Source organism: Ixodes scapularis, unplaced genomic scaffold (assembly GCF_016920785.2).
Source record: "Ixodes scapularis isolate PalLabHiFi unplaced genomic scaffold, ASM1692078v2 ptg000854l_1__unscaffolded, whole genome shotgun sequence".
NCBI lineage: Eukaryota > Metazoa > Arthropoda > Arachnida > Ixodida > Ixodidae > Ixodes > Ixodes scapularis.
Window position 1 is genome coordinate 144762 of NW_024610056.1, and position 143362 is coordinate 288123.

General features: G+C 46.9%; 4 protein-coding genes and 1 long non-coding RNA gene across 12 annotated transcripts in view; 3 read left to right on the forward strand and 2 right to left on the reverse strand.

The window, feature by feature from the left end:
• The first annotated feature begins 1486 nt into the window (after nucleotides 1-1486).
• On the forward strand, nucleotides 1487-19818 carry LOC115319827 (ubiquinol-cytochrome-c reductase complex assembly factor 1). 2 transcript variants are annotated; one of them, XM_029979829.4, is made up of 8 exons: nucleotides 1487-1805; nucleotides 1878-1964; nucleotides 2472-2544; nucleotides 6276-6333; nucleotides 7611-7725; nucleotides 9850-9930; nucleotides 14427-14540; nucleotides 19632-19818. In XM_029979829.4, the coding sequence occupies exons 1-8, from the start codon at nucleotides 1659-1661 to the stop codon at nucleotides 19728-19730; spliced, it is 774 nt and encodes a 257-aa protein (XP_029835689.3). In that variant the 5' UTR covers nucleotides 1487-1658; the 3' UTR covers nucleotides 19731-19818. The 2 variants fall into 2 exon arrangements, with proteins under 2 accessions (XP_029835689.3, XP_029835690.3); XM_029979830.4 differs by lacking the exon at nucleotides 1878-1964 and having other exon boundaries at nucleotides 1536-1805.
• Nucleotides 19819-20758: 940 nt separating this feature from the next.
• LOC8032116 (DNA-directed RNA polymerase III subunit RPC1) lies at nucleotides 20759-66136 on the reverse strand. Its single transcript, XM_029979828.4, has 7 exons — nucleotides 64665-66136; nucleotides 54770-55069; nucleotides 47296-47578; nucleotides 42150-43663; nucleotides 28203-28412; nucleotides 26762-26968; nucleotides 20759-22875 (listed from the first exon to the last, which is right to left on the reverse strand). Exons 1-7 carry the CDS (start codon nucleotides 65799-65801, stop codon nucleotides 22345-22347), a joined length of 4182 nt encoding a protein of 1393 aa, XP_029835688.2. The 5' UTR covers nucleotides 65802-66136; the 3' UTR covers nucleotides 20759-22344.
• A 4249-nt stretch (nucleotides 66137-70385) lies between these two features.
• LOC120848950 lies at nucleotides 70386-76210 on the forward strand. The gene is made up of 4 exons (XR_005717806.3): nucleotides 70386-70813; nucleotides 70929-71032; nucleotides 73017-73141; nucleotides 75997-76210. It is a non-coding gene; the product is annotated as an uncharacterized LOC120848950 (long non-coding RNA).
• A 5737-nt stretch (nucleotides 76211-81947) lies between these two features.
• Nucleotides 81948-132956, forward strand: LOC8032119. 3 transcript variants are annotated; one of them, XM_040221039.2, is made up of 6 exons: nucleotides 81948-82593; nucleotides 87353-87447; nucleotides 122418-122525; nucleotides 125321-125465; nucleotides 130342-130379; nucleotides 132796-132956. In XM_040221039.2, the coding sequence occupies exons 1-5, from the start codon at nucleotides 82574-82576 to the stop codon at nucleotides 130376-130378; spliced, it is 405 nt and encodes a 134-aa protein (XP_040076973.1). In that variant the 5' UTR covers nucleotides 81948-82573; the 3' UTR covers nucleotide 130379; nucleotides 132796-132956. The 3 variants fall into 3 exon arrangements, with proteins under 3 accessions (XP_040076973.1, XP_042143940.1, XP_040076974.2); XM_042288006.1 differs by having other exon boundaries at nucleotides 82216-82240; XM_040221040.2 differs by lacking the exons at nucleotides 81948-82593; nucleotides 87353-87447 and adding an exon at nucleotides 100103-100181.
• Nucleotides 131977-143362, reverse strand: part of LOC8032120 (COX assembly mitochondrial protein homolog) — a 17738-nt gene continuing 6352 nt past the window's right edge. The window contains exons 3-6 of one of the 5 annotated variants that reach the window (XR_005798971.2): nucleotides 140589-140679; nucleotides 137876-138046; nucleotides 137533-137677; nucleotides 131977-132484 (exon numbers count right to left, since the gene is read on the reverse strand). Coding sequence is in view for 1 of the 5 variants with exons in the window: in XM_029987185.4 (XP_029843045.1) it covers nucleotides 137932-138046; nucleotides 140589-140679 (206 nt within the window). In the remaining 4 variants the exon portion in view is untranslated. Of the gene's footprint in view, nucleotides 132485-135971; nucleotides 138047-140588; nucleotides 140680-143362 lie in introns of those variants that run through there. The other 4 variants (XR_005717802.3, XR_005798970.2, XR_005717803.3 and 1 more) reach the window with 4 other exon arrangements.

The window sequence follows — 143362 nt, forward strand, 5'->3', positions numbered from 1 at the left end:
CACGACCATATCGGCCGCGCTTCAGAGATTTTCATTCTCGCCGTCTTGTACATTTGCTTTCGAAAACCCCCCTGGCTCCACGTACAACGTTGCCCTATTCGTGCTCCCACGGAATCTATTAGAGTAGATTTGGGACATAGCCATGGTTAATATAGTACATAAGAATACGTACAGATCTCCCCCTTTTATTGATAGCAACTCACCGGAACAGCTGGACGATCCAGAACTCCGTGGCCGATATATATATAAATGATCTAAAGGCATCTACGCGCGACACACGTTCAGAACTTTGGCGCGGCGTCAATTCTTGACCGGTATCCAAGCGTGCGAAGGCACAAAGATGCATCACTCGGCGTGCCAAGGAAGCTTTGATCACGCCGCGACACCGGCGACACGTTTTCGACGAGTTGTACCTTTTGATACGGCTTCACGCACATTGCACTCGCTAAACACATTCACACGGCGTCGGTTCTTGGTCGGTATCCAAGCGCGCGAAGGCACAGAGACACGGCACTTCGGCGTGCCAAGGATGCTTTGAACACGCCGCCAGCCCTTCCTTTCGACGCGTTGTGCCTTTTTCCTGCGACACTGCACTTTCGTAAAATTTTCCACGTGTTCACAACGGAAAGTCTCAACAATACACAGAGTCTTCAAAAAACTTCTTCGGCGAATGACGACGAACGAGTAGAAAACGTGTCGTCAGCACGCTGCAAAACCGCTGCAAAGGCTAGCAAAAACGGCAAATCGTATCCCAAGCGAGTGACGCCCGGTGGCTTCACTTGCGGGAGCGGCAAGCGCGATCCAGCAATTGTCATTGAGATCAGTGGCGTGCACCAAGCAAGGAGGTTAGAAGTACTAGGAGGGGGCACGTTGCAATATTGGTGAAGCCTAGTCATAAAAAGTTTAAACGATTTTGTGCCCAGCGTGACCGCAGATCTCTCTGGCGATTGGTGCGCGTGACATGTCACGTGTGAGATGGATGGTTGATTGTAGGAGGACTCCTTGCAGGCTTGCGCGCGCTCCGTCCGGCAGGTTTTATCACGTCGAAGGCTAGACTGTGGTGTCTTCTAGTACCCCATAGCAAGAAGAATGCTAGCTACGGTCTCGTGATGTGGTCACGTTGGCATGGTAAGTGAGGAGAGTAAGGAGGAAAATGAGAAAGAGGCGAGGCGTCAAGGGAGCATGGCTTGTGGAGGCTACGCGGCCGACGTCATGCCCTCTCCTACCCTTCTATTCTCCATGGCACCAAGCATGCCTATTTTGGTCGTAATCCGGAACCGAAACCCAATTTCCCACAATGTCTGGCTACCGTTCTCGAAAAACATCCAAAATAATATAAACAAAGCGGAACTTTTTTTATTACTGTGATATTATATTACAATATTATTTTGTGCACTTTGTAGAATTTAGTGAATTTAATATCACAGAAAGTTGAAACCACTGATCTGGTTGAAACACTCATCAACGTGATTTAGCAACCATGGCAACGCTCCGAATCTTTCCGAACTTTTCCGATCGCTTGAGATTCGGCTACTTTTCCGAATCGTACCGAATCGCGATTTGGATAAAGATTCGTCCCATCACTAGTTATAGCCGACCAGGTAGCTGCGCTGCGCCATAACCATACGACCCTCAAACTTTCTCCTCTGCGTGCGATCATGAACCTCTTGGCGCTCTCTCATTCCCTGAGACCTCTCCTGACCCGCAGCCTATGTTACGAGTGCCGCAGAAGGCTGCCCAGTCTCATGGAAGCATCCAGTTCGTTGCAGACAACCCGTGTATTTCACTTGGCCGCGCCTCGCGAGGCGAGTATGCTGTCCCAAATCGAGCCTTTCCGTCGTACACCGCATGCAACGCCGGTTCTTTTCTCTGAATAGTTCCCAATCCGGCCCCTAGCCAGCATCAAAAACACGCGGTTGGAGAGGCTAAAGTACGCTTGGAACTGGTACACGTCGCAGCAAGTGGTGAGTCAATGCGCTGGGGATTCACACCGGAGTCATGCGGTTTAGAGAAGCTCGTTTTAGCGAAAGCCGTCTACCGACCCCAGTTTATCGAATTCCTTTATAGAGAAACCCAGTTTAGAGAAAATGGCGATGAGCCTCCTTTTAGCGAATTCGGCCGCCGCGAAGCGGCGTGTGCGGATAAGTCAGATGGGTTAATATTTTTGTAATGAGCCGCCGCAGACTGCCGCCGCGAAGCGGCGGGAGCGCAGCGGGGGGCTTGGGTTAACACGCGCACCAGTGATACACGCGCTAAGTAGAAAACCTTTTTTTAAATAGAGTCCCTTTTTCGATAAACGGAAATTCTCTAAACTGAGGCTCTCCTTTCTCTAAACTGTGCTTCGATAAAACGTGCCCATTCTCTAAAACGTGCTTCGACGAAATGGCATTCTATCAACCGTAGTACACCCAATTCACACGAAGGTTCTTTTGAGTCCCGAGAGGTTTGATGTTTCCTTTCATCGTGGTCAGGAAACCAGGAAGGCGGCAGTGTATATCTACGAGAGCTGCGTCGACAGAGTTGACTTCGCCACCTTCTTTACGTGTAAGTAATAAACTCGAGCTCATTCTTTTTCGTCCATCTTTTGGGTTTGGTGTTGCGAACCTGCGGAGGTTTGAGTGCTCTGCATATCCGCGGATATTCGCAGTCAACTGGCGGATAAAAATGAATCAGTGTTGGCGGACTGCGGATGCACGGGGCTGCGGATATCCGCGGATCTAGATTTTTGCCAGCCAAGAAACATGCGCGACCGCAGAGTGAGCGAAAAGTGGCTGCGTATCATGGGATGTTTTTCGGGAGATACTCTCAGAAGAAAGTGGCCAATCGGAGAGACAAATGTTCTTTATGCCAGGAAGGACCTTATTTTCACTTAAGATCACTTTAGAGTGCCAAAAACGCCCTAGAAAAAAATGCACGGGCATCAATCGCTCCGGGAAGGTGTGTTCTTATTCATCACGGAAAGGGCGGAAGACGTCCCCTGGCCAAAGGAATCCCGAAACGTACAAGCCACAAGAAAGTAGAAGTCTCTTTTCCTCCTTGTAGAAAAGAAAAACAAACTGGAGCACGCGCTGCCTGGAGCCTGCAGAACCGTCTGACGGAACATGACGGTACTGCTCCCGCAAGACATGCGTGGTATTATTTGCAGCCCTTGCCACACGTGGAGCCACACATTCCTCTTTCGTGAGCGGCGAGCCTTCGAACCGGTGTTGGTCACAAACAAAAAGACCGCAAGCAATCACGCTGAAACGAGAACACAAAGAAGAAAGCTCAGTCATTTCCAGTGCACAACGCTCGAGGGTTTATTTGCGACTCCAGCGAATTATAGGGGGCACGTTGGTCAGATAAAATGGCAGACGAAAGGAGGTCGTTTTCGTCATTCAGCACACAGACCACCATAAATTTCTTGCACTGCACCTTAAAATTGGTGTTGCATATAAAAGCAAAGCAATTTTTCGATGATAGAAACCCTCTTCTAGTCAGTGCGTAGGAATGGCATGACAGAAGCATACAAATATTGACTGGAAACAATGTTTGTTTCTAAGCTGCCTTCGAGAACCAAGCAGCGATAGCAGACGACAGAGTCAAAACGACCTCCTCTCTTCAGCTTCTCGGCGTTGCCGCTACGCGGTGTGGATTTTGCTGGAGTTACCAATAGTTGGCAGCTATATTAAAACATCATTGCACGTTCACTGTTTCAATAAAGAAAGATTGCCCTTTATCGGGATGCAATGGTTCAACTGAAATTGCTCAAGTCTCAATGTTGGTGCCCTATTGCAAAATGATGCCCCCTTCTGAGCGGAATTCGAATCCCTTCAATAGAATAAGTTAGCATAGTGCATAAATAAACTTTTGCAGTGCTATAATGTTGGTGTTACAAAGCAAAAAAAAAAAAAAAAAATGAAAATGTCTTTTTTGGGCGCATAATCTGGGCAGAGTGTATCTGACTCCCAGGACGATCTCGGAAGTGCTATAATTTTTCCAGCGACGTGAAGTGTGTATGAAAGCATGATCACTTCTAATATAAATTCGGTGAAATAACTTTTACTGTATTTTGACTCAAAAAAGTTTTTTTTTTTTTTTATAAATATAAGGAAATGGCTTATGAAGTATCATCTAGATGCTTTTTAACAAAGAATGTGTTATATGGCTGGTACCTAACCACATCCAGTGACTTTTTGCTGTTCACGCTTGATTTTTTAATGTACAATGAATGCCCGGATTGTGGGTCGGATGTAGTTCCGAATTTTGTGGATGCAGTCTGGATGCGGATACAAAGTATGCGGATGCGGGATCGGGTGCGAATACAATAATCTAAGAACATTGTGGATGCAGTTAGGGTGCGGATAATCAAGCTGTTATCCACACAGGGCTCTCTTCATTAGCCTAAACTTCTTCAGACTTCTATAGCGAAGTTCCACAAAATTTCGACTAAAGTTTGACCTCTGTGCAGATGCTTGAAAATCAACAAACGAGGTAACTTCACCTGGTGGGGAGAGAGTGCAATATTTGTTGGGTACATTGTTTTATTGCTTTTAAACTGGTATGTGAATAATGGTTAGGATTAGGAATGTTGCAAACCTGCCGAGGTTCGAGTTCTAACAAGTTAGACTTTTCCGAACTTTTAACACCAAGTTTGGCTTTCATGCACATACACAAAAATTTGCAAACTAGTTGACGCCACGTTGCGGAGGAAAAGTGCAGCATTCATTGACGTTAAAGAACTAATCAAAGCATTAAAAGTACAGATATTTACTTTTATACTGTCTAAAGGTTGATAATAATTTTATGAAATGTAAAACAAACTTTTTTATAAATTACTTATTTCCAAATCATTCAATATTTTTGTGTAGGTGTCAGGCAACATTGTCCATAAGTTAACGTTCACCAAACTTTGCTAAAAGTTGGAAGGTTTGCCGAACTTTGCTAAAAGTTTGAAGGTTTGCCGAACTAGTTGAGCCTTGAGGTCCAACCTCAGGTTCAGGTTTGACAAAAGTTTGTGACACCCCTTGTGGGTCCCCTTTCGTTTGATCCCTCATTCTTGCTTTGGGATGAATCACTCGTTCCAATTTTTATTGTTTTAGAGCTTTTGACAGAACTGACCATTTATTCTAATCGCAGCGATTGCATCTGGTAATATTACAAGTTTCATTACTTTGGAACAATACATGTTTGACACAGTATACCCCACGTAGCTTTTGTAACATGCAAACTGTAGTCATGATCAGTGAAATCTCACTAGGGCAACACTCTCCCGACTCTGTTCAAGGGACATACAACAAGGGGCAACATGGTTGCACTTGTCCAAACCAAAAACCAAATTTGACGTTTGTGTTTATACGGCGTCGATCTGCCCTTAAAGTAGAGCGACCCTGCTTTACACTGTAGATGAGAAATTGAGCCAGTGCAGTACAACCTGAGGTCTCTAAAGTGTATCACGCAGTAGTGACACACAACCGCACGCCGACGCTCGTCGAGATTGAGTGCCTCAAAACCTCTTAAAATCTCTCGCGACGAGAGAACTCTGGAGAGCCTCAGTGTTAGAGAGGGTTCAACTTGAGTCGTGGAGGGCACTCGCAATTCAATGGCGGACGCCACCGACGGGGATTGGTCGCGAGTGTGCACGTGTTGCATTGTTGGGTGGCGAGGAGAAAAGCGGGCAGAAGGCGGAGACGTCTGGGGGCGGTTGATGCTTTTGTCGCCTCCTCGCTGCTCGTATAGCAAATGCGGCTCATACACCGCGTGGTCCTGGTCGAGCAGTTGGAATCTCTGTACTACAGGCTCTCCAGAGAACACAGAGGCACGCTGGCACCATCTATGCGGTCACCCTGGAGCTGCATTTCACTAGAGCGAAGGTTTTGCGGTATTTGCGAGGTCAATTGTACGTGCTACATAGAAGAAACTCTCATTTATAAGATTAACCAAAGTTTTTCGAACAAAAAAAAAAAAAAAATTATGCGCGAAAAAATAAAAAAAAATCTATGGGATCACCGAGTGTTCCGCGGCTACCCGAAAGGTAGCACCGGCGTGTCCTCTAGTCGTTATAGATTTTAACAAGTTTTTCTGGACCGTGTGTTTAGCAAACGATCGTAAAAAGTTGGGAGTGTGCGAACGGGCCTTAAATCCTGCCCTACGTTCCATCCCACCCAGATCTATGTGTAACGGACGTCGCCGGGGAGACGTGTTCGTGCCGTCCGCGTGCGGAGTTTGTTGGTCGTTTGCCTCGCGGAATCTGTTGACCTCCGGGAGTGCAAGACCCCTTCAAACGCGCCTTGCAGATCTCAAGCTACCGGATACATTTCTATCCTGGTTCTTCGTCACGGAGCTGCATCTCTGGCAAGTGGACCTTTGACTTGGGGGGGGGGGGGGGGGTGACCTTCGGTGCAACACTCCGTAGTAGTTGGAAAGCGACCCGCGAGCTTCAAGAGCGGCACTCCACGTTTCACCGAGAGGCGCAGCTTTTTCAGTGCTCCGAAGAAGCGGAGTTTCTTGGAGACACCATGGGAACGCGTGTTTGACCAGCGTGTTCATCGTGTCCTTGTTTGGGTTTCTTTCCGCCTGGCAGTGTCGCAAAAGCGTCGTACAATCGCCTGCTGTGTTCCTGGTGGCGGTACGACGGCGGAAACGGGTGCGGTGTATCATCTGCGGGTCGCTTCCCAACTCGACGACCCAACTTCAGCAGCCGGGAGTTGGGACGCAGCTGCAACTCTCGCCTTTGCTCGTCTTTTTTGCCAAAGCTTCTAGGGCCACTGGCCAGGATTTCAGTGTCCAACAGCCCAACGCACCGGGCCCTGTGACGTCGTTCGTCGCCTCTTTGGGACGCTGAGCACGCCGGTTGAAAGCATGTTACAGCCACCGTAGTGACCCAATCACCCTGACGCTTCCAGGGGCCCTTACCTACACGGCGAAACCGAGGGACCGCATCCTCGCCGCCCACTGCGATCGGTCGGCGGGGCGGAGCTGGCCAGTTGCAGCGGGTGGCAACGTTTCGGTCGCCCCGCCCCGCTTGGCCCCGCCGTGTAGATTGGGGCCCCAAAAGGTTGCTTCTCGAGTCCTTACTAGCCTCCTCGACTCATTCAGCGTTTTGTGTGGGTTTCCGTAAGTGTTTCAGGTGCATCACCCATGTGGGTTCCTTGGGTAGCTACGAGTGTCTTTATCAGGCACAACCTTCCAGCTGCCATAGGAGTGTTCGGCTTGTCAGCAGTTCTAGAAAAACTGCTATCATAATAATGATAATTTTTTTAAATTGTACTTGAAAACAAAACACGTAAAAGTGTACTGACCCACAAAACTGAAAAGCTCTCGTATGTTGGGTTGTAGCTTCCTGCAGCATTCTTGCGAGTCGTGAAACCGAGGCTACAGTGTCTAGTATCGGCTACACTCTCGAGCAAACCGGCCAATGCCGCCTGCGCCGAAGTTAAATGTGGCGTGGCACGCCCCCCTGCGTCGGCGCAGATGCGGCAGAATGCTGATTCGGAGCTACCTGCTTCCTTTAGAGCTTCTGTCGATTTGAGCTTGACCTTTGCGGTCGTTTGCTTCCCCTTGACCTCTGCCAGCATGTGGTTCTCTCGCTGACATTTGTGGTCTTCCCGCTGATCCTCTCGGCGGTGCAGGATGTGCATGACGCGGGCCATGGCAGAGCCGGACGAGCGCAGGGCAACCTACCTTCAGAGCGAACTTGTGAGAAGTCTTTGGAGCGACACCGAAGCCCGTCTCAAGAAACTCGGCGTAAGTCGGTCGGGCACAAACCACCACGAGGGCTCTGATGTCTTAAAGTTCCACGGCAAAAGGTGACAATTATCGTATTTGATCTACTTATTGGTGGAACGTGCTGCGGAACTGAGAGTTTGGTCACACATCCCGTAATCTTGGGGCGGTCCAAGTTAGCTCTTTCCGTGCCACGCCCACGGGCCGTCGATCACCCGTAATCACTGATCTCTGTATGCCGCCAAAATTGAAAATTGGCACGCGGGAACACGTTGCATCGTCCCACGGATAGCCGAAGAACCATAGTTTTGGTTTTAAGTTTGTTTTGCTTTTTCTCGCAAGCTGATGAGCCATGAGAAATAAAGCTGCACGGCGGTCGCCCTCGTCAAACATGGTGTCCTGCTGGCATTGGGGATTGCTACAGTGATGGCCTCAGTTGTGCAATTTAACTGCTTTTGCTGCATTTTTTCTGGTGACAAGAGCATTGAGTACTATGGGTGTTTTATTATTTGATTTGAGCTCCTCTAGTAATAGTTCATCTCCAAGGTGCGAAATATTGAGATGTGATCGATGGGAAAAGTGTCCTGGAGGGGATGCACTTTTGCACATAACATCTCTGAATGGCAGGATGCCACAAAAGCACACTTGCCGACGGATTAAAAAAAAAAGACTATATATTCTAGAGCTCTCTTACTTACAGAGAAGTGATAGTGGTGTGTATGGGGCACACTTTGTACTCTAGTAAAGTATGTTGCTGGGTTAGTTGGTACGTAGCTAGGTACAAAATAAAATAGTGGTAAAGAGTGAATGAACTGAGGTTAGAGAACAAGAAGGCTTTTGTTCACGAAAGCATATTTATCATATTGTACAGTCAGACATCGTTTCTAAGAGATACTCAAATGGGAATTGAGATATACCTCTCACGTTCAGAAATAAGTTATCTGCTAATGACAATCGCTCGCTTGTATTTGAACGGATGGCTGCGTTTATCCTTCTAAACAGCCGATTCTGGCAAGAGCTCGGAAGAGCAGCCATTGGAAAGTGCGACGCGGGAGGTGCATTGTGACATCATTTTCCCCTGCACGGACAAGCTATGGCGAAGCTGGCATGGTTATAAGCTTCACCACTTGGTGGCGTTGAGTGCTTCACCTTGGCCGTTGAAGATACCTGGCGACTGGTTGGGCAACACGATAGCGGAGGCAATGTGACTCACCTGTGCCCTGAAACTACACTAACCTCCTCTGGTTTCACCCGTCCTTGCCTTTAACTTTAGCATACACCATTCCTACCCTCGGTTCCATACACCATTTTTTCCATTCGTCAGCTGCAAAGTTTTGAATTCCTAGGCACAGGACAGAAGGGAAATCCGGTTCGGCCAAATCTGACGGGCTACGCGTGCACCGAGCTTGGAGCTGTAATTTTGCGGAGCGACGCTGCTTTTAGGGGACAGTTGACACGGTGACATTCCAAGCAGCTTGGGGACGTCTACCAGGTTTCTATCATCTGCGAAAACACTGATGATAAGAAAATCGTGTGCGTTTTTGGATCGCCAGTTTTTCGTCTGCTGCACGAGGTGGAACTTGAACGCACGCTCCACGCGTGCTTTAACTCTTCCTCAAATTGACTGATCTATTTACGAGGTAAACAACGGCAAACAAGATGCGCTTCTCTTTAAGCACCTGTGCCCTGGGGGGAACCATTATCCGCAGAGCTGGCAGGTATCGCTTCCCTGCAGTGCACAGGTGCTCGGTGTGAAGCACGCTCGATGGGGCTCAGAGCCGTGTATACAGAGAGTCTGGTCAATGAGAGGCGCGGGCAGAGCCAGGGCGTGCGCCAGACACAGAAAGTGGGCTTGACATGCTCTTTTGGCCAACCTGAAGCTGAAAAGAATCCCCTAGCGGCGGTAGCGAGAAACACTTTTAATCAAAGGTATGTGTTGGTATATGGTCTTAATAAGTGCGTAAGAGTCAAATGTAGTGACCCTTCATGGTTGAAAATAGGGTGCATGTGATGTTTCAATCATGATCATGCAGAAAGATGTAAGAAACGAATGTGCTTTCTCATTTGCTTCTCTATCCTATTTGATAGTTTTTTGTTAGTCGATCCATGTTTAGATTGCATTGAACGTGCCCTTCTTTGTTGCAGAGCATGAGTTCCAGCATCAAGAGGGAGGCACTGCAAGACCTCTGCGACCACTTCAACGCTGCACTTCTCTTGTACGACGAGGCACGTCACATTCTATTCATTGCCCTTTAATGGGCAGCAATATATTGTTTTTTCGTACCATGGTTCGCACCCGCCATATATTCCGCGGGTGCGAATTTTGGCCGAAAAGGAGAAGTTTCTTGAAAACTCCACTCCTAAAGCGTTTTCCTACGGAGCATACTTTAAAAAATACCCGCTTTATTGGCTCATGAAAAAAAGCCGTGTATAAGTCATCGTTAACATACCGCAAGGTCCCTATAGACGCCCACCCAAAACGAAGAGATAAATGGTGAAGAGCATGGGGTGGGCCATCTTTGGGGATGCGACAGCGAGACTTTATAAAAATGTTATAGAGCACTGGAGCATTTGCTATAGTCCGTTTCACATCAAGAGGGTAGGGCGAGGGTAGGACACATAGGGGAGGAGGAACGCTAAAGAGAAAAGGAGGTTTCCCCTCTGTTCTCCAGCGTTCCATCTGCTTCCTCCTCCCGGGCCCGTCTTATCCTCGCCCTACCTTCTTGAGTTGCAACCAACTATAGGAACCACGCGAAACGGCAACTGACGCCGCCGATCGTGGACACTGCAAATTTGCATTTCACGATGCGGTAAACACGCAGGAATCCGCTACAAAACTGTTGTGTCATTGTAAAAGATATTGCGGACGCAGCCGATTTGCTTTACACGATTGCGATGGACACGCGGGAACCTGCTGCGAATTCGACTGTTATAGGAATTGATATCGCAGATGCAGTAGACTTGCATTTCATGATGCAAGAAACATGCAGGGTGAGCTCTCGCGTCATGGGAACCAATATCGTGTGCGGAGATCGCATACAAAAACGCATGAACCTGCTATGAACTCCCTTGCCACACGTACCGCAGATAGTGCGGTTGATGCGCTGTCAGACATTGTGCAATGTCGAACCGGGGTGTGGGCAATGTTTCGGAATTTGTCTGTTACGGATATGTAGCCAGAAAAACGGGACGGGCAATCTCTTGGGGGAGGGCGGCCTTATGGGATTTTACGCTAATCTAACATTCACAAAATCAATCGTGTCTCACGGTAATAAATCGTCCTGAAAAGAACGAATCCTCATATAGTTTGCATCTCTCGATAGTCCACACCGCTAAAAATTTCGACCTAAAGAAAGCTGAGGGCTTTGAAAACCAACGAATTGCAAAAACGTAAATTTTCGAAAAAACATATTTTCGGGTTGTGCATCTCATTAATTACCTTTTCTGTAATTATGAGCACCTAATTCACGGAGAAAATGTAAAAAAAAATATTATTTACGGGAGGCGCGGCTGGCTTGTAAGCGGCTGTCAAAGACCAAAATCAACCCTATTTGGCGCACTCACCGCTTCCGACTCGCTTGGCCGGGCACCGCCATCTTGGTCTTGTTTTGGACGTGGTTTCTTTCTTTTTCGCGGCTTTGAAAATGGCACCTGCCGCAAGGTTTCGGCATGCTCGGCGTTTTCCCATGTCACAGCTGCCAACCCGTGATTGAACAAAGCTCGAGGAGTGCGTAAGAGAAAGTGCGACAGCTACTGGCCGCGCGGTGGGTTCTCTTCCAGCGTTCTGTCCCCCTTTCCGTTTCTCCCGCCGTTGCTGCTTGCGTCGGCCCGTCGTCTGCTACGGGGCACTGATCCGCTTGCTTGCTCCGTCAGCTTCACTTGGTTTTTCGGCTGTCCATTGCTTCGTCACGTCTTTTCAATTGCGCCTCAGCTTCAATGAGTCTTCAATCCGCGATCTGTGTGCGTAATACCGGTTCCCGTGGTATGTTTGTAGCCAGTTTCCACGTGTTTGTCGCGCCGCACACCGCGAATCTACTGCATCTGCAGTACTGCTCCCCGTGACACAGGAGCTCGTAGCGAATTCCTACGTGTTCATTGCATTGTGAAACACAAGTTTGCCACGTCCGTAATCTGCGGTATCAGTTCCCGTGCCACGTGGTTTGTAGCGGGTGCCCCCGTGTTTATCATTAACGTTTCATAAAAGTTTGCTGTTTCATCTCCAAAGATGGCCCACCTCTTGTTTTTCCCGATTTATCTCTTCAGTTTGGGTGGTTGGCTTTAAGGAATTTTATGGTAGGTTACCAGTTTTGGCTGAATAGTGTCGACGATTGCAGCCAACGCCAACATTGCCCCGAAGGAACCATTTATTTATTTTGCGTCCCCTTTTGCAAAAAGTATTCCCGGTCATTGGGGAAATATCCCGATTACATAATTGGTGATATCTTTTCAGTTAGCATTTGTTTTCATAAACGATGTAGATCTGGAAAGCTGCTTCTTTGAAAGGGGGACGTCCTTTGTTCGATTATTTCTTACTTTTGTCGGTTGTTTCGATCGGCATACTAGCCCTCGAGAGAACGAATTCGTTACATCTGCTTGCATTTCGTTAGCAGCCTGGTGCATCTCAATATTTCACCGTTGGGTCTGAAGCTTGCACTCTCTGGTGCATTATCGAGATTGGTCGAATAGCTTAGATGGCTGTATGCCGTACAGCTATCCTAGCTCTATTACGTCATATGCAAAATTTAACCCGCCTGGATAGATGGCAGGAATCAGTCAGTTTAGCAGAAAGGTGAACTGCTGCATCCTTGTTGCGTAAAACGAAACGCAACTTATCTCGATCGAGAGGTACAAAGAAAACATTTTTTGCTGGGTTGCTACGCAGTTTAGCCCATTTCTCGTGAAAACGTGGAGCAGTGCTGGGAAAACATTACATTTGACGTTAGACAAGTGTGCTCTGGCAGAGGAAACGAGCAGCTACGAAATTTCTGCCCGCAACATTGTAGGAGGAAAGAAGTCTCTACCAGGCGGAAAATTGTTTTGCACGTCAAGATTTAAATGTATTTTAGAGAAAGCGTATAGGGCTAGGTTTTTCTAAAGAAATGTCGCAGAAACATTTGTGCAATGTAGAAACATGAAAGGATTACGCTCTAAATCGGTGCCTCCCAAAGTGCTGCCAGTGGCGCGTCAAAAATAAAAAGATATCCCGTGGCCACTCCTCCCTTGGGGCTTTTTGCAGTGCCGCAAGCTTTTCAATTTCGGTGCGCCAACAGTAAGACATAAAATCGACGCTGAAATTGCATTTCAATGTTAATGCAAACAGGGTGAAAGAAAAAGAAATGCATGTAGGCAGGCATCCTAATGACTAAAGTGAGCTAGAGCACAGTTTGTGAATACAATGTTGAGCTGCGACCTGTTACTTTGTTTCGATCGACGCCGCCTATTTTTTCGAGTTTCCAGGCAGCTTTGGGACCCTTCTCTGAATCTAACCCCCAGTTTGGGAAACACTGAACCAAACAAAGCAATTTTAGGTCCTGGTTTCTAAATTGTTGTACTCTTACCAATGAAGGTTTGCAGTCAGTGGGGAATGACTTCCTGCTATGTATACCAGGATCCTTAGATAAACTATTCACTGGTCTGGAAACTATGCTGGTTTCTGCCCTACTAAATTTTGTCCCCACAAGCAGCACTGACACAGGTAGGAGTAGGCAAAGTGAAAAGAAATCGCAAGTTTCAAAGGGAACGAGTCGTGAAATATTTCGATAATTTAGCAGATGGTGCACCCTTCACGTGGCGTTTTAATTATTCCAAAATCATACGACCCCTAGGTCTCGTGCATAGTTGGCGTTTCCAGTCGTACAATTGTTCAGCACTTGTGCGGTTTTATAATAAAGTACCGTAAAATCCCGAGAGATAGCCTACCTAAATCAAGAAAAAATCGGGTGAAAATATGGGGATGGCTAATTTTCAGTGTACAATTAAGAAAAGTTGAAACCATTATATTTTTAGGTCATGCTTTCCTTCCAAGCTTGTTATCGTGGCGAGGGACAAGGAAGTAAAGATGACTGCTTCCCAGTCATCGCAGCTAACTAGCCACATTTACGCGCCGAGGCTATCATGGATCCCACTAGAAGTGGGCTATCTTTCGGTGTTTAAAAAAAATAGATGAAATCAAGCAAAACGTAGGGGTGGGCCACCTTTCGGGAGTGGGGCATCTCTCGGGATTTTACGTTAGACTCATTCGGCGACTTCTCTGAGCTCACGTCCACCCATTAGGTTCTCCGGGTGATCCAATTGGTTGACCCCTAATATGTGCAGCGCACCTCTGGTGCTTCAATTTGCCTCTAGAGAAAACGTTCTCCTAGCTCGACAAAAGTGTTTCAGAGCGGGTGATCTAAGCATTGTGGTGGGGCATACCGAGTCCACCGAATTTAGCGTCACTCCGGAGCTCCCGAAAGCTCACAAACAAATACCCCGCGCATCTCAAAACTTACACCACCTAGAATAATCGAAACCGCGGACTAGACTTTTGATGTCCTCGCGGCGAGATCGGGCCAAGACTCAGATTAGGTACCAGCGCCATGTCAAGGGACGCTCGATCTCGAGCTTGGGTCAAATCGCAGAGTTGGACGTTCCACGGGGGAGGTGGAGGGCGCTCGCGGGCCTCGAGTATACTGGGCGGTGGCGTCGAAACACGCCGTACATTGTGCTTCCGTTCCCCGCAGGGTGCCCAGGGGGACGACAAGGCCCTGGCGGGGGCACTGTGGCGCGTCATGCTCATGTGCGAGGGCAACGACCCCTCGGCCCTGGAGACCCTCGTCTGCTACGTCCGGCGACAGGTGAGAAGGCGGCGGCTCAACGGGGACCAAAGAACGCGTAGCATTAAAAACGCCTTCGCTCGCATCCGCCCAAAACCGCGCTCCGTCGTGCGCTGCGTCCACCATCGCACCGAAGCGGTTGTTCGTGAACCGGCGCTCAAACCGCCGGTTGGTTGCTGCGTAATGTCGATAGGCCACTTCCAAAAATCTCGTCGTGTAACACTGTGCGCATTGCATTATGGGCTGCATTCGGCCACGGAGAGGAGCGGCACGGTTTCGATTGCCTCGTGGACGAAGTGGCGCGTCTCGGCACTGCGCAAAGATAAAGCCTGCACTCGCTCGCATTGCACCCGCTCATCCTCGTGAGAGCTTCTGTTTGAGCAGGGACCTCCGGCGGCCGTAAAGACCTGCCTAGGCTCGGCCAGGATTACGGCCGGCCGTGTCTCGTACGTTTCTGGCGACCATCTGCTGCAGAGTGTGGCGAGACATTCCCGGCTCGCAATTCATTTAAGAAGCTTGGGACATTGAGAAGACGACGGAACAGGATGGTCGGCCCTGTACACTTCTTCCTCTGCCACGTACATTGCAGTCCCGCGCTTACCTGCACGTCGGGAGCCCGAAAAGACCCGGCCCAGCATTCAATCCCTATCTGCAGGCAGCACCTATGGTGGTATAAATTCGAGGAAAAGTTGTGCGTTCAAAAATGCTGCATTGTTATTCGATCGTTACTGGACACCGCGAAGCGAAGTTGGAAAGTTCTAAACCAAAACTCGATGCCAAAAGGTTCGCCAGGACGCTTTGCACGGCACTACTCCACTAGGATTCTTGTTGCGACTGGGACCGGCGCTCTCACCCTGCAGCCGCGTTCCTTCCTCCGCTTTGCCGGCGTAAAGAGCTCGCCCTGAAGTCATACGTATGTGCGAGAGGAAAATGGAGATAACAAAATGGAACGGTGCTTTTGCTTACAAAATAGTTTCTTCAGACAAAAAAGTAGGAAAGATAACACAAGCAGTAACCCATTCAGGGATTGCCAGGTCAGCGAATGCCCCACATCCTGGAACAAAACTGCGGAGTGTAAGGTCAGAGTCTGTCTCCACTGAAGTAACGTCTCTGCAAACCCGCCCCCTCTCCCGTCGCGACCGCGGTTAATAAGGTTGTGCAATGCTTGAGACAAAGCCAACGGGTAAATAAAAATTTGCTGGAACGCGCCGCATGCAGACGTTTGTAAAGCGTCCCATTTCGAGCTCCATGTTGGGGGTGCCGTCCACAGCATGCATCAACGACGCCTCCACCCACGTTGATAGCACGCATCTAAAAACCAAACAAGAAAGTTGTGCAAGGGCCTCCTTCTTGCGATTGTTGCCCGACTTGGCCCAACCACAGAGTATTTTCCAAGGCGCTTTGCCGGCTTTCCCAGCATTGCGCCTACTTATATTGAAGAGAACAGCACTGTTAGAAACGGTGCTTTCGCGGAACGTTCGCGCTGTATGCTGATCAGCAGTGTTTATCGCACATATGCAAGCAATCGACTGCGATAGGAAAACTTTTCTGTGAGCATTTCTGGCATAAAACATTGAAACTAAATGAGTTTAATGGATCGCTTGTGCAGCCACACTAAATACGTACACAGAAATTTGCGTTTTTTTTTTTAGCTTTTTCTATGCCTTGTGCTAACCCACCAAGACATGGCGCACCCAGCTTTTTTTTTTATGAACTTCAAGCGGCGGGGGTGCGAGCAATGGCTTCTGCTTTTAAGGGGGGAGGCTGGTCTTTAACTTTTGGTTTTTTATTTTTCATTGATAGTGCTGAAATTTAGTGTACTGATGTATTTCTCTGTGGTGATTTCAAATATGCAATTCGTTTTCAGATAGCTTTACTAGATCCTGAGGTATTAATAAATTTGTAATTTTAATTAGGTCCTCCTTACGGGCCGTTACCATAAAATTGTTCAAAATATATCGGAAATGTTTATAGAATTGCATTCACCAAGACATGTTTTGTGCGGTGATGCTATTTTAAAACTGATTTAATATTACATCGGTAAAAAACATTTGCAATCAAGTTGCATAAAACGGGAGGCTATATCTTTTTTGTGACTAATTATTTAAAATTATTGTCAGATATATAAAGCAACAAAAATAGCATCACCGCACAAAACATGTCTTGGGGAATACAATTCTATAAAAATTTCTGATATATTCTGAAAACTCATACACTAACGACCCGTAAGGAGGACTTAATTAAAATTACAAACTTATTCGTAACTCAGGATCTAGTAAAGCTATCTGAAAACTAATTGCATATTTGAAATCATCACAGAGAAATACATCAGTACACCAAATTTCAGCACTATCAATAAAAAATAAAAACCAAAAGTTAAAGACCAGCCTCCCCCCTTAATAGCTATAGTCCTTCATGTCACGATCTTTCTGGAACGTGGACGAAGGGGGCCGAAGCACCTGCCGAGAAGAGACGACACGCAGCCTGGTTGAGGGTGGACGATGTCTGACCGGAGCAGCGTGTGCTCAACGGTGTTTATTGGTGAGGTGAACAATGTTGCCCGCCGAGCCAGGCGGCCGCAGACGGGCGGACTGGAGGGGGGCGCTACCAACTTGTCACACTTCAATATGCTACTGGTCACAAAACTTGAGGCCAAAGTTTAATATACACAAACTCAACTCACGCCGCGGTGGTGGTGCACCGGACGCACTTCCGGTCTGGGGCGGTGGGCAGAAGTCGCCGTGCCAGACATGCATTCCTGTGTTCCCTTGGAAGAAACAAGACGAAAAACCTGCCTTCTCGTCAAAAGCTGCGACGGGGGTTGTACCAAGACAGTCTGGAAAAGTTTGAGGATCAGTTTTCATGTGTTTTTGCCCCCTCCGTTCGTCCGAGAACGTGGATAGTAGCCGTGAAAAGGGCAAACCAGACGCTGTCGAACTAGTTGGTCGTGGTCGAACTACGATTGCGTGCGCGGGCAAAACTTTGTGGTCGCCAGATGTATTTGCTTTGTTCCAACATAAACGAGAGAAAACCGCCAAGTTGTCCGAACCACCCACGGGTTCAGTGCGTCTTCAAATTCACACGGCCGCCTGATCGTTCGAACTTTCGTCTGCTCTTTCAAACGTCTGCTTTTTGTCGTTTGCTCCTTCAAACAAAAGCGGCCCCTACACCAAACTTCGACCCGGTGATTGCAATAAGAAGTAATTGCAGGCCTCAAAAGACTTAAGTAGGCTCGGTGTAAACAGTAGATACAAGATGTTCATCATTGGTACCGGTGGCCATCACCGACTTGTTACGCTTGGTCTGTTCCCGCTTCCGATTTTCAGTATCGACGTCGATCATCGCCGCTACCTTCTACACTTTTGCAACACGAGCGATGTCGCTACCGAAAATAGCTGGAAGAATCTCATCATGGTTTGGGCGTCCATTCTGCGGCGTTCATGCGAATGAATCGCCGCACGTCAAATTATTTATGGAAAGTTTAGGGGCGTAACGAGCCTTGATAATTTCGCTTAGGCGGTTAAAGTGGCAAGAGATTGCGATGAGGACGTAGAATCGACAATTCCAATGCGAAAAGGAGTATGCAGACTCACAGAGACGCCGACAACGTGACATTCGAGTGGTTTGTTGACACGGGACGCGGTGCTTGTTGCCCGTACCCCATTACGCATGCGTTCGAACTGTCGTCTGCTCTTTCAAACTTGGCTGCTTTTTGTCGTCAGCTCGTTCAAACGACAGCGGCCCGTAAACCAAACGTTGACCCGGTAATTGCGATAAGAAGTAAGTGCAGGCCTCAAAACACTTTTGAAGGTTGGTTGGGGTAAGTAGGCTAAGTGTAAACAGATACAAGATGTTTATCATTATTGTTACCGGTGGCCATCACCGACTTGTATTGCCCGATTCTACTTGCGGTTTTCAGTATCGACGTCCACCATCTCAGCTACGGTCCACGCTTTTGAAGTCCGAGCAACGTCGCGTCTGAAAACAGCGAGCAGAATCTCATCGTGGGAGTCAGGCTTTAGCGCCCATTCTGCGGCGTCCACGTGAAATGAATCGCCGCACGTCACATTATTCACGCAAAGTTTTGCCTCGTTAGTTTTGCTGAAGCCGCTCAAGTAGTCAGACATTGTTAGGAGGACGCAGCATCAACAATTCCAACGCAAAAAAGAGCACGGGGACTCCCACCGACGCCGACAACAATGCAATTCAATGGTTTGTTTATGGGCGACGGCGGGCTTCTTGCCCACCATCCACCGCGCATGCGCGGCGCCGGTGGCGTCCGCTAGGGGCGCTCCGGTTTGTAAACATGAGTTGGTGTATAGGGCCATAAAACTGCCACCAGGAGTGCCACTGTCCCGGACGCTTTCATTTGGCCACCCCACCCTCGGTGAGCCACCCCAAATTTTTGATTCCGAGTAGTCTTAAAAAATGTTTTCTCGTACACAGACTTTTCTTATGCCCATTATTGATCATGTTATGCGAGCACCGGTCATTCTTTATTGATGTCTAATAACAAAATTTAGAAATAGGCTTTTTTCCTTTCAAAACAAAAGGCGTTTTCTTCCGAGCAAAGGAGAGCCAGATTGTCGAGCGTATCGGCTTGCAGTGCCTGTGCTCAACAACGCTATTTCCAGTGCTGAAGTTTGATGGCGATAGTGGCATTGAGGATTCATTTTGAGGCAAAAAGAATGATCTCAGAGAATGTTGCAAAAGTTTCAGTTGACCAAGGTAGAGCCGAAGACACGTTAATGAGAAATGCCGTTCAACGCATCATTACGATCTATTGGTGGCTCGTTTGGAGTGGGCTCGAAATTTTGCCACCACCTTTCGATTGCCATATTGCCAGACTCCCAGTAGCACCGGCTAGATTGGCGGCGCCCCCTCGTCAAGGGCGGGTGGTGCCGCGCATGGTTGCGTACCAAGTATGTGCTACGGACAAGTTGCGTGACCGGTAGTGTATCGAAGGACTCTGGTGATACACTTCATAGTTGAGAAAAGTATTTTATGAACCACACTGAAATGCGTCGCGTGGGCAGTTCTCCCGTAATGTTTATGGTATTTGGGAAATGAAAACCCGGGATGTGACACTGCGGCCTCTGGTTCGTCCCACAGATGCACAGGCTGGACGGCATGACGATCGACGAGTTCACGAAGGAGGACAACCTGTCGTGGACGCCGCTTCTCGAATGCCGCCCGGACAACCTGCAGTGATTTTTGCAGATATCGGCCTATGCACGAATAGATTAACTAGAGACCGATCTATGTTAAAGGGACAATGAAGGCAATTTCGCGCATCTTTTTGGCGATTGAACTGGGTTCCAGGCACGTCTCATGTCACGCTGCCCAAATTTCAGCCGAAACCGGCCCTTCTATGCCGCGCAAATCAATTGAACAGTCGCGGTAATAATCGTACCGGGATCGACTGGAGCGACGCCCCGAGAGTTGCGGGAGAAGCCAGGAGAAGCGGAGCTCACGTGACCGATGCGGGGCCAAGGAGCGCGACGTCACAAGAGACACGTCAGCGATTGGTCAAAACGAGAAACGTGCCCTCGGTCACGTTTTGGTTCGCGATTTTTTAGGAATACTGTTCTAATTTCCGCTTGAATAACCATGAAAAGTATAAATCGGACCAAAAATGATTACTAAACCGTAAATAAAGCAGCATAATTGTTTTTTGCTTTGCTACGCTGGACGCAAAGCGGGCAACGAACAACTATGGGCAAACAAAATAAAATTAGAAAGAACACGGTACTGGAAGTATCCTGCAAAATGGTAGTTGTAGATGGCTGTTCCAACGGTCGACTGAAGACCAGTATTCGTTCGGGCGACGCTAGTTTTGTGTTCTTTGACGGCGAAAAGAGGACATCCGCGGAGAAACCGGATCCCGGAAGGACCGGATCGCTGCCGCTTTCCCCTCCGCATCTCCCCCGCGTCCGTCCTTCGGCATGCGGGCTGCCGGCCGGGCGGTCTCCGTCGGGTGATGGCAGTGGCCGCCACGCACATACTCCCGTTCCATTGGTGTTCGGTCACTGAACGGAAGCTCGAACTCGCTCGCGAAAGCGGCGTTGCCGTCGATGTTGACAGATTCGGCGAAACGACCGCCCCACCGCACTGCTATAACCCACCGCGGTAACCAGAGTCTCGATCTCCTAAATACCACCGATACCGACTATTCACACTTGACGTCACTCCCTGCGTCACCTCCGTTTTCGGAGGCCCAGAAACGAGAATGGAGATTGTTCAGTTTCGGTCTCTTTACTTCTTCCGTAGGCACAAAAATACGCGTCACAAATGTCTACAAAAAATTGGGCAGCATGCTATGTTCCCAAGAAGCATAAAAACACCATTTAAAAAAATTTAATAAAATCGTCTTCATTGTCTTTTTAAAAAAGAAAAAGCTGTCTTAGAGCTTGGTTTTGAAAATAAATTTACTGTTGAGTTGCACACACTGTGTTTGTCGTTAAACAACAACCTCTGGTGGAATGGCTGGAAAACAGGATTTCTTTTAACACAATGTGTGTCATCGGCCAAATTCTAGAACACGTTATACGAAGGACTGCGACGTTGGCAGAGGTTGCCGTCAAGTCACTTAAAAGTGTGAAGTTGTGTGTGGGGAGGTGTTTGTACGACTGGCTTTGTACGTCGTCCCGACGCGACATCGTGTCGCGTCACCATGCGACGTCCCAGTCACGTGATCTTGCACGCAGATATGTGCCGTGCTCATCTGCAACCCCCCCTCTCGTGCTTCCCGGCCTTGGTTGAGACAGTGCCACTCTTATTTGCGCTTGCAGACCCCTGCGTTGATTAAACAATCTTGAACATCCAAATACAGGTGACATTGTGAGGAAAAACCGTGCTGTAGGGAAGCATGACCCTAGATTGCCCGATGTAGCGCCACCAGGGCTCCCGCGTTAATTGTGCTCCATTCAAAAGGAAATGCCCGAGAGCAATAATCCTCACGAAGCAATCCTTACACTTGGTAGAAAAGAGGCAGTTACTTTCAATTACTTGCGTCTCCAGTAAAAATGCTCGATGTCCACAAGGACCTAAGAAATTGGCGGTTCCTGTCTGTCTGTCTGAAATCCATGCAACAAAAAAACAAGTCCATTATACGGTCGAGACCGGTTATAAAGAGGTCAACGCGAATAGGAAATCACTTCACTATATCTGCCATATTTCGTTATAACCAACTTCGGTTATAAGGAAGTGCAAAAGGGAATGGGAAATCGTTTCGCTGTAGCCACTATTTCGTTATGACCAACTTAGTTGTAACTGGTCTTGACAGTGGTTGTAAAAGCCAGACCGGACTCATTTCTGTGGGCACAACATACACACCATATCTGGCTTTTACAAGAAAAAAAACAACAAAAAAGTGATGCAGGCAGTATATATGCGAGAACTAGTTTTATAAATATTTACTAGCATCACGACCAGACAATGGCTGCACCAAAAATATTGATTGGTGACAGACATGAAACCAGTACAGTTTCTGGAGCAGTCTCAACCAAAAATATACATAAGCGGGAAAACCAACGAATGCTTCAAGACACAAGTCGTTGCACAGCGACATTCACACGACAGTAGAAACAGCCAGCACACAACTCACCTTCATCAGCTTTCACATGATGCCACGGACAGCTAGAACATAAATCGCTTAATGTCAATGTTCAATGTGCGACTTTGGAAAGCCGAAACATTTACGCGAACGTACGGATTCCCAGACTGCGTCGCTTCACACCATCGTTCCCGCAAAACCACGGCCATCGGAAACTTAAGTCACTTTACGGCGAGGGTCACGCGAAACTGCAGACGGCCGAAATCGGAATCACCGATTTGCGGCGGCGACGTTGAGGTGAAACTCGTCGCGGTCGAAGACGAGCCTGCGGGGCTCGGCGAGGGGCCTCCAGTCGACCCGGTGCACCATGTCGAAGAAGCCAGTGCCGATGCCCATGGGCACGCCGAGGATGATGCTCTCGCTGACGCCAGTGATCTCGTCCACCTGGCCGTAGTAGGCGGCGTCAAAGAGGTGGTCGGCGGTGCGCTCGAAGGAGGCCAGCATGAGGGCGCTCTCCTTCATGCGGGCCAGGCCGTGGCGGGTGATGCCCAGCACCTCCCCGCGGAAGGTCATCAGGTCGGCCAGCAGCATGAGGTGGCGCCGGTCCACGCTGATGCCGTGGCTCTCCATGGTCACGCCGATCTCGCGGATGATGGTGGCCCGGGCCGCCTCGATGCCCAGGCACTTCTCCACCTCGGACGTGTTGTTGGACGAGGTGCGCGTGCCCAGCACCCCATAGGTGGCCATCACCTCCCGCAGGCCGTCCCCTTCCACCAGCAGCCGGTAGGTGGTCGTCGGGCCCTGGGTGGGGAGATGGGTGTCCAGCCTCGTTGGGTTTGCCTAGGTTCTAAACGCCCGGCATGAAAAGCACCAGCCTCGGGGATTTTGTGTCAGCGGCATGGAGCCTCAATGCCCAAGGAATGTCGCATGATGGTCGCGGGAAAGTTTCACGCGCTTCATATGGAGCGTTTATTTTTAAGCTTAAAGGGCAACTCCAGTTAATTCGGAAATGTCTAGGATTATGGGCGATTATCGTGTCGAAACTACTAATAAACGGATATGTCATTCGTTTTCTGAAATGTTCAACAGTCTTCTTGCAAACGTGAATTAAAGGAAAATCCCAAAGAGAAACGAAACCTTGCTTGCGGCAGACAACATTGGTCCTGCTTGTAACTATTGGCCATCACGAGGTAAGGAGACGTCTGCTATGTCGTCAACGAAAGCGGCAGACGGTGTTGTTGGCCCGAATTGGCGCGTTGCACACTCTTAGTTCCTTCATTTTTGAAGCACGGAGCGCGAGGACGAGAGAGAAAACTAAAATTCTTTCAGTTGCTGATGTTCTGCGTAGTGTTGGCTATGTCCACACAGCAACACTGATTGCGCTGCTCCGCGCGTCGCCCGCTAGATTGGCCGGATTTTGGTGACCGTGGAGTTGTTCCGACTTCTTTGGCCGGTTTAATGAACTTTCTGGCAGAATTGCATCGTAATATTCTAAGTGTAGGCGCTTCAGACGATACAGTCTAAGCTCATTACAACAGACTTTTGGATATAACGTACAAATTTGTGAAGGTCGGTTGGTTTTCGTCTGCATACCATTGACTCAACTTCATATCTGTATACAACATACTCCTTTTACGACAGACCACAATCTTGGTCAAAATCAAGGTCTGTTATAACACTGCACGATGTAGGACTGCGTCGTGCGTCGAAATTTTGCCCTTAAGAGATAGGTTTGAAAAAAGCCGTGAAAGGCTACGCTAGAGATAGGTTTGAAAAAAGCCGTGAAAGGCTACGCTAATGTGGCTTGTGCGGGTGAGTTATACGGCCAGAGGCACCTAGTATAGGGGGCTGATCGTCGCAGTCGGTCGGCTACTTAACTGAAATTGTTGATTAACGTTTTAACTATTGAAACACATGGTTCCATTTGGAAACGTCCCGAGTGTCATTGAAAACCACCAAAATCAGTCGATAGTAGAAGGACTTCTGTGGGAAGCATGGAGCACTAAAGTCAGGCAGCAGGGGTGAGGCTGCCAATGCACACCCACGCGGTCTTCTCGTCTCTTTTTTTAGCCCCAGCCTCGTGCCTGTTTTGCATGAGCGGAAACTTGAGCGTACTACTGTGCTTCCCGCATGCTCAGTCTCTAAATTTTACTGATTCAGTGGTGTTCGATGATGCTCAGCAAGCTTTTCACTGGAACCATGTCTCGTTTCACTAATTAGAAAGCGAATCAACAAACTTTGCTTCATTATTCAACTTGTCTCGACGACTAACCCCCAATACTACATCCTCCTGGCCGTTTAAGTTGCCTGCACAACGCAGCTTTTTTTTTTTTTTTTTTAACAAACCTGTTACTTAAAAAGCCACTGAATGGAAAAAAAAAATTAAATAGTCTGATTGGGACATGCGTGTCCAAAAATTAATTTTACGCGAAAAAAAAAGAAAATTAAATATTGATGGTGCAATTGTTTTAAATAATAAAAAGAAATATGATTTTGATATGTCAGTGCCCCTCTAAGGGGGACACTGGCTAGAGGTTGAACTACTCCAGTGATTGGAATGAAATTAGCAGGGGAGATTTAACGTCACATGTCGGTGCAAACTTTTAACATGTCGGTGCAAACTTTTAGCTCTTTAGGACAACTTTCCATACGAGAAGATGTGTCACTCTGTTAAGAAATCTATGATACGCAAAGGAAGCTATTGAGCACCATTTTGACTGCTTGAATATAAAGTGGGGGACGTGGGACTTGGGGCCATCTAGTTTTTATAACTCAAATGCAAGGATTTGAAGAGTTATTACCTCGAAATATAAGATGCATATCTGCCCTATGTCAATTTTTGAAAACACAATTCTTTCTCAATGAGGACTTCAATTTAAAACAAAATCAAGTAGATAGCCTGATTCCCCAGTAAATGTCAGCTCAGAGATACATCTTGATTGTGGTATCAGAATACTTTTACCTTGGAACAAAAGATTCCTCCGCACAAAATTTGCAGCAAAAAGTGCAACTGAGAAAAATGCATTCAAACATTGAACTCGTTTACTTTGCTACTGCCTCACAATGTGTTGAAAATATCTTATATCAACGTAACTATTTGGCACATGTTTATGAGATTTAGTGTAAGGGTGCATAATTAGTTTTTAAAACCGAAAACGTCAATACTAAAAAAAGAAAAAAAAAATTGAATTTATGTTTATGTCCTTTCTTAAACCATGACTGAAATCACAATTGAAATGGTAATTTAAATCAAACCAGTTTTACTAGGATGATTTAAATCCAACCTTTCCTGCAAAAATAATGCCGAAAATAGTTTTTATTTACCATATTTTTTTTTAATTTCATGCGCGTTTGTTTTGTACGTACTAAAACCAAAGAATCGTGGGGCAAGAAAGGTTTATATCGAGCTGAACATGAGCACAGAGCAGTTGTTTTTTGAGCAAATCCGAGCATTGCACTTTCTTTCTACCTACTGTTACGTAACATAGTATTGCAAACAAATCAGAACTAAAAAAAAAACCAAAAAAACTAGAAGGTAGTGTTTTATGCAAGCAAATTGGAATGTGAAAGAAAAGCAAATAAAGCTTTTCTCCAACTAAAAAAATTGAGCTGTTTTCATTCTAGTATGGCAAGGTTAACATAAAAGAAGTTGTTAGTTTACCTCAAATTTACGGTAATTGTTTCTTGTGCATTGTTATCACTGATTGGATGGATTGATCAATCAATCTGCCATGTTTAGAAATACAAGTAGTAATATAGTCACTATTTTCTGGCTATAGCGATTTAAATCAAATTAATCCGACTAAAATCCAATGAATCCCGACTTTTTTCTAGCCAGATTGAAAGTGGACCTGACGTAGTGACGGATGATGTCACAGACACCGGTGCGGCATGCTGTTGGACGTCGCATTCCCGGAGGTTGGTTGCGGGAGTCCCAGCAGAAGAGACTATGCGGGCAGAAACTGATGGAGGAAACGAGGCTCCGACTGATTAGTGGGTGCAGGCAGAGCTGGCTTTGTGTCCACCCCACTCATCGAACGCATTCAAACACAAATGCCGGACGCTGGCGTTCTGCATTTCAACGCATTCGACGAGCAGGCAGCAGAACAGCCGTCTGCCACTTGCACGTCTGCTGCTTTGCCACCATAAGGATTGTGGCAGGTAGCGGCACGACGGGAGTCTGCCGTCGTCAGACCGAAGGGGAGGGATCACAAATCGGGACGTAGTAAACACGTCAGACGGAGACGTACTCCAGGCAGAATTTGAGCGACAAAGAGACTGACGCTGGAATGTCTTACACAAAAATCTGTCTGGTTGGGTGGAACTATAGTGATAAAGAGGAAATACTCCGACGAAAGCCCTAATAAAGCGGTCAAGCCGAGCCTCTTTTTGGTAAAAGGCTTTTCCCGGAGTCGTGGCATGTCTAGCACACTCTGAGGAATTTCAACGACTCCCCGGGTGCCCCGACGTCCGTGTCCGCCCAGGCCCTACGCCACCCGGTGACGACGATTCGTCCGAGCCACCTCCGTAGAAGGAGGTTCTCCTTGGCAGACAAAGACAAGAGCCGCTGCCTCCCCGCGCGATTCGGTCGCCTTGGAAAAAGAAACCAAGCGGGGTTCGAAACATAGGGTCACTTTTCTTAGGGCTTCGGTCCGAGTATTTCCCTTCTACCGTAAGAGAGACCGACCGTGTCGTCGGCGTGGATGACGGCCCTGGAGGTGGAGGGGATGCCCTTGATGACCACGCTGGGCAGCTGCTCCTTGAGGGTCTGCAGGGCGTAGTAGAGGGACATCTTGGCCGTCTCGGTGGGACGCACGGTGATCACCGCGGACCCCACCACGCTCAGGTTCTGGCCCTTGATGCGCAGCTTCGAGGTGGCGATGGAGTAGCAGACCTGGGAAGGCACGAAATCGACGGATTTTCCTTTTCCCGCTAAACTTGGCTTCCTTTCGCCAACTCGAGATTGTGAGTGCATTGCCAACTGAGCTATCCCGGGTCGGCAGTTGGAGAACACAAAAGCAAACTCGTGCACGCGGCGCGTGAAGAGGCAGTTGTGCGCTTCGCGGCCTTTCCCCTCGTGCTGCGTCGTCTGCGGCATGCATCGGAATTCAGAGCGAATCTTCGGTGGGCACTACCGTTCACATACCCTTCTCTACTTCCCTGGAAGGCCTATTGCGCATGCTGCGCTTACGAGTCTTTCTCGGCGCGCTAGAGCTTGTATAATTTTACGTGCGCGGCATTTATTCGGCCAGCTCTTTGCAGTTTTCTGTCCAAGGCAGGGATCGTTTAGCCTCGAGAGAGTGTGCTTTGCTAAGAATGCAGTTGCCCATTGCCCGTGGAGCTTGCAACTGACGACTACTCTTGGAGCGGGGACTCTTAGTGCGGCGGCAGAAAAGCGGACTAGACATAATGGCTCTCGCTTGTGGGCTTTGTGGACCACCAAAACGGCGCAACAGGTGCAGCAACGGGGAGGAGGACGCGCGGTCAACTTTGCCCCAAATAACTCGAAGGACAATATTTACGTTGCGAGCCTCCTTTCGAGTCGGGAGTCGGGAGCAATTCGTCAACCTCGAAATATAAGCAGGTTGTGGATTTGCTCAAATGAACTCTGTGACACAAATACTGCAGTAAATGTCGTTTTTTTTTGGGGGGGGAAAGCTTTTTTGTGTGTAAACACACTTAAAAGATACTGCCAGTTTTTTTTATATATCTCAAAGGTACTCTAAATACGTAGCATTTATAAATCCTCTGCGATGTCACGGTTCTACTCAGTGTCGCGGACCATGTGACCACGAGGAAAGTAACCGGTGACAATTTTATGCTACGTGACCACGTAACATCAGTGTTATGCAATGTCGTGGGGTCGTTTGATGGTAACCATGCCGCACGCCGAAGTCGGGTGACACCACGTCTGTGTCCCGTGATGACCGTCGGGCTGATGACGTCGCATGGACGCCGCGACGCCTTCCCTATGTTCATGTAATAATACAGTGAACCTTCCGAAATGCCGAGGACATCACGCGGACACCGTGACATGGTCACGGGCACGAAAGCGCCGAAATTTGGCCCCATGAATGCTACGCATTTGAGGAACATTCTCTGGGAGTCCCCCTAGGGTGGCCGCTCACCGTGTCTGCGTTGACCTCCAGCTGGAGCAGGCGAATTCGATCCAGGTCCAGCTTGATGAGCACAAAGCACTCGTCCGGCAGGAAGACCTCCTCCAGGTACTCTGACACCTCGCCCAGCGTGGTCTTCTCAATGCGCCCCTTGACACGCCGGGCATACTCCGCATCCTGGTTCACTGCCAGGGCCGCCGTGATGATTGGGGTGCTGATGTTCTGCGGGGAGGGGGGGCGAGGACACGCGGAACGGGTCTTCAAGCAGTAACGGGTCTTCAAGCAGTACGTTTAACGTCCTATAGGGTGGTTTTATGAAACGTCACTTCTTGTAAGCCACGTTCCACCGTGTTGATGAACAGCATCTGCTACTTTCCCCCTTTGTTTGCAGGCAGACGACTATAGTCCGTAGCAACTCAAGAAGGTAGGACGAGGGTAGATGGGCTGGGGAGGAAGCAGATGGAATGCTGGAGAAGAGAGGGGGAAACCTCTTCCTTTCTTTAGCGTTCCGTCTGCTTCCCGGCCCGTCTTACCCTCACCCTACCTTCTTGAGTTGCAACGGACTATAGTTACTGACACTGTTTTTGGTGTTGCTGAAAAGCAGAAGCATGGAGAATGGCTCCGTCGATAACAGGCTTCGGCAACTCCGACCAGGGACCCGTGCTTCCTACGCTTTTATCTCTCTCAGTTGTCCCAGTGGCATCTATTGGGGTCCAATATTGGTCACCAAAAAAGCGAGATCTAATTTGTTTCTTACGCAGCGATCCAAGATATTGCCACGCTCGTCGGCGAGCGACTGCGCGCGTGGCCGAGTGGTTACCGTGCTTGACTGTCGCGCAGAAAGTCTGGGTTCGAGTCCAGTTAGTGGAATGCTCTTTTATTTGTTCTTTCATTGCGTTCTCGTGAGTTCGAGAACATTCTCGTCAGATCGAGTTCCGAATGTTCCAGTCGCCGAACAATCTAGCCCGATTGTTCCAGAACCCAACGCGCGTACATAAGGGACTCCGCGTGCTGATCTGCAGTCAGTTTTCGCCCAGCGTTCGACTCTGCTGTCACGCCGACTTCGACGCCCGCGACGCTCTGTTATTACCTTTTGTACCCTTTTTATTTTTGGCACAAGTTCGCCACATTAAACGTTTATTTCTTCTTGTTTATTTATTGTTCTTGGTCACTACCCGTGACATTTTGGTGGAGGCGCTGGGTACCGCATGCCCGTGCAGCGTTCTCCTCCCAGGACCCGCAGTGCAAGCCCGACTCCAAGCTCGCTGAGAAGACCACTCAGCGCGGAACCTGAAACTCGGACCAGCCGCCGCACCAAGGGAGAGGATCCGGAGTACGGTTTGCTGCTGGACAAACCCAAGCCGAAGAAGACGACGATGGACAACCAGTCGCAGGCCCCCACCGCTCCTGCCGTCGTCTACCTACCCGTCGCTCCTCGGACACCGGCTCCCTTCCACGGCGAAAGCCACGAAGACATCGACGACTGGGTCCAACAGTACGAACGAGTGGCCCGTCATAACGGATGGACACCGGAACAGTGTCTGCAAAGCGCTTACTTCGCCTTGGAAGCCACCGCCCGGAACTGGTTCGAGAACCACGAAGCTTCGATCACTTCCTGGGAGCAACTCAAGGCTGAGTTGCGAAGAACGTTCATGAGCCAACACCGAAGAGAACGCGCGGAAGAGCTTCATCAAGCGAGGATTCAAGGCCCTAACGAGAGCATCGTTAGCTTCATGGAAGATGTCCTGCGACTGAGCAACCGCGCCGATCCCGAAGCATCCGAAGCAAAGAAGCTCAGAGTCTTGATGCGTGGCGTCAAGGAAAGCATTTTCGGTGGTCTTGTGCGGAGCCCGCCTACCACCGTCGAAGGCTTCATGACGGAGGCCACCAACATCGAACGTGCCCTTCTAGCACGAGCCACCCACTATCACCGAGTTCCCGGCGTCGGTTCCTTTTCGCCTTCCGGCTGCAACACCACGGACATCCGCGAGATGATCCGAGACGTCGTCCGGGAAGAGATCAAGAAACTTCTACCTGCCGCCGCAAGCCCAGCTTCGCCCTCAATCGCCGAGATTGTCAGGGAAGAAGTCCAGCAAGCGCTGCAGCCTGAGGTTCTCGTCAGCACCGCTCCGGAACCACCGACGTTGAGTTACGCCGCAGTGGCCCGACGGCCACCGCCTCCTCGTCGCACCTATGTCACGCCGCCCCGACGTCAGTCTCCTGCGCCGCAGCACGACCGACGCCACAACGACCAGGTCCAGTACGCCTGCCCGGAGCCTCGCGCACCCCGCAAGACCGACGTGTGGCGAACGCCCGACCGACGCCCTCTGTGCTTTCATTGCGGGGAAGCGGACCACACCTACCGCCGATGCCCATACCGACGACTCGGGCTACGCGGGTTCCACCCGAACGACCCGCGCCCCCGTCATGGTGAACGCCCTATCGAGATCGACGAGTACCTGCGACGACCTCAGTCCCCCGAGCCTGCGTCCCGCCGAGAGTTCCGGTCGCCGTCACCGCGACGTCCAGCTTCGCCGATGCACCGACCACGACGTGAAAGCCTGTCCCCCCTTGCTCCTCGCCGGGGAAACTAGGCGCGGCAACCCCTGGAGGTGGAGTTGCCGAAGACGACCGACGCCAAGATCCTCCACGAACATCGGGGGACCCCCACTCGAACGCTACCAGAGACCAAAACGACGCCGCTGCAGTGGTGTCCAATAACCTAAGCGTCGTCATCGACGGCCACGACGCATCTGCACTCGTGGACACCGGAGCAGACTACTCAGTCTTGAGTGGGAGGCTCTCCCGCCGCCTTCGAAAAGTCACGACGCCGTGGGATGGACCTCAAATACGGACCGCCGGAGGGCACCTCATCACACCCATCGGGAGATGCACTGCTCGCGTCGAAATCCGCGGTGAAACGTGCCCTGTGAAGTTCATCGTTCTACAAGACTGTTCCAGAGACGTTATTCTCGGCATGGACTTTCTGTGTGAATACGGTGCCGTCATCGACCTTGGTGAGAACAGATTGACGCTGCACAAGCCTGTTCCGTCTTCAGAGAAACCTCAAACAGCGTCAGCCGCCGTCCGAGTCACTGCCGACCACGTGAACCTGCCGCCGCGATCAAGTGTTGTCGTACCCGTAGTGGCCGATGTAGCTACTTGCGGCGAAGTTGTTCTTGAAGGCAAGTTTCAATTACTCCTAGAAAGAGGAATAGGCGTCGCAAGAGGAGTGGCTGAACTTCAGAATGGGCGGACTGTGGCCCTCGTGACGAACTTCCGAAACGAAACGCAACACCTCACGAAAGGTGCAGCCGTGGGCCACGTCGAGCAACTCCGAAACCCCGCCGAAATCACCGCGATTACTGACGAATCCTCGCCGCCTCAGCAACACATTACGGCGCCAGTGCAGCTCGACATTGACCCCAAGCTTCCAGGCCCGAAACGACGGCAGCTAAGTGACCTTCTCGCCGAATACAGTGACTGCTTCGCGACGTCGTCGAGGGTGCGCCAAACCACCATTGCGAAACACCGCATCGTTACCGAGGACGACGCGTGCCCTGTGCATCGATCGCCGTACAGAGTCTCCGTTAAAGAAAGGGAGGTGATCCAGGAGCAAGTGCAAGAGATGCTGAACGACGACATAATCCAACCCTCAAGCAGTCCGTGGGCCTCTCCAGTTGTACTGGTTAAGAAGAAGGACGGAACGCTTAGATTCTGCGTGGACTACCGGCAGCTGAACACAGTGACGAAGAAAGACGTCTATCCACTCCCCCGCATCGACGACACGTTAGACCGGCTGCGCCACTCCCGATACTTTTCATCCATGGACCTGAAGAGCGGCTACTGGCAGATCGAAGTCGACGAACGGGACCGAGAGAAAACAGCTTTCGTCACGCCAGATGGGCTGTACGAGTTCAAGGTGATGCCCTTCGGACTGTGCACGGCTCCAGCAACTTTCCAGCGTGTCATGGACACCGTACTGGCAGGACTGAAGTGGCAGAGCTGTCTCGTCTACCTCGATGACGTCGTAGTGTTTTCCAGCGACTTCGACGAGCACTTGCGACGACTCCGAGCAGTTCTCCAAGCCATACGGACCGCCGGACTCACCCTGAAGCCGTCAAAGTGTCGGTTCGCCTATGACGAACTGAAGTTCCTAGGTCACGTGGTTAGTAACAAAGGCGTTCGCCCCGACCCAGAGAAGACTCGCGCCGTCGCAGCATTTCCAGTACCGACAGACAAGAAGGCCGTGCGAAGGTTTCTTGGACTATGTGCCTACTATCGGCGCTTCATCCGGGATTTTGCAAGGATTTCCGCACCACTCACAAACCTCACAAAGGACGCCGAGAAGTTCGAATGGGCCGAGAAGCAGCAGCAGGCATTCGACGAGCTGAAGCGACGACTGCAGACTCCTCCTGTTCTAGGACATTTCGATCAAGATGCGGAAACCGAAATTCACACGGACGCAAGTAACGCTGGACTTGGCGCGGTACTGGTTCAAGTGCAAGACGGCACCGAGCGAGTTATCGCCTACGCAAGTCGGACATTGTCCAAGGCGGAGAAAAATTACTCCACGACTGAGAAAGAATGCCTTGCTGTCGTCTGGGCAATCACGAAGTTTCGTCCGTATTTGTACGGGAGCCCGTTCCGTGTAGTCACGGACCACCACTCGCTCTGCTGGCTTGCGAACCTCAAGGACCCGTCAGGACGCCTCGCTCGATGGAGTCTACGACTACAAGAGTTCAACATGACTGTGGTCTACAAGTCAGGCCGCGAGCACAGCGACGCCGACTGCCTGTCCAGAGCCCCCATCGAAACACCTTCCGGCAGTAGCAACGACGAAGACGACGAGTGCTTCCTAGGTGCAGTGAACACCGACGACATGTCATGATGTCAAAGAGACGATCCTGAGTTGCACGCACTAATCGAGCACCTCGAAGGACGAGGGGGTACTGTCCCCCGTGTCTTCTCGAGAGCCCTGCCGACTTTCGTCCTCCGACAAGGTGTACTTTACAAGGAGAACTTCGGAGACAACAGCACACCATGGCTGCTGGTAATCCCCACCGACCTTAGAGCGGAGATCTTTCAAGCCTGTCACGACGACCCGACGTCCGGACACCTTGGTTACAGCCGCACGCTGGCCCGAATTCGTGAAAGGTATTACTGGCCCAAGCTGCCGAAGACCGTTCACTTCTACACACGGTCCTGCCACGAGTGCCAGCGACGCAAGAAACCACCGACGAAGCCGGCAGGTCTCCTGCATCCGATCGCTCCCCCAACCGTACCGTTCCAGCAGATTGGAATGGATCTACTTGGTCCTTTCCCACCATCGACGCAAGGAAACAGATGGATTATTGTCGCCACAGATTATCTCACACGGTACGCCGAAACGAAAGCCCTTCCTGTAGGGACTGCTGTGGAAGTCGCCAAGTTCTTTATCGAATCCATCGTCCTCCGGCACGGCGCTCCCGAAGTTTTGATCTCAGACCGTGGATCATCGTTCATGGCCCAGCTGACGCAAGAAATCCTTCGTCTCAGCCACACCAGCCATCGGCGCACAACGGCGTACCACCCGCAGACCAACGGGCTGACGGAGAGACTCAACAAGACCATCGCCGACATGATCTCCATGTACGTCGACGTGGAGCACAAGACCTGGGACGAGGTGTTGCCATACGTCACATTTGCCTACAACACGGCCGTGCAAGAGACCACCGGGGTGACACCCTTCCAACTGGTTCATGGTCGTAAAGTAACGACAATGCTGGACGCGATGTTACCCCACGAACCGGCTCTCGACGGAAGCGACGACGCCCAGGTGGTTGCCCAACGGGCAGAAGAAGTCCGCCAGCTCGCCAGACACCGTATTCAAGCCCAACAACGCGTCGACTCTGGCCGCTACAACCTTCGTCGTCGGGACGTCCACTTCCAGCCCGGAGACAGGGTGTGGGTGTGGACACCGATCCGCCGCCGTGGTCTCGGTGAGAAACTCCTGAAGCGTTACTTCGGACCCTACAAAGTACTTCGTCGACTCGGGGATCTGAACTACGAGGTGATGCCCGACGGAATACGGACTTCATCACGCCGCGCTCCACGACCGGAAGTCGTCCACGTCGTGCGCCTCAAGCCGTACTACGCGCGATAAGACTGCGAACTGTGATCTTGTGCACCGCTTGATACGATTGTGTTTCGCGAACCTCCGTATGTTCCCATTTTTTGTTTGTTTCGCTCTGTTTTGTTGCCTCTTACGTGGCATCGAGACGATGCCTTTTTAAAGGGGGAGTAATGCCACGCTCGTCGGCGAGCGACCGCGCGCGTGGCCGAGTGGTTACCGTGCTTGACTGTCGCGCAGAAAGTCTGGGTTCGAGTCCAGTTAGTGGAATGCTCTTTTATTTGTTCTTTCATTGCGTTCTCGTGAGTTCGAGAACATTCTCGTCAGATCGAGTTCCGAATGTTCCAGTCGCCGAACAATCTAGCCCGATTGTTCCAGAACCAAACGCGCGTACATAAGGGACTCCGCGTGCTGATCTGCAGTCAGTTTTCGCCCAGCGTTCGACTCAGCTGTCACGCCGACTTCGACGCCCGCGACGCTCTGTTATTACCTTTTGTACCCTTTTTATTTTTGGCACAAGTTCGCCACATTAAACGTTTATTTCTTCTTGTTTATTTATTGTTCTTGGTCACTACCCGTGACAATATTGTTCACAGGTGGCTTGTCTGCCAATGCAAGTGAAAAACGCGGGTTGTCAGCTACCAAGTGCCATTCACAAGTGCGAATGAAACAAAAAAGTGAAAGCCGTTTACAGCTCCCTGTAATGCCGAATTAGAGCGCAGCTCTCGAGGAGGAGGAGGAGGAGGGAAGGGTACTGAGAGGAGGGTATACCCCTCCTCCTTATTCTTCTTCTCCCCTCATTCTTGAATCTCCTCCAAGGGGGGGGGGGGGGGTAACGTGACACCCCCCCCCCTTGAGGTCGCGTGACCCGGGGGGGCTCGCGCGGTGCACTATGGGACATTTCCCATAATGCACCGCGCGGTTACGCCGACGGCGACACCGCTCAAGCCGAAACAGGCCCCCCAAGAGCTGCGCTCTAAAAGAAAATGCTCGAGGTACCCCTAAGCAATTTTTATGAGACGTGAATACAGGGGTGGAACTGCTGAAATGTACTTGGGAGCAGCCACGGGAGCAGCTGAAACAGCTGTTTTGGAGCAGGATTGGAGCAGCTAAAACTACGTTCTGGAGCAGGCTAGGAGCAGCTCCAAAGAGTTTTTATTGCACTTCAGCTTGTGTCTTAGACAAGCACGGGAGCAATTTCAATCGTACTTACCAGCACAGATGAATATGAATGGTTAGGGACCTAGGTAGATGGGATAACAGTAGTAGGGGTGTGCGAATACTCGAATATACGAATTTGAATCGAAAGTTCCCTAACAATTCGATTCGCGAATCGAATTCCTAGTATTCGGTTACTCGAATATTCGATATATTCGGCCAAAGACGCGCGGTCGGCGCGGAGCTGACAAAAAAGCCGTTTTTTCTCCTGATGTAAGCGCCGTGATGTTAGACAGACCATGCGAAAAACAGCTCTTGGTCCTACCCTTCCACAAAAATCTAACCCACAAGTTAGAAAAAAGAAAAGTAACGAACGCCACGAACTTTATAGCACGCAGATTTACTCACAATCGTGACACAATCTACCCTTGAATCACAACCAAAACATCCCGTTCGCGCCGCTTCCAGAGAGGAATTGTTGGGAGGCCGGAATCCCGCGCCATGCCTAATTCTTTTCACGAGTAAAGCCCCTCGTTTCAAATTGAAGCACCGATATAAAACACACTTGGCAGCACTCGCAGAAATCGGCGACTGCACGATCACAGAAAGAAAACCACGTTAACCACACCGATGAAATCAGCCGAGTTATCATCGTCGTTCTTTAGGAACCGCAAGCAAGCCGCAAATTCTGATTCGGAACGAAACGGAACGGAAAAATAGTGTGCCTAGATTTGAGAGGGTTTCCAACCGTTCGATAGCCACGTTTGAATTACGAACTGCGAGACGGTGACAAAAAGACGAAAGCGTCAATTGGGATCGGGCAGGCAGGGCAGGCGTCGTCGCCCTTCTGTTTGCTCGCCTTTTTCCACGCGGCAACACAACACATGCGCACTTACGACCAATCTGCGCTAGAGCCGTCTCCGTGGTTTCAGTTTCGCTTGCTCCCTCTTTTAAATCAAGGCTCTCCAAACCAGGATAGATAAACGGAAAAATAGGATGCATAGCGGCAGTTGGACGGTGTCTTGCGCCACCTAACCACATTTTTTTTCTTGCTTCAGATTATATTGTTTAAGCCTGTTTACTCCGATTTAACACCTATCTGTTTATTTAAGTGAAATAAAATCCCGGGTGCCCTTTCTCCTCCTTAAAATGGAAACCAAATATCGCGAAATGCCCCTTTTCTGAGATATACAAATATTTATAATAAGAAAGTCGCGGTGTTAGGTTGTGCTTTTAACAGGAAAAAAAAAAAAGGCATGCGTGACTGTAACTTTGTTTTTTGTAATGTTTAGGGTAGATAAATTATATTTGTGCCATAAAATTGGATCTCTAGTGTCCAACAGCAACTGCTTTTATTTATTTTTTTTTATTTTCTTTTCACCAGAATTTTTTTACATTTTAGCTTTTGTTTCGTACAAGATGCATATTCTCCAACAGGCGCATACTCTGCGCATATAATAATCTCATTTGCCGCACACTTTGAAAAATCCCCACAAATAAAATCACTATTCGATATTCGATTCGATATTCGGCTTTTTTTTCTTGATTCGATTCGGTATTCGATTCGAAAACTACTATTCGGTATTCACACACCCCTAGATAACAGAGTAACAGATGCAAAAACTTGAAACTTTGTGAGCCTTAATGAGAATCAAAAAGCCAGTACCTTATGTTTCTGAAGATAGCGTCCTTGATATTTTTTGAGTGGCTTTCAACTGCTCAAAATGCAAACCAGCACTGCTTATCGCACAACCGACACGTGCTCGACATAGTGATTATATGAGCGAACCACGTGACCTGTGTAAGCAACGGACGTGCAGTCGCACGGAGGAAAAGGGCAACAAATTTCGAGTTTATCCTATTGTGCAAATCGATGTCGAAGCAGCAGACTACGATTAACCAAGTTATCGTATTTGAAGCAATAAGCAGGAGCAAGGTATGGCGAGTAGATCTATCACTCGCGTAAGAGCAGCTGGCTGGAAAGGTTTCGGATCGGACTGCGTTTCAGTTCTATCAAATCACGATTTATCTTCCGAGAATGCGGTTTTAACTTCTAACGATGAAGTACTAAAAGGAATCTCTCGCTCATTTGTTTTCAACTGGCTGACGTCTGGATCCCCGTCCGCAGAGCCTCGGGCAATCTGACGCTTAACGACTCGACCTCACCTCAGCCGACTTGCTTAACATGGTCGAAGAATAACAATCCAGTCGCAGGTGGTGTAGCGCTTAGAATCCAAGTTTTTTCGCGCGCTTCCAACTCGGGATGCACAGGGAGAATAAGCAGAACAAAGGATTGCAAGGCTGACCAGGCTAAACGCATTCATTGTTGCCAATCGAGTCAATAAAACCGAAACCAAGACAAAATAAAAAGTTTTTTGGCTAAGTAAACAGGATAACTGGGCGAGTTGGTATGGATTCATAATGGAACAGCGCAAATTTTTTCAAGGACAGAGGAAGGAACTGGACAGCACGAGCGCTGTTATTAGTCAGCGCTCGTCCTGTCCAGTTCCTTCCTCTGTCCTTGCAAAAATTTGCACTGGTCCATTATGAAGTTTTTTTGGTGCACGTTTTGCGATCTGGCGCATAATGGCACGAGGTATTGGCTGTGGCACAGTTTATGCAACATGGCGCAGGATGGCGCCGACACATACGTCTGGCGCAAAATGGTGCAAATCGCGCAGCTGTTCCACCCCTGGAATACGAAAACATGCTTGTCGTTCCTCCGCTCCCTTGTTTCGTCGGCGGCGTATTTGCGTCGGCCGAGCGAGCGCTTTCCCAGCTCTCCTCGCCGCTCTGACCCTGGATGCTTTGTGTTACTGGCGCACTCACGGTGTGGACACGCAGCGCCATGGGGTGGCAGTCGTTGAAACTGACGCGGAGCAACCAATGGGAGCCTCGTTTACTGAAACTATGACATGCACCTGTCAATGGGACCGAAGCCGAAATCCATGAGCTTCACTCCTTTGGGATCGGGGAAACTAGGTGCCGTTTGGCTAGCGCGTGGTTTCAAAGCTGGGAGCTGGCATGACTTGGAGAAAGGAGTTTAGGTGCCGTTTGGCACGGCTTCAAAGCTGATGACGTCGGCTCGCTCCATGGGACAGTGAATGCTTTCGTATTAAAAACAAAATATACATTCTCCGCTAACGGAAGCAAAAAAGTGCATCGTCTGCAACGAACCGAGTGCCACAGAGGAGTTACATCAGATGCGGCCTGAAGTTGAAATTGGGCGTTAATTTTACGACAGAAGAGATTGACGAATCGACGTTCCTCGAGCCAGCGGATGCGAGAGTACTGGGCACGGGTCGCGAGAACTCTCCTGTCGACGACGCGCAATTGGCAGAAAGCCGCAGCGCCACGCGCAATCGGCGGCCGAGCAACCTCTCAATCTCTTCTCGACCAAAACTGAACCCCTCTTCATGCGACTTCGACCGGTGCGTTTGGCATTCCGTGCCGACCGTGCATTGCAGGCGGTTCCATCGTGGCAACAAAGCGCATCGCGGGAGCCGACGCGCCGAGGCGTCGGATGCCGCCGTCTCGGCGGTTGGTCGTCCAAGTTCTGGCAAGAAAGAGGAGCGAACGGGCGAGTCGCCGCTATCGTGGCGTCCCGACTCCCAGCTCCACTGCCACGTCCCTGACAGGATTAGGGTGGGCGACGGCGCAACACGAGTGCGACGTCCTCGGGCAAAAATCTAGGTACCACAAACGACAACGCGATGGTCGGAGAGACGTCTTGGGTACCGCAGTCCCGTCGGTGATTGGTGGCACAGAATCTGGAAAGCGTTTCTAGCCGGCGCGTCCTTGTTTCTGACAGTGGCATGGCAGAGGAGGTGAATGCGGTAGATGCCGTGGTTTGCTTGGGCGTGAGGGTCCACGGAAGCTACGGTAGCCTCGAGTTGGGATGCAACGGCAATCCTCGCATTCGGCGGTCTTTTTTTTCAACCAGAGCCCCTTGTAGTTTTGTGATTCATTGGGAAGTACAGGAGACAAATCAGGAGGCGCCGTAGGCCGAAAGCGTGCCGGGCGTGTTCCGGGCATCTTCACAAATTCATATGTGGCCAGCCAGAAGCCGCGAATAGTAGCCTGGCGGTGGTCGCGAGAAACAAGCTGAATAAGTGCGTCGGAGGAACTCTCTGTGCCTGTGATGTTTCAATCACGGTCATCCAAGATCATGATGAAAGAGCGCAATTTGAGGCACGATCGACATAATCCGTACGCCAGGCGCCAAGGGCCGGGATTCTGCGGTCCGAGCGGTCACACACTGCCCGAGCAAAACAGAGTTCGAGCGGCACATTTGTTTCTTACATCTTTCTGCATGATCATAGTCAGAACATCACTTGCACCCTATTTTCAACCATGGAGGGCTACTACATTTAACTCTTACGGACTTATTAAAACCATACGATTAGAATTGCTGCTCACTACCACCACTACGGGATTCATTTCGGCTTCTGGTTGGTCAAGAGAGCATGTCAAGACGCCTTTCCGAGTCTGGTGCACGCCCTGGCTCTGCCCGCACCTCCCACCGACCAAACTCTCTATATATGGCTCTGTCTACAACCAACCGCGGGAGTTGCGACACTGCAGATCCCGTAACATAATTTGTTGCCACTTTGGGACTGTTTTTGAAGCATGGATGCCGGTCAAAGACAGCTTCTGGGCACCGCGCTTCCGTCGCGGTTCGTAAATGACTCCAGAAATAATTCCATCGTGTGACGAGAGGGACCACAAACCAGCACACTCTCGGTACCAGGAAGAACCAACAAAAACGTGCAAGAACTGGAGGGGTATGTCTACACAAAATACATCCGCACGCATTCGTGTCCGGATTTGCACGAACGTAAAAAAAGTGCTTTCGGTTCTGATACTAAATAAACATGTTTTGAGAACTTTGCACTGGGTGACCGCCCCTCTATTCCTCTTGCATCTATTCCAACCAGACTACACTTGTATCGTGTTGGACCTGTAAATGCCAATCTTTTTAGTACATCAAATATAAGAGTGCGCTTAAAAACCGAGATGAGAGATATGTATCAGATAACCATTACCTCCGCAACATTATTTCCGAGATGGAGCACTTATTGAAGGGTAAATGTTTTTACTGTTTTTAGAGCGCAGCTCTTAGGGGCCCGTTTCCGGCATGAGCGGCGTCGGCGTCGCCGTCTGCGTAACCGCGCGGTGCATTATGGGTAAATTTCCCCGCTAAATCTAGTGGAAACATTTCCCCGCTAAATCTAGCGGAAAAAATTCTCCGCTAAATCTAGCAAGAAAAATACCCGGCTAAATTTAGAGGAAAAAACCCGCGAAATCTGGCGGAAAAATTTCCCCGCGAAATCTAGCGGAAAAATTTTCCCGTTAAACCTAGCGGAAAAATCTCCCGCTAAATCTAGCCGAAAATTTTCCCCGCTAGATTTAGCGGAAAAAGTTCCCCGCTAAATCTAGCGGAAAATTTTCCCCGCTAAATCTAGCGGAAAAAATTCTCCGCTAAATCTAGCGGAAAAATCTAGCGGGAAAAATTCCCCGCTGGAAAAATTTCCCCACTAAATCTAGCGTAAAATATTCCCCACTAAACCTAGCGAAAAATTTTCCCGCTAAATCTAACGGAAAAATTTCCCCGCTAAATGTAGCGGAAAAATTTTCCCGCTAGATTTAGCGGAAAAATTTCCCCGCTAAATCTAGCGGAAAAATTTTTCCGCTAAATCTAGCGAGAAAACTGCCCCGCTAAATCTAGCGGAAAAAATTCCCCGCTAAATCTAGCGGAAAAATTTCCCCGCTAAATCTAGCGGGAAAACTGCCCCGCTAAATCTATGGAAAAGTTTTTCTGGGGGGTCACGTGACCCCCCAAGGTCACAGACCCCCCCCCGCATCGAGAACAGGTAACCCTCAGTACCCTTCCCTCCTCCTCCTCAAGAGCTGCGCTCCAATTCGGTGTTATAGGGAGTTGTAAACGGCTTTCATTTTTTTTTTTTTTCAAACTTCATTCACTTATTGCAACACCAAGTTTTGCTCCGAGTACGTTTGAATCTAGAATTTGAATCTATACTTTTTTGGGGGTCCCATATTTCATAAATTAAAAACTTGTGAAATGTAACATACCTGAAAAATCTGTACTAAAAGATTTCCTAATTGGCAATTACTTTAATGAATCCTTTCTAATTTTCAGTAAACAATTTACAACACTGATAAGATTTTAGAATGATCGCACTGTGCTGTTTACAGAAGTTGAGACAATCTTTGTACCATACTTTTTGATAAAATATTGTGAGGAAGTTAAGCAGACAAAGCAAAGTAGATAAAAAAAATCTAATGCATAGGGGATTGCCTTGCTTAGACATTTTGTCGAGAGCAATTAAAGTGAGCACTATTACGCAGTTACTACCATACTGTTAGAAGAGGATGGTGCACCACTCAACCCTTCCCCTCACACAGCACGGTGCAACACCATTGGCTGCGCACGCTATGACGTCAAACCAACAGCTCTGCTCCATTGCTGACACCGTCCCATGGCCTTGCTACAGACTCACTAGCAAGCAAGGCCCATGCAGAGTTCCAATTTAAGGCCATCGCTTTAAAACAATCTTGTACTATCCGTGCTTCACATCCAAAATTATAATGTGTGTGAAAATTTCCATTTGCACTCGTAAGGTAACTCATGCTCTGCTCAAACTGGAGGGACCAACACGAATCCCCACCTTGCTGGCGTTGATGATCTCCTTGATGCGGGGCACGCCCTGCGTGATGTTCATGGACGCCACGCCCGCAAAGTGGAACGTCTTGAGGGTCATCTGCGTGGCTGGCTCGCCGATGCTCTGGGCGCAAACCGCTCCCACCGCCGTCGCCGGCTCCATGACCGCCCGGAAGTACTTCTCCCGGCATGTGGCAAAAAAGCTGCGGAGCTGCGAGGCCGTCAGCCGGTCCAGCTGCCACAGCACCAGCGGCCTCGCGTCGCCGGAACCGTCCAGACCGTGCCGCGCCCGCGTGCTTGCAACCTTTGCCGCGTACCCATGCACAAACTTGGAGAGGGCCTCGCGAAAGCTCTCCCCGCAACCTTCGTACGACTTGCCGCCGAGGACCTCCTCGCCGATCCGTAGGATGGCATCCTGGTCGAGCGGCTTCTCCCCGCGGCAGGGTTTGCGAGCCCGCGTCAGCTCCATGACCCGCCCGAAGTCGACCGGCGTGTCGTCCTTGCCCTCCATGGCGGCCGGGTCTAAACCGTCCGCGCCGTAGCAGAACTGCACGATGTCCCCGCACGAGTTGCGAACCGTCATGTCGTAGTGAGAGCACAGGTCTTCGAGGGACTTGACGAGCCGTCGCTGCATGTAGCCCGTCTCCGCGGTTTTCACAGCCGTGTCCACGAGGCCCTCCCTGCCGCCCATTGTGTGGAAGAAGAACTCGGTCGGCGTGAGCCCGGAGTAGAAGCTGTCTTCGACGAACCCCCTTGCCTGCGGAGTGCGGTCGTTGCGCTCGAAGTGCGGTAGCGAACGGTCTTCGAACCCGTTCGGAACTCGGTGTCCGCTGATGGCCTGCTGCCCGACGCACGCGATCATCTGGCTGATGTTGATGAAGGAGCCCTTTGATCCGCACACCGCCATGATCAGCGGGCTGTTTGTCTTGTGGAGCTCGCGGAGGCACGCCTTTCCGGCGTGGTCGCGGACCACCGACAGTTCCTTCAAGCTGACTGCCTCCAACGTCTCCTCTTCGTTGCACCCGGGCTGCGCCTGGAGTTTCCCGCACTTCAGCTGCTGAATGTACTCTTCGCAGCGGGCGTAGCCCTCGCTGACCAGGTCATGCTTCGCCTTCAGCAGCCCAGCCCCCGGCGTCACGTCACCGATACCGATAGAGAATCCGCGGTTCTGCATGTAGAAGGATGCGATCCGCGCCAGGCGCCACATGGCGTCTGCCGCGTACTGGTCACCGTAGTCGCGGAGGAGGATGTAGAAGATGTTGTTCTTGGAGCCGGAGCCCATGGTGCCCTTGTCCATGGTCCCGCTGAGGAGCTCGCTGTTGCGGATGAGCACGTAGGCGTCGTTGGCACACATCTCTTCACCGGAGGTGTAGGACTTGCCCTTGGCACGGAGGCTGGCCAGGACCGGGCACGACCGGCTGGGGCGGATGATGAGGCTGAAGATCTGCTTGCCCGTCCAGAGGCAGACGGGCTTGCGGATGGCTGGTGGAGGGAGTTCCACCGAGATGCTGACGTCTTTGCCTGGGGTTTGTACAAGTAGACGGCCGAATGAGCACAACTAGAGGTGGCCACGGCAGGCACTACAACTGGCATAGTTATCAATGCATAAAGGTTCTGCGTACTTAACGAGCAAAAGAGAAGCGAGGGCACACGAGAGAATAACACTCCCAAAAATAAGGACTCTATTCCTGGGGTCCGATTTTGGTCACCACGAGATTCGCCTCTCATGGAGCAAGCTAAGGCAACGTTTGTAGACCTCCATAGTAACCCTGAGACATAGAAACAATAAAAAAATTGGACAGAAAGTTTTCCTATTGGTTTTTACGTCTCAGGACGGATGTCATTCACCAGCTTGCCTGCGTTTTTTACTTTCCTTCAAGTTTGTAGACCGTTCGTTTGCCAATGCAAGCGAAGAATGCGGTTCATCCATTAGCAAAGCGTCATTCGCAGGTAAAAATGAAATGAGAAAGTACCGCACGCCGTCTGCTAATCGACAGGAGAAAAGGTTGATCGTCTGCTACGAACCGAGCACCGCAATGAAGTGAGAGCAGATGCAGGCTCAAATTGTGATCATCCGCTATTTTACGTTAAAAGCCATTGACAACTTGCGCTTCTTTTGCGAATCTTTAGTTCCGCGGCCGTACTCAAGCTGGCATTGGCCAGAGGATTAAGGAGTACTACGAACAAGCGCATCAGAGGCTGCGAGACCTCTCTCGCTATTTGTATGTTGGCGAAAGATTCTCACCAAAATATTGCCCAATTGTGAGTTTGCAAACAGGTCAAAAATTTCCGATTGGTTGATTACGTACTAGCTGCGGTGACACGTCCAATTATAGCTGCCATCTTGACCAAAATTGGACCTCAGAAGTAATCAAGCTTGAGTTAGGGTTTATTGCTTCTAAAAGACTTCCACAAAACATGCATTCCATGAGGGGGCAGAAGGGAGCAGCAGACAAGAAGCCCCTGAATGCTACAGCAACATATTCAAGAAATAAAGATTTACTCCCACGTTGCAGCCTCAAAAAATGTCGCACATGACACACAAGTGCGCTTGCTTCATTCTGTGCTGTTTTCATCATGTCTTCTGTGTACCAAGATCAGCTCAGCACCTCCAGTAAATATAGGGTGTTAGTAATTCTGGGGCTCGCCATAAAACAGTGTTGCCAGATGGTGAAATTCCTCACCAGATTTTGGAAATCTTGGGGAATTCTTGAGCGTTTGGTGTCCCGACTAGTGGACCACAACACCAAACAACGTCTGGGGAAAATAGCCTGTCACCCCAAGCAACTGAAAATGCTACCGGTGCCGCATTAATGTAGCCATTGCTTAGTGGCACAAGCTGCCACTCAATTGAAATAAAGCTATAGAACCACAGATTGAGGAGGCCAGGTCAAGAAAAATAGTTTACATAAAAGCAGTTTCCCAAGGGGTAGACCTCCTGGTTCTTTGTTATTTTATCCAGACACACATGTTCTAAGTGCAAGATTTTGTTTTGTATGGCAACGAAATTTTGCAAAAAACATATTTTGTGCAGTGAACTATGTGCAAAGCTCTCTTTGGTGACATTGCAATCAGCATGAGCATTAGTCCGTTTTGTTTCACACTTGCTTCACCTCAATGAACACATTCAGAAATGTGCATGTGTACCTAAAAAAACATCATAAAATATGTGTGCTGAATACAAATGCTTAATCTGTTTAGGCGTTTTTTATGACAGCTTTATTGTCTAAATCTGGTGAAATTTCGACAAGAATTTTGTTACCGGAACAACTTCCCACTTGGCAATCGTGAAATGAGCCGTAAAAATCGGCACCAGCATGTAACGAGCTGGGACATTTACCAAAGGTGTACCTGGGTAGTGGACATTACCTTGGCAAATAGTATTGAGGCATATAACTCCGTTGCTGCAGGAGACCAAAAGCCTTACCGTGTTAAGGGGGGACACTACCCAGAAAAAACAATTTCTGCAAAAAAACATTCATTTTGAAAAATGTCATAATTACATCCACCAACACCTAGAGGGTATTCCCAGAAAGTTTCATTAGATTGTACTGCATAGTTAATTTTTTATAAATTATTTTCGGTCCACCAACGCTAAAGAAAAGGCAGAGGTTAGAGCACTTTGAATGCATTTTTCTCCATTCCACTTTCTGCCATAAATTTCACTTTAGGAAAACTATTGTTTTGTTATTACATAACGTGGATTCATTTTTATGAGTTTCTCTAGGGTGAAATTTTAAGGGGAAGATAACTATGAGCTTGTATTTTTTATTTTTGTAATTTCATGCTCAAAAACCAAAATGTTTTGACAAAGGATGGAAATCTAAAAAACTGTATTTGTGTTTATGTGACTTTTTTGTCATGAAAGATGGTATAACATAGAAAATAGCTCCATAGTTATCTGCTCTGAACTGTCCTAATGCAATATAACACATAAAAATGACAAATTTAGATGTAATTTCAAAAGGACAGTTTTCCTACGCAGGCCGGCTCACTTTCATCTTTGAACGTTTGCAGTTTTTTTTTGCACTTCACTCAGGTTAACAAAATATGGCAGAAATGTTCTCAACATCAACAAGCCTTGGAAATGACATTTAAATCAGACAAGTGGTTCAAACATTTTTTTTGGGTAGTGCCCCCCTTAAATGGCACGCATCAACACAGACAATGTAGTTGCCCGAGAGTTGTGCATGCCATCCACCGACAGGCACAGCAAGCACTCGATCGAAAGCAAACGATGTTCACCAAGTTGTTGCTGCACGTATCTGAAGACAGTAACAGTATCGGTAATATTTATTTCGGTTCGGGAGAGTCGCAGTACCACCAAAAGGCAAGTCATTCGTATCACGAAGGCCCGCGGCGGCGCATTTAACGATGTAATGAGACGGCACTACAAGGGTGGCTCTTGGGTGACCCGGTCGCGTGTGTTAGTGCGTGCCATTACAGGTATCGAGGGTTTTGTTCCAACTTACTTTTTACCGGAACGAAGCTGCACCTTGGAATGTCGCCAAATAAAATCCATTATTAAAGTACACCTTCGGTGAGAAATTGAGTTCTGCATGTGCTGTCCCCAATTTTTCCGGCTCCTTTCATGGCGAGGCCCTCGATTCCCCACAGTCCACGTCGCAAGATCTCCAACTGGGTTCCTAGAATCCTGGGAGTTCCCTCAGGGGTTCCCCAAGCTCTCCAACTTCTTCGACAGTCCCTGCCCCTAGGCAAGGTGTTTTTATGGTTTAACCGCATCTTTTAGCGGATGTGAACCACCCGTCGACACATTACTACGAGCCAAACGCTCCGTAGAGTGGGGCTTATTGCGTACAAGGTCCGTAAACTTCTTAGCTGCTATGTTGGGCATTGTGCAACCCCCAGACTGCAGTTAAGCGAAGGACGAAGCGAAAAAGGACTTCTTGCGCATCGTCCTTCGCTCACCCGCAGCCTCCGGGCCGTTACGTTCAATCTTCGGCGGCTCGTTTGCAGCCCAGGCTTCCGCTTTAACGGATCGACGGCGAGAATGTGAGGGGCTCCTCGGTCGGCGAAAGCGCAACACTTCCGCAAAGTCGTCGGGCGGAATCTGAAAGACCGCTTTTCTGGACGCGGTCGATGCGCCGGTCCAAGACGCGTTCCGGACACCATACCAGGGTAGAGGGACCCACCGGCGAGCATGTAGGCGGCCAGCTGGGCGGCCTTGGCCCGGTCGAAGAAGACGTCCCTCTGGGTGAGCAGGTAGCCGCCCGTGATGAAGTCCTGGATGGCCGCGATGAGGGGCTCCCCGTTGCGGGGCGTCACCAGGTTGGCCCGGGTGCCCATGAGCACCAGGGCCTCCGCCCGGGCCTCCTCCGTCTGCGGCAAGTGCAGGTTCATCTCGTCCCCATCAAAGTCCGCGTTGTACGGCGTGCACACGCACTCGTTGAAGCGGAACGTCCGGTGGGGCAGCACCTGCGGGAGCGGGGGTGGCTACCGAAATCACCTTTTTGAAACCCCCGACCTGTCCAGGTTTTCCCTGGCTTCGCGGCATGAGGACGCTCGCTACCTGTTAACGCCACATTCTTTGTTCTATTTGCTTCCGAGTAATTTCATTATTACGACCTTTGTCCCTTAATTATTTTGCGTATACTGTTTTGTTATTTTATTGTTTAGTGTTTGCTACTGGTTAGCACAACGTTGTCTATTGTCTGTTGGTTATTTTTAGTAATTGTTTCGAGGCCTGCCTGGTCCCACAGACAAGAATTTATTGCTCTTGTAAGCCAGATTCGTGTACGTGATTTGAAGAAATAAAACAAAAATATTATTTTATCGAAATTACCGCAACGGACTCCTAAAGGTACAGGACATGTCTGAAGTGCAGGTTTCATGCGAAAACAGAGGTATATCTGATGGCTGACAGGTTTGTGGCCAAGTACCGGATCACCTCGCCACATCGGAGTATTTGATCCGTTTTTTCTGAACAATGGAAAGGCTAGCTCTCACAATGTAAAGCCATTCGACAAATGTGCCGTACACAGAACAGTCCATTTAACCCTTTGAGTGCCGAGACTTCTTTCCCGCACTCTGAACGCAAATTTTAGATTCGCTGTACCAGGCTCCGTGAAGAATAAGTATTTCTCAAAGGCACGCTGTTCTATGGGCAAAAAAGTTAGTTGACATCTCCGTGCCTCCAAGCCAGGACATTTTTTGTTTTCGTACCATACTTTTTGAGGCAGACTACTAAGCACCTCAGCCTCACACATTGAGATTCCTCTTTTGAGTGGCCTTTGTTTATATGGAATTGTAACTTGCTCATTTTCCTCAAATACCGAGTCCATTAGTAATTTCTAGACCTTAGTATTTGTCACAAAGCACGAGGTTGAATCAAGGATTTCCTATTCTGTAACAATAAAAGAGCATACCAAAACAAAAATAAACTATGTGCCATGAAAGAGTGACACAATAGAAAACATTGTTTTCACCGCTTCCTCATAGATGCACATCAACTCTTACGTGTAGCGAGCGTAAACTCTTGGTTTACGCTTGCCACACATAAGCCAAAACTGAAACCACACGGGTGAACGCCCGAGCATACTCGAGTGTGGCACTCAAAGGGTTAATCGCCCAAACTAGAAGGACCCAAAGAGCGAAACCGAATGCGGCGTACTGGGACGGCTTTGGATACGTCTGTCGTCCGTCCATAGAGGAGTAGTAGGTTGTACCGCAGTTTGTTCTTGGTTGAGAATAGCGCAACAAGCTCTTCCCCCAAAGCCACTCAACCTTTCTGCTTAAATAAAGGCCAACCCACAGAAGTGTCTTCTTCCGGGCACTGTTTCCGTCTCCAGTGATGTGATTGGCCTAAGCCATTTTGCAGTACCTTTCGAAGCAGCCAAAACAATGTTTTGGAACAGCAAATGTGGCCTTTGGAGCAACCAAAACAGTGTTTTGGAGCAGCCAAAACAACGTTTTGGAGTAGCAAAAGTGGCTTTTGGAGCAGCTATTCTCAGAAAAAAAATATGCGTTTTCAGTGCTGCACAAACGAAGGATACGAAGGAAGGGGAAGGCTGTAGGCATTGCCGAGCAATTCCGAAAAACCACTTGCCACCGTTTTACTGCTTGCCGACGAGCCAGATTTTTGTCAAAAGTAAGCAAACGTGGAACAATGGACTGCAATCGTCCCGGCTGGTGCCTCTGTCATGCAATCATGTTCACATGCACGTGATGGCAACTTCGGCAGGCTTGCAGTTGCGCGTGCTTCGTCGCGCGAGCGGAGACAACGGCTGTTTGATTGAAACCGAAACCATGCCACACAGCTCCGTCGCCAGCTGATTCCCAAAATTGTATGCAAAATGTAACTGCCGAGTATACGACATAAACAGTCCAGCGGCTCGTGCTTGTCAGGCCGGCAAACAAGGTACAAGCTGAACCCATACAGAAAAAAAAAAAAAAAGAAGAAGCAGAGCCTGAGCGCATCGATAAAAAACATTGCGAGCCAGGGTCAAAAGGTTATTGGAGCACTTTGTGCAGCGACTGAACTCAAGAAAAACAAACGTGTTGTGCGGGTTCAGCGTGCAGACATTGCCTTCTTTGCTTTAGCTCGCTTCTCTTCGCTAACTTTCTTTCGCGGCAGATTTTCGCACGTACCGGGGTCCCTCTCGAAAGAAAGCCCACCGCGAGAAACCCAGGTAATCAATACTTCGACGCAGGAGCCTTTGAGTTAGAGAGGGATTTTTATAGTAACGTATGATTTACACAAGAACACGAATGTTGATGAACTTGCGGCAGTACTTAGTTTCATTTTAGAAAGCGCCATATCTTCAGCGACATGGGGACGGCAACACCCGACGTTGCGCGACCACGGTGACTGGAAGGCAGGGATCAAACGTAGTTTTCCCGCGGCCATTGCTTTCAGGAGCAAGTGCTTTAGCTCACAAAGTAACTCCCGCCGCGCAAAAACGTGGTTTTGTCCACAGCACGACGGCATGACTGGTACCCGGCACGCTAGCGTCGAAGCGGCCGCACAGACCCGCGTCTATCGTTGAAAATATTTTTAAAAAAGACGCGAGACGAGATTTACGTGGCGACGAGAGTAGGAAACGTGAGACGGCGGGAAAACTATGCAAGACCAAATGGACAATTGATGCAGGGTACTTTGTGCACGGTACTAAGTTTAGTTTCAGCTTTGAAAGGCGACCGAAATTGGTTTTTTGGCGCAGGTTTGGCGCAGATTACCCATATTTTGGCAAAATGTAGCAGGATGTAGCAGGGTTAGCCCCTTGGCGCAGCAATCACATCACTGCGTCTCTCTTTTCCCTCTCGCACCTTTCTTGCCCTCCCCTCCCCATGGATGCGGGCCTCTGAGCGACTCGCCACGGAAACAAGGATGCTCTTTCTCAAGTGGAAAGGAGGAATCGGGAAAGAGCTTCCTCCTTTCTGGCTTCTCGTCGGCCTTTAAGTGGAGCGAATGTTAGGGAGGACGTGAACGGAGAGGAGGAAACCATCAATCACAAATAGCTTTGTACAAGGGATTCGTCCAGCCCTTCAGAAAAAGCTCTACTGGATAGCTTTCTGATTCTGCATTGAAATTGTACAAGATTCTTTTTCTTTCTTGCTTTTCAATTGGCTTTATATCTTGTTGTTTTTAACGTGCAAGTACTGCAATTGCTGCTTTACTTCATCTACCTTTGTTTTCGTTTACCTACAATCTTGATTCTTTGACTGATGTTCAAAGCTGGGCCAACTTCTGACCACTAAAGGGGTGAACAACGGTTTCCATTGGAAACTTGGGGATCCCAGCCTGAACAAATATCCCACAAACTAACAACTTGTTTGAAATAAAAACACAATTTCACTGGACTTGTTAGGGGACATACACCAGGGGAAAACATCTCTTTCATTGTCTAGAATAACAAAACAAAATTTTTACTGTTTATAGTCTTGTATCTCTTCTTTATAAATATGGTGTTAGATATACACGGCTTGTTTTTTGTGTTCTGGATGCAATACACATGCAGAAAAAAACTATCTACTTGCACAAATGCGGGGCATGGCAACACACTTTATTAAAAGAGCCTAGCAAAAATAAACTAATTCACTCCTCTTAAACCTCCGGGTGCATGGAACAACAAAAATAAGGAGTGCGAGACATTTTATTTTAAAATAATTCAAAATCACAAAAAACACATTTCTAAGGGGCTAACAAATGTTTCTTAACTCTTCCATGACCACGGGAAAAGTAGTGATTTTCAAAGGACGCTTTTATTTTCCTACTTTACGTATAAAGCAATATGACACATCAAAATGTGGGCAATTAGTTGTTCTTTTAAAAGAAACAAAGGTTTCTATAATCTGAAAAAAAGATTTTAAAATTTTATTTTTGACAATACTGCTATGTCGAATTAAAAAATGATTAAGAAAAATTTAGAATGTAGAAAATGTGCCCCAAACCTACGGCTATTACTTCTGAAAGTGGGTGCACTCTAACTGATGTCTATTTTTGGTTTGTCGGAAAGTTGACCTATGTAGCATGTGTGCTTTTCAACGAAGGAGCGCCTATATTGGCGAAACACAGATAATACACCTCCCATCCCCAGTAGAATGCTCTCCTTGTGTTCTACCTTGGTTTTGTGATAGCCTTGATAGCACTTCCCTCCTATTTAGCAGTTCCGTCCGCCTTGTTGGGAACGTAAAACGTCACCTCAGGGCAGCCCTGGAAATTATAGTGATACTTACCGACAACCATCCGCTAAACGACGCTTATACCATCATTTAAGCTGTCCCCAGAGCTCTTGAGGTCTAAAACATCTGCCACTATAGGGTAGAATTTTGTAAATAAGGCCATCTCTGATACGAAGACCGATGCAAGCAGTTAGCTCTGTTAGAAAGGTGCAACCACCGTTCCCCGGACTATTTTTGACGTCCCACCAGCTCGTGATAACAAAGCTCAAACCTCTTACGTTGAAACCAAAACTAGAGTTCTTCGGCCATCCACAAGATTGTGGAATGTAATTCTCAGCACTAAGTTTAATCTATTGACGGCACTTGGAAACCAACGGCCACCGGTGATCTCTGGCCAATGGGCACGGTCAGGAACGAGCTAAATATTTCATAAATATAAAAAATATACATTCCAACCAAACCTAGGTAATTCCATTCTACATATTTCAAAGTATGTGCCTGCCAAATTTGGTAGTGACGGGACAATGTGTAATACAAAAATTATTCTGGACAAACTGTTAAGATGCCCCAAAATTACATAAAGACAAAAATGCGTGCAAATGTTACCAGAGATAAGTAGCGATACTCTTTTGCGGCAGGGAAAAAGGATACATTGCTAATTGTTTTCCGTGAGAACTTGAAGCTACAGAAGACTGCAATGGAGAGGAAACATCTAGGGATACCAGTAAATGCAAATGTGATGGTGGCTGATGTCACAATTTGAAGAACCATATACACAAAAAAAAAATGGCTGAAATTTACGTCGGTCTGGGTCGCAGGGAGGTCTTCAAATGTGTATTTGACTGATTTTGCCATGTATTTTTATACATAAAATATGTTGATTCAAAGGCGATAAAACACCGTAAAACCCAAAATCATGTTTTCTGCAATACATATATTGCCGTTTTTCGACCCGCATCTCCCTTAACTTGCAACGGACCAGTCCTGTTTCGCTGTTGCCTTTTTCCATCCCTCGCAGAAACAGTTGTGATATCAGAATGCTCTATGCAAAATACCCCGGGCTAAAAATGGCCAATGGGTCTAGATGGTGTAGATACACTCCGAAGGTAAAACACAAAAAAAAAAACGAGACAAAGCGGAAGGTAACTACGGGACACGGAGTTACTTTCAACTCAATTTTGAGCCAAGATAAACATCAAAATTAATTGAAATGTAATCTTGATTTAAAATTTGTATTAAAGCTACACCGTGTCCCGTTGTTACCTTCCGCTTTGTCTTCATTTTCTTGGCATTTTACCCTCAAGATGTACAACGCCCCTTTCTATTTTTTCTCTTCTGATGAACCGAGGACAGACTGGACGCATCTAGTGCTCTTGTAGGTAGTCTGAGGATTGAGCACTCCTTTAACAGTGCCCTAACCACTCAATTTTACTGGCGCCTGATTTTAGATTTGCTTTTGTGCTGTCTCGTTAGTTTGTCATCTATGTCTACTTCGGCAAAAGTTCATCTCGCCTCACGATGGAGTGCGGCAGACACTGCGAGCCATCCCAGCCGATTCAGCGTTGTGAACACATCATGTGACTCCTCCAAATGTCATGTGACAATCACGCAGCACTTGATTGACGCTGAAGACTCGTAGCGCCCCCTGTAGACCATCCCAAGGGAGAACAGAAAATAGGCCACGACTGTTTCGGGAAATAACAAACAATGAATAAATACAGAATTACCAGCGACCTTTATGCCCCAAGTTCTACAATACATGGAACACAGTGTTAGGGAGCGACCACTAAATTAGTTTACAAGACCTCAAACAGTCATTGGAGGGAATGAAGAACATTGTTTAATAATATGCCCGATAAATTTAACGGGGAAACTGACACTGCGCGAACTGACGTCCGCTTGAAATTTGTCAGATAACTGCCGCGGGGAGATTGACGTCACGCAACTTGCCATCGCGAGATCTAGTTGTGGTGTCGCGCGAAGCCGTGGTGTCGGGTTATCTGGTGTCATTTTGCCCGCTAAATTTGGCGGGGAAAGGCATGGACGGAGGTAGGGACAAAATTTCGGGGTTGGGGGATCCCGTTAACAAGCGTTCCACGCTTTCGCCCTTGTTGTCGCTGTGGATGTAGAATGGCGATTACGCGACTGCCCGCCTTAAAGCGAACTTGCGCCCACCGTGGGAGGATCTGCTATTGCTTATCTGTTCGGCAATCCATAAACGTTATATTCGCCCAGTTTTTCGCCATGCTGGGGCTATTTATAACTTTGGAACGAGACGCTCTGTGCATGTGATGTGTGCGAGATGGTTGCATTGCGTGTCGGCTTCTCCGACACAGGCAGTAACTGGAGTACCAGCTCTTCCGATTCAGACTTTTAACGCTTTCCAGAGTTGAATCGAACCGCCGCGGATTCCGAAACCGCCGGAACGTCGCGGAAGTGCCGAAACGAAAACCAGCGGAAAATATGTCGCAAGTTTTAGCGCGTAACATTTCCATTCGATGCTTCTTAACCTGAACAGTGCGCAAGCACTCTACGTGCTCTCGCTACATAATTAAGAAAAAGCTGGGAATTAACCCTTTCTTTACACTACACCTTTAGAAACAAAACCCAACAACTAAAAAACCTCATAAAAAAAGAAAAAAAAAATTTGACTGTCAAAGGAGTAAGGAGCGATCGCTCGAATTTGATTCGAAGACATTAATCAGTGGATTCAGGCAGTGAAGTATCTATATTTTTATAGATTCTATCGCTAAATCTAGCTGTAAAACTTACTCTGGTGCATGGGTCACGTGGCATCAATTTTCCCGCAAAATTTAGAGCAGAAATGCACAGACGGACGGACAGAATATTGGGATTGGGGGTTCCGTGAGAAAACATTTCCTGCTTGAAAGGTGCTCGGCATTTCTGTACCTTGTTTCACCTCACGCGTAGGATGGGCGGTCGAGTTAAGAAGCATTTCACACCGGGGCAAACGTCCCCACCGACCTTGGCCAAGTGAGCCATGATGCTGAGCTTGTGCAGCGAGGGCTGCCGGTTGAAGAGCACCACGTCGCCGTCCCGCAGGTGGCGCTCCACCACGTCCCCCGGGCGCAGCTGCTGGGCCAGCAGGTCCCGGTTGCCGTAGCGCAGGTAGCGCTTGAAGCCCGAGTCCCGGGACTCCAGGAAGTTGGCCCCCGGGTGCACGTCCGGGCCGTTGCGCACCAGCGTGCGCATCAGCGCCAGGTTGTGCTGAGTCACCCGCTCCGGGTAGGTCAGGATCTTGGCCACGTGCACGGGCACGCCCACCTGGGTGGCCGGAACCAATGAAATGAGTAAAAGACAGTGGATAGTCAGAGCTTTGATTATTTGTCTTTGAGAACAAAACGAGTAATATGGTGCAAAAGAAGACAAGGGGTAGAGTAGATGACACAAGGACTATTAGTAAAAAGCCAACAGTCGAATCTTTTTTTTTTTTTTTTTGCAGCTGGAATAAAACAGCACGAAAAAGAACAACCGCAAGAAGAAGACGGTCAATAGGAGTGCTGTGTTAGAATGTCTTCAGAATTCACACAAATAAAATGGTGAAAAAAAAAAAAAAAAGAACACGAAGACAAGTACAAGGCAGTCAGGTAGCCAGTGCTGTGTTTGTGCGTGTCTGTATAATCTGAATAAATAGTAGGGTGCAGAAAAAGGTGCAAGTAGAAGATGCAAGGGCAGGTGAAGACAGTTGGTAGTCGGTACACTGTTTGTGCGAGCCTTATACTCGCCTAGTGTCCTTTTTTGCACCGCACGATTTATTCCGAGCAGTCGAGGAGCACTACTTTGGCACATGATCGGACACCGCTGAGCCATGGTGCCCGCAACACGTCTTAAACCGGTGTGTACAGTGTCCTAAACTGCCCATGTGATGAAAGTGGTCCCAAAGCGGTAACAAGTTATGTCGCAGGAACCAGCGCGTTGCAACCCCAACCGTTGGGCACGGGATTTCTTGAAAAAAAAGAGAGGCAAGCACGAGTGTCGCCATAGTTGCGACATTTTAACTCTTGGCCGCCGAAGCTTCCATTGATTGTCAAGCTCGAGAGCAACCCACAGTAGAATGGGCATCTGTCGTAGAAACCTCGGCCGCCGTGCCACCACGCCGCCGCCGGGGGCAGAAATTGAGGGGTCACAAATGTGCTCCAAATCTTACTGAAATGGATCCGAGTTACTCCGGCGGATCATGTCACGTGACAACAGAGCAACGCTGGAGGTGCTTAGGTTTTCGAAAGCCAAGGTGCAGAACATTTACTCTAAGGCGAGATCGACTCAATTTTCGAATACAGCCTCGAAGACGCATTTCAGCACCATGCCCCAAGTGAAGCTGGGGTGACACATCCACTCGAGGCTTAGGGCTGAAGAAATGCTAAGAATGGCATATGTGCTTAAGCAGTTGAGAGCTTGCCATCAGAGTGCAACTAAACGACACTACACTCCCGAAAAACATATTTTGAACTGCATGAATAAGATACTAACGTTAGAAAAAACACTCCCTGAAAAAAAAAAAGAAAGATTGGTGCAATATTTACAATGACGCATTTCAAGTTAGCAGCGATTTGATTGGGTCGTGAGCGTCGTCTCAATAATGACTTCTGTTTGGAGGTTAATTTCACAGTGATGTCACAATAGATTTTATTTTCTGAGTTTTTCATTGGACGGGACAAGCACAGAGGAGAGGTATGTGCACCACATACTTGTTCCGCACGCCTTTTTTCTCCAAGCACTAAAGAAACACACCGGAGGAATGAAAGGTAGGAAGGCCTGTGTGCTGCATCTATATCTCTGCATGAATTGCCCGTCACATCGTAAATATTGTAATAATATTTCTTTAAATATTTTAGGAGGAAAAGCACTTTGTGACATATGTGGCCTATTGAGGCTGTTCAAAAATTGTTTTTCGAAAGTACAGTATCCTCTGAAGCAATGGTAGATGGTGTCGACATACTTTGTTTTACGCTTACATAGAGCAATGGGGCGAAGCACGCGGCAGCTCATCGCAGGAGAAGAGCACGCCAACAACAATTTGTCATGTGTTTCACTCCGACAACGTGCTAGTTGGCTCACTGGGGCCTTCGCCATTGGCCAAGCTAAGGCCTGTTCACACACAGAGCACAGTGCTAACTTGGCACTTTTGATCGGCGACAGGTTAATAAATAGTTTAGGGGAAGCTCCTCTCAGCTCTTGAGAGAGGTGGGAGGAGCTACTCCCAGACTCTTGACACCGACTGTAGACACTGCGATGTATGAGCATTCTGCTGCGCGAGACCCAATCCTCTTTCCACACACAATGCAGCACTAACTGTGTGGTGAGGCACCACAGACAGAAGCACCGATGGGTGCAGCCCCGACTCGGCGCAATTCCAGCGCCATGCTGCACGTGTAAACCTTTATGGCGAGACGGTACTGCACACCAAGCAATCTGGATCCTACTGGGCGGTAGAGCCCACTGTAAATGAAAACAACGACAGGTCTTTAGTACATCCCAGGGGTGGCCAGACGAACATGTGCAACGAGTCATAAAAATAATGATTTTAAGTCAAGAGCTGCGCCAGAAATGGGGCGCGGTTCTTAAATGCATTGCATTTAAGAACCGCGCCCCCTTTCTGGCCTTATCTTGGTGACGGCAACAAATTCTGCTCAGAGCAAAATGGTTGTTTCTGACCTTGATGCTCTTTATCCAGTTGCTGTGATGCATGTAGTGTGGCACGAGCCTGCCAAAATGCAAGCTGTGTTTGTCTCTCTCCTGACCATGCTCTGGAGGGTATGCGAACCATTGACTTGCAAGCTGCACTTGGACCCACAAAGAACCGCAGTTTAACCAACCCTGGTATACCCCGAAGGCGCTCTAAATGCGTGACATTTACAGATCCACCGTAATGTCACAGTATCGCCCGACGTAATGGGCTCACATGACCACCATGCACAAATCACATGACCTCACATTATGTGACCACTTGACGCAACATCACACTGCCACGGGACCTCACGGGGTCATGCGAAGTGATGCTAGAATGCCATGTCACATGATGACGTCAGGTATATACCATGACGTCACCACGGTGTGAACACCGTTACCTCACGAGCACGACGCCGTAGTCGAGGCAACAAGATAGATAGATTTTGGGGGTTTATGGTGCAATAGCTATGAGGCCATCTGCGCCAAACTAATTGTAAGGATCGTTGTACTAAAGGAAGGGTTTTAGAAAAGTATGACCAAAAGGCTAGAGTCGGTGTAAAAGGCCAGTACTACTAAGGAATTCTATTACTCGTTCAAAAGGGGCTAGAGGATTCTCTCCCACAAGGAAAGCAGGATGAAATGGGATATGATATTGAAAAAATTCAGGGAAATGAATGCGGCGCTTGGGCTGAAGGCCGGGACACAACCACAAGATATGTAAAACAGTGAGCCTGTCACCACCATACCTCGGCAAACCTCACTCATGAGGGCCCTCACTCACCCTCATCTTCACAGGTGAGGTGAGGGTGAGTGAGTTTCTGAACCAGGAAAATTCATGAGTGTGAGGGTGAGTGAGGGCCGTGAGGGTGAGTGAGGGCCGCGAGGGCTGTGAGGGCTGTGAGGGCGGTGAGGGCTGTGAAGGCGGTGAGGGCGGTGAGGGTCGTGAGGGCCATAAGGGCCACGAGGGCGGTGAGGGCGGTAAGAGGTATGAGGGCCATGAGTGCGTGAGGGGCTTGAGGGCGGTGAGTGGCGTGAGGGCCATGAGTGCGTGAGTGGTGTGAGGGCGGTGAGTGCGTGAGGCCCCCTTCAGATCGAGCATCTTTCTGAGCAATTTTGGTGTTAATGTGCTATGACGCAGTGTTTCCTCTACAGAAATTTAGAACACGGCGATATAAGTGTCGAAAACCATGGATATCAAGAGAATTGTTACAACGTACCAACAAGAAAAACAGACTGTTCGAAAAATTCCAAAAATGTAGGGATAACTGCATACTACTAGAATATAAGCAATTTCGAAATGCACTGAACCGTGACATAAAAAAAGCTAAATCACATTACCACGTAAGCAAGTTTAATAACATTCAATATGATCCTAAGCGTACCTGGAACGCTTTGAACTCTATCATCAAGCCCAATTCTAACCATACGCCCCTTAATGAACTGCAGATTGGGTCAGACGTTTTCAGTGGACGTGACATGGCAGATGCGATCAATTATTATTTTATAAACGTTGGTGCATACAATCGCTCGAATACGACGTCATCGAGCATTTTTTCACGAGCCCACCTAGAACATACTATTATGCTGAATCCTGTCACTTCTTTTGAAGTTGAGGCTGTTATGAAATCACTAAAAAATAAAAGCGCTTGCGGGGATGATAACATAAAAGCCGAACCGATCAAATACGTGTCTAACATTATAAGTGAGCCCTTGCAACATATCATGAATCTTATATTTGAAACCGGTAGTTTCCCACATGCCTTAAAAACTGCAAATAACTATCATTTATAAAAATGGCGATAAAAAGGATATCAGTAATTACCGTCCAATCTCGGTGCTCCCCGTACTATCGAAGGTTTTTGAAAAATTAATAAACAGTCGAATTCAAGCTTTCTTAATAAAATTCTCAGTTCTATCCACAGCTCAGTTCGGATTTCAAAAGGGTAAATCAACAGAAGATGCCTTGTTGCATATAAAAGATAAAATTTTAAATAACATTGAAAATAAACTTCTTACTCTTGGCATATACTTGGATTTTCGAAAAGCATTCGACAGCATCAATCATGACATCCTACTACAAAAACTTCCCCGCTATGGCATTAGGGGTAAAGCATTGGATTTAATAAAGAGTTTCCTACAAAATCGCGAGCAGTTCGTACAAATCAATGACATCCATTCTGATCTTAAGACTGTTAAATATGGGGTCCCTCAGGGATCAGTATTAGGACCTCTGCTTTTTATAATCTATTTAGACGACATTGTAAACATCTGAGTTTCTCCAAACTTAGTCATGTATGCTGATGATACTAGTCTCTTTTTTTCTGGTACTTCCGTAGATGAAATAGAACAAGAAGCTAATAACTACCTATGCGATTTAAACAGGTGGCTCGACATAAATAAAATGCAATTAAATGCTTCAAAAACAAAGTATATGTTATTTACGCCAAAAAATAAAAAGATCAATAAACTGCCATGTTTGACAACAAACAATTGCATTATAGACCGTATAACTGATTGCAAATTCTTAGGGGTATGGTTTAATGACAAACTATCCTGGACAACGCAAACTGAGCATATAAAAAGTGACCTCTCTAGAACAATAGGAATAATTTATAAGACAAAAGACCTCCTACCGACATGGTTGAAGGTACAGATATACTACACCCTCTTTTATCAAAAACTTTACTACTGTTTACTAGTTTGGGGCACCACGGTTAAAACAAATTATAATGAACTTGTAAGTTTACAAAAACGTATGTTAAGAATAATGACCAACTCGAATCACTGTAGTGAAGCCGAAAGCCTATTTGACAGATTAAATATCCTTCCACTTTCTAAACTTTACCATTATAAGCTTGGGCAGCTTATTCATAGAAACGGAATAAGCGGCTTTGACCTCATTCCTGCAAATTTGTCTGAATATAACTTAAGGACAACAAGGACATACAGACTACCATCTATTAGGACTAACTACGGAAAACAAATGATAAATTTTCAGGTTTCCCAGCTTCTAAATGCTGTTGGTAATAATTTCATAATTACTACAAACCGAACTACATTTAAAAAAGTCTACGCTCCTTTTTGATTGCCACTGAGTTGATAATTCTATAGATATGTTGAAATACATTTTTTTTTTTTAAATTTTAACCCGCATTTTTTGTGCATCCGCTTTTATTAAAAATCTTGTATACCTTGTGATCACGTTTATATTTTAATTTTATTGTGTGGACAATGCCAGATTGCTATTTTTATATGTGCCGGGAATTTAGGAATGTATTCTAGCTTCTTCACTTTTATGGTTTATACCGAAGTGCTTTTCTTACTTTTATTTGTTCTGAACAACATGGATTCAGGCGTAAGCTCTCTACGACTACGCAACTTACGGAAACAGTTCATTATTTTTCGGAAATTATTAACAAAAGGGGGCAAACGGATGTAATATTTTTAGATTTTTCGAAGGCCTTCGACCGTGTGTCACACCCCAAACTTCTTGTAAAACTATCTAAATTATTACCAAATGGCAAAGTGCTTCGGTGGATTAAAGACTACCTATGCAATAGGAAACAGCTTGTTGAGGTAAAGAAGGAACGATCATCATTACTGCCAGTGCATTCAGGTGTTCCCCAGGGATCCGTGTTAGGCCCTCTCCTTTTCCTCGTTTATATAAACGACGTAGTAAAAGATAACATAAACATAAATTTTCGCCTATTTGCCGACGATCTGGTTATATTTTCTGAAATTAAAAATGGCGCAGATCAAGCTAATCTCAATTCGAGCCTGAAAAAAATCAGTGACTGGTGCCAGACATGGCAAATGCAGTTAAACCTTGAAAAATGTGTTTCGATGACAATAACGCGTAAAAAGTCTCCGTTGGTATTTTCATACAGTTTAAATAACTCTGCTCTGCAACACGTTTCTTCATTCAAATATCTTGGAGTCACTATATCTTCTGATCTCAGATGGAATGCCCACATTGACTCGCTGTGTCAGAAGGCGATGTTCAAACTGTGCTATCTGAAACGTAACTTAAGACTACATCTGCAACAAAATTAATAGCCTACAAATCTCCCATCAGGCCACTTTTAGAATATGCTGACATTATTTGGGATCCACACACATTATCGAACATAAATAAACTCGAAAGAATACAAAAGAGGGCACTAAGATTCATTTACAACAAATACAAAAGATTAGATTCTGTGAGTGCCCTATACAGCATAGCCGGTATCCAGCCCCTCCAAACGCATAGGAAAATTAACAGACTCACTTTCCTATACACACTGATAAACGATGGCTTTAGAATAGACAGGTCACGCTATGTCACTCTAAAATCTGCGAGAAGCACACGTAGCTACCATGCCTTATCACTTACAGACTATCAATGCCATACCGACTGCTTCAAGTTTTCTTTTTTTCCTAAAACCATTACTGAATGGAATGAGCTGCCTTTTGACATCGTAAACACGACTTCCATCCAATCATTTAAAGCCTCGCTCTTTTCATTATTTAAATAACCTCGAGGCTACTTATTGCTTATTGTTTTGATTTTGTTGTGACTGCTGTCTGTTAGCCAATTTTTCAATGCACTGCTCCTGAAATAGTTTGGCAGCTATATATCTCGAACTAAGTTGTGTTGGTCGTTTGTGTATATAACATCGTTCAATGTCTTGTTCGCTTTCTAGCGTAAATGCTAAAATGTACATGGCAAAGTGTAATGATGCTCACTGTTTCGTTTCATTGTTGTGCAGTATTTCGGTTGTCGGTTTCACGGTTTCTGCTCTTTAATATGTTCGTTGCACTGGCCTTGTCCCATATTGTACGTTTCAGTCATTGTTTAGAAGCCCGTCCTACAACGCCCTCCTTGAGAAGGCAGTAGTATCTGTAAATAAATAAATAAAAATTTATTTCGTTTTTGCTTGATGTCTTATATTACTTTTTAATCTTTGTTTTTATGACAATGTTAAACAACATAATCAATGTGTGCTAGTATTCATTCTTTACAATTTTATGTATGCATCCATTTTCTCTTGAGTGTATGTATGTGTGTATCCGTTATATCTTGTAAAAGTATTTTTTTCTCTTGTCGAAGTTTAACCTTAATTGCTGTTGCTGCTGGATTTTGCCCCCCTTTCCCCCCCCCATTGGACCTTGGTGCCCAGTCAGGCGACACGATCGCCTTTTGCACCAAGGTACCATTTCGAGGAGTGTGTACCCCTTGAAAGAAAAAATAAACTGATTGATTGATTGATTGAATGGCGGGTTGTTCTCAAGCTTTCCCTAGATTGACACGAATTGCTGAGATCGGGTCCGGCTCGAAATAAGCAACTCAGAGTAATTCCAATACGTTTGAAGCGGCTGCATCTAATCAGGGACGCAAAATTTTCACGTGATACCTCGTGCCGGTGATGGTGACACCGAAAGACTTGGTTCTCGTTTGAAATCGATCGTTTTTTGGAAATAAACTGTTTCAGAAAGGTGCATTAGTATTCTTAACGAGATTTAAATGCATAAAAACATGTTTATAATGCGTAATTGTGTCTAAATAGTGCAAGAAAAATAAAATTTTATGATGACGACGGCAAATTGCAGCAATTGGTTGCGCGTGTGATCGCGGGCGGCGCGTGTTGCTGGTGTTGCGACGTAAAGTTTCCGGGCGAAATTGCCCCATCTGAAGCTGGCCTGAGTGGCGTGAGGGCCATGAGGCGTGAGTGGCGTGAAAGCGGTCAGTGGCGTGAGGGCGGTGAGTGGCGTGAGGGCGGTGAGTGGCATGAGGGCGGTGAGTGGCGTGAGGGCTATGAGTGCGTAAGGGCCGTGAGTGCCGTGAGGGCGGTGAGGGCCGTGAGGACGGTGAGGGCTATGAGTGCGTGAGGGCGGTGAGGGCAGTGAGGGCCGTGAGGATGGTGAGGGCTATGAGTGCGTGAGGGCCGTGAGGGCGGTGAGGGCGGTGAGTGGCGTGAGGGCGGTGAGTGGCGTGAGGGGCGTGAGGGCCGTGAGGGCGGTGAGGGGCGTGAGGGGCGTAAGGGCCGTGAAGATCGTGAGGTTCAGTGAGGGTGAGTGAAGGGCTGAAGGAGAGTGTGACTTTGAGGGTGAGTGAGGGGCTGAAGGTGAGTGTAGCTGTGAGGGTGAGGGTGAGTGAGGGGCTTACGTGAGTGTGGCTGTGAGGGTGAGGGTGAGTGAGGGCGACCTAAAATGACGACCTCTGGTCACCACACTGATCACACACGGGTGGATCTTCTCCCGAAAGCAGATACTTATGAGTTATAAATGAGTGCCCAATTCTCAGGCGGCACAACAATGTTTCATGAAGTCGGCTCTTGCATGAAGAGCTTTCCCAAACTCCCAATGCAGGTTTGGTAACATGGAGCTTGTTATCACACTCCATGTCCCATTCCAATTGCCAAGAATGAGGAATCGAGGACTTCACCAAGGGCTTAATATCTTGATAGGGTAAACAGGACAGCGATTGTCGAAGGTTCGCAGCAGATGCTGCAAGCTTGTCGGCTTCTTCATTGCCTTGAATGCCAATATGACTGGGTACCCAACAAAATTTTATATTTTGACCCTCATGCAAAGCAGAGTCAAGTTTATATCGAATTTTTTGTACAAGCATATTTTTAGTATCTTTAAGAGAGCAAATTGCAAGAATCACACTTTGAGAGTCAACAAACAGGACCACCCTCAGTATTTTCCTACTGATAATATAGTCAATCACCATTGATACCGCATAGAGCTCCGCAGTAAAAATGCTGGCAATACAATCAACTCGTTGAACCTTGGAGAAGCTTTGACAGTATACAGCGCAACCAACGAAAGATGAAGTCTTGGCGCCATCTGTATAAACATGAAGATAACCATCATACTTGTTTTGCAGTTCAGCAAACTCTTGCTTAATTACAGCATGGGAAATGCCGTGCTTGTTGAACTTCACGAGAGACCAGTCAGATTCAACTCGCTGTGTTTTCCAAGGTGGAATACCGTCGACTTTCCAAACGAGGACGACCTGGTCCAGAGAAAGGCCCAGCGAGGAGCGAAGATGTTCAATGCGGAAGCTTAACGGTCTTACAATGCTTGATTTATTTTCAAAAAGGCGACTCGAGGCAACAAGCCATAGACACAAGCGGCTAGATCAGTGCAAGGCAGAGATGCTAAGAAAGAAAGCAAGGTCCACTGGCCGTGGCCTGGCACATACCTGGTCGATGCGGAGGTTGGGGTCCGGCGAGATGACGGTGCGGCCCGAGAAGTCCACCCTTTTGCCCGACAGGTTGCCCCGGAAGCGGCCGTGCTTGCCCTTCAGCCGCTGAACGAAGCCTCGGGTGGGCTTCTTGGGCTGCATGTTCAGCGGGATGCCGCTCGTCTCGCTGTTCACGTACAGCGCGCACTGCAGCTGAAGGAAGTCCCAGTCCTCCATGATCATCTGCATCTTGGCCCCGGAGGCCCGGTGGCGCTGGATCACGTCGTTCAGGAAGATGATCTCGGTCAGCTTGACCGTCACGTCGTCCTCGTTGGTCCCCGCCTTCAGCTCGGACACCACCGAGGGCCGGATGCAGAGCGGAGGGACGGGGATCCGGGTCAGGATCAGGTCCTCGGGGCGCCCGCACTTGGGGTTCATCACCAGCAGCGGCACGTCTTCGTCCAGGATCCGCCGGAAGAGGTGCAGCACCACGAGCGGGTTCAGAATGTCACTGGTGACCTTGCCCATGACGGAATCGAGCTCCGGGTTGTAGCCACGGGCCTCGTCGAAGTCTTCCAGGAACTCGGCGAGCATGGCGTCGTTCTTCTTGGTGGCCTTGAAGCGCTCGTGGACCAGCTTCAGCAGTCCGCACTTCTTGACCTGCCCGTTGCGGGCGCCGCAGAAGTGGCAGGCGGACTGCTTGCGGCAGCGCTCGATGATCTTCTTGTGCAGGGCCTTCTTCTGGAGGTAGGACAGCGTGGGCCGCTGAAGGGCGTCCAAGAAGCCCTGCCGCTCCTGCGGCGGCACGAGCACGCGCGCGCACGTCTTGCACACGCAGTGGAGGATGTTCTGCGTAGCTCGGAAGTAGCCGACATGGAAGACCGGCAGCTCGAGGTCGACCAGGCCGTAGTGGCCGATGCAGTCGGCCAGGCCCTTGCCGCATGTCTCGCACTTCTTGTCCTTCTGGCTGGTGCCCAGCTTGTTGTCGAGCACGCCATATGGGACGGCCTTGTGCAGCGAGTCGCGCTGGTACAGGTTTTTGCTCACGCAGTGCACGTGGCTCAGCTGCTGGATGTCGTGAGAGTTGAGCACGCCGAAGCGCATCTGGCCGATCTTCATTGAGGTGTCGGCCTCGCGGAACTGTTCCTTCACCATCCTGCTTGCTGGGCCCACTCGGCTCGACGGGCGAGTAGCGCTATTGGGGCTCTAAAGCCACAACTACTGCCAATTTAGCGCGAAATTTCGGTGCTAATGGCATTGTTGCAATGAACGCACCACACGCACAGCGCGCACGAAAGCAACATGCGCGGCGCCATCTTGGTTTTGTCACTGCCCATGACGTTTATGTTATTTATTCATGTTGGACGAATTATCTTGTTTTATCTTCTCCTCGAGCTGAACTCTGCGTTGTGCTAACTTCTAAAACAAGTTTCTAAGTAAAAAATTTTTTTACTTACGTTATTTAAGTTTAGAATACTTGCGAAATTTTACTCTTTCTTTCAGTCACAACATCACCATGCGCTTTTTAACTTTCTGGGCTTCTGGGCTTGCTCTGTGGATGGATGAATCTGGCTAAACCCTGTGAATCGGGCGGTGGCTTGCGCCACCTAGCCAACATTATAAATCGAATTATATGTTTATCTCACCCCTGCCTCGATTTTAGCCACCAGTCTGATAACCTCCGCTTGGTTATTTCTACCCGTGTAAAGTCTATTTTTCCTTCACTGTCTTTAAAACCCAATGTTTTGATTAAATCCGCCCGGTCACCGCCCACCCGGTCACTACATAAAGTGTCCATCTCCTGGTACTTAACCCGGTACGTCTTAGTCCGCAATACTCCTGTCCTGGCCTCAAACAACAAAGAGCTTCCCCTTGAATTATCGTAGATATTTTCTTTGCAAATTTCCTGTTTGAACATTCTGTACGTCTCCAGTGCTGGTTTTGTCTGCATACCCGTTTCCCACAGACCCTTCTCTGTTTCTTTTATCCTTTTCTTAACCCGTAATTCCTGGTTGGCGCCCCCACTGCCGCCCAAATATTTGCTTGATAATTTTCTAGTTCGCTTTCTCCATTTGGTATCTACATTCCTCATGTACAAATAACTGAAAACTTTCCTAGCCCACTGCTCTTCCCTGCTGGAAATGGCAGGCCTGTTCCAATTGAAATGCATAGCCAAAGCCTATGAGCATGAATGTGCAATTGGCACCGATGAGAAAATCCGATGTTTTGCACATTGGTGCAACTGGAAATGCTGCAGAGAAGCCGCAGCACGGGGGAAGGCCAAAGAATCGGTTGAGGGAAAGTCAACTTCAGGGGCTTCAGGGGGCAAGCGCCATGATGCCAATGGACCAATGGACCTTTTCCGAGAAGCGTTCTGCGCACGCGCGAGCGCCCGATGCCAAGCGGTGGAAGTCGGCACGAAAAAATCGAGGAAAATCGGAATGAGGCTGTAAACCGACGAGTAGAACACGTAATTGCAGCATATATATAATTGTGTTACACAAAAAAAGAAAGTGGACGGAAAGAAAAACACGACGTTTGGGTGGACGCTACGGAAGTCGCGCTAGGCCTACCTTGTTGCGTTGGGCACGCGACGCTGCTCAGAGAGCGAAGCAACTGGTAACGTAGCTCCCATTATCGATGGTAGCGCAGGTAGGTCACTTCCTTGATTTTTAGTTCGTGCAGCCACCGCCTGGTGCCGTCGGTATTTGGAAAAGGTCCATTGTGTCAGTGTGCACGACACTCAGTTTGCTCATTACCGCTCATTGCAGCCAGTGGCGCTATGTGGCAGAGCCATTGTACGGGAGATAGCAAAGAGCCATGCACTGCAGAGAAGTGAACTCGGTGCAGTATGGCAGTGACAATGCTCAATCGCCAAATTAGCACACCAATTTTCTATGGGACCGATAGAGATTTTTATGCGATCAATAGGATTTCATCGTACCGATGGGCATTTCTACTGGGCCGATAACAAGTTATATCGTACCAATACAGACTTCTCTTGTACCATTAGGAACTTCTGTGGGACAAGCAGGAACTTCTGTGGGACAAGTAGAAACTTCTATGGGAACAACACGAATGTTTTCTGGTCCGAAATACAAGTGCCTATTGGTCCTTCAATAGGATCAATAACAAGTACTGGTTAAACTGAAAGCTTCATTGGTGAAATGGAATGCATTTCGGATCGAGAACTTTTAATGGTCGACTGGGAATACAGAACATAAAATCTATTAAGTGGGCATCTATCAGGTTAAACAGTATGCTTAGTGGAGAAATTAGAGTTGTTATATACTAAAGTTTTATGTTTTGAGCACAGGGCCCCTAAACTCGTCGTACACAAAGTTGGAGCCCAAAGTTAGCGGAGCGCGCCGATTGGACGCCGCCGAAAAAAGCGCCAAGTCATCGTCGGGATCGTCCAATCGGTGCGTTCCGTGAACTTCGGCCCAAACTTTGTGTTCGACGAGTTTAGCACCCCAGGAAAATAATTTTTGCCGCAAATATACCCGATGGCAGGCACGCAGCCAGGATTTTGATTCGCCCATGACAAAATACTGTATGAGGGGGAGGGGGGAAAGGAGGCCACACCAAATGAAAGGTTTGGGAGGAGGGGGGGGGGGGGGTCCCATGGGCCTTCCCCCCCCCCCCCCCGTGCAGATACGTGCGTGCCCGATGGGTTCCTCTCTGTCAAATAAAATTTTTTTTTTTAGCTATATAACTTGGGTTGGGCCATGTAGACACTAATTAAATAAAACATTCAGTTAATAAAGTGAATATGAACTCTTTTTTGTCACGTGTTTTAGAATTTCCTGATTACGTACTGTCCTCCTTCGTGTTATAAAACATGCGGCTGCCAGTAAAACGTAAAGAAAAGACTATGGGGAACGGGAACATTGTGTGTGCACATAGTATGCACAAGATTCATGAATAATTATATATAGGCAAGCCACGAAATTCAGGTATCATCGGAACTCTGCAGTTTTAGCGGTGTATTCTGTCCTCTTGTTTTCCAGGATGTCTCAGTAACAGTAATAGCGTAAACGATTGCACCAACTGGATTATGTATTCACATTAGACTTTGCTCCATTTTATTCAGTTTTACCTGGTTTCGGAGTGGAACGTTCTCGTTTTTGTATAAATTTCGCTCCAGAACCGAGCAAATCAGAGTAAAACCGGGTCAAAAACAGAATAACACTGACTCAAAAATCCTATTATCATCTTTCACGATTGGTCCAAAGCTCTCGGACTTCCGACGTCGGGACGTTAAAAATTTGGCGGAGTTGGCCAAAAAATGCGATACTTCAGGCTTCCATTTTGCCATGTGAACGTATCCTGTTTGAGCCCTAGCAGAGGCTACGCGCTCGTTCTGGGGCGGCAGATCACGTGCACATTCTATCGTGGGCATGCTTTTTATTAACAGAAAAGAAAAGCCGGTAGTGCCGAATAACATCTAATAATTATTAACACCATAGAAGTCATTAAAAAAAAGCACATAAAATGCGCGCACACACACACACACACACGAAATAAGGATGACCTTCCCGAAATTATGATTGCACCTTGTTTCACGCACAGTAAGTGTCAGGCAGCGCTTTCCACTTTGTAGTTGAGCAAGGAAGTTCCTTTTTGAAAGGCATTTTATGCGCTTGTTGGCAGTTTGGGCCTTTAGTTTGGCTTCTGGCTTCCCAATGTTGTAGTTTTCCTTAATGCCGGGAAGAGTGTACACTCCAGCAATGAAGTTTTCGAGATTCAAAAGCCCTTCATTTTGCGTCCAATTAAAATGAAGGCCAGCCGAAACAGGGTACGTCAGACTCGTTACATTCGTCTTTGGCAGTAGCCTTTTCGGAAACTTGGACAGGAAATTGGTCTTCAAATCTCCCGTCACTTTCACAATTTTATCACTTGTGTCTTCACTAACTGGCCCAGTACTGTGACCGCTTCTGGTTTCATTGGTACTACTTAGTTCACGGCAGGGCCGTACCCAGAAAAAAATTTCTTGGGGGGGGGAGGGGGGTTTCGGGGACAACGGCGGCCATTTTGAAAGTGTCTATTGTCTTATTTCCGCCTATGAATCATGTGCATCGGTGGTATATAATGGAGAGTTGCGGAGAACCGGTCCCGGTTTGGTATCCGGTAGCCGAACGCCGCCACTGCGCGTGCGCAGAGGTGGAGATTAAAATCGGCTGGCTGCAAGTGCACCGACCAGGGCCGTACCCAGAAAAAAATTTCGGGGGGGGGGGGGGGGGGGGGGGGTCTAAACCCCCTATTTCCCCCTGGTTACGGCCCTGGTTTTCACGGGGAGTTTTTGTCTCACCGTGTTCCGAGACAACCGAGCTTACAGAAACTGCTGTCGGCGACGTCGGTTCTGGTCCCTGGCCTGTTGTAGCATTTTTCAGGACACAGCTTCGTCTCAGGACTGTTGTCCTTGGCAAGCTGGGTATACTTAGTGGCTCCAAGTATATTTTTTTGTTTGGGTTCATCGTCGCACAGCGGGACACCCTACGTGTCTCAAATCCAAATTTTAAAATTCGCACCGACGTCGTCCCGCAGCAAATGCAATTTTCTAATTAAAATGACAAATAAAAATTACTCCGTTATAAGTTTAATATATATTCAGTATTTACATTTGACAATTAAGTAATACCATAATTTTTAGAAACGTTTATTATTTTCTTAAGTGCATCAGTCACACTTGCGGGCTTGCGAGTTACACCACGTGACAATATAGAGTGAGCTGGAGTCAATAGAGTGAACAGTGGGGTCACCCGCATGACATATAAGACCAAAATAAGTTTTTAAAGTGGAATTTATGCAAATTTTTTACAAAAACAAGAGTTAAAATACGAAGTATTATAGTCACGTGATACATCCCCTGCGAGAGGAAGTGGTCCGACGTGATAAACCGAACGGTCCGGCCGGAGGACAAGGAAGCGTGGAAGAAGAATCGAAGCTTACCGAAGCTGCCGAAGCAACGTTCGCGGGAAGTCTAACCGCTTGAAGCACGTTGCAGAGTCGAGACCAGTTGAGCGGCCGGAATTTTACGAACGATTATGCAAGCGTACGTCTTGAGGACGACCATGAGCCACAAATCATCTCAAATTTCTGCCCGTCAAGCCTTGTGACGAAACGGAATCGGACTTCTTCAAGGCGCGGATCCTAAAGTTGTTTGGGTAAGTTCTAGTCTCCACACGCGTTGTGCCCAGTCTAGTGGTCATCTCCTTTAAGTTGAAAATTGCAGCTTTAAGCACAATATGTGGGAGTAACTCTCGGCGCCGGTTGTTTCAGGATCGCAGAGTGACGCGGAAACCCAGTGGCAGTAAGCGGGTGCTAGTACCTCCGACGAGATGAGTGACTGCCCGGGAGGGCTGGAGGGAGCTTGTATGAGACAGGTAATTGTAATTTCATTTTCGCGCTTGCGAAGCAATTCATAAGACGTATATTAAATTTGAGATTTTCTTTAGTTATGCCGCCACAAGTACAAGGAATTTCATTAATAGGGGTGCCATGTGTTTGTTTTCATATGCCCAGAAACTAGGTAAAGGTTATGTGTTTTAACATTTTTTCTCTGCTGATAGGCTTAAGGTTAGAATGAATTATATCTGTCAAGGCGTGGCGCAGTCTGTGTCGATTTGGAGAAGAGGTATGTGTGTGTGTGTGTGTGTGTGTGTGTGTGCGTGCGTGCGTGCGTGCTTGTTCGTTTGTTTGTTAGTTCGTTGGGGGAGAGAGGAGATGACGAAGAGGAGGATGAGGGATCACGTCGAATCATTCAAATCGTTAACTCTGACAGTAATGAGGTAAGAAGGATACCTGCTAGTTACAACGGTTCGGTTTTGTGCCAAACTCAAATTGCGTTTTGCCGCATAAATATTGCTACAATTTTTTTTTTCATCAACAAAATTAATTTTGAGGCATGCCGTTGACAAATAGGACCCCTGTTTTCAATCCCATTCCAGGTTATTCGCGACTTCAGCGAACTATAGATGGCGCACTGCTCAGGCAAAATTCGGACGAAAGAAGGTCGTTTTCGTTGTTCAGCATGCGGACCATCACGAATTCCTGCACTGCAGCGTAAAATCAGTGTTACATTTGAATGCGAAGCGATTTTTCGACCCTAGAAACGTTTGTCTACTCAGTGCGTAGGAAGGACCCGGTGGAATCATTAAAATAATTACTGGAAACAATGTTTGTTTCTATGCTGCCTACGAGAACCAAGCAGCGATAGCAGACGACAGAGTCGGGACAACCTCCTCTCCTGAGCTTCTCGGCGCTGCCGCTACGCGGCGTCGATTTCGCTGGAGTCACGAATATTGCGCTGGTAAATTTCCTGTACATAGTGCTGCTTTAAAGATGAACTGAAGTTTATGTCTTCTATGTGTGCATTGGCAATGGCATGTGGCTCAACAAGACTTCACACACGAATGTTCTCAAATAGAAGAGGGAATCAATGTTCATCCGGTAAGGTTTGGTAATTATCTCCGCCACAGATGGCCTCCTTGGCGAATTGGAACCGGCAGACCTTCAAACCGCACAAAGGCTAAGCAAAGCCACAACTGGATGCAGCAAGACTAAAAGCTTTATAATATTCTGTAAGGACTATGGCTTTATAGCCTTTTGTAGCAAAACATACTGATCTGAAAAGCGTTGTTTGTGGTTATTTTAAAGTGGTATACGGAAACTTCGTCGTATTGTATTAATTCTGGTTCACTGCACAGTTAAAAGGTTTGTCTTCGTTTACTGCCAGAGAAATATAGCTTGCGATGAACTAAATCAAAGTTATGACTGCTGGTGTCATGTACATATTCAGAACTTTTTTTTATTAAAATAATTGTAATCAAGTGTTTTTATGGGTTTTTTAGCACTGTGATTAAGATACGTCAATGTGTTTTCTAAGAAAGACTACTAATTTGCAGTTTGTATCTTCTCCTAAAATATTTTGTAGATCTGAGCATGTATTCATACCTGAATATGTGCCAGGCATAATTGTTTACTAGGCCTGTAAGCTTCCCCACTACATCATTGCTGCTATGTTAGCGCTTCCCAGCTATTATTCGAGAGAGAAAAGTGTTTCTCATGATCAATTAGGTTGAGATTGTTTAGCGTTAATGTTTTTGAGTCCCCCATTTTTAATTGCTGACAGAGCGCTTCAATGTCCGTTTATTTTTGGTTTGCCGCTATTTATCACCTCAAGCAAAAACATCACGCCACTGGGATTAACCTGAAGCTCACCTCGTGATTAACGACGCTGCCGTCCACTGTCTTAAGGTGGGCCTACGTTCATGGGTACTTGTCTAGTGGTTCTGGAGTTGATGTTGCTGAGATAACCGAGACGCCGATTTCTACGATGGCCTCTGTCAGCATCATGGTCAATTACAGCTGGCCCGAGCCCGAACCAGGCCAATCAACGTGCTGGCCCGAACCAGGCCAATGAAAGTGCTGGCCCGAGCCCGGCCCGGGCCCACAGTCAAAAGTCCGAGCCCATCCCAGGCCTGGGCTTTCGGGTAAGCCCAAGCCCGTGCCCAGTGGTATAATCTTTAATCCAATCGCCATATTGAGATAAAGACGTCAAAATTCCTCAGTTTAAATGTCGGAAGTGCCTCAATAAGAGCAGGTATAAATATTAGTAGCAAATTTAATGATAAAAAAACTGCGCCGACTTTACTCAACAAGATTAACAATTGAATCAAGCGTTTCGTCTCCCATGCGGGGAACATCATCAGTGAAACCTTCAAGCAGGGATGAGCGAAAAAACTTCAACAATCTTATTTAAGCAAGTCCGCATAAACATCGGGGGAAAGGGCCGCGGTTGGAGTTGCAAGCTGATCAGTCACTTCAGATGAACCATGATTCCACCAACCTTCGTGGACCCCACCTTTGTTCACACGCCAGAGTGGACGCATTCTCAAAGTCGAAACTGTGACCCGTATTCCAACAATGGTCTACGAGTTCCTTCTTCGCTGTGTTTGTTTAGGCGAGTGCAGCGCTTCCAGCCTGTCTCCCCAATGTAGGATGTGTCACAGTCTAGACAGTTCACTTTATACACAACACCGCACTGGGAGTCTGGGGGGGTGTAATCTTTAGGTTTAGAAATGAAGTCACATAGTTTATGGTGGGGTTTGAAAGCTGTGCGGATATTCAAAGGGGCGAGGGCCCTGCGAATAGACTCAAAAGCACCTCTCAAATAGGGTATTGTTGCTTGCCCTGTCCTAAGTTGTCCATTATCCTGACTTTTTTGTTCCATCTGTTTGTGCGTGTTATCAATAAAACGTTTCGGATAATTCCGCTTCATCAGCAGGTCAACAATAACAGCATCCTCAGAAGCGCGCAAGCCGCCTCGGTGGCTCCGAGGCGAGAGCGCTGGCCTACGGATCCCCATGTGGTGGAGGCTTATTGCGGAGCAGGCGCCGTGTAACCGAGCTTTCGGTTGCACGTCAAAAGATCCCCAGGTAGTCTAATGGTGAATTCCACTCGTAGATCTGGAGCGCTTTCCAAAGTCTGCGAGGGAGGCAAAATTCCGCTCCGTGGGACCCGCTCCGAATCGACGAGGGAAAGATAAACTTGCATTTTTGGAGCGACCTCCCCCACACCCCTCCCCATCCCTTCTCCCTCCGCCGCACAAAATGGCCGCTGCTCGAACTTGACCAGCCCACCAACGCCTCAGCCGGCTGATCTTTCCGACGACCAGTGACGACTGTCACTGCTTAGCTGCAGAAGTAACACGCGACACAGGCCGGGCGAAATTATACGTACCGCGGCGCCCATGTCACAAATAATGAAGACGTCCGCGTTCGGCACCGTCACATACCTTTCGGCCGCCTCGAAGCGGCGGGGCACGGAGAGCGATTGCCAGCGGTGGAGTTCAGATTTGTAGTACGACTTTAATAAACACAGAGGTAACAAACCATCACTTTCGCGGTCATTGCCTAACCACTTCTTGCTTTATTTCACGGGAAAACGCCGACAGAATGCAGTGTAAAAAGGTAAACAATCACTGGCTTCAGAATGAATAGGCCTAACCTTGCGTCTGCCTCCGGCTTTTCTGTCGTTCTTTTTCTCGTTCTTCCTCTCACGATCACAGACGTCAGCGCTTACGATTTGCCACGCTCCACATTCCCGGCTTTTTATCTCTGATCTACGCGAGGTAGAAGCGTTCGAGCCGTCACAATCCAGAGTAAACAACCGACGCACCCGTACAGATCCAACTCCACGACCCGACCGGCCCGCCAATCTCTCCAACCTCTCGCCGCGCATGCGCACCACCGATTTAGACGGAAATCACGTGGGCCGCTCTGTCAGCTTCCGGAGAGATCCGTGAAATCCCGCAGAGCAAGTTCGGCGGAGTTTGGGGCGCTCCGTGGAGCGGGCGCTGCCAGAGATCTACGAGCGGAAGATGACCAACTTGAGCCAGATCTGCGAGCGGAATATGCGCGCTCCAAATGGAGCACTTTTGGAGCGCTCGAGATCTGCGAGCGGAATTCACCATAAATTAATCCTCAGTCCTCCGCTGGGGCGTGCCAGATGGCCGTCGTCGGTTTAGCACGTAAATCCCCCAAATTTGACTTTTTTCTCGGAAGCGCGATTGAGGATTAGAAGAAATGCGTTCGGACCGGTGTATTAGGTTTTTTACGACAGCCCTTTTATGTTCGACAGAATGATGCGAGTTAAAGCTTAAGAGGTTGCCTGTATCACAGCTTTGCGGTACACTGTTGTATATAAGCGACCGGTACTATTTCGGAACACATTAACATACAGAAAAGGCTTTGCACCGTTCTGTTCAACTTCATGTGTGAATTGGATTGATGATTCAATGCTGTTTAAAGCTAAATGAAAGTCACCAAAGGGACATGGCAAAGGCCACGCATGCGACAAGAGCGAAGTCGGAACTCGTAGACCATTGTTGGAATACGGGACACAGTTTCGACTTTGAGAATGCGTCCACTCTGGCGCGTGAACAAAGGTGGGGTCCAAGCAGGTTCGTAGAATCATGGTTTATCCGAAATGACTCATCAGCTTGTAACTCCAGCTGCGGCCCCCTCCTCAATGTGTATGCGGACTTGCTTAAATAGGACTGTTGAAGTTTCTTTCGCTCATTCCTGCTTCAAGGTTTCACCGACGATGTTTCCCACATGGGAGACGAAACGTTTGATTAAATTGTTAATCTTGTTGAGTAAAGTCGGTGCAGTTTTTTTTATCATTATGTTTCCCGGCTTTTGGAATATTTTTGCAGCACATTTAATGAAGAAATGGATGCCGATAAACACCTGCCAAGGTTGACTAAAAATAAACAGAAACATCCAATTAATAGTTATGATTGCACTTAGCGGTTGCTATGTGGATGTTTTTTTATGTTCGACAGCTCAGCAAAGTCTGCGGATCTGGTTATGCTTCCTGTACGAGACAGATCACGAAGCGGTTGCTGACTGACCAGTTGGGGCGAAAATTTTTGTGGGAAGGACGTAAGGGAAAGTTGACATTCAGGAACCTTCACCTTGCTGAGTGCATCATAAGTAATCTCTGGAACAGTAGTGCAGATCGCTTCACATGGAACCAGATTTATGGAATTGTTGGTGTCATACTTCTGTTGCTTTCTTTTATCAGATACAGTGCAGGGCTGCCATAAATGTGAAGACTTCAAGGTAGAAACCATGGTCACGGATTAACTTCGCCACGCACCTGCCTGACATCAGTCATCTCAAATGGTAAGCTGGTCTTATTAAGCTGATGTTAGCACAAAAATCAAACTTTTCTAGAACAGTAAGTATGGTGTGCAATTTCTTCAAAGCATAATTTCTATATGAGAGTATTTGAATGCTTTAAATATTAAAGCCAGTGACACCTTTTTTGGTTTAATTTGAGAGCGAATACTAAAAGTGTGAACAATATTAAATAATTAAAAAAAAAAAATTTTTGTTTGGAGTGTTTCTCTAAGAGGAAAAATTTCATTATGTAATAGTACCTTATTATGGATTAAAAAGAATGCATAGACAACGAATTTTAAGAACACTGATATTTGATGTAAATCTAACAAACAAAAGTTGGCAATACAGTACTCACATCCAGAATGAATGTGCTTTAAAAACAAGGCATAAAATACTTGTGATTTATTTACATCAGTTCCAATTCTTGCATATTTGAGTCACTTCACTTTGAACTTCACTGTTTTTATTAGTTTTATCTCAAAGAATGGTAAACCACTGCTCACATATCTTTAACGTAACATTTTTTCGTTGCTTTTCAGGAACATTCTGCACCACAGGAGAGAGAGATGTGAACTGCCTTAAGTGGGCCTTGAATGCGCTGAGATTTTTATTATGTTTATCAGACATTTTTTTTAAGCAAAGTATCCTGCATTGTTCAGTAAGTATACTTTATTTTGAAAACCTCATGCTGTCTATGCAGCATTGTTCAAAAATTATACTTTATTTTAAAAGCATCAAGCACTGCTCGTCTGTCTAACAGTAACAATAAAGAGTTAATGGCGATTTGTTTGGCACTGCAACTTTTTCTACAGAACGGATGTGCATGCCTGACAGGCTGGGCAGGAATTTAGTGCGCTACTCACGTTCAAAGTTACGCTGCAAGACTGCAGCGGCATCTTTTGGCTTGCAGTCGGTGCTACAGCTCTCATGGAATTCTGGTGTCCTCGTCACTAGAGCATATGACTACTGAAGCCTTAGACTTCAGTAGTCAATTCCTCAGGGCCGTTCGTCATAGCTTATGACAATGTTTGTGTCCAGTATTTCAGTTCTCTCGCATGTGGCGAGGTCCACCTCACTAAAACGAGTCAGCATCAGTAGTGTCGCCTTCCTTGTCAGTGTCGTCTGCATTGATCCTGTGGTAAAGCTTCTGAGCTTGATGGTGAAAAAAAAACTTCAGTATAAAGAATGTCGGCTGCGGGCCTGATTGCTACATTATACATCTATAATGCGCCATTTGGGTATACATTGAGAGCATGCACGGGCCATACAGCAAATCTGCCCTCTGAGCTCTTGTTTTGTAAAGAATTGGACTCTTATCCGTTTAAATTTTTCTGTAGGACAGTTTACACGCTATATGCTAGCATAAAATGAAGGCTGCTTAGGCACTTCCTTGCCCTCCTGGTATAGGGCTGGTCCCTATACCAGGAAAGGTAATATTTCTGAGGTATGTACATGGTACATCCACAGGATCAGGCTGAACATCCTACAATGGTCCTGAATGTCCAGCTGCATCAACCAGATTGCGTTAGTGGTACGTTTTCTGGGGAACCATTTTGCTCTGCACAGTAGATACTTTCAATGTTGGATGAATCGTAGCAGATATCCACTGGATATGTTAAATGTCCGAACAACACACCTCTCGGATGTTTAATAGACGGTTGCTGGTTGACTGGGTACCATCAAACCAATGTGCACCGGGGCACCTGTTGTCAATTACCGCTCATTGGTTTTCGCCCCCTAAACGCCATCAACCCAATGTGCACAGGGGTGCCTGTCGTCAATTGCCGCTTATTGGTTTTTGCCCCATAAATACCATCAATCCAATGTGCACAGGGGGGCCTGTTGCCAATAGCCGCTCATTAGTTTTTGCCCCATAAATACCATCAACCCAATGTGCGCAGGAGCACCTGTTGCCAATTGCTGCTCATTGGTTTTTGCCCCATAAATACCCTCAATGCAATGTGCACTGGGGTACCTGTTGCCAATTGCTGCTCATTGGTTTTTGTTTCATAAATGCAATCAGCCCAATGTGAATTCCCTAAAGGTTTACCAATTCAGCCCAATGTGAATTCCCTAAAGGATTATCAATTCAGCCCAATGTGAATTCCCTAAAGGATTACCAATTGGTGCACGTAGGTTTTTGTTTCATAAATGCATATTGCTCAATGTGTCTGGACCTACAGTTGCACATTGGTTCAACGTGAATTTTGGCCTCATTTCACATCGCCCATTTCCAGCAGGGTTCCTCCATTTCCCTCAAACGCTCCTCAAATTCTATCTTGCTGCTAGCTTCCCTGCTCTCGAATGACGTCCATCCCATGTCGCCTTGTACCCCCTGATTCGGCGTATTTCCACGAGCTCCCAAAGCAAGCCTACCTACGCCCCGCTGTTTAATTTCTAACTTTGCTTGAATATCTGGTCTCATGCACAGGACCGCATTGCCGAAGGTCAGGCCGGGAACCATGACCCCTTTCCAAATCCCCCTCACCACTTCATACCTACTGTAATTCCACAGAGCCCTATGTTTCATGACGGCTGCATTCCTGCTACCTTTCATCGCTATATGTTTTTCATGCTCCGTTAGATACTCAACACCATTATTTAGCCATACCCCAAGATACCTGTACTTATCCACTACCTCCAACATGACCTCTTGTATCCTATGCTCGCCAACATCTTTATCATTAAAAATCATCACTGCCGATTTTTCTTGACTAAATTTAAGACCTAGTTTATCTCCCTCTGTACCACAGATATCCATTAATTTCTGCAAATCTTCTTTGTTGTCGGCCATTAGCACTATATCATCTGCATACATCAGCCCCGGTAGTGATTGTTTAATCCATTCACCTTGCTTAATGAAAGAAAGGTTGAAGCCAAACCCGCTCCGCTCTAGCTTGTTCTCCAATCCCTGTAAGTATAACATGAACAACAGAGGCGACAAAGGGCAGCCTAGAGCACTATATAGCTCCTACGGAGCAGAGTAGCGCAATCCTTTGAACCCCGTGTTTTGCCGACAACATGGCCGACAGAGCGGCTCGGCGCGAGTCACGTGGTACTCAGGGTTCCAGGAGGCGGCCCGCCCTATGGGAGAATACATGGAGATCGACACAACACGGCTGATTAAAAAATGAACGTCGAGTTCACACTTTTCAAAACTACTCTGTCGTGAAGTTAGTAAAGCACTAAACACTTTATCAAAGTTTTAATAATATCGGATGCGTGTGCAAATTTTGAGAAGGCAATTTCCAAGGCAATGGCGTTTGAAGCAGACGATTTTTGCTCGCAGCGGAGATGGGCTTTTCGGGTTGGCCGGAGCGGGTCACGTGAATGGTGTGACGTCGCCGTGTCGTCTGCTGCATGATGCCGCTCAAGCAATTTTTAAAAAAAAGTCAGGTCCTTGCGGGGCACAAAACTTAGCGCAAATTATTCTAAAATGTTCCATTATTATGTCAAAAACAATTGCCACTCCGTACACCCACACAATACTGAAGAAACAGCGATTGTCTCACGTTCTCCATGCATTTTTGACCGCAGTTGGAACCTCCGGGCGTTCGCCGCTAGTCGCCGAGAGGCGGCGTTCTAGATTGCGCTACTCTGCTCCGAAGGAGCTATATAGTGCTCTAGGGCAGCCTTGCCTAAGCCCCCGCTCTATCTCTATAGGCTCCGATACATTTGTTTCCCATTTTATAAGCACCTTGTTGCTATTATATATATCTTTTAAAAGATTAGTTACTCCAGCTTCTACCCCTAATGTACCCAGTATGCCCCACAAATTCTCTTGAATTACACTGTCGTAGGCTCCTTTGATATCCAGAAACGCTAGCCATAGGGGCCTTTGTTCCTTTTCTGCTATTTCGATACACTGCGTTAAAGAGAACAGATTGTCCTCGAACCTCCTTTGCTTCCGGAACCCATTCTGCAGCTCCCCCAGCACCCCCTCGCTCTCCACCCATGCCTGCAGTCTATCCTTCATAATCTGCATCACCACTAGGCAAGGAGGTTAGAAGTACTCCATGCCACTAGGGCCACTGATCTCTATGAGGGCTGTGTTCCAAAATTTACTCGATCCGACTCCGGAGTAAAAGTTTCGTACCGCGGCGTTCCAAAACTTACTCGAGCTTACTCGATGACGTCAGAACTCGCGTTCCAGAAGCGGGTTGTTTACTCCGGAGAAACTACCCTCCTCGATCGGGGGGTAAAGTCGGATCAAACCGAGTAAATACGTCACGTGATCTGTTCGTCGTCTGCTTTCTGCGCCAACAGCCGTCAAAGCTCGCTTGCTCCGTTGGTTTTGGTGGCGGACGTTCGAAAGGACAAAGAATTAGGTGCAGCATGTGTGGTTATTGCGATTTGCTGTTGTCAAAGCAGGAATTGACTGCATTACATCCAGACCGTCCACCTTCCCCGGGAACGTGTACTTGTTATTATCTGAGTGCGAGTGTAAACAGGAGCTTCTCCGCATCCTCGTCCCCGGCGTTAGGGGACTGCCGTATTCTCACGTTCAAGGCCGAAAATGTTTGAACTCGGTATATGATAATGTAGTATTTTTGTTTCCTCCAGAGTGTGTGTAATGAGAGGATAACGTTTGTAAAGCAGTGAAGGTTTCGAAAATTTCACTGTAATCACATTCGCGTCAAAGCGAACGTGAGTTTCATATCATTCTGGAGAAAGCACCCTCGCGCTGTACCGCTACACCGTGTGGAATATATTTCTGCAAAACATAATCGGTGCAAATTACAATACGTGGAATATATGCGTTTAGGGCACCGTGACTAGAATTGCAGCGATCGCGCTGATTAATAAAAACATATTTTTTTATGTCTAGCTGTAAGGAGTAAGTGATTTTGATCTCAATATACAGCTCAAAACGAAGGTGAGTAAAAGGAGCTGGTGGATCCACCTCAAAAAACACCGCGTCTTAACATTACCGTTCTTCGGGTGCTTTCTCCATGATCAAAAGGATCGTCTGCTATTTTCTGCCATCGCTGTTGTGTTTTCTTTTTGCCGTCGCCCAAGACAAAGCCAATCCGCGTAGTATCCAGGTGATTATCCTGGCCGTTCCAAAAATCGAGTCGCGGATCGTTTACTCGCGATGTCACGTGGTATTACCCGCTGACGTAGGAGGCAGATTACTCGGGTAAGATTTGGAACATAGCCTAGGGGTGTCGCGAACTTTTGTCGAACCAGATTTTTTTGTCGAACTTTCGGGGTTCGACTGGGTCGAACCGGTTCGACGAACCTTCGAACTTTTAACCAAATTCGACCGGTTCAACTTAGTGGACAGTGTGGCCAGACCTTTATAAAAGCATGTCTAAGTTTGGAGAAATTTTTTTATGCGAAGGGTTATTTTTAAATTTATGAACAGTTGCAAATAAAGAAACCAATTCTAATCACTGAAGAAGTTATTAACTTAATTGTTTTGTGCTGTATTAACTGAAATAACCAATCAGCGCTGCACTTCATTCATCTCTTAGCCATTATCATCCAATCCGAAGCCAACTGGCCAGCCTGTCGCGCATGCGCACACGAGTCGAACCTCAATAGAAGGTTCGTCGAAATTTCCACTAAAAGTTCGAAAAAGTCGAACCTGGTCGAACTCGAACCGCGGCCGGTTCGCGACACCCCTAATCACCACCCTGTAAATCACTGACGTCACCGTTATAGGACGATAGTTGTTTATGTCCGCTTTGTCCCCCTTTCGTTTATATATCATGCTCATCCTGCTTAGTCTCCATTCATCGGGGGCTTTCCCATCCGTTACCATTTTATTCACTGCCTCTCTTAATGCTTGCTTAGATTTTGGGCCCAAGTTCTTGATTAACATAATGGGAATACCGTCAGGGCCTGTCGAGGTGCTACAGAAGAAGCAACTAGCGGCCCTAGCGGAGTGCAGCGCAAGTAAACCTTATCACTTGATTTAAAAGTTGCGGTTTATCATCCGTTATCGCTCCTTGCCAGTTTCGCTCCGTCACTGATCATCTCCGTGTTTGCTCGGCTCGACTGTAACCTCACTTCCTGCTCAGTCTCGGTTTTGTCCGTTCCACCGTCGCCACAAAGTGTTCTGCGCTGCCGGCCGTTGTGATATCGTCGACGGTACCTCGTTTGCGACGGTACCCCATCCCAGTGAAACTGCCGTGCACTCCGTGTCCCTGTGCCGCGGGCCGTCGCAGGGCTTTGTCCGCGCACCTGCATCCTCCAAGGTAATGCCGGACAGCTCGATCGCCTGGCGCGATGAACGCCCGAAAGAAAAAGTATGCATTCGTTGCGCAGGAAAAGTGCTCCCCGGGCCAGCTGGTTCAGTGAGGCAGCCCTCCTCCCGAGCAGTCTGGCGCCGGATAGAGTATGCGCAGAAGTGCGCATGCGCAGTGCGACTCCACAGAAAAGCCCCAAGCTGCTTGGGGGCCACCTAGCGTTGGGACCCCCTATTCTAAAACTTCTTGTTGTCACGATGGGGCGTAGATATGCAGAAGAGGAAGCCGCCATTTTTGGGTTAATTAGTGCAGTAGGGGCGCATTCGGTGGTCGTTAGGATTCGAAAATGCCGCTTCTCGAGCTTTAGGAAGCTCGAGAAGTGTCACGAAGCTAAGGTTATGTTGTCTTGCTCTGTTGCGGACTGAATATTTCCCCCAAAGCGTTTCCTGCGATTACAGACAAAAGTTGAGATAATTGGCAACAATGATTTTAGGCACCAAGATGGCTGAAGTGGCAGCGTGTGTAATTAGTGTCTCTGGGAAAAACCAGGCAGAAGCACGAATAGACCCGTTGCAAAACATGCAGCACCCTTTGTGGCAACGAAAGGGATTCTAGGAACTGGCTGTAGCGGACGACGGAGGCAACGAATTCAGGTGTGCGACGGACCTTTGGCCGAAATTCCCAAGCACCGAGGAGTATGCCTCGAGTGCAGTTGCATGTGCTACACGTGCTGGTGTCTGCAGCAGTAACTGTTCCAAGGCAAAAACCTAAGACACACCACGTGCATTCATCAACGCCTCACTCCCATTATTTAATTGTTTTTAACGCCAATAGTGAGAGCGCATGTACTCTCATTCCCAGCGTTCTCCTTGGTGCCTGGGTGGTTGGGCAAAAGGCATACTGCACTCTCAAGGAGGAGCATACGGGGCTTTACCATAATTCATTCCTTTTCAGACTTTTTGCAAATGGTCCATTGGAGGTTCTTGTGTTTATATTTTGCCTGTCCCTCCCGACGCTCCAGGGTCGCCCCGAAGTGCTGCAGAAAACCAACTGACGAGATGAACGTACAAGGTGTCCTCGTAATAAATTTAGCGTTTTTTCCGCTGCAAAAATAAACTATGCGCCTCGCGCTCGGTGTCTGGCCAAATGTAGTGCTAGCGGGCCAGACCAGATGCCAGAGTTTCAGAGCTTGTCTTTAGCTAATTTAAAAGATTCACCGTAATACCCCCAGAGGTGCCTCACCCCTGAAAGAAGACCCCCTCCGCCCCCTATTTTTGCTATGATTTACTGTTATTTTAAAGACAGAAATATAACACACTTTTAGTAATTGCAGGGCCCAATGGTGACCTTGGCAGAAATGCTACGACTCGGCAACAGCGGGAGATAAAAAGGAGAGTCGTCTTGGGTTCATAGATCACACACCGAAAGTTAGCCTACCACTTAGTTTCACCCGATTTACTTTCTGTTTTAGGTGGGCCAGCTCAAAATATGACGGTAAGCGATTTTCAGAAATTTTCAAAAATGGCGACCGACGTGCTTACGAGTACATAGAAATGAATGGCGTCTGCTGCCAGGAACGGGCCTCAAGTTTCCTTTGGAACTTTCGGAAAATCACTTGTATTGAATAAGATAACAGTTACTAGTTCTGGCATTTGGTCCAGGCAGCGAGCACTACATTTGGGCAAAAACTGAGCCCTCTGCGACGCAGTTTATTTTTGCAATAAAACAAACATGTAAGTATATGTATATTTTTTTTTTTATGTGGGGGTTGAGGAACACTATATGTGTGCATAATTATTGTGCCACTTCATTGTGTTCCGCTTATTGTATTGCGAGACAAACTTGGGGGTTGGGGTCGCTAGCCTTCTGCGGTGACCCGATTCTCTTGAAGAGTTAAATGAAGTGTATTAGAATCAATAGACTCGACGATACTAAAGTTTAGAACCTCGACTGGCGGAGATTCAGGGATTAAAATCCGATATTTTGTACCTGTTGGGCTGATATTTGGCTGAGCATGGCAAATCAAACAACTGCTGTCCTCTCCTTCTCAAAAAATATTGCCATTCGGTATGCTAGATGATGCCATCTATTCTCGTCGTATGACTGGATGTCTACTCTGTATCTATCGCTGTCGTCCTAAGGGCCAGAAAAGTTTTATTTTTTTATTTTTGTGGATTAGCTTGCTGCTTTGAATCATATTTTTTTAGTCTGTTTCACACTATGGACTTGCTTTAGGTACATATAATATAGCCTGGTTGCAACAGATCTGGTTACACCAGACATTTTGATGGACCATGCCAATTCGGGAAGTTGGTTGGTCTTCCTATCTATGCCATTGAGCTAACTTTGGTTATTACAGATTCTGTTATAACATACATTCAAATATGATGGACTATATTAGGGGATTTGTAAGTACTTCACGATTCCATCTTAGCAGACTCTTGGGCAGTGGTCATTATTTCAGACTCGCGTGACTGGTTTGATAACGGTGGCATCCATTGTGCGAACTACTATCGTTGTGCCCAGTGACTCGTGAACCCCATGTGGCCCGAAGTGCGCAGGAATGACGATCATGAGCACGGTTCAATAAAAAATCGTTAGTTTAGAAGTTTCAATGAACCAGTTCTTTTCTAATATCCATTCACATTTCGACTGTCTTGCTGGTTAGAAGAGACTCCAGTCATAACCATCATCAAAGTCTGTAGTAAGAGTAGCTGTGTTTTGCATACTCCTTTTTGCAACAGACCTTCATGACTATCAAATAAGGCCTGTCATAATGATTCTATACTGTACTTCCGAATTCGCATCTGTTATGGTTTCATACTTACTTCCCCCGTACATGGCTCGCATTGACGGCCGGGCCAGAGGGCCTTGCAGCCTTGATGCTAGCCTTGACGACATAGCACAAAAGAGGTGACATCGAGTGTCGTCTGGCAGCTGTGGGTGCATCTTAGCAAAACTTGGCTATCAAACAGTCTGCAGGTTGACCACCCCCCCCTCAAAAAAAAAAAAAAATTGCTGTTTCTTTTTTTTTTGTTGCAAAAATAAACTATGCATCGGAGAACGGTCATTTTCTGCCCAAATGCAGCGCAAGTGGTCCAAAGCAGATGCGAGTTTCAGAACTGATATGTCATTCAAAAGTTATTTTCTGAAAATTTCAAGGAGAAAATAGATCTCATTTTCGCCCGATTTTCAGTAATGGGCACCATTCAGCTCCGTGTATCTGAGAGCTCCATCAACCACCATTTTCCCATTTAAAATTTAAAAAAAGATTGCTTGGAGCTTTTGAATAAGATGACGGTTGGTTTCGAAACCTTGGCATCTGGAATGAGCTTTTGGCAATGCACATACTAGTTCATTTTGCAGCGAAACAAAAACCCGTAAATGTTTTTGGGAGAACCCTGTAGAGGTAGTAGGAAGAAGAGGTGGCATACTGACCCAAGCCAGCCAAACGAGAACATTCCAAGTGCAGCTGGAAGGTCGTGGTCGGTGGAAACGTCCCTCAGGGTACCCAAGATGTGCCCAAGGGAGTCCTTTCTGTCCAGCAGCGTCTTTTGGTTTTGTTTGTTTTTGGTTGTTGTTGGGGGCATCTTCCCAAACCAGAAGTCTCCCCCAACTTCACCTCTGGTGGCATCATGTTGCCTCCAGAAGCTTCCTACCTCCATGCTGTACATACTCTGGAAGCAAAAGATGGTGGCACCTACAGGGTGAAACAAGGAGACGCCAGGCTCTTTAAATCAACTGGAAAATTCGGTTTCTTAACCTATCGCCCTACGACTTTGTGCAGCGTTGCCCACAGATGGTGCATTTTTTTTGTAAAATTTGCAAAGAGTGAACTTACCTGAGGAAAAAGTAAAGAAAGAAACAGGCTTAGCTCCTATGGAAACGCAGCGACGCCACCGGTCTGCAAACAACATGGCGCCGTTTCGCACGGGAGACGAGATGGCACAAACGAGCAGACGACGCCAACGAACGAGCAGACGACGCCAAGAGCCGGCCCTTCTGCAAACAAGGAACTGCAGTTCCTTGCTGTTACCGCGCCTGTCTTTTTTGTTTCTGCGACTGTCGCCGCCTGCGGAACGCGCGCCGCTTTTGAATCGAAAAGATTGTCTGCTAAAAAGGCCTGCTCTCGGCGCCGTATGCTCGTTCGTTGGCAGAATTTGTTGCGCCATCTCTTGTCTCCCGTGCGAACCGGCTCCGTGTTGTTTACAGACCGGTGGCGTCGCTGCGTTTCCATAGGACCTAAGCCTTTTTCTTTCTTTACTTTTTCCTCAAATAAGTTTGCTCTTCGCAAATTTTACAAAAAAAATGCACCATCTGTGGGCAACGCTGCACAAAGTCTTAGCACGATAGGTTAAGAAACCGAATTTTCCAGTCGATTTAAAGAGCCTGGCGTCTCCTTGTTTCACCCTGTAGAGCCGCTATGAGAGCTACGCCTAGAGTGTTGGCAGTCCGTTCACCGGTTTTCTCATGGGTGCCGCCATTTGGGTGCGTAGTGCAAAGTGGAAACAATGGACGGTAGTTGCAATTCTAAATTCCTGCATACTTTAGATATGGTCTTGGGAAGCTCGGGTGAAAGCGTTCCGCCCTGTCACGGACTGTTTTGGCATTTCCAGATGACGGAAAAGTGTTTTTTCCGCGATTCCAGACAGAACTTGGGATGACTGGCAACCATGATTTTCAGCACCATGATGGCCGTAGAGTGGTTACTCTCGAGCGTAGCTGACTTAGCGGCTCCGGCGGTGCCCAGAGGCTGTGCTTGGAAGACGAAGCGCAGTTCCAAAAATATTTTCGTCACTTTTGTGGGCAATTGTTTCAGATCGAAACTGAGGTCCTTGGGGTACAGCGCTGCAGCCTCCAGCCTGATCCACGTCCGAACCCACGGTCCAACCGATCTGTTGGCAGACGCACACGGTAACGACCATCTTTTGAACGTTCAAGTATGATGCCTGCAACGCATGTCTGACTGGCGCGTCTATTCCGCTCATGCACCCAAAGTGGTCCCCAAGTGGCAGCGACGTCGGAACGGCTAGAGGGTCGCGGCCTCAAGTGAAAGTGCGTTCAACTTTTCGGTCGGGGTAACATGCTTATGGGCACCATTAAATTGCAGAATTTTGCTGCAGCTCTATGGGGCTACGGGTTGTTTTTCGGCGTAACTCCGGTAATAAACAGGCCTGGAGATGCTAGAGTATTTTAAGCATAGAATAAAATACCGCTTTTCTTTAGGCACAATTTTCGTTCCGATAGGAGAAGTATTTTTTAAACGCAAAAAACAATGTCATTCGTCGTCTCTAATGCCGCCATTAAATTGCAAACACTCTCCGTGGTTTGAGTTGAATACACTCTTAACTTGAGGCTCTTGATCGTTTTGTCGGATGTCGCAGTCCTGGTGGTTGAATGTAGAAGTTCTGATAAAAAGCCCGGAGGAATGCGAGGGTGGCCATTGTCGCGGCGTCCCAACCTCCGGCTGCCAAAGCTTTGGTGGACTCGGGCCAGAGGGCAATCTGTGGCAGGACGGGCGTCTGCTGCATTCGCCACCGCCGCTGCGACATTGCCAGGACCGCGGCCAGCAATGGGATGCTTTACGACGTCGTTGGGCGAAAATGGAGGGACCACTTTTTGGGACGCGGTTAACACGCCATTCGGACACGCATTTCAGTCAGTGTAGTTAAAGGGGTACTCCGCCGATTTCTTCATGGTCCCCAATTTGCTTGAAATTTTGCTAAACTCGCCAAAACATCGCCAAAATAGTATCCCAAATATTAGGTCAAAATAATTCTTTTCACGAAGTTATTGAATTTACAATTTTGGTCCTCACCGTGTTTTTCAAACTGAAAGTCTCTACTGGCAACAACGAAAAAGTGACGTCAGTGGAAGTGCAGGGGTTCACTCTTTGGACTGTAGAATTTGTTCCCAACTGATTCGAAGCAGTTTCATGGTGTCAAATGAATGCCTTGGAAGCTCGCTCCAGTCCCCGCGCTCCAGCACGGAACAAATGATTGGCATATTCTATTTTTTAGACTGCTCGCCCAACTGGCAAGCTTGCCTTCCACTGACGTCACGGCACTGAAAAGGGTGGGTATATTTGAATGTTGGTTTTTGCATCATTTTCATTTGACGATTTCGCAATAACTATTATGAATTTCACGATACTAAATAGCATACCAGAAAGGGTAAAGGCCGGGAAGTCAATAAATATAGTTAGTTTAGGTAGCTCAAAAATCGCCGGAGTACCCCTTTAAAGGGGTAGTGAAACGAAATTTTAGCGCCGATTTTGTTGCATAAATATGGGCTAGGGACAGGCACCACCTCGGAAATATAAATATTGCGCTGTAAAACACAGGAGAACTAATTTTAAACATAATTAAACGATTTCAAATTCTCATCTGGTGGATGGGGGGAAGTTCTCGTGACATCACTTGTGCCAAAATAGCAGCGCCGTTCTGCGACAATACGGCGTGCCGGCAGAATTCGCCTAGGCCTGAACGCGTTCGCAAAGCCTTGGCGGAGAAAGCCAAAGCGTAGTTGGCCACAGTGAGCTCGTTCTCGTTGCGGCTCTTTGCACGACACGGCCCGAGCATGCTTCTGGCACGGCCGGTATTAGTTGCTGCGAATCGCGAGCTGCAAGCCGACGTTAAAAAGGATATGTTTGAACTACGAGGGTGTCAGCAAGAGCCACGCAAATGCCAAATACCTGTTCACACTCGGAGCGGACACGCGCGTTTGATCGAAGTGCTGGATTCGCTCTGTTAGACCGCGTTTCGGTAAGCGCTTCTGGACCGATCTTTTACGATTGCAACTCGATACTGACATGACACTCGGCAAAGAAAGGTTAGACCGACATCGCGTAGCTCCCACGAACTGCTATAGCTCGACACTGACGTAGCGTCGAGTCAGAATAAAAATGGCATACTAATAACAGAGTGTACATACCGAGTTGCCAAGGTAATCCGTATGGCGTTTATTTGAGCTCTCTATCACACAAAACAAGGAGATAGAATCAATGAGAGTCCCTTTTCGACGACAGCGTTCGTCACCGCTGTCTCGGAAAACAAGGAGATCGAGATGACAAGGGGAAAATATTGACCTCTGAAATTTAGTTCAGGGATCAAACTACTCATCCGGATAAGGGTCCACAAGGGTCGCGCGGGCATATTCCATTCAGCAGGCCAGCCGGTCATGGACAGACGGTCTTGGCCAAGGACCGCCGGAGCAACGGTGCGCCGAGTCGATGTTGCTGCTAGGCTTACTATATTCTGCCGAGCTCGCTCGGTCGGCAGAATCGTGGCTGTTGTAGCTCTTCTCGTGTGTTTGTGGATCCTGCGTTCTTGATCATGGTCTGTTTTAAGTACTCCTTCTTTTTTTCTTGCTGGTTGAAGTCGGGTCGCACGAGAAGAGCACGAAGAAAAATAAATGTCCGTTGGTGGCCGATACCAAGTAACTGAGCGACGCTGTCGGCCTTGTTGATTTGATCGTAAAAAGTGCGTAAGACAGCTTCGGAGCTGTCGTAGGATTCTGTCGTAACCTGCGCAAAGGTTACGACCATTTCGTTTTGAGAGCACGGGTTTTCTCTCAAATTTGTCGTACGCACTTTTTTCGTCGTGAATTCGCTTTGAGAATCCGGCCTCAGAGCTGGTTTTGTCAGTGCTGCCGTGGTTGCCGACTTGCCGTGGTCCCGTGGTGCAGCGTGCGTGCAGCCCTTGCACATCTCAAACGACCACGTTGTCACAGGTCGTAAATCGTCGACGCGCCACCAAGTGGCAACGCTCGTAACCACAACATTCACGCCGTAGCCTTTCCCGACCGGCACAAGTGACGTCACGAATGCGCCCAATATCCCAAGACGCATCGCGCTCTCCGATGGCCGATTTTTGAGCGCGCGCCCAATCGGGCCCATCAGGGTGAAAAATATAGCCATCCGTTCAAAATACAAACGCGCGATTATGATTTATGAATATCATTGATCATATTGAACCTATTTCTGACCATAATAGGTGTATTTCAAGTTTCGCTTCAGTATCCCTTTAAAGGGATACTTCAACGAAATTTGAAATATTCCCGTCGTTCAAAAATAGGTTGAATATGATCCACAATATCCGTAAAGGACAATCATACGTTTGTATTTTGAGCCTGGTGGCTGTATTTTTTGTTATAAACGGCCCACTCTGGCAAGCGCTCGGAGAAGGCCCAGCGGAGACCACGTGACATCCAACGCAATCGTGACGTAGGTCGTCTCAAGACGAGCAAAGCTACGGCGAGGCGGACGTCGAGAGGATGGCCTAGTCGTTCCAGCCACCGAAGCGGCTGCTTTTGTACGAATTTTGAGTGACGGGTTAATCTTCTATAATCTTGTAGGGGGACAATAGCGACTTCTGCGACACACAAAAGGCATTCTCGGGAAGAGGGGAGTTCCTCCTGCCCCTCTTTTCTCGTCGTGGCCGGAGGCGAGACAACCTCCGTCACTAGCTGTCAAGGTTCCTAGACGGGCATTCAGTGATGTGATTGCTGCGCCAATTGCGCCAAACTGCGCCAAGGAGCTAACCCTTCTACATCCTGCTACATTTTGCCAAAATATGGGTAATCTGCGCCAAGCTTGCGCCAAAGAACCATTTTGGTCGCCTTTAAAAACCGAAACTAAACTGAGTACTGTAATTGAGCTTGCGTGAGCTAGGTAGCGCAAGCGGCCGCCCGACACAACGTACACTGCATCAATCGTGTATCCGTTCTTGCATGGCTTTTCCCGCTGTCTCGCGTTTCGCACTTTCGCGTTTCGTGTCAAAAATCTCGTTTCGCGTCCTTTTAAAAAAAATTTTCAACGATATACGAAGAAGTGTGCGGATGCTCCGACGTTAGTGTGCCGGATGCCGGCCATGCCGTCATGCTGTGAAACAAAACCACGTTTTTGCGCGGCGAGAGTTACTTTGTGACCTGAAGCGCTAGCGCTGCCACAGTCGCCTCGGTCGCGCGACGTCGTGTGTTGCCGTCCCCACATCTTTGCAGATATGGCGCTTTCTAAACTGAAACGCATCGACATTCCTGTTGTTGTTTAAATCATACGCTGCTAGAAAAATCCCTTTTTAACTCAAAGACTGCTTGGCTTAGCATTGGTTATTTAGGTTTCTCTCGGTTAGCTTTCTTTCGAGAGGGACCCCGGTAAGGGAAAAATCTGCCGTGACAGAAAGTTGGTGAAGTGAGCTAAAGCAAAGAAGACAGGGACAATGTCTGCACGCTGAGCCCGCACAGCGCGCTTATTTGTTAAGAGTTCAGTCGTCGCACAAAGCGTTCCAAGAACGTTTTGACCCTGGCTCGCGATGTCATACACCAATACGCCCAGGTTCTTTTTTTCTGTGTGTTTAGCCTGTACCTCGCCTGCTGGTCTGGCAAGCACGCGCCGCTGGACTGTTTATAGCCATGTGCTGGACAGTTACATTCTGCATACTATTTTGGGAACCAGTTGGTGACGGAGCGGAGTGGCATGGCTTCGGTTTCGATTGAGCAGCCGTTGTCTCCGCGCGCGCGACGAAGCACGTGCAACCGCAAGCCTACCGAAGTTTCCCTCACATGCATCTGAACATGATCGCACGACAGAGGCACCAGCCGGGACGCTTGCAATCCATTGTTTTACGTTTCCTTACTTTTTACAAAAATCTGGCACGTCGGGAGCTAGTAAAACGGTGGCAAATGTTTTGTTCGGAATTGCTCGCCAACGCTTACAGCACTGTATACTTGCGGGATGTCTCAGCAGTAAAAACACAAGAGCGAGTTCCGTCACAACACGCCACAACACAACACAACACAAAGTGCCCCTCATTTGTCCAGCACTTAAAACAAATATTTATTTTTCTAAGAATATCTGCTTCAAAAGCCACTTTTCTGCGCCGAAACACCGTTTTGGCTGCTCCAAAAGCCGCTTTTGCTGCTCCGAAACACTGTCTTGGCTGCTCCAAAGGCCACTTTTGCTGCTCCAAAACACTGTTTTGGCTGCTCCAAAAGGTGCTCCAAAATGGCTTAGGCCAATCACATCACTGGGCATTACAAGCGAGGCGTTAGCGGCATCCACCAGGTGCTCTTTGCTAATCGTTTAATTTGTTTTAATATTCCTTTTCGTGACTTTTTTAACAAGATATTGGTATGTTCGATGTGATGCTGCTCCTTTGAACACATATAGACCAAAAAATGAGCGCCGAAATTTCGTTGTAGTGTCCCTTTAAAGTGTCCGCCGTTGGATGAGCTCTTGCGGAAATGGCTCTTTGACCGAGATTTCGGTTGCATTTCCAAGGATCGCCCTGTGGTGTGAATTAACGCCGGCCAGGTGGCGTAAGCTGCCGCCCAATCGAAAGGGTTTAGGCGTCCGTCCCTCCACTGGGGTTTGGCAGATGCCTTTGGTGGGTTCCATAGATAATTGTTATAGCGTATGCTAGTGGTACAGCTGGCACTAGTGTCCACATGACTTCTGGATTGAAAATTGAAGAGGGCGGCCACCAGACTACTTTTGTGGTGCTCTTGTGCACTGCTGTGGGAAAACGCGCATCCATTTCGTCTCTTTGCCGGAGATTAACATCCCAGTTAAAGATACCCATAGGGTCCAATTGACTTTTCCTATTGGTACCAGTCGGCGTAACCATCTGTGTTTTCAGACTAACAATTGAAGAAATACCGATTGGTAGATGCCCAATTAAAGAAATACTTATTGGCATTTTTCAATTGGAACAGTAACGAATCGGTACTACATATTCCATTTGGAGCCGTAACCACCTGTGTTTTCGGACTTCCAGTTGGACCCATTGGCATTTCTTCAATTGGAGACATAAACAATTGGTACTACAGTCGAGCCCGGTTATATCACACCCGGGTATTTCGAATTATTGTTTATATCGAACAGTCCAAACATCCCCTTGAAGTTTTTCTGTATCGAACTCCCATGGGCCATGGCGGAGACACTGATATAGCCAACGAACCGAACCGCCCCTCGCTTCTCCCGCAGTCGCATTGCGCAGGCGGCGAGCTCGCGTTGCGGCGATGGCAGACTGCCAAGCCAGCATACGCGCACGGGGATACGCAGCGAAAGAGCAATTGTAAAAAAAGAAAAAAAAAAAAAAGTGGAGGATGGCAAAAGCAAGGGGAAGGGCACACGCGCGCGTAGGGAGGGCAGGGTGTGCCCGCTGTTGGAGGGGCAGCGTGTGCTCGTTCCCCCAACACTGCTGTCGCTAGCGGCCTCTTAACCCCAAATTAAAAAGAAAAAAAAAAAAAAAAACTTTGTCAAGTTGAATGTGTCCACAACAACGCAACGGTTGAGCGATCGCACTTTGGACACCTTATCTTTGTTTATCGTTTTCTCTCGACATTATTGCTTTGCCCGTCTTTGTCTTCTTTCTTTGCCTTTCTTTTTTTTCGCCTTCCTTTTTTTGCTGCCTGAATTTAGTCAGGTTTCTTTTTTGTCGCTTCCTTAACTTTATTCTATACACCAACTCATGTTTGGATGGATGGATGAATGAATGCGGCTGAGCCCTTTGGATCGGGCGGTAGCTTATGCCACCTAGCCATTTTGTTTTACCACTTAAGCTTAGAATATTTAAATGTGAAATCTATATTCACTCCGCACTGCAAAGAAAGTGGGGCTATAAAACCCTTTGCCATCAGTTAATAAGAAAATACCTAGTTTTCCCTCGCTTTCTGCCACCATTCACTTAATCTTTGCTTGGTAATCTTTACAGTCTTGAAATCCACACACATGTTTACAAACAAACCACAGAGCCCCTAGCGAACGCCATTGGCGCCGCGCATGCGCGATGGGGGTGTGGGCAAGAAGCTCGCCGTTGCCCATAAACAAACCATTGAAATCAGTGTTGCCAGATTGGGCTATATATAGCCAAATTGGGCTACATTTTTTTCTAGTTGGCATCAAAATTTTGTGCTTGGCTCTGTGGCTATTTTGGGCTATTTGCGGCAAACTTTTGTCGAACTTCAGGTTCGACGCCGAACTTTGAGGTTCGGCTAGTGTTTTTTTAAACTTTTAATTAGTTTCGAAAAAAAAAGTTTCTCTTTTGGCTAGTCAAGAGGAGAGAGAGTAAAAACAAAGGCTTCAAACTTCTACAAACTTGGGGGTTTTCACAATGTGCAGTGAAGCAAAGCTTGCAGAGTTCAAGCGGCCTCCGTACTGCGCAGTGGAGCAAACCAAACAGATTGCACTATTACCACAGGCCCGGTAGCGCGCCTTCAACCCGGACGCATATGGCTCTGCCTGGACGTAGATTGAACTCTCCAAATGCTGCTTCAGTGCACATTGTGAGAATCCTTAGGCACCCAAGTTTGTTGAGAAGTTTGCAGTTTCACCGCTAAACACTTGACTACCTTCCAGTCGTTGCCAACAACAAGAAAGGACAACACAATCAAATAGCGTGAACATGAATGGGTGACACTTCTTCACAAAGAAAAAGACTGGAGGGATATGGACCTGAGATATTGGGGTTCTGGTTTGAAACACCCAGTGTTGTGACTGTTCTGCTTCTGTATTTTGTTCTTTTACTCATATCTCCCGGGCTGCACAATAAAGCTGTTGTAGCCCCCGAGCTACAAGGACAACAGGAACGACAGCGAGAGCGCTGTGTTTCGGTGCCACGCGATTCGTGACGGCTGCCACGAGACATTGAGATTCGGGGTGACGTGGTGCACGGACGTTCTACAATGGCCAGCTTCTGCACTGCAACTAACAACCATTTGTAAATATTGTAAATATAAATGTAGGGACATAAACCAAGCTCGCTACACTGTCTTTGTGTGTTTTGTGCTTCTGAAAACCTACGAAGGAAGGGCCAGTTTTGTACAGATTTTCATCCTTCCGAAGCTTTTTTTTTGTTTTTTTGAAAAGTTCACAAGTAACATAATGTACACAAAAGGTGGTGCATCTGAGGGTTAAAACAGAGATTGTAGCGTGTATTGAATGAGTGTGAGAAATTGTTAATATAATGCTTAAAAATCATTTTCAGTCTTGGCTATTTTGGGCTATATTTGTTTTACGGCTTTGGCTATATTTGTGCTATACCTCCCAATCGTTTGGCAGTTTTTGGTGGGACCATCTGGCAACACTGATTGAAATGCGATGTTGTCGGCGTCGGTGTGAGTCCCCCTGCCCTTTTTTGCGTTTGAATTGTTGATTCAACGTCTTCCTGGCGATGTCTGACTAATTTGAGCGGCGTCAACGAGATTACCGAGGCTCATTACAACGAAAAACTTCGCGTGAATAATGTGATATGTGGCGATTCATTCCGCGTGGACGCCGCAGTATGTACGCTAAAGCCTGAGTCGCATGATGCGATTTCGCTCGCAATTTTCAGTCGCGACGCCGCTAGGGCTGCAAAAGCGTGAACCGTAGCTGAGATGGTCGACGTCGATACTGAAAATCGCAAGCAGAATCGGACCAAGTGAATTATAGCCCCTTCCCCTGGCAAATAGCGAGCGCTTGGCGCGCGGATTCTTGTTTCCCTCGCGAGATGAGAGCAATCTCTCCGTGTGTTGCTTGTAGATCTGGAGCCTGTGGAAAAGTGGCGGAGCGCGTCGAGTGGCTCGGAGTAGTTCTCCGCGCAGCCTTTTTTGGAGGAGTACGATCCGTAGTCGACTCTCGCAACGTTTCACTTTCGTTATCGACAGTCCCGCGGGGAGTGAAGGCATTTCGCGGCTTTTTTGTTTCGATTGCTGGTGGGCTCTCTTGGTGTGTTTGCTTTCGTTCCCCTCGTCATGACCGACTCGCCCGAGCATACTGCGGTGATGACATCGTTGCAGTTAATTTCAGGAGGTCTAATAGAACGCAGCGACAGCGACGAAGATACCAGCTTAGCTCCAGGTCGAGTGACGACGTGGCAGCCGTTCTCGGCGAACTGTTTGCCGGGTCGTTTGGCTGGCCAGCGGTGAGGCCCAAGATACCGCTTTACGTCAAAGGCGTTGTGCGCGCCAATTCGGATGAAGAGCTAGGTATATGTCGTTTGTTCGTTTTGTGGTCTCTGTAATGTTATTGGAATAATTAGAAGACAACACGCCAAATACTCCGCAGATGGAAGTCGCCTTCGGAGATGACGATCGCTTTACGGCATACGTGTTTGGTATTGCTTCATAGCATCCTACGGCTCGTACAAGTACTTCTAGTTGTCTTCATCGGGCTTATATAACTGTAAGGAAAAATAAATTGTGTCTTAACGTCGGGGTCACCGTTAATCAAGTAGTAAACAATCAACTTTTTGTCAAAGCATAAAGTTCCGATCAGAACTTCATGCTTTCAGCAAGATAGCAATGGGAACCGCAACTGTTTAAAAGCGAGAGCAGACGCTCTTGAAGCGGTGGCGTTGGAGCGTTACGCTCGATTTGCTCCGCAGCGCTTGCCACTGGGATGGATCACGTGACCGATCGCTCACGGAGGCCGACCGCTCGACGACCGCTAGCGCGGAGCGCTCGGCATTTGCCAGGTTAAAGGGCTATTAGGCATAACAAGTCAGTGATGGTCGCTGGTAACGATGATGAACATATCTTTGTGTCTACTATTTACATCAAGCCTGCTTACCAGTCTTCTAATTTAAGTCTTTTGAGGCCTGCACTTACTTCTTATCGCAAGTACCGGGTGTCTACGGACCGGCGTCGTCTAAGAGAGCAGACGACAAGCAGAAACCTTTGAAAGAGCAGACGACAGTTCGAACGGTCAGGCGGCCGTTTGAACTTCAAAACGCACTGAATGTAGTCCGCAGGTGGTCCGCAAAACTTGACTGTTTTCTGGCGTTCATGTTGGTACAAAACAAATAAATCTGATGACCACAAGTATCCGTGAATTCAATCCAAAGTGCTTCCCGCCCAAGCAATTGTTGTCCGACGTCGTCTGCTTTTCCCTTTTCACGGCACATATCCAGATTCTCTGACGAACCGAGCAAGTGAAAAGTGACCTTCAAACCTTCCTCGACACTTTTGGTTCGGCCCCAGTCGCGGTGTTTTGACGAGAGGGCAGGTTTTTGTCTGTTTCCTTTCGAAACAACGCAGGAATACACGTCTGGCATGGGGACTTCTGACCGGAAGTGCGACCGACGCGCAACCACCGCGCCGTGACGTCACAGAGTTGAGTTCGTGTATAAATTGAGTTTTTTTTTTTTTTGAATGTGGCTCACTTTTTTCGTTTTTTCATTTTTTTAGAATTATTTTCGCATTTTGCTGTTGGCGCGCGTAAACGATCGCAAACACCGTCGCGTAAACGCGGCGATGTTTGCAATCTTCACCCACTGAGCTCTACTGCATTTAGCGGCTCTTAGAGGCTCTTAATGGTAAGGTCCCATTTGTCGCGGCCTTCGGTATTGGCAGAGATGCGCGGAAATTTCAACTGGAGCCTAAGTTGACATATTTTTGTATATCAAATTATCAATATATCAAACTATTTTACGATTCCCTTTGAATTCGTTATAGCCGGGTTCGTCTGTATTCCAATTGGAACCGTTACCATCTGTGTTTTCGGACTTCCAATTGGAGAAATACCCGTTGGTATTTTTCCAATAGACTTCTTCCAAAATTCAAAGAGCACCATTGCGGCAAAATGCCATGCAGTGTACCCTGGGTATACTAGTTTGCCACTCAGTTTCGGTTTCGATTGAGCAGCTTCAGTTCATGCTATCCCGCCGTGACCGAATCTGCAGCTTGCATTCTCGATTATCTGACTTCCCACGAATACTACGAGCATTCTCGAGGGATTTAGAAGAAAGACCGGAACACTTTTCCTTGTTTTCGACACGCCGGATATTCTGTGTGCGTATGCAAACGTAGCAAGACGTGGCTTAGTCACCTCACCCTACGATGGTATCTATGAGCTCAATTTGAATACTGTCGAGACTGGTTATAACGAAGTCAACGAGAATCGGGAATCGCTTCGCTATATCCCCTATTTCGTTATAACCGACTTTGGTTATAACAAAGTGCCAAAGGGAATGGGAAACTGTGATCGCTTCGCTGTAGCCGCTATTTCGTTATAACCAACTTCGTTATAACCGGTCTCGACAGTAACCTTGTCTAGTATCAGTAAACCACAACTAAAATTTGGTCACTTTGAGCCCTACATGTATTTTGTTTGCCAATCGTCCGCTTCTTGTTACTTCATTGGGTGAAAAACAAGCCGCATCTTCACGGGAGTTCAAGGTTGAGCCCAACGTTTGTGCATTAACTTTTAAGGAAACTCAATAAATTCGACCTCACAGAATAGTTACTATGATGTCTTCCTCGTGTCATCATATATCTCACACTCAAATTTTATGCTGATTGGAAATTAAGTTTTTGCAAACGCTGAGATCAGCTAGCTACGACGGGGGCCCTATCAAGCGTCCCCTACTCCTCAACAGGCCTTTTTGGACGAGCTTGTACTGGCGCCCAAAATCTGTGTCTGAACAGTGTGTCCGAAAGGATCTCAGAATACTCAGTCGGGAAGAAAGCAAACCCATAACGATATCTTATGGCCATTGGCAACCATCAAGTGAGCTTTGAATCCTTTAGTTTGTTTGGCGTAGCGCATAGGGGTTCATGCCCGTATATGTGCCGTCCGGCAAACGGTGCGACATTCTTCACGCTACTGTCTTACTGTTGCTTTCTTAAAAGCGGTTTGTATGCATGAATGTGCCTCTATGGATGCAGGATAACTTTGCGCGCATACCCGATATTGAATTCTTAGAATGCATGTGTGCAGCACTGCGAGTCAGTACGCATAAGAGATAAGTGTGTTTGTTTGTAGCTTTTGAATGGCGTTTTACCTCGCATACTCGGGCGTATTTAGAGAAACAGTAATTGCAAAAGGGTATATTTTGTCAATGGATGCACAAAACAATTAACTTTGTGACCAGCAACACTGATGTAAAGGAGCAAGCTTGGCGTTTGTATACTTATTGGTTGTTTATAGCTTATTGACTGGTACACAAGCAAAATCCCCGAGCTCCGCAGCGTCGAGATTTCTGGGACTGGCTCCTACATACAACTCAAAACACTATAGCCAAAAGGCTCGAGTACAAAATTACGAGAATCGTATGTCAAGGCAATCTTTACGTACGGTTTGGGCTCCTGCAAAAGCTTCGAGGTCTCGCCATTTAGATTAGATCCGAAACGATGCGCTCGGGACCAGGAAACATGAGATAACGACTGTAAATAGTTCATGCTCTGTGTGTGATCTCGCCTTGTCGACGTGTCGATCGAAACTGAAACCATATGCAACCCTCCTCCCTGGCCAACCAGTTCCCAGAGTAAATGCGCGCAATGTTGCATGCAGGAATTTATGGAAGTGTAACAAGTTGTGTTTTGGCTTCAGATTTCAGAAATACAAAATTAGCTTGTTTTCTCTAACTACCATTCATTGGCATAGCAGTGAAGTAAGAACAAGCACTTAGATTAACTGGGCATTCATTATGTGCACAGGATCCACAACAGTGAAGGGTATGTCAAATGAAAGCTTTATTTTGAGTCTAGGAGGACACCTAAATATTAGAGATGGAATGTTGAGACCAATGCTTCGCAGAACTTGGATGCAGTTGAGAAGAGGATCGCCATCTCTCATTGCCTGTGCACCCTGCACGTGGGACGCATGCACCAGTTATTCTGCACATCTAAGAAGTATCTTGGAAAAAGTCTAGACCTACAACAGATGGGTAAACACTTGGCTCACATTAGGTCAAAGTTGTACGACGCGTCATTAAAGGAGCGAGACAACGAACCTTGTACATTCCGTAAATACCGCTTAGGACCTCGACAACCTTAACCTATGAAACACGCGTTAGTTTTTCTCTCCACGCAACGGCACTCGCGGAAGAAAAATACGGGAAAAGAAAACTAGTAGCGCTTATCTCCTACATTTGTAGACAGAACAAGTGGCCACCTGATCTGAAACTATGTGCTGCCAATGTTTATCACGTTCACGTGCTGGGGTTGGCAAAGTACAGGGCTTGCAATGCACTCCACACATTGTGTAAGGGTCGGCTATTCCTGTCGTCGTGGCGACTACGCACGAGCCACTGCTTGAATGCCTATGTCGAGGTTTTTATTGTCTCGAGCTCCAATACAATGCTCACGCTGTGCTCATGTCCACCGCATTGGCCACGCTCGATTATTTTCACCGAGGGTATCGCGAAGCTTGATGACGAAATCATGGGGATTGCATTGTTGAGAATGCCGACAATTCTGTTATCCCCGCAACTTTGTCATCAAGTTTTGCGCGGGAGAGACTGAAAAGAAGCTTTTATTCTTGAATTACGTGGCGAAGAAGAAGCTTCTTGTTCAGTGGCATTGCGTGCGACTATTTTGGAGTCCCTAGTGCCAGTAAGCTTGTTTAGAGTGAAAAACATTCTACATAACATCGTTGCTGGCCCCTTTAAGTCTCTAAAGACAAGTAACTAACCCAAGCAAATAGAAAGACTTAGAGGAACTATGTATAATGCCATCAATTTGAAGGAAATTCACTTTAAAATGTATCTGTTTATGTAATTGGAGAAATGTTCAAAACTATATATTATGTTACATATTAGAATTTTCTTACAATTGAGTACAGAGCAAAATTGTGTCCGCTTTTTGTCAATGAAATGCGTTACTGGAAGTCAAGTTAGACTGGTTTTGGCATGTAAACTGACAAAATTCAGACTTTTTTTGGACCGTATAGTTTTTTTAATTTGTTTTGCAGTCAAAACAAGAACTTAGCATTAATTGGTGCTTCTAGAAATGTTCTAGCCATGGCTTGTACTTGAATGGATAGATCGCAGTGCCTACTCTCTATATAGGACAATTACTCGTATATCACTCGACCTATTGTCCTTGAGATTGACCTAGAGGTGGAGCTACTGTCGTGCTATCATCATCATCAAAGTGGGGCTAGAAGCGTGGCCACCCCTTAGGCTCTCCTATTCGCACGCGAGATGGCATAGATTCTCGCGTTTATTTTGTCGCATAGTCGGTGGGAGAGTACTTTTAACGGAAAATGATGCTGTATTATTCGGTGCTTCAGTGAGGATTGGGTTGTGTAACCAGCAAAAAGCCTAAATTAGAATGACCACTCGTGCGGATGCGTCGTCTGTCCTAGGCAGAAGCATGGATTACTGCAACAAAGGCTTGCTTTTGGGTGAACTGCCCTAGTTATCCTAAATATTGGTTGCTTTTAAAAAGGATGGATCGGTTCACCTGTGTGACCAAGGAATTCCAATGCGGATACTTACCATAATACTGGTACTGTGGGTTGAAAAATCGCAGGTTCTTTGCTTTTTTTTTCGTAACTTTTAGTTTTTGTGGTCACATAAATATTATTGGAAATTACCGTGCTATTACTACCTTCTACGAGTAAAAAAGTTCCGCCGTAGCCAATGTTTCCCTTTACTGTGCCATGGTGTGGGAAAATTTTTGGGGGTGGGAACAATTCTGCTGCGATTGAGGACAGAGTGGCTCTTCTAGTTACGATCCGCAAACTGTTTGTTTGCAGGACAACTGAGACAGGAGAAAGAAACGGTTCTAATATATTTGTCACGAGTGGAATAAACGAGTGTAACGGAGTAGCGTTATGCGAGATGCTCTTCTCGGTTGCGTTCACCGGCTTCAATTTTCTCGGGGAGGGCCGTGGATGTCGAGAAGCTCATGTTATAAATTTCTGGCTAAATATTCCTCTCAAATGTAGTGGACTTTGCAACTGGAGCAAACATCTCGCACCCCGACGCAGACAGCATCGGCCGCAGCGACGCTCTTTTACTGATGACTGCTAGCGACTCTCGCGAGACTTTCCGATAACCCTCCGCCCTCACCTCACAGATATCAGAACTGGGCAGTTCATCGATTAACCTTTAGATGATTTAAGTCACGCTTAAATGGGGCAAATTTTTTCCCCGCCATTTAATCTGAGTTTTGTGCTGAACAAAGTCGGAGGAAAAAAGTAAAAAAATATGCCCGTTTTCATATTTCTGGCATCTCTATTTCTCTTAGGACGCAGGCTTCCCCCGTAAGACACTTGAGCATGCTTGTGATTGTCATCGAGGGAAATTAGATTATATTAACTTAACAATTACTTCACTTTAAAGGGCTTCACGTGTTCAGATTTCTGTAGGCATCACAATGCCAACTTGGAAATGAGATTGCAATATGCCATTTACGACATAGTAAAAACAGTGTAGTTTTGACATCTTTCGTGAAATATGACTGGAGAAAAATCGACTAACAGATTTATTGATTGATTAGTCAATTAAAGGGTGGTTATCAGTCGGGTTAATTTTTTAATCAACCCTTGGCTGCAATCAGTGTTCAGCGTTTTAGAAAAGCTATGGATTGTGCGAGACAACAAAAATATGTGGGACGTAGTGGTCCTACAAACCACATCACTAAAATTATGGAAGCATCCGACTGAATATTAATCGCGAAGAAAAAGCAACAATCATTTAATAAGGAGGGTCAGCCAGAAACGTGCCTGCATGGTAGAGATCTCTGCTTCTGAAGGTGCACCCGTAGCAGACGATCCGCGGCGGTATTCCCGTTCTTGCATGTTTCTAATTTCGGCCACACGGTGGCAGCACGGTTCTATTTCGAGGTGAATAACGCGTGTCTACTGCTTTGCCGCTTGCTTATGTCAAACTTTACTGAATCCGCTTTCCAATGGCATTATGTGCGAGATTTGTATTTTAGGTGGTATCGCTAGTACCGAGTGCCATTTATTTTACGGCCATACACTCAAAGCCGAGAGAGATAAAAGAAATAAAAGTGGATGTCCCCGGCGCACGTGATACTCGCGCGTGGTGACCCGGACGTGATGGCTCTTATGGGAATGTTGTCTCCACCTACCAGAATCTGATGGTAGGTGCGGGTGAGGTGAACCTTCGAAAAGATGCTGGAGCCTCGAAGATGGACGGTGAAGTCCCGGATGTTGGGGAGTGGGCAGCGGTCTGGAACGCCGCTTTTGTTCCTAGCGTGGTCACCTTAGCATGGCTGCTGTGGGTTCTCTGTTCTCACCTTGACTTAAGAAAGTGGGTGCAAAGTGTGGCCTTCACCTCGTCTAACTTTCGTTGGGTTGCTTGGGAATGACTCCTTGTGAGGCCCACGCTGATTGTTTGACTCCATGGCCCTTGTGGACGATGCAAAAATATCTCGCAGTCACTGAAAAAATCAGTTTTCTGTTTTAAAGTTTTTCGGGAGGTGTTTCTTAAACGCAGCAAAAATACCCAAGAATGGGGTCTTTAGTATCTCCCTTTATATTTCTTTTTCTGGGTCGCCTATCGGGTCATGAAACGATATTGAGTTGGAATGTTCGTGACTTTAGAGACGTCCTAGTCTGGCCCAAGTATTCTCGCACACGGTTGCCACTGATTCAGGAGCTTCTTGGTCGAGTGAAGTTGCCAAGATGAAAGGGGGCTTTCTTTCAGTCTTGCCTTCGCGAAGCTCGATGACGTGATTGTGGCCTCGAAACCACCCTCGTGACGACAGTTGAGCGAGAACTGCTTGAGCGGTCGACTTCAGCTCGTAACAGTCAAACTCCTTGGCAAACGATCGGGCATTGGGCAGTGGCTCGTGTCCAACTACTGCGGTGATGAGAATAGCCCAACTTTAACGATGCCTGGAGCTCGGCACGCGTTTTCTACTTTACCGCCCCCGGCGCGTGGCTACGATTAATGTTGGTAACGTACCTAGAACAGGCACCAGGCCACGTGGCTGCTTGCCCCGGCTTCGAGTTGAGGGGATGAACGATGCTCATATTTCTCCAAGTTATTTGCCGACTGCCATTTCTTAGAAAACTAAGCCAAGTTTATTCGCTTATTAGAGGGGCCCTGCAATCCTATTTAAGCGTCTACCTTTTTTGCAGTTTCCACATCTCTTGGGGTTTGGGCAAGCCGATGGGTACGGAGAGAGTTACTAAATATCAGTGCGTCTTATTTTAACCAGACAATGCAGAAACCTCCTCCACCTACGAGGGCGACCCACGGTGCCGAAAGCGCACGATACGCGACCTCTTTGGTCCTGGGCTATCTGGTCAGAGCCGCTAAAAGCTCCTTTTCAGTAAAAATACAAATAATAAGTGGTGCGAACCGTTTCAATTATTTATGAAAGTAATTTTTGTTCAGTATTTTGGATCGGAAAAGTAACAAATGCAGTTTAGAAAGTACGGAAACAAGAAAGGACACATCGACGTACCGGCCACCAAGCGGCGGTAAAGGTCGCGCATACTAGAAAGGTGTAGTTGGATCAGGCGCCGACGTATGGCGAGCGTAGAAAGGTCCCGGATGTACGCGGCGGCGCTGCGGTCGTATGGACTGGAGGATCCGACGGCGACCAGTTCCGAGCGCTCCGAAGGCCTTCGGCGAGCAGCTTTGGCTTGCGGTTGGCCGTTTCGCGGTTTGGCAGCGCGAAGTGGCTCTCATTCTGAACTAATCTTTACCCCGTGTTTGCTGTCGGTTGTGGCCACTGATGTGTTATGCCCAATTAGTCTTTAATCGCGCAGCAAATGCAATGCGAGCCGCCCTGGCTGCCCGCTTCATACAGCCTATCCAGAACATGCTTTAGTGGCGCCCTCTCGAGCCGTCGATGCGGAGTGCGGCAGCCGTGAGCGCTCGCTGAGCTCACTCTGGTTCACGGCCACTGAAGCGACTAAGGACGTCATGAATGAGGTTATTTTTTGTTTGTTTTGTAATTTTAATTTGTCTAACTTTTAAAATAAGTCGAAATTTGAGAAAAGTTTTATTAAGTTACTACATTGAGTGCGCTCAGGTTCGGTGCCAATTAAAAACCAGTAAAAAAGTTTTTGCAGGGCCCCTTTAATTGACAATTTTTCGCTCACATGCCAAACAATTTAACTTTTCTTTTTCAACCCTCCGATGCGCCACATTTTGTGTACATTATGTCACCCTTCCTTCGTAGGTTTTCATAACTAAGTACAAAACACACAGACAGCTTTATTGTGAAGCCCGGGAGATGTGATCGTTCAGTGAAAAAAGAGAATGCAGAAGCAGAAGAGCTCAAACCCTGGGCATTTCAAACTCCCACCTGCCTCTTTATTTTTTTTTTTCTTTGTAGAATATGATTCCCCCCTCCAGTTGACGCTATTTTTGATTCTGTTGGCCTTTCTTGGGGTGGGCGACGGCTGGGAGGTCGTCAGTTGTTGAGCACTAGAGTTGCAGACTTCTCATTTTGACGAACTTGGGTGCCTAAGGATTCTCACAATGGGCACCGAAGCAGCGTTTGGAGAGTTGAGTCAATGTCTCGGTAGAAGACGCGCTACCAAACCTGTGGTAACTGTGCCTTCTGTTTGTTTGGTTTGTTGCATTGATCTGTGTGGAGACCACTTGAACTCTGCAAGCATTGGTTCTCTGCGATATGAAAACCCCGAAGTTTGCACCAGTTTGAAGTCTTTGTCCTAACGTTTTCTTTTCTTAACCAGCCAAAAGAGAAACAATTTTTTTTTTTCGAAACTGATTAGGAGTTTGATAATTACCTAGTCGAAGTTTGACGCCGAACCTGAGGTTCGAGAAAAGTTTGCCGCACCTGTAGAAATAGCCAAAAATAGCCACATAGCCAACCACCAAATTTTGACACCAATCAGAAGGAAATGTAGCCCAATTTGGCTATATATAGACCAATCTGGCAACACTGCAGCAGTCAAAAGCACTGCACACGAACAGTCACAAGTGAGCACGCACAAGGCAGTTGAAACCTCAGGGGTGAGACGTCACACTTGGAGGGTAATTTTTCAGCTTTTCTCGCGTCGAATGTTTGTGATATTCGAATTCACGGGACAAAAATATGCAAGAATTCTCCTTTATCTCATTTTTTTTCAAAAATCTCTTCAGCTTCCTTCAGCTGTGTTTGAAACTTTCCTGTGTTTGATCCTTTCAAAAAACCCCATTGTGGGTAAATTCACCACATTTAACCTGAAACAGCTAGTAGCTTGCACTCTCATTTTTGTTTTCACTTATTTTTACATGTCAGTTGTTTGTAGGACATATTTGCAGCGATGTCAGGAAGTAATTTATTGTAAACTGCACAGTCTGTCATCTAAATCAGCTAGGAGATTCCTAAAACTACTGGCTCATTTTATTTTTTTTTTTTTTGCCGAGCCGAATAGCTAAAAAGGTAGTTGCCAATTTATGTGCCGATTTCACCTGTACTAATCGGTGGCAGTTATCACCCCCAAATTTCAGGTATAATTTTTTAGTTGAAAACTGCAAACCCGATTGACAGTGGTCTTCCTTAATTTGTGCTGTGGATCTCAACTTGTTATTTAAGCATTTATTAACTTTGAAATTGCCTGCCATTGGACTGCCCCACTTCTCGCACGAGTTCTTGCTCCGCACGCAAGCAGGACGCTGTTTTAACTTTTTATGGTTTGATTGTTTTATACGCAATCTTGCCTTTCTCGTAATCTCTCCCTGACAAGGATCATACTCCAGTCAAAGAGATTTTTCGTATTCGATGGTCTAGCAGAAAGAAAGAAAAAAACACCTTTACCACTGTTCACATGCTGACACTTCTTATCCTAACATTATCCTAACATGCGATCTGTCCGATGACACAGTTGCAACACACCACCTTGTCTTTAGACAATGACATTTTTGTTTGATTTTATTACTTGAAAGACGTGCATTTATCTTATGTATTCACTCATTGGACAGTGCACTGCCACCCAGGCCACGTTGCTGTTGGCAGGCACTTAATAAAATTGTCTATCTGTCTATCTAGCTATTGTCGGAACAAACAACACTTTTAGACTGTTGCGTGTAGTAACTCCTACAAATTATTTGCTTACAACTGTGCCAGTTATAGAATGATATCCAATGACTCTGACTCCAATCAATTACAGCACAATTTGGATTTTATTTTTAAATGGTGGGGGCTCTGGTCAGTGGAACTAAACGTTAACAAGTGTAAACTAATTCACGTGGCCCGTAAGGTAAGGTTTGCTTGTACGCATAACCTCAATAACGCAACACTAGAGCTTGTAAACTCTTATATCTAGGAGTGATCCTAAGTTCCGATCTTTCCTGGAACCTACATATTAACTATGTGACTAATAATGCTAATTGATGCTTGGTTATTTTAAACATCATTTTGGTTGGTCTCTTTGCTGGCCCCCCACCAGCATTTGTTTCAACACGTCTGGATCATTGTCCCAAATGAGGCTTTACATCTTGCTATTATAGCGAGTATTTTACATAATTTATTGCTAGAGTTTCGAATGAATGGAATCATCTACCTGGCATCACTTAGATCAATTGTTGATTGTGTTCTTTTTTGTCCAAATGTTCCAAACCATGTATTCTCTCTATTTTGTAATTTCCATGTGCACTGTTATTTTGTTTGTTCTCTTACCACTCCCCCCTGTAATGCCTCTGGCCCTGAGGGTAAAATGAACAAATAAATAAAATTTAAAAAATGAAAGTCCCTTACAACCCCCTGTAAGACCGAATGAGAGTGCAGCTCTTGAGGAGGGGAGGGTATACCCTTCCTCCCTCCTCCTGCCTGCTACTCCTCCCTCCGAGCGTGACTCCCGTGAGGTCCCTGACCCCCGTGAGGTCACGTGACGTCGTTGGCATCCTCAGTGATGACGTCACACGTGACGATGACATCATCCGTGACGTCATCGTGATAATGTCGCTTGTGACGATGACATCATCCGTGACTTCATCGTGATAACGTCATGAATGATGTCATCAGTGACGTCACTGATGACGTCATTGTAATGATGATGATGACGATGAGGATAACGTCACGTGTCCCATAATGCACCGTGCAGTTACGGCAACGCCGCTCAAGCCGGAAATGGGTGCCTGAGAGCTGTGCTCTAATATACTTATGAGAAAGGCGTATTATTGGAAAGTGCAAATATGGCGCATGCTGCTTTGCTGAGATGGCTTTATTTTCTATTTTTCATCTAACCTCATTGCTGGCACGCTCTTTTTGGTGAGGGCCACGCATTACCCCAGCAAGGCGGTTCAGAATGGGGTAAAATGTCTGTACTTATTGCAGTTGACCCAGTTCTACCTCGAAGGTTCTTCATGAAAAAAAGATAGATACGGTAAACGAGCGCAGTTCTCAAACATTTAATGTAAAACTGATTGACATAACTGTAACAAGACCTAGATAGGGGCACCTTTCCACAACCTTCAAAACCTCTTTTTGCAAATTAGAAGCAGTTCCATTTTCAGATACTTTGTGCTTTGGCAGCATATCACACATAGTAATCGTGGAAACAAGTGGTACGTACAACCTGTGCCTTTCAGGTAAATATCTTGAATTAATCCCCTTTGACTTCAAGCTAATCTCGCTTGTGTAAATTTTTTTTTTTTTACAACAATCTTTTTGTTTTAGTGAGGAAATTGGCATTGGAAGTTGGGCCAAGGTATGTAGTGTAAGTTTGAAACGGTCCGCTGAAATCACCAAGTCAGACACATTTTTCCAGGGGTGAGGTTTTCTGTAGCCAATTGTTGAAAAATACTTTTTGCTTGGCTGACAACATTCCATCCGGAAAGAAGGAACCATGGTAAATGTTTTCCATCGAGCAATTAACCTTCCGTAATCTAGGCTGTTTGAGAATGTCGTGTTCAAAGCTGAATATAGATAATTGCGGGCATATCTTTTATTTCTTTGAACATAATTGCGTAGATAACATTGTTAAGTGCCCCACTGTCTACATAATGGTTTTAGAGATGACAGAGCTACTGATATCCACTGGGTAGTCTTTCACTAAACATGCATGCTTTTTTATCACAGTTGGTACAGATAATATTGCCATGTCTACTAATGGCTGCTTGGATAGCATGTGGACAGGCAATATCTATTGTGCATGGTCATCATATGCTGGGTGATATATCTTATCAAGTGTTGCATATCTTCTAAGGTCATACCCGCATCATTGCAAATATGCACCACTACAATGCAAGCGGTTTGAAAGGGTACCTTTATTGTGACCATTCTCTAAAAATGACCAAATTTGCAGTAAGGGCTACTGTTGCAGTAGGCAAATTGCAAGTCTTTTAGTGCATTTGTACTGTAGTATAATACTGGTATATGCCATTGTCATTAAATACCGTAAGTAGAGCCCCGCATATCTGTGGATTATCCGTGGATATCCGCAGTAAACGGGTGGATGCGGATTAATATTGTACAAATTTTGGCGGTTTGCAGACTGGATGCGGATGTCAGGGGTTGCGGATTAGGATATCCGCGGATCCGGATCTGAATTTTTGCCCGGTGGCATTCAGTTTGTCGACTGACGTTTTACCTACAGGTCGTTTCGTCGACATACGACGTTTGATCGAAAGGCTTGTTCGAGACCATAGTCCTCGGGACAGGATACTTTATTTAATTGAAGGTAAAGACGTACGTTTTTCTGAGTGGGGAAAAAAAAAAAAGTTACCCACTGAACCACGCAAAATTTAGTGATATGGAAGTCTCTTGTATGATCCTCTATGCAAACAAGGCATATATTGGCTAGTAATGTAACTGCAGTAAGAGCTCGTACGTTTATTGTTTTAAGATTATATCTGTGAATCTCTGGGAGTTTTCCCACTAGCCATTTTCGCCATGTTTGCGCGAAAACAGGACATCTGGCTTCACTGATCCAAATGACAGAAAGGCAGAAGTGGACATCTAAAAGGCTAATGTATCACGGTCAGAACTGGATATCTGGTCACCCTACTGGGACGGCACCTTGACAGTGGAACGAGGTTATCACTAATTTGTTCTTCCCATTCCGCCGATTGACTTCCTGAAACACCCCTCACGACGGTGCTCTGGCTATAGGCATGTCCGTTTCCCGATGCACGCAACAGCTTCCTAGCATTCGGCTGTCAAGTGGCTGGAGCAAAGTTGCTCTCCTAACCCCGAAGTCAGTGTTCAGGGCAGACTGCGTGGACCCACCAACGACGGTGTTACAGAGAGGAGTTATTAAAACACCTTCTCTCCGCCTGCTGCCGAAGGACGCATAATGCAATAGCATTTTGGATAATTTTCTTCCCAAGTTCATTCCTTTGTCCATCGAGTGAGTTGACGAGCATGTTGTTGGATGTATACTTTGTTTATTCATCTTGAGCGTTTTATTTAACTTCAGCGTTAGTGCTAAATGTTTTAAAAAGGGAGCCGGTGCAGTTTTCTCGGGATTCAATCCCAAGAGTTTGTGGACCGAGCGTATTCCCACGGAGCTACACCAGTTTCCTCAATGTGCCGCTTAGTGAACTGAGTGTACGGGCGCGTTCACTAGCGCCTCCCTTGCCCCCGAACGGAGTGACTCGAGTCGGAGTCATCGGAGCGCCTACTGAACGGCAAAACAAAAACGCGGCTACAAACCTGCTTCTACGCAATTTCCGCTTCCTCCCCTGTGCCAGACAGTCTCCAAATAAACAGGAAGCAGACGATGGCGAGCACCGTCGCTTTTATTTGACCCCGGTATTGAGCAAGTCTTGACAAGGTCGTTGAAGAAAAAGCGAGTGACTGTACACATCAGCGCTGCTGTTCGAAGCGATGCAACGCGATCGAGCCCTTCGCTTGGCGGTGCAAATCCAGGTACTGTTATAAAAACCGACAAAAACGTCGTCAGCGCACGCAAAATATAGAGCTCGGCGAATCTATGTCGCCGGTTGCGATACTTTTATACGGCCATACGTTTGTTTTGCCCTTCGTAACAAACTTCCTATAAAATGTATTCGTATACGCACGGAAAGTTTGGCCGTGCTCGGCGATCAAGGATTTGCCGGCCGAAGCGAGCCTCAGCCAAAGTGCACCCCCGATTTAGCTACGCAAACGAAACATCAGTCGGGATCATGCTCTGCGTGAGTGTCCAACCGGCTACCAAAGTCGCGTTCATACGCTGCCTTGCTCTGTTCAGCGCGAACAGGACTATCGTCGATATTCACCGAGTTTCTGTGCAACAGCGATCAAGACACGGCGTCAAATGAACCTTTGAGTAGTTTATTAGCACATTCAAACCAAACAAAATACGGTCTAATGCATTTTCCGAAAGAGCCTTACCTGAAAAAGGAATTTGAACGCGTTATTCGTCTTACCTTGAGCACTTTTCATTAACAAAACCGAGCATACTGCACACCTGCGACAGAACCGACACAGCTTATCTCGCCATTTTTTTTTTTTCTCTTTTAGCCGTGGAAACCGTCACCAGTTAGGAAATGACGTCATCTTTAGCTCTTTTGACTCTACGTGCACCGTCTCCGGACTCGGTGCTTCGGAGCTTGACTCCGAAGCCCCGGAGTTACGTGCACCGGAAGTGACTTTACGCCATCCAGTGGAAGGAGTCAGTGACTCCTTGACTCCGGGGCCGCTACTGAACGCGCCCATTAACGACGGTTCCTTCGCTTAAGGGGCAAAATACATAAGGATACATTAGGGTTCGATGAGGACTCTGTTGTGGATTCACGCAGGATCTGTGATTTTGTGCGGCCAATCACGGTGCCCCTTCCTTCGCCACACGTGCTCCCCTCTGGGGTTTCAACCAGGGAGCGCGGTGAGCCACTTACGGACAGATGCACGTGATCTCGCAGTCTATGAATCATGCAGGGGGTGGTGCAGTTGCACCAGTTGCACCATTTCAGTCAATTTCCGCTCGCCTGCGCCTCACTGCATCCAAAGGAAAAAGTCGTGCCACAGCATTTGTCGATGAACAAATTGTTTTTTTTGGGGGGGGGGAAGGGTTTTGTTTTTGTGTGGCAACTGTGGGGACGGGTGGGACGGAGGAGAATTGGGACTCCCTTGCGCATGGTTCTGGCCCAAGGTCTCAACCAGTGGGCCAGGTGTTGGGATCACGCTGACTGGGTTTGACCAGAATTGGCCGGGGGGAGGAGGCCGGGAAGTGATCTTCTTTGTTTTTTTGCCCAATCTCCCAAAGGTCATCCTGGTGATATCCCAGACCACCTGGTGATGGTTACAAAAATTGCAGGGGGGGAAGCAAATTGGCTGAAAGGGGAGGAATCATACTTTTGGTCCTTAGTTCCTAGGCTATAGTGGCGCGAGCTACTGCCCGTTATAAAGGGTATAGGCGTTAGCATTCATCCACCCATTTATCCATTTGGCCATCATAATTCAATCCAGGTTTCCGGCTCCACAGCATTGTTTCGCACCAATTTTACCGACATTGCACTAACTCGGCGCAGTTTATAGTCACTTTTAGTGCCATTTCGAAGCACACTACTGAAGATTGACAAGCAGAGGTGGTTCTTTTTTCCTGCATCCACATGTTCTAAAGCACCGTTTTGTAGAAATGTGCTCGAACATGGTTTCCATCTCATTAGCATGCTCAATAGGAACTGCCTTGTTATGAATTGTTGCTTTTTTATGTAAAATGATGTCAATCCTTGATCGTCGTACTCGTTAAAACAATTCTGCATAAGAGAACCCGGAGTATTTTTATCGATTACGCTTTTGTGTACTAAATTGAATTTTCGGGCAGCTAAATCGCGATCACGACCGAGGAAAAACAAAGCAAATCAGACGTTGAATGCTTACGCCGCGGGAGGTCGTTGGGAAGCGTCATTGTAAATAAAATGTTTGTCATAAAACATGTTGTCTTTAGAAGTTTTGAGGTCCAGAAAATGCTGATATTCGTGTTATACGAGTTAAAACTTTGTGTAGAGCCAACTTACCACTCTTTGTTACCGGTATCTACAGGGTTACATTGATACTCTACATGACCTTCTTCGTGGAATAGCGTGCTTACACCAATCCTGCTAACCTTTGTCCACTAGCACTAATGGGAACAAAACACGAATTCAACCAAGTTGATGGCACAGCTTCACAGTCGTTAATAGGCAATTTGGCTACTGCAGTATAACCGCGCGTGCGCTAACTTTGGGTTTTTAATAGGCATCACACAAGGGTGATTACATGAATGCGTGCCGATATTACTAATAGGGAACTGCACTGGATTGCTCCAAACTTGGGTATGTGCTGCTCCAAAACGTTTTTCTAAAACAAAGATGCACCAAAGCAAGATTTTTTTCTGCTTTAAAAACTGGTCCAATCTCCAAACTGGTTGGACCAGTTTGAAGATTGAACGTCCAAAGATGACAGGCTGCACTAGCACATACCAACCTGAACATTTGGACGTGGGGGAAGGTGACAGAGTACCTAGAGAGACACTCTTCTAGATAGCAGAAAATGTTTTCCATAAATGGGACCATTGTTTGAAACCACAAACCATTTCATTGTTTGGAGATTAGTGAACACGTCGCAAAAATGTCTCTCAAATCTTTCGTGATCGACCGAGGAAACTGCCTCATTGCCGTCCTGCCGGCTTGTGTCTGGCGCGACGAGCACTGTCTGGCAACATTCTTGGGACCATGAGGTTCATTGTCCGCATTGACGACATCAGCATCGTCACCCGCTCGTTTGTTTCTGGACCCAGTCCCCGTTGCCAATGTCAACTCTGATCTTAGCAAGGTCTACTTTTGTGCCAGAAACGTGGAGCAGAATTGTACTCCGGAGAGTACGAGCCATACTAGAAACCAAATCTTTTTGCATACGGATCGGCTAATTATAATTTAGCTGTTCATGAACCGATTGCAACATGCATGTAATGTGTTTCCAGTCGCCTTCACCGAGCGACTGCATTTGTTTCTACTATTTGTCACATTTTCTCGGTTTCGGATCCTCTTTGGCAGTTTTAGTCACAAGTTTGGTTGTTCTTGTCAGTTGAGCTATCTGAATCTTCCAAAGAAAATTTACTTTGAAGGTTGCTTAACAAATTTATCTACTAATGTATTGAACCCCCAGAAGACACGCTTCTTAACGAACCCAGGTTTAAAGTGGTAGTGCCACAAGATTGATCCATTTTCAGTTAGGAAAGTGCTCGCCACATTTGCGTGCATTTTCTCTTTTTCTTTCTGTACTATAGGTGTTGCATCTACTCTATCTTTTCCCCTCCAATATCCTCCGCTTCCTCCTTTTTTTCAAGTGGTCACAATATGGAGATTACTCGGACTCGTATGGTTTTACTTACCTTCCCTCCAACTGGTCGCAGTAATGCAACTTGGATTGAAGAGACCTAGAATATCCCCTGCTTTGCGAGCCATAGTTTTGCAGAATCATTTTCAACGGGGACCACTTACCAGCAATAAACAGGTCAAATTTAGTGGTCTTATGTGCCAAACCAACTTAGGGCAGCTGGCACGCCCCATCGAAGAACTGAGGATTATTTTCGACCACGCGAGGATCTTTCGACATCCACTCGAAATCTCAGTTACTGTAAACGACTTAATTTTCACGAGGACCTAATTTTCACGGTTTTCGCGTGTTGCCTACGATTCGCGAACAATTCCGGCAAAATTTAAAAACATTGAAATCTATATGGAGGTCCCGCCAGGTCGCTAAAATTAGAACCTGCGAATTATTTCAAAACTTCAGCTTTCACCTAAATCGCAAAATATTGAGCCCGCGAAAAATGATACATTTACAGTATTTCTCAGCTGTAGGTTTCCGTCAGATTGCGGGCACCTTGGCTGGGACTTGAACTTGCCACATGGGGATTTCTAGGCATAGGCGCTCACAAGTGGAACCATTTGCTGCTGGGTTCATCTACAAATAGAAGCATTTGCTACTGGGTTCATCTACAAATAGAACCATTTATGGTTTATGGAGCTGATACCACTTTCAGGTGTTCCAACTTTCAAGTGGCACTAGTCGCAAGTGGCACCAAGTCCATAAACCACCTGAAAGTGATTTCAGTTCATATTTCCACCTGAGAACATTCCGGAGTCGTATTTGGTGCCCCTTCAAATGCAGCGGGGTGCCAAACAAACTCTGGCAGCGTCGTTTCGCCCCTACGACCGTTTGCGAGTATACGACCCACGCGGTGTGCACGTGGGGGAGACATAGAGCTCTGTGATAAGAGCGTGGACTCTCCGTAAGTGTCCTTGCCCCCATTTATGTGGCGAGTCCAGGCAGACTTCCGGAGAGGACAGCGTCAAAACACTCTTGCCTCTTTGGCACGAAATCGGGCAATTGTCTCCCAACGCGTGACGAGACACAATCTCCCACTTGTGATGCGATGGCGGGTGTTGAACGGCAGCTCGACCCTGCCGCCGTATTGGCACAAACGCAAGGTCGTGCTGCCTAGCCTCATTGTACTGGGCTCTTTCCACTCGAAAAATTGGGGCTTGGGGGCGGTGGTGTATGTTTTCAGTTGAGATAGCCGAGAGTAGGACATTTTGTCGTGCAATGGAATAGCCACATAACCAGAAAAAAAAAAAAAAAAAATGGTGAAAGAGAAATATTTTTGACACAGGTTGGCACTTGTGGTTGATGGTTCGCCCTAATTCAAAATGCATTCACCTGTTAGAGAGGAGGCACAAAGAGAGAGGGATTGGTCACGTGTGCAGCCAAGATGGGCCTCAGCAGATGCCATTCTCTTTGGGGGGTAAACAAACAACCTCTCGGGCCCGCGAGTTTTTTTGTCGTACTACTTCTGGTCGTCCCTCTCGTAATTACGGTCCCTTCGAGGTATCTCCTCTCGCCCCTCTCCAAGGCCAAATCCTTGTTCATACACAGCCGGCACCATCTCAGGCAGTCGCAATAAAGGCAGGTCAGCCATTGCTACGATTAGCAGATGCCATCGCATTTCAGTACCCTCTATATCCTCCAATCAAAGCTCAGCACTGTGACGGCAGTGCTTACACTCTGTGCGAGGACTAGACGAACTTGCTCTCCGTATGAGGTCAGAGTTGATGTACGGTGCTCAACGAAACGAAATAAACCGGTAGAACGCGTGGCCCCGTGCAGATACAGTGACTCCAGCGATTACTGGATTAACTAACTGGCAGAGTCGTGTGGTTACTCTAGGCTAGTGTAACTGCATATACTAGCTGTATACGTCACAGTAGTTGTATACACCAACTCATGTTTACAAACAAACCGGAGCGCCCCTAGCGGACGCCACCGGCGCCGCGCATGCGCGATGGGGGTGTGGGCAAAAAGCTCACCGTCGCCCATAAACAAACCATTGGAACACGATGTTGTCGGCGTCGGTGTGAGTCCCCCTGCCCTTTTTCACGTTCGAATTGTTGATTCTACGTCTTCCTGGCGATGTCTGACTACTTGAGCGGCGTCAGCGAAATTACTGAGGCTGTTACACCGCGAAACTTCGCGTGAATAATGTGACATGTGGCGATTCATTCCGCGTGGACGCCGCAGTATGTACGCTAAAGCCTGATTCGCATGAGGCGATTTCGCTCGCAATTTTCAGTCGCGACGCCGCTCGGGCTGCAAAAGCGTGAATTGTAGCTGAGATAGTCGACGTTGATACTGAAAATCGCAAGCAGAATCGGACCAAGTGAATTAGGCCTAACAAGTCGGTGATGGTTACTGCTAACAATGATCAACATCTCCTTTTATCTACTGTTTTATCGAGCGTGCTTACCAACCTTAAAATTTAAGTCTTTTGAGGCCTGCACTTACTTCTTATCGCAAGCACCGGGCCAACAACTGGTCTACGGGCCGGCGTTGTCTAAGAGAGCAGACGACAAGCAGAAACGTTTGAAAGAGCAGACGACAGTTCGAACGATCAGGCGGCCGTTTCAACTTGAAGGCGCACTAAACGTAGTCTGCAGGTTGTTCGCACAACTTGACGGGTTTTCTGGCGTTCAAGTTGGAAAAAAAACAAATAAATCTGATGACCATAAGTATCTGTGAATTCAACCCAAAGTGCTTCCCGCCCAAGCAATTGTTGTCCGACGGCGTCTGCTTTCTCCTTTTCACGGCACATCTCCAGATTCTCGGACGAACCGAGCCCGTGAAAACTGACTTTCAAACCTTTCTCGACACTTTTGGTACGGCCCCAGTCCCGGCGTTTTGACGAGAAGGCAGGTTTTTGTCTGGTTCCTTTCAAAACAACGCAGGAATACACGTCTGGCATGGGGACTTCTGCCCACAGTCCCAGACCGGAAGTGCGACCGACGCGCCACCACCGCACCGTGACGTAACAGAGATGAGTTGGTGTTTGTATACGTTCTTCAAGCGAATCATACGCAGCCTAGCAAGGCCATGCGCTGCGCTGGTTCATTTTGTTTTGTTTAGCGCTGTACAAAGGGAGGAACAAGAGTTGGTAATGCCTCCAGATATTTTCCTCGCGCAGTATAGCAAATGTAATACTAACAATCATGTGAAATATTAACGCTAGAGCGTTGACGAGCTTGTGTTGCAGAAAATCCGGCATCGGCGGGACTGAAAAATCCGATAATGCAACGCGCACAGCCACGTGCGACGTCGCAACCCTATTGACTCGCTAAATTTTTCAAAAAAAGTTTTTGCCAAATTTAGCGAAAATATTTTTGCCAAATTTAGCGGAAAATGTTTTGCTGCCAAATTTAGTGTCCATTTTTCCGCTACATTTAGGGGGTCGATAGGGTCATGATGTCACAGCCACCTGTGGTGTCACATGACACTACAGACTAGACCGCGCACACGCTCTTGCATGGCTTGGGAACGAGCGCCGGTTTATATGAGAAGGCTTTGCAAAAGGGGTCCGATAATGCTATCGCGTTTCACTCTTAAAGGGAAGATGGGGCACTTCTACATTTGAGAAAAAACGCTTGAATTGCGTTCATTTGGCCTTTAGAATAACAGATATCACAATTATATTTCAATGCGACGCGCTGGAGAGCCATAAGAGAAATTTGAAAATAGGGCTGAAGCCCCGCCTCCCTAGCCCTGGCAAGCCAAAAGATCCGTCGATGACGTCACGTACAGTGACTATCTTTCGCGTTTTTCTCGTGTTTAAAAATACTTGTGCGGCAAGTGGTGTTGGTATTCGGGTTCACGAGGTAAAAATACACTAGAATTCACTTCTAACTCATTTTTTTCAAGAAGCTCCGTAGCTTCCCTTTAAAGGCAAAGCTTACGCATCCCTTAAGTTTATACTGTATTCTTCACAAACATTGTTATTCTTCAGCACAGTGTTCACTCTTCTACCCATGCTGAGAAAGTGGCCCTATAAAGGTCTTCATTTTGAAGTCCTAAAAATGAGCACCCTCTTCCGGCTTCGCTCTAAACGAGCTTCATACCGGAGTATGGTCGAGTAATCTCTACTGTGTAGTTCATGTTAAAGACCCCCGGTTTGCGGTCGGTTCAGGGCCGTACCCAGAAAAAAAATTTCGGGGGGGGTTTTCGGGGACAACGGCGGCCATTTTGGAAGTGTCTATTGTCTTGTTTTCGCCTATGAATCATGTGCATCGGTGGCATATAATGAAGAGTTACAGCAAACCGGAGAACCGGTCCCGGTTTGGTACCCGGTAGCCGACCGGCGCCACTGCGCGTGCGCAGAGGTGGAGATTGAAATCGGCTGGCTGCCAGTGCACCGACCAGGGCCGTACCCAGAAAAAAATTTCGGGGGGGGGTCAGAACCCCCTAACCCCCCCTCTGGTTACGGCCCTGGGTCGGTTGTACCGCACTGGTTCAATTTCTCGAACCAGTGGCAACATATCGTTGCAGAGTGACCTCGTGCTGGCTGAAGCATCCACTGGACCAAACAGACGTTATAGTTTCCGGTAGAACTGTATATGGGGTTGTGAAATAAAGACAATTGATTTTCTTATTATTGTAGCTTGAAAGGAGCCGTGAAACGATATTTCTACTTCCGCTAAATACTGCTCAGAGTCAATCCCTAACATTAATAACCGAATTAACTTGCCTTAGTTTTTCTTTCTAAGCAATGGCAGTCGGCAAATAAATTCCAGAAACATGAGCGTCGTTCCTCCCTTCAAGTCGGAGCCAGAACAAGCGGCCACGTGGCTTGATGCCTATCCTATGCCACCAACGTTAATCGTAGCCATGCGCTAGGGTCGGCAAAGTAGAAAACGCATGCTGAGCTCCAGGCATCGTTAAAGTTTGGCTATTCTCATCACTGCAGTAGTTGTACTTGAGCCGCTACCCGAGCGTTTGCCGAGGCATTGATTGCTACGAGCCGAAGTTGAATGTTCGCACAGTTCTCGTGTGCAATCCATGAGCCGCACTTGACTGTCGTCAGGCGGGTGGTTTCAATTCCACAATTGCATCCTGAAGCTTAGCGAAGGCAAGACTGAAAGAAGTAGTCCCCTCTCCTCCTCGCAATTTCACCAAAGAAGCTTCTGAATCAGTTGCGGTCCGTGCGAGTAAACTTGGGCCAGTGTGTGCCTCTTCAAAGTCATGATCATTTCAACCTGATATTGTTTCATGGCCCCTTTAAAGGGGTACTCCGCCGATTTCTTCATGGTCCCCGATTGGCTTGAAATTTTGCTAAACTCGCCAAACAACATCGCCAAAATAGTATCCCAAATATTAGGTCAAAATAATTTTGTTTCACAAAGTTATTGAATTTACAATTTTGGTCCTCACCGTGTTTTTCAAACTGAAAGTCTCTACTGGCAACAATGAAAAAGTGACGTCATTGGAAGTGCAGGGGTTCACTCTTTGGACTGTAGAATTTGTTCCCAACTGATTTGAAGCAGTTTCATGGTGTCAAATGAATGCCTTGGAAGCTCGCTCCAGTCCCCGCGCTCCAGCACGGAACAAATAATTGGCATATTCTATTTTTTAGACTGCTCGCCCGACTGGCAAGCTGAACTTCCACTGACGTCACGGCCCTGAAAAGGGCGGGTGTATTTGAATGTCTGTTTTTGCATCATTTTCATTTGCCGATTTCGCAATAACTATTATGAATTTCACGATATTAAATAGCATTCCAGAAAGGGTAAAGGCCTGGGAGTCAGAAAATATAGTTAGTTGAGGTAGCTCAAAAATCGGCGGAGTACCCCTTTAAAGCAGAGCTGGGCAGTATCGCGATACAAATATATTGCAAAAATATTTTCAAGAGGCTTTCAAGTATCTCTATCTCTCTGTCAAGATGCATTTGAGAAATGTGTTTGTATCTCAGTAGTGAAATAGTTTAACGACATTGATTGTATGGCAATACTTTGCCAGGCTTAGGTATTGATTGCCTTGCATATTGCGAAAGAAGTCTCCAAAATTGAAAAAAAAAAAGTGTGGTTCGAAGAATGGCCAGTTAAAGGAGGACTAAAGTGTTTTACAATCCTCGTTTTAGGGTCATGATTACTCAACCTATGAGCTTTAAGCATCCTGAAAAACCTAAAATTACATTCATGCGCGGCAGATTTGCATATTAAAAATGTGATCAAAGATGCCGACACTTACCTTTGGTGCAGAATGACACATGGCGCTACCAAACCTGGCTGAATATGGTCGAACGACGGACGGCGCTTGTCAGCCACTCGTGAGCGATGGGTTTCCGCGTGGAGAAGTGAAGCTGGTCGGCCGCTCATTTACGCGGGAGCTCGTCGCTGGCGAGTGGCTGACAAGCGCCGTCTGTGATTCTACCATGTTCAGTGAGGTTTGGTAGCGCCATCTGTCTTTCTGCGCCAAAGGTAAGTGTCGACATCTTTGATCACATTTTTAATATGCAAATCGGCTGCACATGAATGTAATTTCAGGTTTTTCAGGATCCTTAGAGCTCGTAGATTGAGTCATGACCATAAAACGAGGGTCTGAAAAAGCACTTTAGTGCCCCTTTAAGGGACACATGCAAAGGAAAAAACTTTTTTTTGAAACAGGCTAGATAGAAAAAGAATATTGCAAAACAAATTTACAATGAAGAAAAAAAAATTTAGAGCTATATTTACGGCGCAAAACGAATTCGGAGTTGGCGCCCGCAGGAGCCACTGCTGGTCACGTGGTAGGTTCTGTGCGCCGCCGCAAAGTCACGCTGCCGCACGCTGAGCGTTGTACGACGCCGCTTCAACGCGTTTCTCCATGCCGCCGCCGCCGCCGCACAAGTTCGTCTGCTTCGAGGCGCCACTGTCGTCATCTGATCGACACACAGGTCTATCACGTCTGCTTGCGCTTTTTCAGGAGTTTCCTTCGGGCTCTCAAAGTTCCTTATTACTCCTAGTTTTTTTTTTATTGAAACAAAGATGAATAAGTAACTTTTAGAGGCCGTAGGAAGCTTCTGAAAGAGCGCAAGCTCCACGTGGCAAATATGTACCAGCCACGTGATAAATGAGAGGCACCTATCCGCAGCGCCCGCGGGCGCCGACTACAAATTTGTATAGGGCCATAAATATAGCTCTAAAAATTTTTTCCTTAGTTGTAAAATTGTTTTATGACATCTTTTTTTTTATCTAAGCTGTTTTTGAAAAATGTTTTTTTCCTTTGCATGTGTCTTTGTTTTAGCGTCAGCTGTTAGTGGCTCGTTCCCCGGTTTTTGGATGGTCAGAGCAGAAACGAAATGTTACCCCGCTAAGCGGAAAAACTGACTCCATGTATGCACCAATTCAGTTTCCCCGCTAGATTTAGTGGGAAAATTGATGTCACGGGACCCGACGTCACAGAACCTACAGGCAAATTCAGACTACCCGCTAAATTTGGCGGGAAAACACATTAGGGCCTTAAAGTAATTTATTGATCAATGTGTCGACGCTAAAACAATGCAACGTCATTTCAACACCAGATCACCGTATGACGCACGATCGGTGCAACGTCGATCGATCGTCATCAGCTTATCGTCGAATAAGCAGCACAGCTGATGCCGCCTAAACACATTGCATCGTGCGACCGTCGCGCAATTTTTCCCTCGACCTCTCATTTCCCGTAGATTCTGCGTGTCCGGTGCTCTTTTTCCATATTATTGCGCGTGCCTATAGCTTTGACTGCATAGCCACGGGACGTCGTCCAAAAGTATAGCGTGGTAACTATGGCTTATGCATAAGTGCAGTTAAGCATGACTTAACTGCGGTTAAGGGTTCCCGCACAACTGACTAGGGTATTGAAGGGTTTTGCACGTGGCCTCGAGTTGACGGCCTCTTGTTTACCGTCGGTCCTTTCCACGTGCGCGACCTCTCCGTCGGCGATTGACGATTCCTTCCCGACGTCCTCCCGTGCAGCCATGTCCTCCATCCCGTACACGATGCACTCTGCCGTCCAGCTCCACAGGAGGCTGGCGGAGGACCAGCCCAAGGACGTCAACGTCATCTTCGAACCCCCCACGAGCAGTGAGTCCCCGCCGCTTGGTCGGACGGCTGCAGCAGCGTCAAGGTCGCACATGGGCTCTTCGGTGTGCTTGAGTGCATCGCATCTCCTCGTAACCGCTCGCTTTGCTACGTTACGGGCAACTGTTGTTCTTGGGCGCAAGAATAAAGAGGTGATGACACTAGCCCGCTGGCACCACCTACGTGTGGCCACACGTAATGAGACCAAACGTTTTCCGGTATTTGCGAGATTAGACCTACGCACTACCTACAGTCGCTTGTAACACCCTCGCAATTAATTCGAGCCCACAGTGAAAGAATGATGGTTAAAATGTATGAAATTGTACAAGTCATAGATAATTGTTGCAAGCTTGCTGATAGATGGCACCAGTTAAGCGAGTGTGTTAACTGGTTGTGCGATGCACTCAAGCACACTCAAGTGCAAATCTGTTAACCAGCCTTAGTGGCTCAGAAATTCAGCAATGAGCACATCCTGTGCTCACGCTAATATGCAGCATTGGCTTTTCATCAAGTTCAGACAAGTTGAGATGTGATGACAGCGTAAACAGGTTATACTGAAATAAATTGAAACTGCATTTTATCTCGTTGAAAAAATGGCTTATAACGTCTTTGCTGGTAAATTGCAATTTTTTTAATTAAATGAATACAGTAAAATACTAAAGAATAAAATTTTTGTTCTGGCCTTGAAGTGGGTTCAATATTCTTGTTTCAAACACTGGCTTCTTTAAAATTGCACATAATGTGCGTTTTGTAAAAATTTGGTTACTAGCTCAATTTCTTCATAAAGACCAAAATAATGCCTCACTGTTTCCTAGAGTCCATATTTTTGTTTCAAGATAGAATAGGGAGTTTTAGAGTAACGTACACAGCTTTAGCATATGCTAGTGCCAGATTTAGCGCTTGCTCTAGTGAACGCCATGCAAGAGAGTTTTAAAACAGCGTTTCTCCGCCACGACACAAAACCGAAGCATCTTGCGGTTGTAACGCCACCAAGATACAGAAACAACTTTTATTTCACGCACAAAATGCCACAATTTGAGCAAAGGAAACAAGTTTGTGGTTCATAGTAACATTTGTGTTTTGTTTAAACTTGTAAATGGGACGCGAGCGGTCGATTGGTTGTGTCCGCTGGCATCACCTCGGCAAGTGAGGTCTCGCACGCTCACTTTTGCACACCCTACTTTTGCCAAGATACACTCACGGGTGCATTGTGGGGAATGGTGTACAGATTTTATATAAGCGTGGCTTACGTATTGGCACTAAAACAGAGGACACCGGCATCCTTTGACCGCCTCCTCTTACTTTGGAGGGGTCAAAAGGGGAGCAGGAAGGGGGCGAGCCGTAGGCGCCGACCTTTGGTGATCTTGAGATCAAGAACGAGGACGAACAACCGGGGAAAGAAATCAGACACTACGTAATATCCCGAGTCATCGCCCACCCCCCTACCGCCTGAAATTCGTTAAAAAAGTGGGGTGGGCCATGTCTCGGTGGGTGAGCACAAACACTTGAAAAAAAGCGGAAAAAATTGCCTATTTTTCTCTGCGTATCTAGCGCTGATGCACAAGAGATACATCAAACTCAAAACTCGATTTAGTTTCATTGTTTTATAGAAAAAAATGCTCACGAAAGAATATTTTACTATAGCGAAGTCCGTTGCTTGCAAACACCGCCGATCTGCATATAGCGCGAACGTTTGTTCCGTAAAAGAACGTCACCAATATGTTCTTCTAGTTAGTAAAAAAAAAAAAAAAAAAAAAAAAAAGAAAGATAGAAAAGTTTACAACGAAATAGAAAAACCGACCAGGCGCAACGAGCGAGCGAGCGAGCGGACGGACCAAAGAAGCGACCAAGAGCGATGCTGGGAAAGCGGGAAAGCCGGCGGTCGCGTTGGCAAATACTTTGGCGTCGGGCCGAGTCGGGCCTTGTCAATTGCAAGCTCTTGCGCAACTTTCTTGTTTGGTGCGTACATACGTGCGTCCGTGCACGGCGGGCTATCAATGCACGGTTGGGACGCTCTGCAAACGTCTGTGTAGGGCGTTCCAGCGAAGCTTTATTTACGCTTTGGCTTTGCCTAAAATATTGCACAACCGCGGTCGCGACGGGCGGGAAAAAGGAGCGGGTTCGCGGTAACCTTACTTCGGCGGAGACAGACTTTGACCTAACACTCCGCGGTTACATTAACAAACTCTTATTTTGTTATCTCCATCGTTTTCTTTTCGCACGGATACACGACCACTTTGGGGTCGATCACGGAGGAAATGCGTAAACAAAAAGAAGTGTCTTTCCCTCCTTCGTTTTACTTTGTTACGGACGTCCTCCAACTGTAAGGTCCGCGGCCGCTTCATTCGGGTAGGATGAGTGTTCGCGGATCGCGGAGTCCGCGTTGGGGTATTTGAAGGGGTGGGCGATGACTCGGTGTTTTTTCGGAAATCGATATTGGCCCAAAAAACGGGGTGGGCGATGGCTCGGGGATGGGCGATGACTCGGGATATTACGGTAGTTAAGGACATTGTTTTGCTAGGACAAGTTGAAGTTGTTAGAGTGCTTTTCATCTTTATTTATTTTTGATCGAGACGCAATACCTGTGTTTTTGTGCGAGATAAAGGCCAGAAAAAAGCTAGACAAAGACCTTGCAAGTGATGTATTCCTGCTTTTTTGTGTATATCAAAGCGTCACCAGCATCGCGGTTCCATGGGGGCCACCAATGTCCGCCTTTCCAAAGTGGCCGTATTGCACGGTGCCGTTCTATCTCGATCATTACCACATATTAACTCTACCGTGTGTTCCCTCCCCGACAGCGGTGGAGACGACCCTGGCCAAGTACAACCCGAAGCTGATGAACAGCATCTGGGGGCTGTACAACCGCTACGCACCCCACTCCTTCCAGAAGAACTGCGAGATTGCCGGCTGCCCAGTGTCCGGCCTCGCCGACGCCCGGGAGAAGTGGGTGCATCCTCGGTTGCCTGGTTCACCGGGCACGGTGCCACGCACACAGTTTTGCCTTCTTGTTGTACTGCGAAGAATAATTGGCTGAAAAGGCGAGAAAGTGTACGATACGGGGCGCTGCACTGCAGACGGTTTGCAGAATGCGCTTGGGAGTGGTCTATAGAACAGAGTTGGGTGGTATCGCGATACAAATGTATCGCGATAGTATTTCAGAAATACATTCCGTATCTGTATTTCTGTATCGCGATACATTTTTTTCACCAGTATCTGTATTCCTGTATCGAAATACATTTGGAATGTTCCTTTGTATCGCGATACAATCGGGATGAAATGTATTTCGTTACATTTCTTAAGAAATACCCCCCCCCCCCCCCCCCCCCCAAAAAAAAAAAAAAGAACAAGTCCGAACCCATCTTTTTTTTTTTTTTTTTACTTCTGAGGGCACCAGAGTCAAGGAGATGCTGGGGCATTGTTACTATGCTGTCCAAGGTTCCTTTTGATTCTGCAAACCATTTTTCTATGCGTCCTCTTTTCTCTTCTGAGAAGTGTCGCGTAGTCGGGGACTCGAACCAGGTGGCGTGCCAGGAGTGGAGTCAGAGCATTTTCTGCCGCAGGTCCTTAGGTAGGGATTGCTTGAGTCATTGTTTGCTGGCATCCAATGCCCGCTGCTAACCGTCTCTCTCGCCTTAGCGTACAGAATACACCCAGCCGGCAAAGCTGAGTCACATTCCGTTGCAGCACGAGCCTGGCGGCGGTTGACTTGAAATAGTAGGAAGACACGCTGTGAAGTATAACACATATGCGTCTGCGGCTGCGCCCGTAACATTGCACGGCTCAAGGGTACGTCATCAGCCGACGTGAACGTGACCCGTTGCTCTGGTGATCCGAAACCCAGAAGGCGGCCAGAAGTGGCCTCGCTGTGCCATCCCAGACTACGTACTCCCGCGACTAGTCTCAAGACCACTGTTTCTCGGATGGCTCGCACCTGTGCTGGCAATATCAGCTCGCAATCCACGAGGTCTCTGTTTGAATAATGCTAGGCAAAACTTGAGGACTGCAATTCGTGCGTCGGTGGCAGAGGGTCGGTAGTAAGGACCTTCATAACAGGGATGCTACCGTATCGTTTTTTCAACCGTAACAGAAGATAAGACATGTATTCCAAGATGCTTCAGGTGGTCCACTATTCTCAAAAATTCCAAATGACACTGCATGCAGGATTTTCAAGTAGGTAACCTACAACGAAAGTATGTATTGTCCATTCATACAGTAGCGTGGTAAAGTTTCATGTTCAAGGCCACACCTACAGATAAAGAGTACTAGTTCGTTCCACCGTGACATCGTGTGATCGATTTTGACAGGATTCCCTCGTCAGACAGACAGGATGTCATGGAACGGACCGTGGTCAACCCTTGATGGAACGTATTTTTTTTGGGCCCATTGAAGACTCCTCGTCGTCCGAAACCGCTACCTTCAAGGCAAAGTGCCAAGCCAACGGGAAAGTAATTTCGGGATCGAAAACACCCACTTCAAACTTCAAGCTTCATCTCAGTTGGCGTCTCAAAAAAATTTGGAAAATGTATTGCACTATCAGTATTTCTGTATTTGTATTTCTGCCCTCCCTAAAATGTATCCCAGTATTTGTATTTCCAAATACATTTCTGAGTATTTCTGCCCAACCCTGCTATAGAATACCTATGTCGCGCAGGTCTTCGTACGTCGGCCAGACGGGCAGTTGTTACGACGATAGCACACGTGAATGCGCCACGGCTACGAGGACACTTGAGGACATCTCGGCCACCCATTGTAGCCTTTGACCACCTGCCCCCTTCATTTATCGATGCTAAGGTTTTGACAAGGTATCCTAATAGGCTGCTTAGCAAGCTGCAAGAGGAGTTTAACGTAGGAGTGCACGCGATGTACGAGTGATATGTCCATTTCCTTGTCGGCCTAGAAATGTGCATTCTTGGAACAAGGGCTCGACCGACAATAGTTGTGACTCAGCATTTTGCTGCCGCCGTAGTATAAGCGATTGGCTTTCCAACAAGCGTCAGTTGCGAGTGCACCCTGTGTCGTCCACATTCTCGCCCTCGCATCTTTTTTCGGCACTTTCTTAGGTGATTGCGAACCAACTGCACAAAATTGCCGTTTCAACCCCCCAAAATAACCCCCGAGGCCATTTGATCAAAGCCGGGGAAAACCGGAAAAACCCAAACGACAAAAAGCTTGAGCATCGGGGAAGAAATTTTTATCTACGGCGCTCTATTTCATTGATTCATTCTGAACTTCTAGCAGCATCAGGCTTATTGCGGGGGGCTAACGAACATAAAAATAAAGTTTCCACATAAAAATAAAGTTTCCACATTTGCAACGCAAACAGTTGCACGAGGCACACCATCCGTTTCTTAATACTTTTACCAAAAAAAAAACTTTTACTTAGTTGTGTCATGATACAGAGCTCACATATTTTGTGGATGTGATCTTTAAGGAATATAATTAGGAGGTGAAAGGTGTGACAAGCTATTCCGATGGAGACTCTATAAGAGCTTCGTGTTCACCCAGAGCCCCCGCAACTGTCGGCGAGGCTGCTGCTTCCTCGGACCTGCATCATTTCTTTTGCTTATTGGCATCGGGAGACTTTCCAAATATCCGACTCATGCCCACGTTTCTTGGATGTTGAAGAACCTCGTGCTTGTGTCCTGTTTCTTTTTCCCAACATAAGCCCCAACAAATGCCAATTTCTTGCTTGACATAGAGAATAGGCACCAAGATACACTGAATCTATGTGAAAAGATGGATGCCAGCAAAACGCTTCCAAGTTCCAAGAAGATTAAACCATGGAAACCCAGTTCTGGGTTGCCATTGTTTTGCTGGGCACCGTGTTGTGGACGAGGCCGTTAGAAATCCGAGTCGTTTCATCGGAGTGAGGCCACATCAAGTGCCACTCCGTGCAGCGTCTGGGTTCTAGTGTTCCGCTCTAGACTCTGCAGGTAAAGGGGCCTCGCATCAATACCAGGTTGGAATGCTACGCAATGCTGCCGGCTGACGAGTTTCCTTGGCAATGTATACTTTAAAGGATAAAAGCAAACTTTTTGTTTCAGTCTCACAAAACTCGATTGCATGGTCGTACCTTTTGCCGAATTACCCAAACATCAAAAAGCCGTAGGTACACTCGCTGCACGTGCTGGCGTCTGCTCCAGTAACTGTTCAAAAGCAAGAATATTAAACGAGTGGCACCTGAAGGGCACATTCATCGACGCCTTATTTTGGTTATTTATACTCGGAACCTTTTATAAGAAGGAAGGGGAGTGCGTGCATGTCCCCATAATTCTCTTTGGTGCTTGGGTGATGTAGCAGAATGTCTGTTGCAATGCAGACGTGGGCGCAAGAATTACTCCAGATGCAACCCACGGGTTGGACACTGCATGTGCACTCAATTATTGGGCTCGTAACAGCTGTTGACGAGAGTTCGGACAGTGGCTCGTGTCGATTCACTGCAATGCTGGGGCTAGCCAAGCCCTAACATCATCTGTAGCTCAGCACTGTGCTTTTTCAACTACAGCGTACAGCTATATAATGAACATTGGTGGAACATAATTGGCACTGCATTACTAACTGAAAATTTAAAAAAAAAAAATGTAGCTCTTTTTTTTTCTGCGTTAGTTATTGCATGGAGAGACGAATGCGAGTTTAATCCTTCAGGAATGTCAAGTATAAAATTTAAGTAATATTTACTAAAAGTGAAAGAGTTGTTTCACTGCCCCTTTAAGTGTGTGTGTTTTTTTTTCGTTTTTTCTCCTGCATGTTGAACACATATTTTTGTCTCGGTAGCACTGTAACATACTCCGTGAAAAATATTTATTTATACAAAGCCTATATTATGGGCCATAAGTCAATTGATGTCTGCACGCCCGCAATTTATTACATATTTTCGACACACGGTACTATCAGTGGCACCTGGAATTCTCACCCCGAGGTCAGTCCTTTGAACCACCTTACTTTGTCTTTGTTTACTCCGAACTACAGCTTGTTTAATTTCGCAGTCGTCAAATACCGAGTTCATTACCGAGTCTCTGTCTCGGTGTTTGCCACGAAGTGAGAGGTTCAACAGCATATATTTGCCATCCTGTAACGACGAAGGAAGCCACCGAAACGGAGGTTGCCTCAACAAAAGGAAATGGCCTACCCTCAAAATGAATTTTCATCGCTTGCTCGTATTCCTCTATGCAAGAAAAAAAAATGGCAATAACTTAGTTGGGAGGGGCAGGGAACAAACAGAAACCGAGATAACATGTGCCCGAGTATACTCGGGTGTGGCACTCCAAGGGGGCAAAGGACTGGCCAGAATAAGCTGCTGCTATTACCTTCGAGGGTTCCCTTTGCTCGCAGATACTGCAGAGCACCCAAGTTACCAAGTTGGCCGCACTTGTAGTCACTACTTGGCTCACAGAAGTGTCGGAGATGGCAGACGACATGCGAAATGTAAAGGGGCAAAGGACGTATGCAGAGCACCTCTTCTCAAAAAACAACTTTCTATAAACGAGCGTTTATTTGTCCCAAGTCTTTCAGTCGGCGCACTGCAGTTATTTCGCATGGGCACATTGGCACGCCGTTTCCATTCCATTGGTTGGAACAGTTGTGCAGGGGAGTTCGGGCAATACTGGAAGGGTCGATGCGATCGCGCCTGCACGCGGCTCGAAAAAAATCCCGTTGCTTTTAAGCGACGGCCGTACGAAAGGTTGCTGTCCAACCCAGCCGTGTGGGCGGCAACCGAGACTGAGAATACGTGGAGACACGGAGGGGGTAACTCTTTGATTACTCGTTGTAGCTCGAGGTGCTCGTGGCCTTTCTGACTTTGTGCCGTCTTTCTTTACAGGTCCTTTGGACTGTCCCCCTGGAATCGGTTGCACTGAGGTAACGGCCTTTTCCTTAAACACACCTCGGCCCAAGTCTGTTAGTCCTTTGTCTGGGATGTCGCTCTGTTGTAAACAAAGCCTTCACCTTAGACTGGTGTTGTTGGGGCCATTCAGAAAATTAGTTTTTGCTCTTTGACCCTTTATACGAGATGCTAAAAAAATGTAGGAATAAAGTGACAATTCGTTCATGTTTGTTGCACTTGTAAAAAGATGCAGTTCTAATTTTAGATTAGTTTTGTACTATATTGCGCCTCATGTTGCGCCTCATGCGCCTCATGGCAGTTTTGGTTTCGGTAGCTGGCATTGCCGCGAAATGGTGTAGGCGGGAACTGCATCCTCGTTTCTAAGCTGACCCCCGAGTTCCGATTTTTGTTTTTTTTATAAAAACTATCGGCCTAGATTCGAGTAAATACGGTATATCTAATAAAGATACTGATGCATTAAAACGTCCCCGTAAATCTACTTTACCGAAGAGCCGCTACCGCGGTCATTTCCCGGCAAATGTGCGAGTGAGGTTAATGCCGTCAATGCGGTTTGGGAACGGGGAAGTTTCAGGAGTGACACCACCTTCAGCTGTTGACTTTGAAACCAGTTGCTCAATATTGATGAATTTTAAAGGGTCCATTCATTTCATTGCCCAAGTGCACTGTATGACGTTTCAGGACGGGCCTCTGGCACGCCTAAAGTCACTGGATCCTGGGAAAGTAGCGCCATTGCCTTCCCTACCTGCTAGCCGGACACAAACACATACGAACATACAGGCGACCCAAACCTAGCAGGGTGATTGGCTGATTGGTCTACGTTGCCATGGAAATCGCCATCTTGGTCCATTGAAATCTTCAAAGCTTCTAGAGGGTTGTTCTAAACCAGTCGCGCCAAGGTTACCATGGAGCATCATTGTACTGGAGGCGTTCCTCGCCAATATAAGAGTCTTTGGCACTTCCTATGCGATCAACTTATTGTTCAGGCCCATCTCCATGGATCTCTTACAATTATATTGTTCTTCTTGCTTATTTCAAGACAGTAAACTTATTTTTCGGTGCCTCCAAGCACCGACACAGTATCTGGTGGTGGTACGAAGATTTGTTTTGCGGGTGTGTGGTTGGCGAAATCTCGGTATACAAAACACCACTGCATAAAGCTACCCGTCACCAGCGAATCTAGATCGGCTCACCAAGAACGGAGGGGTCAAGGAGAAATTGCTCATTTCACGGACCAAGGTGGCGACCACACGGGGAGCTAGGCGTTGCTTTCCCAGGATTGAGTGACTTTAGGCACGCCCAGTGGAGTGCCAGATGATCCCAGTGGATATGCTTGCAATACACAAACCAGTGCCAGCAATTAGGGGTGGGGCAAGCTTGGACGAAATACAAAGCAGATGAACCCCAGTGATTTTCTATAAACGAATGTTGGTTTTAGTTTTCTGTTCAATCGGGGTGTTTTTTTCCATTGGCCATGTGCATAGCCTCTTCCATGGGAGGACATGTATAGTGTTCTTGACCAATTAGTGTCCACTCTCAAACAATAATGTTTAAAGGAGCACCGACACCCCAAAGGTCATATTTTGTTTATTGTCAAAACGATGCAAATTGTAGTCATAGACACACAAAAGAATCCGCATCGCGAAAAACATTTTCGCGCGTGCGGCTTTTTATTTGTGGCGCTCTCTTCTCCCGCTTTTTGCCTCCTCGCTTCTTTTGATTTGCGACGTCAGGAATCATGAAATGTAGAAGCTTTGTAGGCGACATTTCTATGACATTTAATAACGGCAATCGTAAAACATGTTTTTTAACGCAATTGCGAATGCACTATGGCCCTTCTTTTTGAAATACCAAAAATTGGAGTCCGTTGTGATGTCGCGTCCTGGATTTGTGTCCTCCCTCGGAAAACTGGGCGGCGCTCGAGCAGAGGATCATCGGCGAGTCGCGGAACCGGACGAAGGAACGGGTTCCCGCCGGCGCCCTCGTCCCCCCCGTTCCTCGCTTGGGGTCCTGGTGGCAACGGGGCTTTGCTTTGTAGCGGGGAGCGGAGGGGCCAAAGAAAGTCGGCTCGCACGAGACCGCAAAATTTGACGTCGCTGCACTGGCGCGGGAACTTCAAACCCTGCATTTGGAAATTGTTTTTTTACTCCACAAATACTGAATTCCCGAATCTCGAATTTTGAGGGTTATGTCCCAGCAATGTTTTCATTCGTTTCGGATTATAAAAAAAAGTATGATTTTGATGTGTCTGTGCCTCTTTAATGTACTGGGAAGAAATGTTCTTTACAAAAGAATATATCGCAATAATAATTTGCAGAAGTGTGCACTATATAGTTGTTGAACCACCATACATAAAAATGAGTCATTTTTTTTCCGAAATTTGTCACTTTAACGTGGTGTCCCCCCTTAAATGCGGCTCTTTTGTTTTTGCAGCTTGCTCGGTGTCTTTGGCAACGGACACCCTCGGATGGTCACAACGGGAAGACGACAAACGCCTGGAAACTACGGACAATATACGGACGGGAAGAGTCGTAGGTTGTAGCATATCATTTTAATGGGCTGAGGATCGCAATAAAGACTACCTAGTCCTTGGAGAAGCGAGACTTGCATTGCTAATGCTAGTGCCTTTCACGCAAGGGTGGTGAAAAACTTGCCTTTTTTAAGGAGGCAAAAGAGGTTGAAGTAGATCTAGACCTTACTGTTCCCTTTTGTTTACTACTTCTTCGTTGGAGCATTTGGTATATTTCTGCTCTCTTGTCCATGAACAGGTTCCTCCATGCTAAGGCTGCATTTATGTTTTAGGTATTGCAGATTTATTATAACCTCTCTGCTACAATTCAGTCGGGCCTCTTTGATCACTCTCATCATCCAAACGTATGGCCCAGTAGCGGCAGCCTTCTGGTGGCTGATGAAGCAAGAATGTAAAGGTGCTGCACAGTGGAAGCCATGAATCCCGAACGCTCGAGACGTTACTATGACGCACAAATTGAATACCAGTGCTGCGTTAGCATTTATTTTGAACTTGTCAAAAATTTTACCAATGTGTTGGTCCAGTTTTTTTTGTTCATGCAAATTGAGAAGGAATTCCAAGGTGAAACACCCCTTCTCATTTGCCATCGGGGTGCAAATGCGACGACGCTCGATGTAATGCACTTTCCTAACCACCAGTGGTACGGCAAGAGGATGGACATTTGAGCCACCACAAGGCACCGAATTTTGAGAAGGGTATACTCATGCTTATCAGCAACTAGACTCGTGTTCACCGCAAGGGAAAAGGAAGTTTTGCGCATTGTTCATACGCCGCATAAAGTAGTTCTTACAATATTTGGTTGTCGGAAGAAGCAGCGGCGCTTTTGGCATTCGAACCATGTACGTCTTGATGAGATAAAAACACTACCTAAGCTTAGTTTCTTTAAGCAGACCTTGCCATCAATGTTACTAAATAATGCTCTAGTTTTGGAGTGTTGTCTGGCTGCGATAAGCTATCTCTCGTTCCACTCAAGACTGTAGCTGAATTTCACGTTGAAGAATCTTTGTGCGCTTGAATCTTTAAATAAGTTTTCATCGAGTGTTTTTCCAATCTCCACAGTAGTACAAATCCACCTTATCACGCTAATGTTTTTTTCATTAATGGATTATATTTTTTATCAACCCTGCTGGTGTTTCAAAAATTCCACGCAGCTTTAAGCTGTTTTTATCCACTGGAACGGACAAAATAAATAAAATTTCTAAAAGCAACAAATCAATACACTTCCAAAATACTTGCACATATATTTCAACAGTCGCTCGAGTCTGCAGTTTTATCTAATGACTGAAAAAGGAAAAAGGTAATGCCTCTGTTTAAAGCTCTCGTTAACTGCATTCCTTGTGAGGTGGTTTTTGAACACATAATTTACTCGCAACTTGTAAACATCCCTCAATCAACCTCATTTTTCTCCATAGCTCAACATGGTTTTAGAAAGAAGTTCTCTCGTGAAACAGTTGGTTAGTAGTACGAATGGTTTCTATAATGCTTGTGATTCCAGATGAACTGCATATTCCTCGATTTTTCAAAGGCATCGGACAAGGTATCTGAGACTTCTTTATGAACTAAACATTGATCTTAACGCGATTAACTGGCTGGCAGCGTTTTTAACGGATCATGCTCAGTTTGTAACCTGCTACAGTATCAACTTTCCTTTGGCACCCGTTTCCTCCAGTCTTAGGTCCGTGACTTTTTCTAATTTGCATTAATGACTTGCCAGCTATTGTTTCCTTCTCAATCAAATTGTTTGCCAATGACTTGACCAAATTTTCGATTCAAAACAATTGCAGCCTTATCTAAATTCTACAACTAAACGGTGTGAGCTGTGGTCAGTGGGATTAAATATCAATAAATGCAAATTAATGTGCGTGGCTTCTAAACCTGCTTTTACTATTGCTTATAACCCAAATGCAGCATTTCAGCTTGTAGACTCGTATCAATATCTGGGCGCGATACTGACTTCCAATATCTCCTGGAACGAGCGTGTCGGTACGCGATTCCTAACGCCAATCGCACGCTTGGTTATCTCAAATGTAACTTCTTTTTAGCCCCAATAAAGCTTTTCTCTATAAAACATTGGCCCAATCGAAACTTGAATATGCAGCTTCCATCTGGAACCCCGGTACTACTTGCCTTATTGACTCGCTCGAATCCGTCCGGCAGAAATCCCTACGTTTGATATTGGCCAAGTATAACCGCACCGCTAGTAGAACATCGATGGAAGACAGTCCACATCTTCCCAGCCTCGCATTGTCGCAGAATCTCGAGTTTTTGTCTCTTTCACTAAATTTTCCACCATAACTATGCACTTGGAAATCGCCTAATGAATCTGGCATCATTTGTTTCGGCGTGTCTCAGTCGTCGTCGTAAGGTTGGCATCCCATTTAGTCGTCGTAACACATTTTTCGCATCATTCATTTCTAGAGTATCGAATGACCGGAACCAGCTACCCACATCAATCGTAGATTCTGCTCTTCTTTCCACTGCACTTAGTAGTTGCGCGTTTTCTTTCGCTTAACTGTCGTTTGTATTTTGTCCGTTTAGCTAATGTACCATTTTCTGGCCTGTAGTCCGTGGAGTATACATATTTAAAAGTTGAAATTTTACCCGGTGCGGACTATCTATGAGTGTGGACTATTCGAGGTCTTTTTGTGTTTTTTTCCAGCATGCTTTGTTTTAATAAAGCGAGCTTTCTTAGCGTAGAAGCATTCTTGAGTGATTATGTTAATGATCATTTATGTACAAGATTCTTTGCGAGCTAATAAAGCGGGCAATTTGTCAAGATGTGCTGGGTACGAGAAGTTCTTACGTGGCAGCTAGTCGGGTCCAGACTATTTGAGGAAAAACTTATTTCTAACCAAAATTTTCTCTGCAGAGACCAGGTGCAAACAATAATTTGGAAAATGTGGTACTTGGAAACTCAAGTGCACTTTCTGCAGTAACTGGAAACAAAGGAATAGAAATCAGTGTGGATCCATGTCGCACTTTGATCCCAACGAAACAGTGCTGGGATCAGTCTCTGTTGCAGCTTTTCCAATCCTCGTCCAGAAACATCACCTACACATGTCTAGAAATGGGGACACTGTTTAGCAACACGAGCATCCTTTATTTACAGCATGCACCCAAACTAAAACACCACACTTTCATCAGGCTACCCCTAGTTGTATCGTACTGCCAACGCTTGAACGATCCCCAGAGACATCCTGCACTTTTCGGGACGTGCAACGATGGCGAACATGAATGGGACACTCCGTGAGTTACCGTCTACCCGAGACTGTTCTTAATTTTAGCCGTCCTCTTCGAAAGAAGAGGCCCGTTTGAACCTCACAGAGCTTAATGGGACGATGATGGACAGACATGACAGCAACAAGTTCCTAGTTCTTTGAGGCCACTGAGAAACCTTTTGGTTGTCGCTGATCTGAAAATTTGTTTCTTTGAAAACTTTCTGGAACTTGTGGTACAAAAACAAATTGATTAGAGTCATACCTAGCTGATATATGTAGGGTTTACAAATTGTGGTCCATTTGAAACTGGCTTGGGGCACAGACTGGAGCTTGGGATCAAACGTGGAAACAATTCAAGTGACTCTCTCAAAGCGTTTTGCGAGGCAGACGTGTGACCGAGTTCTCCCATCCTTCCATATTACAAACCACTTTAAGTGGTAACTCTGCCCTAGGAAATACTTTTAAATTCTTCCGGCAATAACGGCTGAAAAGGACAGACCCTAGGCTTAGAACTTGGTAGATATCGTCTCGGACATGTCCGCCACACGTCACTAGTAGGGTTCTGCGTTTTCGGGCTCTATTTTTCTTCGAATGGGGGGGGGGCATTTTCTGAAGGGTTTATTTTTGCTACACACTCTGCATATGGTCTGTTCTGGGGGTCAATTAAACCAATCTGCACTTGCAAGGACTCGCATTGAAGAGGACGTGCCCGGGGGATTCCTCGACATTTAGGGGACTGCATGTCCCCCAAATTCTGGGAAATGGTTTCGGTCATCGTGAGAGCAAGAAACAAGATATACGAGTGGTCCTCGAAAAAAGCAGCAACCTTGGGGGCAGTTCAGTACGGGCTGTGTTCTTGGTCAACGCAAAATAAAACTAGATATATGCTTCTTTCTCTGAAGCTTGAGTTTTTCTTATTCGAGGATGGCTTCAATTTAGTGTCTCTTGGTTTACCCAATCTTGATAAAACCACCACCTTGGGAGTTACCGGTATTTAGTGAAGACACGGAACCATAGTTTTAAAGGGACACTGTCAGCTCCCCCCCTCCCTTTCCCAAATTTAAAAAGTTTTTTGTTGGACGATTTAGTGTCGGAAGACTACCCAATCAATATTTTGCTCCAGGGTCACGCATATTTTCGATAAAGTAAAGAAAAAAATGCAACTGCTCAAAACCGAAATTGGGCTGGGAAGGAAGAATATAGAGGGAGGAGAGAGTTGCCAGAAATCATGTAATTGTGCAGCTTTTTTTTTTTTTTTCAATCAATGTATTTGCAGCTTTTTAGAATCCAGAAAAAAAGAGGAACAATATTTTAATTTTTTTCATTATTGACAGTGTGCCTTTAATGACACACGACTGATTATATTTGGTGGTTGTGTCTAAGCCATAGAAACTGGCACGTGACCACGGAGAAGAGACTGACCGCGACTCAATCTGGCCACTTGTTGATCCATGATTTCCAGGCAGAAAGAAAAATTTCGAGCCGCAAACTGTGTTCTGGGTAGTTGGGCTCCCACATGTCATGTACAACTAAAACCTCGGCGAGCATAAACATCCTTTCAGCGTCCCTGTAACAACCAAAAACAGACTACATCAATGTCCCTGTAGAGACAGTACCATACTTTGTCTCCAGATGCTACGAAACATTATCGCACTTTAAATTAGCATTGGACAAAGGAACCCTCTAGACACCATCTGGAAATCAGTCTACTTTGGGCATGGCTGCACACACGACTGACGATCATTCAAACGTCCCAAAGGTTGACCTTCCGTCTCGACAGCGGACGGCCCTCTGCTGGGATGACATCGGCAGACCCGGGGTCTAGATGACCTTGTCCTTCCGCTTCTGGTTTGTCCGAACGCCAGTTTCTCTGAACCTCTTCCGGTCGGCCAGGTACTCTTCCGTGCACAGTTGTCGGAAGTCTGGATCGTCGTACCTGGGCACAGGTGCCGAGAAGACCTCCATGCAAAATCTCACGGAGGGTTCACATAGAGTTTTCATTGGTAAGGAACGGAAAGTAGCCTAAAGTCCATTTGATTTGTTTTTGTCTAGCCCTACCGTGGCTCTCGACTGAAAGGCATAGGAGGAGTGGTGCGAAATACAGGAATAAAAGCATAAACAGAATGTCAGAAACGACGAGGCTGGCTCTAAAATCTGCCCGAAAAATCGGCGCCTACACATGGCAACTGAGAACTTTCACCAAAGGCATACTTCAGTGGTGAATTTTACCTAGTGAAATTCCGAGGCATAGTTCCCTTCTCGTCCAAAATGAGACCAGCAAACCTACCGGGGTCTTGAAGGACGACAGCAACAATTGGGCTTGTGGCGCCATCCCTGATAGGCATTGGGAGCAGACGGTTGTCTGCTTTCAGATGAGCGTGTCCTCTGCTCGCTACACCGGAGATGGCGCCACAGGCCCCATTCTTCCCATCGTTCACTGCCCCAGTAAAATTTCCGATTGAAGAAAGCTTAACAATATCATTTCCGAGTGAATTCGGGTCTTGTATTGCCCGAGGAAAAAAAGGAAAACATCCCGCTTCAATCTGTATCATTTCATTGATCCGGTGGGATTGACCCTGGTCAGTCGGGTGGGTGGCTGATAGATGGGTGTTGGTATCTGGGATGACCTTTATGGGTCCCCCCAGTTTGTGCTCGGTTGGGACCCACACAAACCCAAGAACCCACTGTTAGCCACTAAAATTTTCTTTTTCCTTTGGGGGAGAACATTGCCACATAAGAACTGGCTGCTCATGCTTCGTGTTGAACAATGCACAACTCAAAACATTGCAGATAACCATTCGCCTGCGGCACATCTTTATCAATAATCCAGCGACTCTCTAAGTCTCTGATGCCACATCTCTAAAACCACATTTTTTTTTTAAATTTCTGCCCTTGAAAAGGACACTGCAACAATTTAATTGTTAATTTGTAGCTCGTATTTTCTATACTGTCTAGCTTGGTACAAGCGAGAGAAAATGCTCCACCTTCTCCCAAAATACCGCGAACGAAAAAACATTTCTTTTTTTTTTTTGATCTGCGGTTGCATGTGGCGGTTATCGGAACCACAGTGCGACGTCGTTGGGGTTTGTTTTCATTGCCTCAATCCCTCGCCGCAACCCTCAAACCAGATTGTCGAACCGAAATTTTTATCGGTTCGGGTTCAATGCTTTCGGTTCAGTTCCGGCAAGCAAAAATAATGGTTCAAACCGGTTTTGAGCGGCTAAATTGAGAATATATTTTCCGCATTGTTTTGGCAATAGGCACTATTTCCGCCGTGAAACGAGCAATTATGGAACGTTTTTATCGTTCGTACAATCCACTTTTATTTTCAGGCACCAATACTAAAAAATAGCGTTATTTAATTTCGAGGAAACTGTAAAAGAGTCTAGATTAACATAGCAAGCGTCATGTTTATATGACACAACATTAATTTGTCTACCTCAGTCACATATATTTTACTTGAATAGAAAGGTTGTCATAAAGTGCAATGGGACGCCTAAAATACCCGTCCGTCATTGGTACAACTTTACGTCGCAGTAATAGAAGTTGAATGGCGGTTGTGCTCTTGAAAGAAGAAATTAATTACAGCGTATGTAATCGCAGAATGGGCACCTCGTCGCCGTATGTATAGGGAAATAGTTTACGAAATATGTTTCACAATATATATGATGCAATTGAGCTAAACCCAATAATATTTTCAAAGTGCCACGCAAGTTTTAGAGCAAGCCCTTTCAGTCTACCTTTTATAGGAACACTGGAAGGAAATCACGAGGCTTGATTTCCTAACCAACATTCTTTCCACTCAGCATCATGATGCAGGCCAAGAATCATGAAGAAAGGACTGATCACAATTGTTCCCTCTAATCTATACGCACCTTCATATTCAGATAGAATCTGGCCTAAAACAGCACGTACGCAAGCAACCATTTTCTTATTGAAAAAAAACTGGCGTAGCCTGGCTTTTGAGGTTTTCTCTTGACAAGATGCCGGTCAATTCAATTTTGCAAGTAAGCATCACCCTTGCTCATTGATGTTTTGCTAAATAGAACAAGGTAGTATTTGATGCTCTATACCCGAACTGGTCACTTCCTGATGGTAACATAATGGTCATAGTTCCCCCACGCACCCCTGTGCACTTTGTTTTTGTCCAGCCCACAGGCAGAAAAAATTGCTGCTCATCACATAAAAGAGGCAATCACAGACTGAGAAGTTATATACGTCAGGAACACATAGTTATTTAAATCAGCTCCAATATTAAAACTTTGTTTAAGGCTGTCACAAATCACTTCTAGACGTGCCTGTCGAGGATAAAAACACCCGTAAAGATTTGCAGAGCATATCTCGGACAATTTGGGAGTGCATATGATTCATGTCTTTAAGTTGGTCGGTCCTTTATTTATGTTGTTGAATCTTCGGTCAGTCACTGCAATCTTTTCTGCAGTTATTTATCAAATTTGGATTGGATCAGATCGACTCACCACTTCTTAAGGCACGCCTTGAGGGCATTGTTCTCCTTGCGACACAAAAAAGGCAGCAGCAGTCCTTGCTTCTTGCAGCACACACCAAACTCTGCAGTTGGAGGTAGAACAAGAACATTAAGGGTGGTTCACAGATTGCTGTTTGAGTATGAACAACTGCATTGCAACCGTTTCAGACTGCTGACAACGAGAGAACACTAGGGAGCCAACTGCTGCTACGTGGTCTATGGGCTGTGTTTGCAATGCAAGCTGCAAAGAAGCGACAAAAGCATATTTGCCTGTTTTCCTCCTCGTCACGCGACAATGCAAAGCATGTGCACTTGCAACCAATCTGCACATGGCGTGTCTACCGTTGACCTTTTAGCGGTCGTTGCCGGACATGTACGGAGAACATTAATCATTTGAAACTGCCTGCCCAATTCCAAAACCGCATGCACAGCGGGAGGTGTTGCTATTCGTTGTGTTTTTGGCAAACTATAAATGTTATACTCGCACTATGTTTTAATTCGGACCAATATATAGCCTGGGGCTATATGTAGGTCTGAATTTAGACGCTCCACACACCTGATATGGGCAAGACGGTCGCTTCGCTTGCATAGAGTCAATATAATAACCTAGAGAAAAAGGCGCCATGCATTGGGGCCACCACGAAGCGGCAGGGCATACACGCAGACATCGGAAACCCCCAGCTGACGATCCCGAAGGGCCCATATGGCAATGCCTTAATATGCACGAAGAAGGAGCAAGACATCACCCGTAAGGTCCTTGCTCTCTTCTATTTTACTTTGCAGAAAAACACCAGAATCTCGCATTGTACACAACTAAACAAAGTTGACAAGCGCTCGAGCAAGTTAAACTCGTTGCGGCAAAACGCCTAACCTTTCTCCGCTCTTCTGTCGCTCTCCCTCTCGAGACCGTCATTGTCAATGCCCAGGATTTGTTGCATTCTGTTCCCCTCTTTACGTCCCCGTGTCGACTGCTCTGGCGGCGATCAGAGCGCTGGCTCTTCTGATTCACACTTGGAATGCTCGTCAGAATTGAATTCCGAGGACGAGAGCTTACTAGGGACGCTGCCAACCTCCCAAAGTTTGAGCTCGAGAGGTTAGAAAATTTCTAACCTTGCTCAGGCTCGAATTTGAAAACTTCGCAACTTTAGAACCCCGCTGAGGTTCAAATTCGAATAATTCGAAATTGTCGAGGTTTTTCGAAAGTTCAAGTTCGAAGATATCAAATTTTTTTGACAGACTGTTAGAAAAATTTAAACATTTCAAATTTATTTACGATTTAACTTTAACCCATTCGGCAGCAAAGCTGGCGAATCGCCGGGCATGCTGTCAGAGGCCATTTTGCCAATGCCGGCGATTCGCCGGTCTGCATGAATTTCTGTTTTAAAGAGCCATTCATCGACGGCACGCTACGTAGAGTTGGGGTAGTGTAGTTAGACACATTGCCAACAGATGACGAGGGTTGTTCTATTCACTGTGTTTGTTTGAGCTTTTTCTGTTATGTGTTGTCTTTCCCGCTCGATCGCTGCCTGCTTGGAGATGGCAGCGTCCAGTGAACAGTGTGGCCTTTCTGACGATGAAATCATAGATATCTTCTTTGACAGCGACGATGACGGGACGACTGGTGAGGGTAGTGAGTTTTCGGAGCCTTTTGTCGACGATGGGAGAGATTCCGACAGCAGTTCTGAGTCTGAATCACAGCAAGAGCGCGCTGGTTGTGCGACGCGTCAGCGAGCCAGAATGGAGTGCTTCAAGATCTTTTATACGAGGAAGAATCTGCGAGGGCCTAGTGATTTATAGACTTGAACGAACCACTTAAGCATGTAAATAAACATGTTTTCTTGTTTTCTGCACTGAGTTTTACTGTAAAAGCTTATTATACAAGCAAAACAGTAATTCCTAGTGTGGCCTTGTTTTAGGGGGAAAACATGCGGTACGAACGGCCTGGCAGCATCTGATGCGCGCAATAGCAAATAAATTATAAAATATGAATATCTCAAAAAAATTTTTTTAACATTTCGGAACTTTCAATTTTAAGTTTGAATTCTTAGATTCACGGATGGAGATCAAATTCTGCAGCTTTAAACCAAGTTTTCACGAATTTTTGCGCCTACAATACGGGTAAATGGTACCCGTATTGTACGCGTTACCGAAAAAAAAGTAATGAGATATGTTGCAAGTAAAAAAATGTGTTATCGTTACCACTAGAAAGTAACGCACGGTACTCTTAAAATTATGAATTAACATGCTTTAATCTTTTGTTGTTACAGGTTGTGGGGATTCCTGCGATCTCCCTTCCCTGATGGCTGTGATAACGGCCGCGGGTCGGAACACTCGGCCTCCTTTGCCCTGACCTGTTCATGAGGCAGAGGGCCACCTGGCTTGGGGGCTCTCACTCTCTCCCGGGGGGACCGATTTCCGTTCCCCCGCTCGGATGCGGATCACTGCTGACAGGCGAGGAGGTTTCGCTTCTTGTATTCCCACTTTCGGGAAAGGGACTCGTCCGGGTGACCGCGAAAGAGATAAGACGTATGTCAGCGACTTCTCCGACGCTTCCCCCGTCTTGGCTCTCCTTGCGTCTGGCAGGTTCTTACCTTGCCGGCGCGGGGGGCATTTTGGATTGGGGCATTCTAGTTCACTTTGAGAGTGCTCTAATAAATGCTCGTGGACTCTGTCCTTACTCGGGTACGTGTGTCTTCTCTTCCCCTATATTCGGGAGAGTGAGACAAGGTAGTCGATCATTGGCGCCGACGGAGGTAATTTATCGAA

What these genes read in the sequence shown, in the direction of transcription:
- LOC115319827 (XM_029979829.4), top strand. Translation starts at nt 1,659, where the DNA reads ATGAACCTCTTGGCGCTCTCTCATTCCCTGAGACCTCTCCTGACCCGC. An exon ending in GGTACACGTCGCAGCAAGTG is followed by an intron (nt 1,965 to 2,471) that starts GTGAGTCAATGC and finishes CATCGTGGTCAG; the next exon opens with GAAACCAGGAAGGCGGCAGT. An exon ending in CACTTCTCTTGTACGACGAG is followed by an intron (nt 9,931 to 14,426) that starts GCACGTCACATT and finishes CGTTCCCCGCAG; the next exon opens with GGTGCCCAGGGGGACGACAA.
- LOC8032116 (XM_029979828.4), bottom strand. Translation starts at nt 65,801, where the DNA reads ATGGTGAAGGAACAGTTCCGCGAGGCCGACACCTCAATGAAGATCGGC. An exon ending in TCATGGCTCACTTGGCCAAG is followed by an intron (nt 47,579 to 54,769) that starts GTCGGTGGGGAC and finishes CCGCTCCCGCAG; the next exon opens with GTGCTGCCCCACCGGACGTT. An exon ending in TCATCCACGCCGACGACACG is followed by an intron (nt 22,876 to 26,761) that starts GTCGGTCTCTCT and finishes CTCCCCACCCAG; the next exon opens with GGCCCGACGACCACCTACCG.
- LOC8032119 (XM_040221039.2), top strand. Translation starts at nt 82,574, where the DNA reads ATGAACGCCCGAAAGAAAAA. An exon ending in TCTGTTGGCAGACGCACACG is followed by an intron (nt 87,448 to 122,417) that starts GTAACGACCATC and finishes CCTCCCGTGCAG; the next exon opens with CCATGTCCTCCATCCCGTAC. An exon ending in CTCGCCGACGCCCGGGAGAA is followed by an intron (nt 125,466 to 130,341) that starts GTGGGTGCATCC and finishes CTTTCTTTACAG; the next exon opens with GTCCTTTGGACTGTCCCCCT.